The sequence below is a fragment of the Schistocerca nitens genome, chromosome 4 (assembly GCF_023898315.1).
Source record: "Schistocerca nitens isolate TAMUIC-IGC-003100 chromosome 4, iqSchNite1.1, whole genome shotgun sequence".
In the NCBI taxonomy this organism is placed as follows: domain Eukaryota; kingdom Metazoa; phylum Arthropoda; class Insecta; order Orthoptera; family Acrididae; genus Schistocerca; species Schistocerca nitens.
The window spans coordinates 400,765,292-400,909,470 of NC_064617.1; the positions used below are offsets into that span (position 1 = coordinate 400,765,292).

At 42.2% G+C, this 144,179-nt stretch overlaps 1 protein-coding gene across 1 annotated transcript; it reads left to right on the top strand.

Annotated features, from left to right (window-relative positions):
• Positions 1-4,284: 4,284 nt before the first annotated feature.
• Positions 4,285-113,518, top strand: LOC126252792 (solute carrier family 22 member 7-like). The gene is made up of 7 exons (XM_049953728.1): positions 4,285-4,336; positions 32,660-32,922; positions 35,389-35,613; positions 41,037-41,194; positions 45,635-45,803; positions 60,355-60,576; positions 113,384-113,518. Exons 1-7 carry the CDS (start codon positions 4,325-4,327, stop codon positions 113,391-113,393), a joined length of 1,059 nt encoding a protein of 352 aa, XP_049809685.1. The 5' UTR covers positions 4,285-4,324; the 3' UTR covers positions 113,394-113,518.
• Positions 113,519-144,179: the final 30,661 nt, after the last annotated feature.

Genomic DNA, 144,179 nt, shown 5'->3' on the forward strand with positions numbered 1-144,179 from the left:
CGCTGCCCTCCAATACTAAATTGGTGATCCCTTGATGCCTCAGAACATGTCCTACCAACCGGTCCCTTCTTTTTGTCAAGTTGTGCCACAAACTCCTCTTCTCCCCAATTCTATTCAGTACCTCCTCATTAGTTATGTGATCTACCCATCTAACTTTCAGCATTCTTCTGTAGCACCACATTTCGAAAGCTTCTATTCTCTTCTTGTCCAAACTATTTATCGTCCATGTTTCACTTCCATACATGGCTACCCTCCATACAAATACTTTCAGAAACGACTTCCTGTCTGTGATATTGCTGAAAGACTTTGCAGGAATATAGCAACTGTATGTACACGACTGCTGACAGCGGTGGCCATTTGAATGTCCGATCGCAAGAAGAGCGGTCTCTGAACGGCCAAATGGCACTACCGAGAGGGAAGGCCATTGTGTTTGGCGTTTGGTTCTGAGCATCCTATTGAATCTGCAGCAGTAATTTGAGCAGCTGTTCGCACCACAGTGATACAACCAACTGTTAGAAATCAGTTACTTCTAGGACAGCTCCGAGCCAGAAGCCCTGTAGCGTGTATTCCACTGACCTCAAACCACCGTCATTTGCGACGTCAGCGGTGTCAAACGAGAACTCATCGGAGCGTAGCGTGGAGGTCTGACGTTTTATGATGAAAGCTGGTCCTGGTTCGGAGCCAGAGATAGCCATGTATGGATTCCAAGGAGGCTATTTGAAGGCCTGCAACCAATCGGCCTGTGTAGAAGACCTGCACCTATAGTTATGGTCTGGGATCCGATTTCGTATGACAGCAACAGCACTGTCGCAGGTATCCCACGCTCCACGACTGCAGTTCTGTACGTCAGTCTGGTGGTTCAACCTGCCGTGCTGCCAATTATGAACAGCATTTGCGTAATGCTCGCCCACATACCCCTGTTGTAACCCAAAATGCTCTACAGAATGTTGAAATGTTTCCTTGGCTTGCTCGATCATCAAATCTGTCTGCAATCGAGCACATATCTACATCTACATCCATACTCCGCAAGCCACCTGACGGTGTGTGGCGGAGGGTACCCTGAGTACCTCTATCGGTTCTCCCTTCTATTTCAGTCTCGTATTGTTCGTGGAAAGAAAGATTGTCGGTATGCCTCTGTATGGGCTCTAATCTCTCTGATTTTATCCTCATGGTCTCTTCGAGAGATATACGTAGATGGGAGCAATATACTGCTTGACTCCTCGGTGACGGTATGTTCTAGAAACTTCAACAAAAGCCCGTACCGAGATACTGAGCGTCTCTCCTGCAGAGTCTTCCATTGGAGTTGATCTGTCATCTCCGACGCTTCCGCGATTATTAAATGATCCGTTGGATCTTCTCTATCTCTTGTATCAACCATATCTGGTACGGATCCCACACCGGTGAGCAGTATTCATACAGTGGGCGAACAAGTGTAGTGTAACCTACTTCCTTTGTTTTCGAACTGCATTTCCTTAGGATTCTTCCAATGAATCTCAGTCTGGCATCTGCTTTATCGACGATTAATTTTATATGGTCATTCCATTTTAAATCACTCCTAATGCCTATTTCCAGATAATTTATGGAATTAACTTCTTCGAGTTGCTGAACTGTAATATTGTAGCTAAATGATAAAGGATCTTTCTTTCTATGTATTTGCAGTACATTACACTTGTCTACATTGAGATTCAACTGCCATTCCCTGCACCATGCGTCAATTCGATGCGGATCCTCCTGCATTTCATTACAATTTTTCACTGTTACAACCTCTCGATATACTACAGCATCATCCGCAAAAAGCCTCAGTGAACTTCCGATTTTATCCACAAGGTCATATATATATATATATATATATATATATATATATATATATATATATATATATATATATATATAACTTTCAGGAAACATTCCTCACACACAAAGAAAGAAAATATGTTATGTGGACATGTGTCCGGAAACGCTTACTTTCCATGTTAAAGCTCATTTTATTACTTCTCTTCAAATAACATTAACCATGGAATGGAAACACACAGCAACAGAACGTACCGGCGTGACTTCAAACACTTTGTTACAGGAAATGTTCAAAATATCCTCCGTTAGCAAGGATACATGCATCCACCCTCCGTCGCATGGAATCCCTGATGCGCTGATGCAGCCCTGGAGAATGGCGTATTGTATCACAGCCGTCCACAATACGAGCACGAAGAGTCTCTACATTTGGTACCGGGGTTGCGTAGACAAGAGCTTTCCTATGTCCCCATAAATGAAAGTCAAGAGGGTTGAGGTCAGGAGAGCGTGGAGGCCATGGAATTGGTCCGCCTCTACCAATCCATCGGTCACCGAATCTGTTGTTGAGAAGCGTACGAACACTTCGACTGAAATGTGCAGGAGCTCCATCGTGCATGAACCACATGTTGTGTCGTACTTGTAAAGGCACATGTTCTAGCAGCACAGGTAGAGTATCCCGTATGAAATCATGATAACGTGCTCCATTGATCGTAGGTGGAAGAACATGGGGCCCAATCAAGACATCACTAACAATGCCTGCCCAAACGTTTACAGAAAATCTGTGTTGATGACGTGGTTGTACAATTGCGTGCGGATTCTCGTCAGCCCACACATGTTGATTGTGAAAATTTACAGTTTGATCACGTTGGAATGAAGCCTCATCCGTAAAGAGAACATTTGCACTGAAATGAGGATTGACACATTGTTGGATGAACCATTCGCAGAAGTGTACCCGTGGAGGCCAATCAGCTGCTGATAGTGCCTGCACACGCTGTACATGGTACGGAAACAACTGGTTCTCCCGTAGCACTCTCCATACAGTGACGTGGTCAACGTTTCCTTGTACAGCAGCAACTTCTCTGACGCTGACATTGGGGTTATCGTCAACTGCACGAAGAATTGCCTCGTCCATTTCAGGTGTCCTCGTCGTTCTAGGTCTTCCCCAGTCGCGAGTCATAGGCTGGAATGTTCCGTGCTCCCTAAGACGCCGATCAATTGCTTCGAACGTCTTCCTGTCGGGACACCTTCGTTCTGGAAATCTGTCTCGATACAAACGTACCGCGCCACGGCTATTGCCCCGTGCTAATCCATACATCAAATGGGCATCTGCCAACTCCGCATTTGTAAACATTGCACTGACTGCAAAACCACGTTCGTGATGAACACTAACCTGTTGATGCTACGTACTGATGTGCTTGATGCTAGTACTGTAGAGCAATGAGTCGCATGTCAACACAAGACCGAAGTCAACATTACCTTCCTTCAGTTGGTCCAACTGGTGGTGAATCGAGGAAGTACAGTACATACTGACGAAACTAAAATGAGCTCTAACATGGAAATTAACGTTTCCGGACACATGTCCACGTAACATCTTTTCTTTATTTGCGTGTGAGGAATGTTTCCTGAAAGTTTGGCCGTAACTTTTTGTAACACCCAGTATATATGTTGTGAATAGCAACGGTCCTACGACACTCCTCTTCCTTCGGAAGATTTCTCTCCATTGAGAATGACATGGTGCGTTCTGTTATCTAGGAACTCTTCAGTCCAATCAAACAATTGGTCTAATAGTCCATAAGCTCTTACTTTGTTCATCAAACGACTGTGGGGAACTGTATCAAACACCTTGCGGACATCATCGGGTGTCAACTGCAGTGTCATCCACAAACGGCATTAACCGTCCCTGTATTGACCGAGACCGACCAAGTGCAACATACGTGGAACACAATCCAACAAACTGACATCCGGCACCTGTTCAACACAATGCATGCACGTTTGTGTGCTTGCATTCAACATTCTGGCGCTTGCACCGGTTATTAATGTGCCAGCATTTCATATTTGTGATGGCTTGTCTTGCTCTTATATTAGCCTGTGATCTTGCAGTATTAATCACTTAAATATGCTACCTAGACAAACGTATTCCCGAAATTTCATTACTCTACATTAAATATTTTTTGGTGTTGTGACTTTTTCCGTCAGTGTTGTATCAGCTGAGAAAATAACTGTTAATCTCATTTGGTAGCTATAAGGCTCTCACATAAGTTGGAGCATCAACTTTCGCTCCGTTTTGCTAGTACTCCAACCTACTATCGCATGAGTTAGGTTTTCTAAGTTTAGAGTTACAAGCAACACAACGTAAATTTAGTTGTCACTTTGCGTTGTACGTAAGATAAAGTCGAAAGTTAATATTTTACTGCTAATTATGCTTATCAGTTTTAGTTGTGGACAACAGGAGATAAGTACTCTAGTACAGTCCACAAAAGGATGAGCAGAAGACAACAACAGTTCGAAGAGAAAACACTTCTGCGACTTCACTATTATGACTGAGGATGTGAGTATTACATTGTTCTAATGTGTTGTCCTCAATGATTCACGTTCACTGATTCCTGCACTTACCTAATTCTTACTACATTGCGTTCTGTGTATCCGTGTCTGTTCCTCACATATGGAACTGAAAACTGCACAAGTAAATATTAAAGGATTAGCTTTAGCATCGTAAGTTGTACTAACCAGAACGGTAAGAAAGCCATAACACAAATTTGTTATCAATCATCATCCAGAAACTATCTCAAAATCGTTGAATGTGTTGTGCGTTGTGGTATTCAGTGCGAAGACTGATCTGGTGCAGCTCTCTACGCTACTCTATCCTGCGCAAGTCTGTTCATCTCCGAGTAACTAATGCAACTTACATCTGCTTACTGTATTTATCTTCCGGTCTCCCTCTACGATTTTTACTCTCCACACTTCTCTCCCATACTAAATTGGTGTCTCTGAATGTGTCCTACCAACTGATCCCTTCTTATAATCAAATTGCACAACAACCCCCCCCCCCCCCCCCCCGTTCTATTCAGTACCACCTCATCAGTTATGTGACCTGCCCAACTAATGTTCTGCATGCATCTGTAGCACGACATTTCAAAAGCTTCTACTCTATTCTTGTCTAAACTGTTTATTACCTCTGTTTCACTTCCATACGTGGCGAACCTTCAGACAAAGACTTCCTAGGACTTAAATCTATATTAGATTTCAACAAATTTCTTTTTTTCAGAAACACTTTTCTTGCAGTTGCCAGACTACATTTAATATCCCCTCCACTTCGACCGTCATCCCCTATTTTACTGCCCGCATAATAAAACTCCTGTACTAATTTAAGTTTTTCGTTTCCTTACCTAATTCCCTCGGCATCACCTGATTTAATTCGACTAAGTTCCATTATCCTTGTTTTGCGTTTGTTGACGTTCAACCTATTTCCTCTATTCAACGCACTATCTATTCCATTCAACTGCTCTTCCACGTCCTTTACTGTCTCAATGTCATCAGCAAACCTTTGAATTTTTATTTCTTCTCCGTGAACTTTAATTCCTACTCCAAATTTTTCTTTGGTTTCCTTTACTACTTGCTCAGTGTACGGACTGAATAATATCGGCGATAGACTAAAACTCTTTCTCCTTGTCTTCTAAACCACTGCTTCCCTATCAAGCCGCTCGACTCATAACTGCCGTCTGGTTTTTGTACAAGTTGTAAATGGCCTTTTGCTCCCCGTATTTTACGCCTGCCACCTTCAGAATTTCAGAGTGTACGCCAGTCAGCATTGTCAAAAGCTATCTCTAAGACTACAAATGCTATAAGCGGAGGTTTGCTTTTCGATAACCGACAGTATGTTCTAAGTAGTAAGGTAAATATTGCTTGAAGTGTTCCGACATCTCTCCGGAATCCAAACTGAACTTCTCCCGAGGTTAGCTTCTACCAGTTTTTCCATTCTTCTGTAAAGAAATCATGTTTGTATTTTAAATCTCGACTTATTGAACTGATAGTTCGGTAATACTCACACCTGTCAGCACCTGCTTTATTTGAAACTGTAATGATTATATTCTTTTTGAAGTCTGAGGGTATTTTGCCTGGCTCAGACATCTTGCACGAAGTATGGACGAATTTCGTTCAATATTTAGCCAGAAATAGGTTAATAGCACAAATGCTACCCAGAAATAATCAGTACATGTCTACATAACCGTGGTACTCACGATTTTAGATATGTAGAACACGCACGACTCTTACAATACAGTTACAAAAGGTGTGTTGTATCAGGAACTGCCGGCTAATTTTTGTATAACCTATAAAATTGACATATTTATGTGGACATTTATGAATATTCGTATTGCACAGTATTACAATTATCAACGAGAGTATTAGTTTCTCTCTGATGCACTGTGACCTTGCTCCAGTAAGAATTTTAATTTTCGAAATATTCTTATCGCTTGGTCTTAATGACACGTGTGTTGCACTTTTCGTGGTGCTGTAAATTAAGCTATCTTGTCTGTCTTCTGGTGTTGTAGAGTGTCCGATAAGTAATTCACAACTTACAGCCTCAATAACATGATGTGGAGAAATGAACAGTAGTTGTTATAAAGCCTAAACACAAAAACGTTGAACCTGTAGTTCACTTACATAAATGAACTTCATATGGTATGTGCTAAATCTATTCTAAATTGCAACCCTGGCAAGATCTCTTCACTAAGAGAGGTAATTACAACCTACAACAGACATTTGGAAGCTGACTCATGATGGAAATGCGTTAGACCTAATGGCAAGAAATAGACCTCACATCTTTGAGGATATCCATATTGAGTTATCAACAACCATGAATCATTTGTAGCGACTATGACTACTTTCTGTAAAGAACAGTTACAGTAACTGGGAACATTTACGTTTCCAGTAATATAGAAAAAGAGGCGCTCGTTTCATATCTCCGCAGAAAAACCGCGGCTCAATTAAAAAAAAAGAAATGTTGACCAAACACAGGAGCGATATGTTGAACAGAAAAACACTTCATAATACGAAGGATCCGCCAAAACATACAGTCAAAAACACAAATCTCAAAGAAATTCTGGTCATATGTCAAGGCTGTCGCTGGCACCTAAGTTATTGTGCAGGTAATCATGTGTAACACAGGGACTGAAATTGAGCGTAGAAAAGCAAAAGCAGAAACACGGAATTGGTTTTCCCCTGCGTATTACAATATTAGTAATCCTTAATCTGCAAGGTAAGCGATAACGCTTTATCTCCTAATTTTCTTTCTCTTACAATCTCGAAACGCATACTAAGCCCTTCAGGTTAGTGCGTTTAGACCAGTGGTCATGAAAGTATTTCGTTCAAGAGCCAATACTGACACGGTGATAACTCGGGCGGCATATGTACCGATCTCATTGCTAAGTGGTAACCTACTACAAGGGGGTTAGTTTGTGTTGTTGCCCCGGATGATGATTACACGAATATTTTGTCAGGATTTGTAAGCGGTGGGTTCTTGAGGTACGGCAATACGCGAACACGAGAGGTAAGTTTAAACAATTCTATTAACGAAGGCGGATTATAAAACACGCACGCTACGCGCACCCGTCATCACTGTGTCTGACATCCCAACACCGGCTAATTACGGTCGTATCAAAAGGCTCCATGGTGAGCTAAGAAAAGAGACATAATCGCGCCCGAGGCCGCGCTAGTTAATACTGCCCGCTGCGGACGGCGGCCAGTCGCGGCCGGACACGAGTTTACTGACCAAGCAAATTGTCAGCATTCCAGACAGGTCGGCTGGCGAGCGCGTGTTAACGTACCGTACGGCTGCGCGCAATCCGTAGACCCTTACATCACTCTCCCCAAAGAACAACGGCAACCATAGGTGGCTCTAAACGACCTCCTGGGCGTTATGAATCTTTTTCGTCATTTGTGGCATCAGAAGGCATTGCAACATGTATTTCATTTGCAGACACAGTAACGTTCGGTACAGAGAAGTGTGCCTTCAAGCTGACAATTTTATGCATGACAAATGCTGTTGACAAAAAACAAATTAATAAAAGCAGTAAAAACACAATACTGACAATCAAGTATGCATTAACATTACTGGATGAATTGAAGGACTTAATTCTATTTGCCACTTCAATGAAATTTAACTCATTATTTGAAGAGGTTACAATTTAATGGATGTCCTTAATTAAATTATTGTCTTCAGAAAAACTTGATAAGGAATGCTTTCCATATGTTCGTATGTATGAACCATTGTAATAAACAGATAACATTCTCGTTAATGGCAAATGTCCAGTTGCATGAAATGTAGTTGGCAACACACTAGGCATATCAAATAGTTCACATGATAAATCACAATGTGTGGCATTCAAGATTAATCCACTATTGTTCAATTTTAGTGTAAAGGGTAGCTCAGGTGTATCATAGTTTTTACATGCAAATGTGCCATCAAGGGTGGAGTTTAATGAGAAAATTATACCTTCAGAACATTGTTTAAGAAATGGCTGATAAAAATGCGTTAAAATTCTACGGCAATCCTCTCTTGGGGGGATGATTCATATACGATTCTTTCTCACAGCTGTACACTCTACTGTCTAAGTATACCACCGATTCAGGGCAAATTAGCTTATGACTACTTTTACACATATGCAAATCATTTTCATTTAGGGACACAAAATATCTACGATACTTGCTGATCAGTAGATAATCATTCAGTACATACTTTACATGAATACCTGCCTGTCTCAATTTCACAGGGTAAGTATAAATCTTTTACATTTCAAAATTATGCTTTGATCTAGCAATGGGAATAGAAACAATAACAGTTAATTCATCTTCAATCATTAAGAATTGTCTGGTGGTTAACTTATAGTATGCATATAAATTGTAACAGGGTAAATCATAGTATATGTTGCATCTAGCTTTTGTTCCATTGATAGTAGGATGTGTAAAAATTGTTCTGGATATAGCAATAAGCTGCTCAACAATAATTTAAACTACTTTCTAAGGCTCTTTTTAAGTTAAGAGCATCACTTCTAGCATTTGATAAACTATCAGTAATCCTTAACAAAAGAGTGTATAAATTTAAGTGTGCACTCACAGCATTTAATTCTTGGAATAGTTCTTGGATATTTACTTTCGTTTCATTACGAAGTACGTGGAAATGTGAGATAAATTACATTACATTCAATGAAAACTGTGAGGTTAGTAATGGTTCTTTGCATGTTCTTTAATACGATAATTTCATTAGAGAGGTTAGTTGAATCTGTACTGGGCTGTTGTTCAAGAGCTAATATTTTGCCTTTAACTTCCCATAGATCCCGACTAGTTAAAGTACCAAATACAGTGCGAAGCATACTCCCTCCAAAATCAAACCAGGCACGTTTACTCCTAATTAAAGTTTTGTGTGGCAAAAGCTTTAAGAAAGAGTAAATCTCTTGCTCATAATTAGCAAATGTAGACACTACCTGCATTTTGGCTGTGATCCAGTTATTATACCAAGATGTACCCATTTCCAAAGCTGTATCATTGCCCTTAACAGAACGAATTAGGTCAATTTGCTTCTTTACATAATTGAACTGTTGCTGGATTTCACTCAGATTGTACTTGAGGACAAATTTTGTATTACTTGTTGAAACTACCATGTCTGAACGTGGTTCAAACAAAACACCTGTACTCTGTGGTACTATTACTACAGAATTAGTAGAATACGCTATCATAGCAAGCATTAGAATAAAAATGAACATGTTTAATTAGTTCTAAATACTAGAGTTAACAATGAACATAAAATAAAAGTTTCTTGTGGTTACCTCTGGAATAAAAGGTTTAGTTTCACTTGTGCACTCGTGCAATAGCTTCTATACTAAATTTTCGCAACACGTTCACGTAAGCACATGGCTGAAATATACGCACGCATTGCACTCTCACACACTGCACACGTTTACGCAGATTGTAGGGGTGTCTGGAACAGGATCGCTCAGAACGTGGCGATGCCTCGGCCTCGAAGTCTGGACTGCGACCTCGCGATTCTCGTTTCCTAGATTTGAAGAACAGCAGGTCTGCCTCTAGGTCGGTCCTCGTCGTCTTGCGATACTACAGGAAATCTACCCAGAAATGGCTTTACACGATTGATATGAACGACAATCAAACGAAAGGGCAGTTTGAGCTTAAGAGTGACTGGCGACAACACCTCCAAGATTGGATATGGTCCTTTCCAACACTTCTTAAAGCTTTTTGACTTGGCTCTTAACACCACGTTGCTCAGATACACAAGATCTCCAACTCGATACTGTGGCACTGCTGCTTGGCGGTCGTGTTGTCTTGGACCTACTGATAACAAACAGACCAAAACTTTTCGACTCTGTATGTGCAGAACAGGGAATCAGTGATCATAAGGCCGTTTCAGCATCCCTGAATATGGAAGTTAATAGGAATATAAACAAGGGAGGAAGGTTTATCTGTTTAGGAAGAGTAATAGAAGGCAGATTTCAGACTACCTAACAGATCAAAACGAAAATTTCTGTTCCGACACTGACAATGTTGAGTGTTTATGGAAAAAGTTCAAGGCAATCGTAAAATGCGTTTTAGACAGGTACATGCCGAGTAAAACTGTGAGGGACGCGAAAAACCCACCGTGGTACAACAACAAAGTTAGGAAACTACTGCGAAAGCAAAGAGAGCTTCACTCCAAGTTTAAACGCAGCCAAAACCTCTCAGACAAACAGAAGCTAAACGATGTCAATGTTAGCGTAAGGAGGGCTATGCATGAAGCGTTCAGTGAATTCGAAAGTAAAATTCTATGTACCGACTTGACAGAAAATCCTAGGAAGTTCTGGTCTTACGTTAAATCAGTAAGTGGCTCGAAACAGCATATCCAGACACTCCGGGATGATGCTGGCATTGAAACAGAGGATGACACGCGTAAAGCTGAAATACTAAACACCTTTTTCCAAAGCTGTTTCACAGAGGAAGACCGCACTGCAGTTCCTTCTCTAAACCCTCGCACAAACGAAAAAATGGCTGACATCGAAATAAGTGTCCCAGGAATAGAAAAGCAACTGGAATCACTCAACAGAGGAAAGTCCACTGCACCTGATGGGATACCAATTCGATTCTACACAGAGTACGCGAAAGAACTTGCCCCCCTTCTAACAGCCGTGTACCGCGAGTCTCTACAGGAACGGAAGGTTCCAAATGATTGGAAAAGAGCACAGGTAGTCCCAGTCTTCAAGAAGGGTCGTCGAGCAGATGCGCAAAACTATAGACCTATATCTCTGACGTCGATCTGTTGTAGAATTTTAGAACATGTTTTTTGCTCGAGTATCATGTCGTTTATGGAAACCCTGAATCTACTATGTAGGAATCAACATGGATTCCGGAAACAGCGATCGTGTGAGACCCATCTCGCTTTATTTGTTCATGAGACCCAGAAAATATTAGATACAGGCTCCCAGGTAGATGCTACTTTTCTTGACTTCCGGAAGGCGTTCGATACAGTTCCGCACTGTCGCCTGATAAACAAAGTAAGAGCCTACGGAATATCAGACCAGCTGTGTGGCTGGATTGAAGAGTTTTTAGCAAACAGAACACAGCATGTTGTTATCAATGGAGAGACGTCTACCGACGTTAAAGTAACCTCTGGCGTGTCACAGGGGAGTGTTATGGGACCATTGTTTTTCACAATATATATAAATGACCTAGTAGATAGTGTCGGAAGTTCCATGCGGCTTTTCGCGGATGATGCTGTAGTATATAGAGAAGTTGCAGCATTAGAAAATTGTAGCGAAATGCAGGAAGATTTGCAGCGGATAGGCACTTGGTGCAGGGAGTGGCAACTGACCCTTAACATAGACAAATGTAATGTATTGCGAATACATAGATAGAAGGATCCTTTATTGTATGATTATATGATAGCGGAACAAACACTGGTAGCAGTTACTTCTGTAAAATATCTGGGAGTATGCGTGCGGAACGATTTGAAGTGGAATGATCATATAAAATTAATTGTTGGTAAGGCGGGTACCAGGTTGAGATTCATTGGGAGAGTGCTTAGAAAATGTAGTCCATCATCAAAGGAGGTGGCTTACAAAACACTCGTTCGACCTATACTTGAGTATTGCTCATCAGTGTGGGATCCGTACCAGATCGGGTTGACGGAGGAGATAGAGAAGATCCAAAGAAGAGCGGCGCGTTTCGTCACAGGGTTATTTGGTAACCGTGATAGCGTTACGGAGATGTTTAATAAACTCAAGTGGCAGACTCTGCAAGAGAGGCGCTCTGCATCGCGGTGTAGCTTGCTCGCCAGGTTTCGAGAGGGTGCGTTTCTGGATGAGGTATCGAATATATTGCTTCCCCCTACTTATACCTCCCGTGGAGACCACGAATGTGAAATTAGAGAGATTAGAGCCGGCACGGAGGCTTTCAGACAGTCGTTCTTCCCGCGAACCATACGCGACTGGAACAGGAAAGGGAGGTAATGACAGTGGCACGTAAAGTGCCCTCCGCCACACGCCGTTGGGTGGCTTGCGGAGTATAAATGTAGATGTAGAAGGATTCATGATTCCGCTGTTTCACTCCCTCCATGCTTCCTTTAGCTTGCGTGCTAGATCCCTTACATGTTCATTGCTGATTCCGGCAGTCGATCGTTCAAAGTCCAAAGGTGAATGCATTCTTCTTCCGTAGGCGATCTCATATGGACTTAGGCCAGTTGTGCTGTGCATTTTGTGGTTGTAACAACATACCAGTACGGTTAACAGACATCCTAATTGTTGTGTTTGCTGCTCACATAGTGGCTAACCATTTTAATTATTGTTCTGTGGACTCGCTCGATTCTTCCATTTCCTTCAGGGTGTGCTGGTGTAGTCCTTAACCGAGTTATTTGCGTAAGCTTACAAGTCTGTTTAAGTTATTCACTCATAAAATTCGTTCCTTGATCACTAATTATACTTAACTGTGTTCCAAACTTAAGAATCCATTCTTTTACAAAAACTTTAGCTATAGTCTCAACGCTCTGATCAGGTATTGGTATCATGAGAAGGTATCTAGAGAAATAATCTAACATTGTCAATATGTATTTGTTTCCATCTTTTGTCGAAGGCAACTGTCCTACGACATCTAGTCCTACTCGTTCAAATGGTTCACTTGTTTCTGGCGGTTTTTGCAATGGCGCTCTACTTTTTCCTACATTATTCTGTCTGTTACAGGAATCAGATTGTGAAACAAACTCGAAAACGTCAGCTTTGCGGCTCGGCCACCAAAGCATTTGAGCTACTTTAATGTTTGTTGCTTTTTTACCGCAATGTCCTGATAATAAAGAATCGTGTTGCTCTCTCATGATTTGCTCTTTCATGCTTTCTGGAATAACTAGACATTTTCCTTTACTAGTGATTTTGTACAATAATCCATCTTTTTCGACAAAACATTGATAATTTTTTCCGTAATTTGCATTGTGGATCTTTTTCCTGAGCTGCCTTTAACTCTTCTTCTCGACTCCTTGTAACACAAACATTGACTTTTCGGCTCATTACATTAGCATTCACATGTTGTTTACCAGGTCGGTGAATAACCTTAAATTGGTACTCACTCAGTCTTAATGCCCATCTTGCTAATCTGGAATTTGGATCCTTTAAGCTCAATAACCATTTAAATGCGGCACTGTAAATTCTCTTCCTCTTAAGAAACATCTGTTACGTGTTATACCAAAAACCAAAGCACAAAGCTCCTTATCAGTAGTAGTATAATTACATTCTGCTTTGTTTAATTGTCTGGAAGCAAATGAGATTGGATGTTCATGACCATCAACTTCTTGACACAAGATTGCACCTATGGCAAAATTGGATGCATCCGTTGAAAGAATAAATGTTTACTGAAAATCGGATAGGGTAACACTGGGGCTGTGGTTAGAGCAGTTTTAAGTTCTTCCAAATTCTGTGGTTCAGGAAAATTCTTTACATCTTCAATTAATCTTGGATCAGATCGAACACCTTCAATGGTTATAACATGACCAAGATAGTTAACTTTACTTTGTGCAAAATGACATTTATCTATTGATAAAGACAGGACTGCTTCTTATACGCTCAAAAACAGCTTGTAGTCTCTCAGTATGCTGCTCCATGATTTCACCAAAAATTATTACATCATCAAGGAAAACAAGTGCTTGTGTTGGGATGAGCCCTCGTAAAACTGAATCCATCAGGCGTTGAAATGTAGCTGGAGCATTACGAAGTCCAAACAGCATACGAAGATACTTGTATACTCCTGCTGCTGTTACATATGAAGTTTTTGCTTGATCATCTGGATGCACTGTTAACTGGTGATAACCACTTGTTAAATCACATGCTGAAAAAATTCGGCATCTGCCCAAGTAATCCAAGGTTTCCACTAAATTTGGTAAGGGGTAAATGTCAAGTGTGGTCACAGCATTCAAAGATCGGTAATCAACACAAAAACGGAACTGTGGTTCTCCGGAAATTGATTTCTTCTTTACAGTTACAACAGGCGAACTTCACAGTGGGTCTGAAGGATCTCTTGTTTTTATAATTCCGGCTTCTAATTGTTCTATAACCAAGTCTTCTACCAACTCTCTTTGACTAAATGGAATCCGGTAAGGTTTCTGTGTGATTGGGGCTGCATTCCCTAAATGAAAACGATGCTGAACTAAATGAGTGACAGGTGGTTTTGCACGTTCTTGGAATAAATCTGCATACTCCAACAAAACAGGCGCTAAAATCTTCTGTTCATCAGCTGTCAAATGTTCTATCTTTTCCCAAATATGGCGCTTCAGTTCATTATTAACTTCGTCTCCTCGTTGTAATTTTGCGGTACTGTTACGAAAATCTGTGTTTATAACTGCAGCATTTGTCACCTCATCTGCAATCTTATTACGTCACTTTTACTTACGTTCGACACTTCAGCAACTTTCGGTCCTCGTGGCAAAGCAACATCCTCATTGCTCATATTCGTTATTGTAACCGGGACTTTTGCGACATTCTGTCTCACCATTGTAACGACACCTACACTTCTAGCAACATTACAATGCACTGTATCCAGTAACTCACTTTTCTCGGGTCGCTCAATTAATAACAAAGTTCCTTCCTTGCATTGGGGTGACTTAATTTCAACGTAGATTGTCTTTCCTGCTCCCTTGGGAATTTGCTGAGGCTATCAATTTGAACATCGACTCGGACGGTTTGAACTGATGCATCGTGTGGGTGGTCCATTCCCATGACGTCAGTATTGATGCTCCTTTGAGTACGATCTGAAGAACGATATCCTAGGTTGTAGTTGCTACGGCCAAGTCTGATCTTTGTTTCTGTGACAAATATCTCTGCCTCGTTAGCGGACAAGAAATCAAAAACAAGTACACCGTCGTAACGCGTTTCGTTATTTGAAACTACTTGCACCCTTGCTGTGTATTTATCTTTATTTTCACCTTCATCTTGGCCTTGGCCAAGAATTAATTCTACGTCAACTTCTCCATAATTACGTAGCTTTTCTCCGTTTAACCCTTGCGCTTTTAATAGCGGCGGTTTCAATTTTTCCGTTTATTTATGCAACACCACATTAATGAGGTCTGTGCTCCTGTTCAAATGGTTCAAATGGTTCTGAGCACTATGGGACTTAACATATCAGGTCATCAGTCCCCTAGAACTTAGAACTACTTAAACCTAACTAACCTAAGAACATGACACACATCCGTGCCCGAGGCAGGTTTCGAACCTGCGACCGTAGCAGTCGCGCGGTTCCAGACTGAAGCGCCTTGACCCGCTCGGCCACCAGGGGCCGGCTGTGCTCCTGTGTCAATAAGTAGTTTGATGTTTCTCCCACGATATACAGCACCAATCACGAAGTCATTTTCAGTCTGATTTTCGCTGAAACTAACAGGAATCACTGTCTCTGTCAAGGGGCGGACGGAGTGGTGACCCGTACGTCCCCGTATTCGTTTAAATATCTGGCAGATTGCCTGTTGTTCTCATTACCATTCTTCTTGCTGCGACAATCTCTCGAGACATGACCCTGCATCCTGCAGTGATAGCAGATTCGATTTTCTTTACAATCCTTACCCCGCTACAGTTCTGCTCAGTCATACTGGCGGGTGGCTGTTAGCGCACAGTTGTCACAGCGGGAGCGAAATTCATTTATAGTCACATGCACCTCTATTACTCATTATAATAGTTTCCGCTTTGGTTGTGTAACGCATCATGCAGTGTATGTGTACATTACTTGAATTTAAAAACATTTTAAAAACCGTCTCATTCAAGTCGTTATTTGCATTTTTCAGTGCACAGGGTAAAAAATGTAATTACTGCAATTTCAAGCAGAGAATCAGGCTAACGAAGACACATAATTGGTCAGTGTAACACTTTCTAAAAGCACTGACGTTAACTCTTAACTCTAAGATAGCTGAAATCTAGGTCTGCCAAACAACAAGTTTACTACGCAACTGATTCCAGTAAATTCCTACCTTGTTTTACAAGTGTTTGTGCAGTCTCTGCGCATATACGTTCCCCATGGAATCCGGTCTGATATACGTACAGATTTTGCTTGCAAATGAATACAAAACACTAACAATACAATTCGTTTACAATTTAATATTTTATTAAATTATTCCTTATGAAACGTTGTTGTTATAACTGTACAGTTAATTGAGGGAAAAGTGGTGTTCACTTGTGTCATCTACCTCATTGCGTTTTTGCTCTTATCATCTGTAGTTGTTGAGTTATCATTGCAGTTGATGATTGTAGGCTCAATTCACTGCCTCGGACGACTTATTTTTCAAAATCGTTTTTCTGTAGGTCTTCTGTGTGCTGAACACATTTTCGCCATTGTTAGATTGTGAATTTTATGTAGTAATACGACTGCATTGCTTGATGTCGTTGCTATTGATTATGTCTACCTTTCCTAACGAGCATGTGTGTTGATGCTAACATTTTATCATCATTGCTACAAAGTGTTATAAATATTTGTAGACATTGTGGATTCTGGATTAGTTTTGCCGTCAAAACTCAATTGCATTTTTCAGTCGCATTATTCCTGATGTCAGAGTGCGTTTTGTTGGAGTTGTGTGTAAACAAGACTCACATGGCACAGGGGAAATCTCACTTTCTTCCTGCTTTTCCATTTTCAAGTCACACAAACACTTCTACGTAGTAAATAAATTTCACGAATAATACCACAAAATACCCTTTTTTACTTTGAGTCAGACTGCCGAAACTAATAACTCAGTAAGGAATGGAAAACAAGAACTGTGCAAAAACCTACACGCCGTTTCGCTACTGACGCTCCACTGGCGCTTGAACTAGGCAATGATGGACACACAGCGTTGCCATTTTCGAGTATTAGAGAGAGAGAGAGAGAGAGAGAGAGAGAGAGCCAGACCAGGCACAGATGCGGCATCAGCGGACTTGCAGACAACCGTCAGTACGCCTGTCCGGAGCTATACAACAACGACAATTGTTTGGCGTGATGCTTTGCTAGTGGTTATCTATAAACTGAATATTTCATTCCATTTGCCATTTCCACTGGATTTAAAAACTGTGGCTGGCATATTTACTAAAACATAAATATCGATAGTTGACAAATATAAGCTAGTTGTGATGTAATTGATGACTGTTTCCTTTATTGACATATAATTAAAATAATAAGCTACCAGGCATCAGTGATCAACGTTAAAACAATAGTTCTGACTGCACGCATGAAACCTTTCAATTGCAGGGTGAAGCGGTTATTAGTTTTTATTAACATTATTTTATCGTGCACAAGTAAAGGGGAAACGAATGTGTAATGTCTCAAATGAGTATGTGAGGAATTCATTCTCAGAGTCGTTGGCATATGCAAATTAAAATTACCATCACCAACAGCCATATTTAGCCACAGATAGACTGCTATTTTATGTAGCAGACTTTACTCACAATGACACCTTGAAAATTCTCATATGTGTGCACTGATGACGTACACAGTTAGTTTGAAAAATAAACGAAAATTTCAACACAGAATTGGATAACTTATATTCCTCGTGATGACTGCGTAAAAACAAGCACCATGCACGTCACTGCATCAGCAGAGGTTTAGATGTTACGTGACACACTATTAGGTTAAAGGATGACTGCTAATTCTATGTATGAATTAGTTTGCACCAATTGATTTAAACAAGGGGTGCCGGCCGAAGTGGCCGTGCGGTTAAAGGCGCTGCAGTCTGGAACCGCAAGACCGCTACGGTCGCAGGTTCGAATCCTGCCTCGGGCATGGATGTTTGTGATGTCCTTAGGTTAGTTAGGTTTAACTAGTTCTAAGTTCTAGGGGACTAATGACCTCAGCAGTTGAGTCCCATAGTGCTCAGAGCCATTTGAACCATTTTAGCCAAACAAGGGGTCTTGGTACATACAACAGTATTCCTAATATCACTTAGATTTGTGTCCAGTGCAACACGGCAATGAATGTGTACCTCAGTTGATTCTTCCCTATGGTGAGCTTAGCATTGAAAACCACTGAACTGCCCACGAATGAGATATACCTCCCAGTGGCTATCCAGGCATTAGACTATCTTGAGTTCAATACTGTAGACCAAAACAAGAATCTTCTCGACTTTTGAGGTGAAGAAATCACAATACATCAGCACTTGAAGCAGGTGCAGAAGCATGAGAGTAAAGTATAAAATCGTCACACGCAGCCATCGGTGCACCAGTTCTCAGTGGTAACATAGGAGAATTACGAGTTTCGTAGCTTGATATGCTTGAAACAATGCAATGATGTCACACAGTATAGCAGCTCAAATTCAGTACAATGGGTGAATTATATGTCAGGAATATGTCTCCCACAGAGACTTTCCTTCAGCAACTTTAAACAATAATTGTGAGATTATGTTTCTTATTCAGCACCAACAGTCAAGGCTTCTACAGTGAATTAGGGCAATTTGTATATAAGCATATTTCTTTTGCCATATACACAAATGTAGGATGTCTTATCACAATGTTCTCCACAAACGCTGCATCATTGAAATATTCAGAGACATGTAATGTGCCAAGACACAAGGAACTATCATGTGGCTAGTGCATAATTAGCATGTAATACACAGGGACACTGCCAGGAAGCTGGCATATGTATCTATGTACTTACATATGTGTTAGGGGTTATTTTGTAAATAAGAACAGCAGCAGTATACAATAAGGAATTAATTTCTGATTTATTTACAGTATATTTTCTGTGGTAACAATTTTTATATGATATTTCCTTGAGATATTAGAGATGGTTTTACATCGGAAATGAAAACTATTAATAATAATGACTAGCAGCATTAAATTGAGAACAAATACGTACACTAATGAAGAGTTAAAAGAATCTATATATGCTTCCGATAGTGTGCAGCTCAATATGTTTCTCATGAGAGGCTTTAAAAGTTAACAATTTGTTTTTTTTGATATAGTTGTTGAAATGTTGCAGTTATCATTCTTTTTTAAAAATACAGTTGTTGTTGTGTTAGAGTTGTATTTCTTTGATAAAGCTACTGCAATGTTAGTGAGACATTTTTAAAAGGGAAGCGAAAAAACTGTGTACCACTAAAAACTGATAATACTGATTTTGGGGACTAGTAAAATTGCAATATATAAAAACTAATGAAACTTTGCAATATGCATAAGTCACACGCACACATACTGTGCAATCAGCTCAGACAGATACATAGAATGCACACACACACACACACACACACACACACACACACACACACACACACACACACACACACACACAAATGAATAATTGAGTCTGTTGCTGACACTCAAATGAATAGTGTGATTATGAGATGGTTTCTAAGTGGTCCTCACAAATGACATGAGGTGACAGGCCAATGTTCAGCTGTGATGCAGTATCTACCTCACGACCTGAATATTAACTTGGTATGCCATATGTGGACGAGGAGTTGGAACACTACCATCACTACTGCAATGGAATTTGAGTAATCGTCAACTGTGAGAGCCATTGAGACCTCATGTTGTAAACACTTTGCCCATGTTTGAGTGGCTTGTGTATTGAATGGTATGTGTACATTTTCGATATAAGACCTACAAACTCCTCAACCAGTGGCAATTAGGCACATCATTCATTTCTGCGATAACTTCGCTGTTTGTTACTATTATGCCATAAATATTATTTTGGTGTGGCATCTTAATACTGCATATACAACCATCCACCCAATAGACTTAGCTGTCCATATACACTCCTGGAAATGGAAAAAAGAACACATTGACACCGGTGTGTCAGACCCACCATACTTGCTCCGGACACTGCGAGAGGGCTGTACAAGCAATGATCACACGCACGGCACAGCGGACACACCAGGAACCGCGGTGTTGGCCGTCGAATGGCGCTAGCTGCGCAGCATTTGTGCATCGCCGCCGTCAGTGTCAGCCAGTTTGCCGTGGCATACGGAGCTCCATCGCAGTCTTTAACACTGGTAGCATGCCGCGACAGCGTGGACGTGAACCGTATGTGCAGTTGACGGACTTTGAGCGAGGGCGTATAGTGGGCATGCGGGAGGCCGGGTGGACGTACCGCCGAATTGCTCAACACGTGGGGCGTGAGGTCTCCACAGTACATCGATGTTGTCGCCAGTGGTCGGCGGAAGGTGCACGTGCCCGTCGACCTGGGACCGGACCGCAGCGACGCACGGATGCACGCCAAGACCGTAGGATCCTACGCAGTGCCGTAGGGGACCGCACCGTCACTTCCCAGCAAATTAGGGACACTGTTGCTCCTGGGGTATCGGCGAGGACCATTCGCAACCGTCTCCATGAAGCTGGGCTACGGTCCCGCACACCGTTAGGCCGTCTTCCGCTCACGCCCCAACATCGTGCAGCCCGCCTCCAGTGGTGTCGCGACAGGCGTGAATGGAGGGACGAATGGAGACGTGTCGTCTTCAGCGATGAGAGTCGCTTCTGCCTTGGTGCCAATGATGGTCGTATGCGTGTTTGGCGCCGTGCAGGTGAGCGCCACAATCAGGACTGCATACGACCGAGGCACACAGGGCCAACACCCGGCATCATGGTGTGGGGAGCGATCTCCTACACTGGCCGTGCACCACTGGTGATCGTCGAGGGGACACTGAATAGTGCACGGTACATGCAAACCGTCATCGAACCCATCGTTCTACCATTCCTAGACCGGCAAGGGAACTTGCTGTTCCAACAGGACAATGCACGTCCGCATGTATCCCGTGCCACCCAACGTGCTCTAGAAGGTGTAAGTCAACTACCCTGGCCAGCAAGATCTCCGGATCTGTCCCCCATTGAGCATGTTTGGGACTGGATGAAGCGTCGTCTCACGCGGTCTGCACGTCCAGCACGAACGCTGGTCCAGCTGAGACGCCAGGTGGAAATGGCATGGCAAGCCGTTCCACAGGACTACATCCAGCATCTCTACGATCGTCTCCATGGGAGAATAGCAGCCTGCATTGCTGCGAAAGGTGGATATACACTGTACTAGTGCCGACATTGTGCATGCTCTGTTGCCTGTGTCTATGTGCCTGTGGTTCTGTCAGTATCTGACCACAGGAATGTGTCAATAAAGTTTCCCCTTCCTGGGACAATGAATTCACGGTGTTCTTATTTCAATTTCCAGGAGTGTATATATAAAGTAACTTCAGGTGTGCAAAACGAGTTTTTGAAACTTATAGTGAATCTGGTACATGTGGAGTCTGGATAAGTGTGGCACGCACATATTGACGTAAACAGGTTTCGCGAATTCTGCCAAAACCTTTGCCATCTATAGTGTGACGAATTCTTTGTAGAAGATTGTGGCCTGTTTTAAATTTTGCCTAGCTATTTAAGTTTTTGCGCCATAGCAGCCAATCCATTTAGCTGTTAAGTGAATTTCGTCATGGTTTCCCGAAAATTATATTGTAAAAATCTTTCCCAAAACCAAATGTTGCAAAAGTCCTCTTAGCAAAGTTAACATCAATGTATTTCTTCAATCAGGATGATGGAACAAATTTAATAGTGAGGATGACTAATCAGTTCCAACCAAACAGCAACACTGCTTTGGGTTTCTATTATGATATATAGATCATTTTTATCTTCCAGTATCGTCATCAACTTGGGAAGGTAACTGTTTTGGGAAACTAGCCAGTCTGGGCATGGCAGCAAACAGCTGCGCATTGTATCCAAACTAGTAGGATATGCTATGTCTGCCTCCATGACATATCCTACATCAAAAGCCGCCGCCACATCTGATTAATCATGTAATCTGACGATATCGTTAGACAGCCACTGAAACCGTCCAATAGGCAGAGATTGTTGAACGGCTTGTTTACATCTACATCTACGTACATACTCCGCAAGCCACTGTATGTATGGTGTATGCTATAGTGTACCCTGTACCAATACCAGTCATTTCCTTTCCCATTCCACTCACAAACAGAGAAAGTCAAAATCGACTGTCTATATATCTCCATAGGAGCTCTAATCCCTCTAATCTTATCTTCGTGGTCCTTGGGCGAAATTTACATTGGTTTCAGCAGAGTCGTTCTGCAGTCTCGCCTCAAATGTCGTTTCTCTAAATTTTCTCAACAGTGCTCCCTGAAAGGAACGTCGCCTTTCCTCCAGTCACTCCCATTTGAGTTCCCAAAGCATCTCTGATAAGCTCCAGTCATCTGGAGGCTATACAGCTGGCCTTCGGTGTCAAGACACTACGACAAAGTGTCTGGAGAGCATATGCTGGCGCTGAATGACGTCCAGACATCGAGATATAGTGTCTAGGCAGTATTATGCCTACAGGTCTGGTATGTACTATTGAAAGCCTCTCTGCCTGTGCTTGTGGAAGGGTGCCTTAACGTATTGAAGCAAAAACATATGGAAGCATGATATGTCTGATGGAGATAAGGTAAAGGCCGTACCTGTCAGCTGAGGCAGTGGGTGTGCCACATGAGGATACACAGGTCACACTGGGTCACGCAAGAAGAGGTACTGACTGAGACAGTGCAGTTGTGTCTACTTCCAGGCTGCTGTGAGGTGCAATGTGTGGAAGTGTGCTACAGCAGCTGGATGGCATCTGTAGCTGGTGGCATGTGTCTTTTGGTAGGGGAGCATGAGCAGTCTGTGTGCACTATACTGAAGTATGTGATATGTGCAAACGCTTGCTTAATGTTTTGAAACGTTGATAAAGCAACCATACACCTCAGTTAGTGCTGATAATGTTATCTACTGGAAGCACAAGCGGTTGGTGAGTTCCTTACAGCACTTAATTTCTTCATGTAATTATGAAATTTATGCTTCATATTTTACAATGCTCAAAGTTATAAAGCTTAAATAATGCGCTAAACATGTTAGTAATTGTTGTAACTAGCGAAATATCATGCATTTATGGAACTTCATGTACTTTTATACTTACTTGTTAGCACAGCACTGGCTGTGTCTTGTGTGCGATAATGAGCTTGTTACTAACACTGGGCGCCATCTTGTGTCATTAAGTATACTAACTGGGTAATAGACATCTGTGGTAAGAATAATAAATTGCAGTGATCAGGAAAATGGTTGCCCTAATCCATCTATTTTATAAAAATGGATGCAAGCCTATATAAGTACATATTTTTGTATGTATGTAAATATATATGTATGTTCCAGATCTGGTACTAAGCCACTGGACTGTTTTCAGCCATAGTTGGTACACATATCAGTTACTAATAATAAATTGCAGTGATCAGGAAAATGGTTGCCCTAATCCATCTATTTTATAAAAATGGATGCAAGCGTATATAAGTACATATTTTTGTATGTATGTAAATATATATGTATGTTCCAGATCTGGTACTAAGCCACTGGACTGTTTTCAGCCATAGTTGGTACACATATCAGTTACTGTCTGGAAATTGAGGGTAAGAACAAACTACCTATCAAAGGAATGGGGGTGCAAGTGAAAAAGCGAATACCCACACTTTAAGCATCCAGTATTTGAGAACGGGAGCACTTAGAGACTTGCAACAAACTTTACAAATAATTTCAAACCTGTACAAAACCTTTGCTCACAGACGAACTCCACAAAACGATGAAAGTGAGAAAAATTTTCTCACTTATTACATTTTTCGCTGTCCATGCTGTAAAACTGCTGCATGAAACAACGACGTTTTCATTTACTACTAATTGTACTCAAAACACATTTTCCAGACAGTATTCACATACTTGTCATTATAAGACACAGAGTTCAGGAGATATGACGTCATAAACACTGAGTTGCGTGAAAAACTGCCGTATGGGGCATGATATTTAATTTTATTTCTTCGTTGGTACTAACTTTATTTGCACACAGTATCCACATATACCACTGAATGTATCTAGAAAAATATGTCTTTGTATGACACATAGTTCAGGAGATACGACATCATAAACACTAGATGTATTAAGTTTTCATTTATTACTTACTTGCTACTAGTTCTATTCACAATACATTTCGGAGATAGTAGCCACATATATCATTGAATGCATCTGTAAAGCTATCTCATTGTACAGCATATAGTTCAGGAGGTAAGGCGACATACACAATGAGCTCTGTGAAAATGAGATCTCAGGGGTAAATTCACTAGAGATAAAGGTGAAATACGTGTACAAATACGTATGAAATACGTTAAATATAGGTGAAATATGTGTGTCATGTGGATATGTGGGCAAAGCCATGGGAGAAAGCTCATTTCAAACCCCTGGATCTTGGTACTCACATTAGTTACTATCTGGAAAGAAACACAGTGGAAGAACCAGCAGCAGCAATCTCCTGCTGGGGTGGGGGTGGTAATGTGGTAAGAGAAGGAACTGGAGGAGATGGGCAGATAGGGAGGAGGAAAGAGAAGATGGACCCAGATAGGGGGAAGAGGAGGTGGATAGAGGGGGAAGGAGAATGGAAAGAGAAAGGGGAGAGGAGGAAGGGGAGGGAGGAGATGGCGAGCAAAAGGGCAGAATAAGAGATGGGCTTGAGGAAAGGGGTGGGGGGGATAGAGAGATGGGGAGAAGGTGGTGGTGGTGGTGGTGGTTGTTGGGATGTGTAAGGGGGACTAAACAGCGAAGGTCATCAGTCCCCCATGGGGAGAAGGAGATGGCTAAAGAGGGGGGAGGATTAATGAACAGATAGAAGAAAGAGGAGTAGATGGGTAAGGTGTAGGGGGAAGAGGAAATGTACAGAGAAAGGAAAGTGGGAAAGTTAGTCAGAGAGAGGGGCGAGGGGGAGATGAGCACAAAAAAAGTAGGAGGAGGTGAGCAGAGAGTGGGGGATGAGGAGATGTACATAGAAAGGGGGGGGGGAGATGGGCAAAAGAAGGACAGGGTAAGAAGGGCAGAGGGTGGTGGGTGGAGGATGTAGACACAGAAAAGGGTGGAGGAGATTGATACAGAGGGAGTTAAGGAGGTGATAGGCAAAGAGAGGGTGAAGGAGGAGATGGACTAATAGGAGATTGGAATAAACTGGTAATAAATTAGATCTAAATAAACACAGAACAAGTGGCCTGCTGAGAGAGCTGGAAGGAGGGGAGGAGGGACGGAGATTTCGGAGTAGGAAGGCGGAGTGTAATATTGCCTCAACGTTCAACGTCAGCCGACTAACTCGTAGCTTAACAGTCTCATGAAAACGAGTCAGATGTACAAGAGTAAGTAAACTGTTTATTGTTTCATTATAAATGTTAACATATTTATTCCACTGCGAGATAAGATGGTCAGTGCCTTCGTGGAATAACTTTTGTGGTTGCCCACGGAACCACGGTTGTACCCAAGTGTGTCACTTTCGCCTGAAGCAAATCGACAGACACGAATGTCTTTTTTCGGGCTCCAAAAATATGGAAAGCGTGTCGGGAGAAATCAGGACTGTATAAAGGATGTGTAAAGTCTTCTCAGCGAAACTTCTGCAGTGTAGTCAAACAACCTTGGCAACGTGTGGGCCCACTTGCATGTGTTGAAATTTCAGTTTTGATCTATTTTATTAACAACAGACGCAAAATCATCAAGAAATACAACTTTGCTTTATGTATGTGGCGAAACAGATATAATTTCGTGTTTGTGAAACTCGATGTTCACTTCCTTACGACTACTTTCAGATGGAGCATACATATTCACAAAGATAATATGTTCTATTTATGCAGATATTCATCTACCTCTAAAAAGTCTCCGAACTTTACCACTTGAATACCGTACGTGTTAATGTTGCTGGGCATCGTACCTTGCAACTTCATCTGGATTGCTAGTCTCAGCTTCCTGCTATAACGCTCTATCGATTTTGGCCGCCTATAAAGACTGTTGGAGAAAATTTTGGAAATTTGTGGTAAGTTCTTGTGGAACCAAACTGCTGAGGTCATCGCTCCTTAGGCTTACACAGTTCTTAATCTAACTCAAACTAAGGACAACACACACCCATACCCGAGGGAGGACTCGAACCGTGGCAAGATGCCCTAGACTGCGCGGGGTAGCCGCGTAGAGAAACGTCAGCTTTAGCTTAGTTAATATTCAGTTGATATTTTATGTCAGTTTTTTAAATTTTAGTAGGTCATTTATGTCTTTTTTGGTTGTGAAGTACTTGTTCTCTGTTCCGGTGTCTATACTTGTTCTTCTTAATCTTGTAATAGGGGTGAATTTTGGACTGAGAATAGGCTTCGCCTCTCTTTCCCTAAATTTCCGTCTTCTGTTTGTGAATTCTCTTTCCTCCGTTACAGTTGTCTACACACAATTGGTGTTCAAAATCGGAGATCGCTTCCCAGTTGGACATTACTATTTCTGCTACCTCCCTTTCACCTAGGTCACTATTGGAAGTTGTTGAGGTCGCTTCGTTTATATCTTTCTGTCCCTCTTCGTTTCCGTTCGCAGAAATTTTCCTCTTAGGATTTTCAGTCAAAATTTGGTTCGGGTTTTTTGTACCAACAATCTTAGTCGTGCCCGTTAATAATTGTTCTATTGTTTCAGATGGTGGGGACGCAAAAGCTTCCGCTGGATGTGCCATTGATTGCGTTTCAAGACTTGATTCCAGAGCACTGTCCAACACGTCGTCCCGAACGACAGTTCTGAGTATATTGTTGTAAATCGTCAGATTACGACTACGATGCTGTTTTGGCGGTTGAGCTTTTACAGTTTGTTGCCTCGACGTTGCGAGTATCAGCTGTGATATAACTTACTTTACTACTATCCTGGTCGGCCGCCTGCTTAGCTGGGTGGTAACGTGCTCTTCTGCCATGCAAGCGAGCCTGGGTTCGATACCCAGCCGGGTTGGAGATTTTCACCGCTCGGGGACTGGGTTTTGTGTTGTCCTCATCATCATTTCATCATCACCGGAGCGCAAGTCGCCCAGTGTGGCATCGACTGGAGTAAGACTTGCACTTGGCGGCCGAACTTTCCCGGAGGGGGCCTCCCAGCCACTCATTTCCATTTTACTAGCCTGGGCTACACTGTGAGGTAATGGATCAGTGTTTACCGTTCCTAAATCGTGGTCTTCCCACGTACGCCTAAAGACGGAAACGCACCTTCGTTTAAAACATTTGGAACATCACTGCTATGTTCAGGCCCATTGTTTACAATCTTGGTGTCATTAACAGCAACTTAATTACTTTCAGCTGATGTGGTACTGGTTGATACCGCTTTTGCACTTATTCCTGCTACAAGGTCGGAAAGTAAAAGTTTTAGTTTAGTTAAATTCATACTAAGATGAAATTCAGGCCTAGGGCTGTCCTGCTTGAATGGTCTGTATTATTACAAATGAGGCCTCCTGGTAGTTGCCCATTGTATGTAATGTAAGACTGATAACTCCCCATACTCATTATGTACAGTTCGGTTTTTTAACTTCCTTTTTGATAGATCTTACTCCAGCTTTTGGTTCTATAGCCACTTGTTGGGTCCTGGTAACAGGAGGGGTTGGATCGGATGTACATTTACATCCACATGACTGCTCTGCGATTCACACTTTAAGTGCTTGCTTGAGGATTCACAAAATCACTTTCAGATTATTTCTCGACTATTACCCACTCTAACAACACGTGGGAGAAATGAATACCTAAAGCTTTCCGTGCGAGCGCCACTCCATGACTTATCAGCTACTGCCCACAACACCCCCTGTGAGGGCTCAGGTCCGTGTCTCTGCTTCAGCTCTGTAGCTCCAACCGCTAACCACTGAATTGTGACACCACAGGAAGGCACGGCATGTGTTGCCTCTACCAACTCTCCGCCACACGTGTCACGAAATTTCAAACATGGTACTATTTCTCATCCCTTCTACACAAGTGGTCGCCACTTCCACTGCACGAGAGGGAATGACAACCACTGGTTAGGTACTACAAGTAAAAAAAAAAAAAGGACAATAAGAATTAGACCTGTGCCTCCCTCAGAGGCTCCAATTAAACAAACAGTATAATCATGAGTTAAGAGAAGATCTGGTCCAGCACTCCTACTTTTGTACAGGATAGTGGCCAGTCAAATAGCCTTTGCCATGCCCATGAGTCAATTAATTTTCTCATTGTTCTAGATGGAATTACCTTCTTCCATATCCGTTCATGGAAGCTTGCTACCATTTCCTTCCCAAGGACAGACTTGATACTCTTTTTACTAAACTGTCCATGGCACATGGGTATAACATTTGCAATATTTTCACACCACACAACCTGGACATCTGTTTTTGTTCGCTTAAGGGTACCAGTAATAAGACCCTTTACCATTTCCGATTTTCAGTCAATGAAGAAACGATTATTCATCGTACATGCATTGAGTGAAGTAATCTAGCAAACAGTTTATGCTACCTCCTGTTTTCCAACTCTGATGCGTCTAGCTCTGTTACCTGAGCAATATAATCCTTCTGAACCATATTAAGATTCTTTCTACTTCCCTGTAAGGATGTTGCTGAATGCATATTATTTATAATAATATCTACTCACACTGACCTACCTTGCAGTTCATCTAAGATCCCCTTGCTTGCTCTCTCTTTCGTTAAAGTATGAAATACTTACCCTATTTACATATGCGTGCGTGGCCCTATCCTGTAATCCGTGTAACCGCACGCACGAAAAATGTCAACACTAACTGAATACTATTTATTTCTTTACTCACATCTAGCTGCTCTTCTAAAGTCAACTGCAATGGCTCTCCGACCCCCTGGCGAAACTGTTGGGTTAACTGCGCCACAGTGCTTCCAAGTACCTTCCCTCAAATGGCCACTTTGTAGGCCAAATCATCTATGCACAACCAAGAGGCGCCCAGGACATCCCTAATGGCATAGGAGCACTAGACACAGATTCCAAAAAATATACCTGGCTATCTCAGACACCATGTCAGCATAACGCACACTCCTGCTCCGCTGCCGGCCGGAGTGGCCGTGCGGTTCTGGGCGCTACAGTCTGGAACCGAGCGACCGCTACGGTCGCAGGTTCGAATCCTGCCTCGGGAATGGATGTGTGTGATGTTCTTAGGTTATTTAGGTTTAAGTAGTTCTAAGTTCTAGGCGACTGATGACCTCAGTAGTTAAGTCGCATAGTGCTCAGAGCCATTTGAACCATTTTGAACCTGCTCCGCTACCAACGCTGTGGCGGAGAGTTTGGATGGGAGTGGAGTCTAGCTTGGAGTTATGCAAGCGTGTGCTTTTAATCAATTTTGATTTCATAAAACAGCCATTTACAATACCAGAGCGCATACAAATAAAGAAAACCCTCGCTTCCATCACGTGCAATAATTAACTTCAGATAACAAACGAAATATTAAAAAACAAAACAATTATTAGCCCCTTAAAACAGGAAATAGATAAAACAGTATTGCTTCTGTCTGCAAACGGCTTTACAAATAGACAACTAAACACATTAACAACAAGCATACTGCTCACTACGATGAACTACAGCCGACTACTACCAACACCTGTACCTCATCCCAGGAAGACAACAGATGCAACGACACTGGCTACCAGGATATGTAATCTACTATAGAATCTACAAGAAAAAATGCATAAACAAGGAGAAGGTAGAGTGACATATCGTTGTTGTACAGGGTGGTCCATTGATAGTGACCGGGCCAAATATCTCACGAAAGAAGCATCAAACGAAAAATCTACAAAGAACGAAACTCGTCTAACTTGAAGGGGGAAACTAGATGGCGCTATGGTTGGCCCGCTAGATGGCGCTGCATAGGTCAAACGGATATCAACTGCGTTTTTTAAAAATAGGAACCCCCATTTTTTATTACATACTCGTATAGTACGTAAATAAATATGAAGGTTTTAGTTGGACCACTTTTTTCGCTTTGTGATAGATGGCGCTGTAATAGCCACAAACGTATCAGTCCGTGGTATCACTAACATTCCGTCAGTGAGGATGGTATTTGCTTCGTGATACATTACCCGTGTTAAAATGGACCGTTTACCAATTGCGGAAAAGGTCGATATCGTGATGATGTATGGCTATTGTGATCAAAGAGCCCAACGGGCGTGTGCTACGTATGCTGCAACACTGTATTTTGGTAGATCGAAACTCCGATAACTACCAACACTTTGAAACTGCAATTATGGCACACATAAAAACTCTTGTCACTTTATTCTCTGCACTGTATTACTGTTATCCAAACTCCCCACTGTTCTTCCTCTCTGTCTATGAGATGCCATCTTCTTGTGGACTTTGGAAGGAAGACGCCATTTATTACACAGCTTGACACTATCTGTCTTATAACCAGCTACACCCCACACTGATCATTGCAGTCCACGGGGGTTGCTGCCATGGTGCTCTTACTTCCACGGCACTCCGCTTCCCTGGGGTCTGTTGGTGGTTACCAACGAACTTACCACACTGTTCAGCAAACCGTATTCTGCAACTGCTCCTCGGGGCAGCAATGCCAAAGCAAAGCAAGTGTGGAACTACTCCGTACAAGTCCCTAGCGACAACCCACGACTTGTCAGCTGCCGCTCACAGTGGCCTCTGGTGCTGATTCAAGTCGATGTTGCCACTCCAGCTCCGTAGTTCCAACTGCCAGCCACTGTATCACGCCACCACAGGAAAGCTCTGCATGGTGCTGCTTCTCCAAAATCGCCACCACATCTGCTGGTGAAACTAAATGCTGTGACAGCAACAGAGGGCAGGCAGAACGACAAATGTGTCATAAAATATGAGTTTCACTCCTCATCAACCAGCAAGATGAGGTGTGGAGTCTCAGAAACAGAACTGATGCATAGTATGCTGAATGTGAATGTCTCAGTGCTGTCTGTTCTTCCCCTTGGTGGCCACACACTGGTGATAAAAAACTCTTAAGCCATCTGGACTTCAGTGGCTACCCATAGTTCTAGATCATCCTTAGAAGCATGAATTTCGGACCTCAGTTGTGGTGGAATGTTTATTTTAGGTACCACAATCAACGTGAATCATAATTTGCGAGGATTGTGAAAAGTCTGTAATAATATAAGAGTCATGCACATGAGAGAAAGACGCTCATATTTTCTAAGTTAAGGGGCGTTGGAACATAAATTTTTTTCACATTTTCGGACTTTTATCTCATTATAAAATTTGCAATTTTCCGAATTTATAGACTCTCCTGGGAAGTATTTTATTTTATTTTTTTAAATATAAACTGCATTGGTTGAAAATGTTAAAATTTTTACGTAGATTACTTCAAGATCTAATAAAATCGGTAATTTTTTATACAGAAGGCTGTGGACTGCTGTGTTATAAAGGTCATGTCCAGAAGAGGATGGGCACCAGGTTGAGGAAGTTGAAACAAAGTTTGAGAGACAAGAAACTTTCTGATGGTAAAACCATAAAACGCAGGCTGACAGACAAAATGATTGATGAACTACAGCAGCATTATGGGATGGCCATTAGAAATAATACTGAGAATTTGTTGAAAATGAAGCAGGCAGTGTGGGCTACCTTCTTCCACAGACTGTCAACTGATGAAAACCCAGCACACCACCCCTACTGGACCCGATTCATGGTGCAATCACCGCAATGCCCAGTACTCAAACAGTTCATATAGCCATAAACATTCCATCCTAGCATCAGTCAAGGATATCATAAAACCCATTTACAGAGAGCTGGCAAATCCTGAATTACTGAAGAAGTGTCTGCATGGTCAGACTCAAAATCCCAATGAGTCATTCAATAATCTTATATGGACTCGCTTAACAAAAAATGTTTTGTTGGAATGAAGTCACTAAAGCAGAGAGGGGGGGGGGGGGTCAGTGATGCTGTTATTGTTTTTAATGATAGCAACATTGGTAGAGTGAAAGTGCTACAGCGTATGGGAATTAATGCTGGAGCAAACTGCACCAGAAAAATTGAACGGATGGACAAGGTTCACATTGATAAAGCAGAGTATGCAGCACAGTTGGCCAATAAAGAGTCCTGAAAGAAGAAAAGATGGAAAAATCTTGGAAAAAGATCAAGAGGATGATATACAGTATGGTGCAGGGTGCTTTTTAGTGACAAAAAATAAAAAATTAAACATATATTAAGTGAGTAACAGTCTTTTGAAACTGTAGAAACCGTTCCTGGGAAATTTACATTTTCTGTTGCATTATTCCATAAATCTCAGAAACCATTTCGAGTAGAGTATTCAGATTTTCAGGGAGTAATAACATACATATTCTGAGTCCACTGAACTAAAAGAAGAACATAATGTTATGTATAATTAAAATTATTTAGGATAACGTACAAAAAAGTACACAAAATTTTAAAAGTATAACTAAAAATTTGTATTTCCGAAAGCAGTGGCTGAAATGCAATTAGTGTAGTTCAGTAGACTCAGAACATACAGTTCAATGTCCTGTAAGAGTTTCATGTCAATGGCTACAGTGGTTCCTGAAATACAGGGAAGCCAGTTCACTAAATTTAACATTGTCGGAATATGGCGTTCCAACTCCCCTTAACGAATTGATATGTTTTCAGGATAAAGTCGTCGAAGAGGTGGAGTTTGAGAAATCCCACATTGAGAATATTTCATTTGAGGAGATATTAGAGCAAATCGGCAGCTACGGGAAGTTCCAAATACGGTTGAGCATTGTCTTCTGTTGCCTGACACAATTTTTTTCCGCAATGTCTTCCTACGGCACGCTCATTGCCCTTACAGTACCTGAACACTGGTGCCACGTTCCAGGAAGAGAAGGTACCAATTCAACCATAGAAATGTGGAAGAAAGTGACAATACCAAGGTAAGTAACATGACATGAATTTAATCTCAGTTTTCTTACTTTAGTACCTCCATAACTATTTTTTCGAAGATAAATTAGACTTGTGGCTGTATTAACGTTCTACGACAATACTGAAACTCCATAAAATAAGGAGCACTAGACTTTCTTTCCTTCATCGAAGAGAATAGTGCAGATATATGGTTCTAACAAAATAAGAGTGTCCAGTGTAATGGAGGACGTGTCTACACTCCTGGAAATGGAAAAAAGAACACATTGACACCGGTGTGTCAGACCCACCATACTTGCTCCGGACACTGCGAGAGGGCTGTACAAGCAATGATCACACGCACGGCACAGCGGACACACCAGGACCCGCGGTGTTGGCTGTCGAATGGCGCTAGCTGCGCAGCATTTGTGCACCGCCGCCGTCAGTGTCAGCCAGTTTGCCGTGGCATACGGAGCTCCATCGCAGTCTTTAACACTGGTAGCATGCCGCGACAGCGTGGACGTGAACCGTATGTGCAGTTGACGGACTTTGAGCGAGGGCGTATAGTGGGCATGCGGGAGGCCGGGTGGACATACCGCCGAATTGCTCAACACGTGGGGCGTGAGGTCTCCACAGTACATCGATGTTGTCGCCAGTGGTCGGCGGAAGGTGCACGTGCCCGTCGACCTTGGACCGGACCGCAGCGACGCACGGATGCACGCCAAGACCGTAGGATCCTACGCAGAGCCGTAGGGGACCGCACCGCCACTTCCCAGCAAATTAGGGACACTGTTGCTCCTGGGGTATCGGCGAGGACCATTCGCAACCGTCTCCATGAAGCTGGGCTACGGTCCCGCACACCGTTAGGCCGTCTTCCGCTCACGCCCCAACATCGAGCAGCCCGCCTCCAGTGGTGTCGCGACAGGCGTGAATGGAGGGACGAATGGAGACGTGTCGTCTTCAGCGATGGGAGTCGCTTCTGCCTTGGTGCCAATGATGGTCGTATGCGTGTTTGGCGCCGTGCAGGTGAGCGCCACAATCAGGACTGCATACGACCGAGGCACACAGGGCCAACACCCGGCATCATGGTGTGGGGAGCGATCTCCTACACTGGCCGTACACCACTGGTGATCGTCGAGGGGACACTGAATAGTGCACGGTACATCCAAACCGTCATCGAACCCATCGTTCTACCATTCCTAGACCGGCAAGGGAACTTGCTGTTCCAACAGGACAATGCACGTCCGCATGTATCCCGTGCCACCCAACGTGCTCTAGAAGGTGTAAGTCAACTACCCTGGCCAGCAAGATCTCCGGATCTGTCCCCCATTGAGCATGTTTGGGACTGGATGAAGCGTCGTCTCACGCGGTCTGCACGTCCAGCACGAACGCTGGTCCAACTGAGGCGCCAGGTGGAAATGGCATGGCAAGCCGTTCCACAGGACTACATCCAGCATCTCTACGATCGTCTCCATGGGAGAATAGCAGCCTGCATTGCTGCGAAAGGTGGATATACACTGTACTAGTGCCGACATTGTGCATGCTCTGTTGCCTGTGTCTATGTGCCTGTGGTTCTGTCAGTGTGATCATGTGATGTATCTGACCCCAGGAATGTGTCAATAAAGTTTCCCCTTCCTGGGACAATGAATTCACGGTGTTCTTATTTCAATTTCCAGGAGTGTATATAGCTTTACCTTTAAGTAAAACAGCAGGTCCTAAAAATTAAGACAGTGTCCCCTAATGAGATTGCTTTCACTGTTGTGAACACAGATAAATGGACTACTGCTTCAGCAAGCTGTTTACTTACTTGGTTTACAAAATTAATAAATATTCATGTTGAGTGAGTTTTATGGTCAATTGCTTAGAGAACGGCCATGAAGTGTAAGCATATCCCACAATGATTTTTGTTTTAATTTTTATTTCAAACTAAGCCTCCTCTTTTTACGTGGTTTAAGGAAAGTGGCCTAACTGCAATCGCTGAACAGAGCTTCTCCAACAGTACGCACCCATTAATCATTTAGAGACGAGCTCGATGAGAAACTGAATTCAACTGGATGTCCATCTCTCGCTTATGCCACTTACCACAAGACCTAGTGTTATTGGCTAAAATTTATGCGTAGTTACGCCACTCCAAACGTTTGTTTTACTATTCCTGGCTTCGGCGATTTCCATGCTGAGTCCATGCTGAGCTAGAGGGAAGTCATCATCTTATTTCTATAGACATTAAATTCCGGTTAGTGCCAAGTTCTGTTTTTGAAATTGTGCAAAGAATGCTATTACCCTGTATTATTTCATTTAACAGTATTTATCGAACAAAAACTGTCGATACTCCAGCATCCTAGCAAAATACCTCTAAATTTACCATACAATGGCTTCTGTTATCCTATGCTTTCGCGTAGTGAGGTAAAAAACTGGGATTCCTGCAATATAAATTCAGTACATTACTTTGCAGCACCTATTTAGGTTTAAAATAAATTATTGCAGTAATTTTTGTATTTTAGGGAAGAAGAAGTGTACAGCAGTTGCGAGGTGAAGGTACCAAACCGAACGAATGAAACAGCACCGTGTATGTACGGATGGGAATATGACGACACTTGGTTTTCTGCAACTGCTGCTTCCCAGGAAGACTGGGTATGCGAAAGAGAAATGTATCCTAACACCATATATTCTGTCAGTCACTTTATCTCCATCGGTTTTGCTGTTCTGCTTTTCTACGTTGGTGACAGGTAATACTCAAATGTAATAGTGGGTACTTTTCTCTTAAGGACACTATAGAAATTTATCTCAGCCATTAAAAAAGACATGGGTTCGATGAGAAAGAATGAACTGCAAGTAATGTATAATTTTCAAAAAAAAGTCTATTTGAGACAATATATCAAACACAAACTTAGTATGTTGAAATTAGTTTTCTCCTCCTCTATGACTTCTATGCAAGTAATAGCACAGTATTTTCATAACAGCTCTAAAAGTCTAAGAGTTTCGTAATTCACCCGTTCTGTTCATTTGCACTATATGTAAAATGTTTGCTCACTGAGAGCACACAGAACACTATTCTGCCGTCATATTAAGCAATGCTAATATAACATACTCTGAGTTCCTAAAATCGGGACTACGTGTCAATACTGTGGCGGTGGATTTACCTCAACCGAAGTTCCTGTCCATCGCGAAACCACAGGAGCAGCGTAAATTGCTATCAGATGAGCCAATGGATTCCGTGCAGTATTAAGAATACTTAGTTTTGTATTTAAAAGTCGATGATGTTTGATGAGTTTCGTGCAAAGTGTGACTGATTAGTTTTTAAAAACTTCATCGACTTAGGTATATTAATCATCTCTTCAATGCAAAGATAGCAAGCAAAGATAACATCATTTTTACATTCATATTTTTGTTACTGGAATTGCAGATGTTTATTACAGTAACAAATGTAATTGCACCCATAGTTGTGAGTCTGTTCTGCTGACTGATAGTTTGCGACTGAAGTTCTCATTGATTACTACCTGGGTTACGGGGTGGAGAATTGTAGGTCTCCTCTTGATAGAGCATGCTATAGGCAGTGACAAAACCGAATGACGTCAAGCGACAGTGCCGGATTTCATTCTACCAGTCCTCCCCCACACCGGTGGTGTCATATTCCAAGGTGGTGGACGTAGCCGAGTAGTACTGTTTAAACTTCCAGGAAATTAAAAAAATTATGCGATATTCATTAAGTACAACTGTCGTAAGCTCAAAACAGGATTTCCTAAACCCCTCTGACATCATAGCTAATTTGTGCTAAAAGTCCAAATGTCCTAAGTATTAAATGGTGGGAAATTCAAAAATTCCAAGATGTGCATTTGTCCCATCGGTGATAAATTAAAAAAAAATCCAAGATGGTGGAACTAAACCTGAATTTAAAAAAGTATAAAAGCCAAGATGGAGGATATAGAGTTATGGACACAGGCTACAGGACTGCCATATCACTTGTGATAAGTTTATAATCCTGCCCTGGTGGATAATTCCAGTTTAAAAAGGTGAGATAGCCTTCTTGTGCGAGCCTCCTCCATACAGACATTCCCCCTGCCCCAACACACTTTTATCGATTCCACAGACCATGCGCACCAAGACTCAAGTTTAGAACGCTTGAGCCCTCTTGTAAAAAGCTGAAAAAGGAGAGAAATTCAAAAAGCGCCCTGGGCTTCCCCAAACTCAGGTGCCATTAGATGTCATAAGTTTAAATACACATTACTAGCACACTCAGTATGTTGTTGCAAACTGTATAGATAATGTCACGGGAGAACTAGGTCACTTGTCCTAAGTTTGGATGACCCTTCTACATCTACATTTATACTCCGCAAGCCGCCCAACGGTGTGTGGCGGAGGGCACTTTACGTGCCACTGTCATTACCTCCATTTCCTGTTACAGTCGCGTATGGTTCGCGGGAATAACGACTGCCGGAAAGCCTCCGTGCGCGCTCGAATCTCTCTAATTTTACATTCGTGATCTCCTCGGAAGGTGTAAGTAGGGGGAAACAATATATTCGATACCTCATCCAGAAACGCACCCTCTCGAAATCTGGACAGCAAGCTACACCGCGATGCAGTGCGCCTCTCTTGTAGAGTCTGCTACTTGAGTTTGCTAAACATCTCCGTAACGCTATCACGCTTACCAAATAACCCTGTGACGAAACGCGCCGCTCTTCTTTGGTTCTTCTCTATCTCCTCTGTCAACCCGACCTGGTACGGATCCCAGACTGATGAGCAATACTCAAGTAAAGGTCGAACGAGTGTTTTATAAGCCACCTCCTTTGTTGGTGGACTACATTTTCTAAGGACTCTCCCAATGAATCTCAACCTGGTACCCGCCTTACCAACAATGAATTTTATATGATCATTCAACTTCAGATCGTTCCGTACACATACTCCCAGATATTTTACAGAAGTAACTGCTACCAGTGTTTGTTCCGCTATCATATACTGATACAATAAAGGACCCTTCTTTCTATGTATTCGCAATACATTACATTTGTCTATGTTAAGGGTCAGTTGCCACTCCCTGCACCAAGTGCCTATCCGCTGCAGATCTTCCTGCATTTCGCTGCAATTTTCTAATGCTGCAACTTCTCTGTATACTACAGCATCATCCGCGAAAAGCCGCATGGAACTTCCGACACTATCTACTAGGTCATTTACATACACTGTGAAAAGCAGTGGTCCCATAACACTCCCCTGTGGCACGCCAGAGGTTACTTTAACGTCTGTAGACGTCTCTGCATTGATAACAACATGCTGTGTTCTGTTTGCTAAAAACTCTTCAATCCAGCCACATAGCTGGTCTGATATTCCGTAGGCTCTTACTTTGTTTATCAGGCGACAGTGCGGAACTGTATCGAACGCCTTCCGGAAGTCAAGGAAAATGGTATCTACCTGGGAGCCTGTATCTAATATTTTCTGGGTCTCATGAACAAATAAAGCGAGTTGGGTCTCACACGATCGCTGTTTCCGGAATCCATGTTGATTCCTACAGAGTAGATTCTGGGTTTCCAGAAATGACATGATAAGCGAGCAACAAAAAAAAAAAAAAAAAAAAAAAAAAAAAAAAAAAAATGTTCTAAAATTCTACAACAGATCAATGTCAGAGATATGGGCCTATAGTTTTACGCATCTACTCGACGACCCTTCTTGAAAACTGGGACTACCTGTGCTCTTTTCCAATCATTTGGAACCTTCCGTTCCTCTAGAGACTTGCGGTACACGGCTGCTAGAAGGGAGGCAAGTTCTTTCGCGTACTCTGTGTAGAATCGAATTGGTATCCCGTCAGGTCCAGTGGACTTTCCTCTGTTGAGTGATTCCAGTTGCTTTTCTATTCCTTGGACACTTATTTCGATGTCAGCCATTTTTTCGTTTGTGCGAGGATTTAGAGAAGGAACTGCAGTGCGGTCTTCCTCTGTGAAACAGCTTTGGAAAAAGGTGTTTAGTATTTCAGCTTTACGCGTGTCATCCTCTGTTTCAATGCCATCATCATCCCAGAGTGTCTGGATATGCTGTTTCGATCCACTTACATAAGACCAGAAATTCCTAGAATTTTCTGTCAAGTCGGTACATAGAATTTTACTTTCGAATTCACTGAATGCTCCACGCATAGCCCTCCTTACGCTAACTTTGACATTGTTTAGCTTCTGTTTGTCTGAGAGGTTTTGGCTGCGTTTAAACTTGCAGTGAAGCTCTCTTTGCTTTCGCAGTAGTTTCCTAACTTTGTTGTTGAACCACTGTGGGTTTTTCCCGTCCCTCACAGTTTTACTCGGCACGTACCTGTCTAATACGCATTTTACGATTGCCTTGAACTTTTTCTATAAACACTCAACGTTGTCAGTGTCGGAAAAGAAATTTTCGTTTTGATCTGTTAGGTAGACTGAAATCTGCCTCCTATTACTCTTGCCCAAGTCCGTCGGAATGCACAATGGACATGAATGGATGCAGGTGACCAGACAGGATGCTTACGTACGTGTCAGCTGTCAGAGTCGTATCTAGACGTATCAGGGATCCCATATCACTCCAACTGCACACGCCTAACACCATTATAGAGCCTCCACCAGCTTGAACAGTCCCCTGCTGACATTCAGGGCCCATTGATTCATGAGGTTGTCTCCATACCCGTACACATTCATCCGCTCGATACAATTTGAAACGAGACTCGTCCAACCAGGCAATATGTTTCCAGTCATCAGCAGTCGAATGTCGTGTCGACGGGCTCAGGTGAGGCGTAAAACTTTGTCGTGCAGTTACCAAGGGTAGACGACTGGGTCTTCGACACCGAAAGCCCATATCGATGATGTTTCGTTGAATGGTTCGCACGCTGACACTTGTTGATGGCCCAGCATTGAAATGTACAGCAACCAGAGGAAGTGTTCCACTTCTGTCACTTCAGTCGTCGTTGGTCCCATTTTTGCAGGGTCTTTTTCCGGCAGCAGCGATGTCAGAGATTAATTGTTTTACCGAATTTCTTACATTCACGGTACACTCGCGAAATGGTCGTACGGGAAATACCTCACTTCATCGCTACCTCTGAGATGCTGTGTCCTATCGCTGGTGTGCCATCTATAACACCACGTTCAGACTCACTTAAATCGTGATAATCTGCCATTCTAGCAACAGTAACCGATCCAACACCTGCTCCAGACACTTGTTGTCTTATGTAGGCGTTGCCGACCGCAGCGCCGTATTCTGCTTGTTTACATATCTCTGTGTATGAATACGCACGCATGTACCAGTTTCTTTGGCACTTCGGTGTATATCTACATGCTGTTGTAATTTCGTATAAGATATACTGTTAGGGTAGCCAGTAGTATTTCAGCAGACGAAGTGGTAACCATGTATTTGTTACAATGTAGTAATTTTACACTGTTTGTTGCACAGTGGCAATGGTCGTTCAGTATTTACATGGGTTTTGTAACTGTATAAATCACCTGAATCTGATGCTTTTGATCGACTAGATACATAGCACGAATGATAGGTCCATCTCATGATGCTGGTCGTGGGGTACCAATAGGAGTGCACTGCGCAAATGAGGGAGGGGGGACTAAAATTTTTGGATAATAAATTTTGGTAATTAATATTAAACAATTTGGCTCATAAATTTGATAATTAAGATTAAGCTAAAAGCATTTAGAGACGTGTCTAAACAAGATCATAGGTTCACCACATGGTTTCAATCTTGGATCGCAAACTATCATAATTAAAACGACACTTATGAGACATTAATTAGAATCTATGTAAACAAGGGTAAGAGCCCAAGGCAGTAGTTTGTTTACATAAGGAGAGCTGGTGCAAGTGGCCGTTTTGCTTACAGAAGAAGAATGTAATCTTTGTCCCAAAAGCTACCCCCTCCCCTCTCACTGATGCAGGTTTATATGTAACTAAGTAATTTCCATCAGATGTCTGTACATTGACTTTTACCACTTACTTAAAGACAGTAGTGACGATCTGCTAGAGATGGAAACAGAATAATTTTGAAACTGTAGAGCTTCTATTTCAACAGAAAAATTAGTCTTATTCCGAACAATTTCTCTTATGTTTCCCTAATGCTATCCATTGAGCTTTTCTGTTTCACTGGTCACTGTGCCGGCGCATAATCCATTCGAAGTAAAAACGTTAAACTGTTTATACGTTTCAGATTTGGCCGGAGGATACAGTTTCTTATGAGCATGGGCTTGATGGCAGTATCCCGATCACTGCTAACTGTTTCAGCGTCAGTCTTCCCACTGTACGTCGCTCTCTCAGCGGTGGCAGAGAGTCCAGGCATGCCTAGCTCAGAATCAGCTATAGCCATCGGTAAGCGTCTCTGACTTCGAAACAATGAAATTAAAACGTAGTTGCATACTACTATTCACTCGAAAGTAGGAATTAGATCAAAAGAATTAAAACTGAAAAGTATGGGATATACATCTTCAAAAGATTTGTAGTTTCGTTTATATTTACTGAAACATTTAAGAATACGTTAATTTCTTCTCATTAGTTTCATAGAAGTGGACTGCTGATTCAAGAGTTTCTGTAGAATTACAACTTTTTTCCCTTTCTGAAACATGTATGTAACCATGTCTACTTTATCTTACACTGTGTGTTGATACTAATATGTTTATTTTGTATTACGTTGTGTTGCAATATAATCATTTTTAAACGTATTTTTGATGTGAACGTATTTTCTAAATCTAGTTACAAGTTAGATTCTTAAAATGCGTGAAGTGACCTTCTAACAAATACGATACATGCTTTAAGAGGACATTGTACGTGAGCCACTAAAGAAGTGTTTACATGGGAGACCCAGAACGTGAATGAGTACTTCAATCATGTTGTGTGGTGCCGTGTGCATAAAAATATATTTGTTGGCTTTATGACTCTAAAGTTAGCGGTGTCTGATGCTGTAATAACTTTTGTTGTTGTTGTGATCTTCAGTCGTGAGAATGGTTTGATGCAGCTCTCCATGCTACTCTATCCTGTGCAAGCTTCATCATCTCCCAGTACCTACTGCAACCTACATCATTCTGAATCTGCTTAGTGTCGTCATCTCTGCCAAATCTACGATTTTTACCCTCCACGCTGCCCTCCAATACTAAATTGGTGATCCCTTGATGCCTCAGAACATGTCCTACCAACCGATCCCTTCTTTTAGTCAAGATGTGCCACAAATTTCTCTTCTCCCGAATTCTCTTCAATACCTCCTCATTAGTTATGTGACCTACCCATCTAATCTTCAGCATTCTTCTGTAGCACCACATTTCGAAAGCTTCGATTCTCTTCTTGTCCAAACTATTTATCGTCCATGTTTCACTTCCATACATGGCTACACTCCATACAAATACTTTCAGAAACGTCTTCCTGACATTAAAATCTATACTCGATGTTAAGAAATTTCTCTTCTTCAGAAACGTTTTGCTTTCGTTGATGTTCATCTTATATCCTCCTTTCAAGACACTGTCCATTCCGTTCAACTGCTCTTCCAAGTCCTTTGCTGCCTCTGACAGAATTACAATGTCATCGGCGAACCTCAAAGTTTTTATTTCTTCTCCATGGATTTTAATACCTACTCCGAACTTTTCTTTTGTTTCCTTTACTGCTTGCTCAATATACAGATTGAATAGCATCGGGGAGAGGCTACATCCCTGTCTCACTCCCTTCAAAAACCACTGCTTCCCTTTCATGTCCCTCGACTCTTATAACTGCCATCTGGTTTCTGTACCAATTGTAAACAGCCTTTCGCTTCCTGTATTTTACGCCTGCCACCTTTAGAATTTGAAAGAGATTATTCCAGTCAACATTGTCAAAAGCTTACTCTAAGTCTACAAATGCTAGGAACGTAGGTTTGCCTTTCCTTAATCTTTCTTCTAAGATAAGTCGTAGGGTCAGTATTGCGTCACGTGTTCCAATATTTCTACGAAATCCAAACTGATCTTCCCCGAGGTCGGCTTCTACCAGTTTTTCCACTCGTCTGTAAAGAATTCGCGTTAGTATTTTGCAGCTGTGTGCTATTAAACTGATAGTTCGGTAATTTTCACATCTGTCAACGCCTGCTTTCTTTGGGATTGGAATTATTGTTTCGACTCAGGTCTTTCAGTGCTCTGTCAAACTCTTCACGCAGTAGGGCCTATCATATCTCCCATTTCATCTTCATCCACAGCCTCTTCCATTTCCATAATATTGTCCTCTAGAACATCGCCCTTGTATAGACCCTCTGTATACTGCTTCCACCTTTCTGCTTTCCCTTCTTTGCTTAGCATTGGGTTTCCATCTGAGCTCTTGATATTCATACAAGTGGTTCTCTTTTCTCCAAAGATCTCTTTAATTTTCCTGTAGGTAGTATCTATCTTACCCCTAGTGATATATGCCTCTACATACTTACATTTGTTTTCCAGCCATCCCTGCTTAGCCATTTTGCACTTCCTGTCGACCTCATTTTTGAGACGCTTGTATTCCTTTTTGCCTGCTTAATTTACTGCATTTTTCTATTTTCTCCTTTCATCAATTAAATTCAATATTTCTTCTGTTACCCAATGATTTCTACTAGCCCTCGTCTTTTTATCTACTTGATCATCTGCTGCCCTCACTACTTCATCCCTAAAAGTTATCCATTCTTCTTCTACATTATTTCTTTTCCCCATTCCTGTCAATTTTTCCCTTGTGCTCTCCCTGAAACTCTGCACAACCTCTGTTTCTTTCAGTTTATCCAGGTCCCATCTCCTTAAATTCCCACTTTTTTGCAGTTTCTTCAGTTTTAATCTGCATTTCATCACCAATAGATTGTGGTCAGAGTCCGCATCTGCCTCTGGAAATGTCTTACAATTTAAAACCTGCTCTCTAAATCTCTGTCTTACCATTATATAATCTATCTGATACCTTCTAATATCTCCAGGCTTCTTCCATGTTTACAACCTTCTTTCATGATTCTTGAACCAGTTGTTAGCTATGATTAAGTTATGCTCTGTGCTAAATTCTACCAGGCGGCGTCCTCTGTCATTTCTTACCCCCAATCCATATTTACCTACTACGTTTCCTTCTCTCCATTTTCCTACTATCGAGTTCTAGTTACCCATGGCTATTAAATTGTCGTCTCCCTTCACTATCTGAATAATTTCTTTTATCTCATCATGCATTTCATCAATTTCTTCGTCATCTACAGAGCTAGTTGGCATATAAACTTGTACTACTGTAGTAGGCGTGGGCTTCGTGTCTATCTTGGCCACAATAATGCGTTCACTATGCCCTTTGTAGTAGCTTACCTGCACTCCTATTTTTTGGTCATTATTAAACCTACTCCTGCATTACCCCTATTTGATTTTGTATTTATAACCCTGTATTCACCTGACCAGAAGTTTTGTCCCTCCTTCCACCGAACTTCACTAATTTCCACTATATATAACTTTAACCTATCCATTTCCCTTTTTAAATTTTCTAACCTGACTGCCCGATTAAGGGAGCTGACATTCCCCCCTCCGATCTGTAGAATGCCAGTTTTCTTTCTCCTGGCAACGACGTCCTCTTGAGTAGCCCCACCCGGAGATACGAATGGGGGACTATTTTACCTCCGGAATATTTTACCCAAGAGGACGCCATCATCGTTTAATCATACAGTAAAGCTGCATGCCCTCGGGAAAAATTACGGCTATAGTTTCCCCTTGCTTTCAGCCGTTCGCAGTACCGGCACAGCAAGGCCGTTTTGGTTAGTGTTACGAGGCCAGATCAGTCAATCATCCAGACTGTTGCCCCTGCAACTACTGAAAATGCTGCTGCCCCTCTTCAGGAACCACACGTATGTCTGGCCTCTCAACAGATACCCCTCCTTTGTGGTTGCACCTACGGTACGGCTATCTGTATCCCTGAGGCACACAAGCCTCCCCACCCCCGGCAAGGTCCATGGTTCATGGAGGGGGGGGGGGAATAACTTTTAATGGTGGTAATTAGTAATTATGAAAGACTTAATGTTCTGGAGAGGTTAGGGGTAAGATTTGGACGGAACACAGCTAAAGGACTGCGGGAACTGGATGAGCTTCTTGTACGTGAAGCAGAGCTAGCTGCTCAGCAAATGACAAAAGAAGCAAGAAAGAAAAGAAGGAGGCAAGCACTGGGCTGTTGTGACACTGAAGAAGACACAGACTATGAGCCAGGGCAATTCTAGTGCATGAAAGACGCAGAAATGTAAGTCTGTATAAGAATTTGTAATAAAAAAATTTTAAACCTCAATATCTCTGAACTACATTTTTTGCAATAAATGACCAGTTTTCTAAAAAAAGTACTGACGGTAGAGACATGAAATTTTCGCAGCTTGCCAAGTGTGAGATTCAACACATATGGAACTAAAATAATTAAAATATCCTGAGTTGTTTTGTTTTTATGTTCATTTATTTATAAAATTCTGTCAAAAAATTAGGTGTTTGAAAGAAAACATAACATGCCCCACAATACAATATTACTGATAATTATAGTTCAGTGCATCTAGAAAGGTGCATTCAATAATCATGGAAAATTGTTAAGTTGGTGTCTTTAAAAGTTTCCAAGATAATGTGTCACAACATTCGATAATTTATCGTTGGCAGCATGGGACATACAACGTCGCCATAAGTCTTGGACAGGAATAATAAAAATTAGTTATTCCATATGTGCTGTCGACATGAATATTAGCATTATTTTTTGTTCAATTTTGAGGTATGTGGTTTCGGCTGCAGCACCAGAGTATTTTATGACAGGAATTGTAATCCATTATCGATACATCTGTTTCAGGAATCGAACTGACTGGCATCAAACATCGCTCGCTCGTCAACTTTTTGGCATTTGCCTTTTACTGTTTGGGAACAATTTCTATAGCGCTAGCAGCATGGTTGTTACGAAACTGGATTCAGTTTCTGTTGGTTTCATCTGTCCCCTGCTTCATTCCATTGTTGCTACACAGGTAAGTACTTCAGTTATGAATTAACGTTCTGCTCTTTTTTATTGGTCTATTGGTTCTCTTTCAATGTGGACACACTGTCGTAAGCCGTATCGACGTCTCTAGTTTATATTTTTATGATATAAGAAATCTTCAAAGTTATCTTTGTATAAAGGATTAAAATATAAGAACTGAGAAGAAATAGATATGTGTGTAATTTACACTGACTTAAAGAAGTAAATCTGCTGAAAGGTGAACGTTTCGTGACGGAAGTCGTTAGTTGGGTCGATGAATGTGTTGGTTGGTATGTTATATGGTTGTGGAGGTATCAAGAACTTGATTTGAGCATTGTGAAAGTTTGGTGATGGAATTTCTAACCGAGTCTTACTTTGTAGAACAGTTAGAGAAGGAATATGCTGTACATGGAACTAAGGATAAATTCCAGCAAGAATTTATGGACGAAGAAGAGGCAGTTGCCTATGGTAAAATTTACAATGCATGACACTGAAGAGAAGGAGATGTACTTAGCGGTGAGCATGCGATTTCTCATCCCAATGCAAGACAAAAGTGTTTCTAACAAACGGAGTCCCGCCCATAGGTTTAAGAGAAATGTGATTTAAGAAACGGGGCTTCGGCAACGCTGTAACTGCGTGAAGTGTAGCCAAGAACATGTATCATGAACTCAGCGCCCTGACGGAGCTGTCCCATTACCTGAGTGAGACGAAGCAATGCCGTAAAGAATGGATATGTAAACTCGCTGATATTTGAGTCGCGTTCGCACCAAACTTTTTTTTTTCAGTTAAGGCATCAAACTATATCCAGTTTACATCTACACAACGCAGTGTCTTGTGAATTTCTTTCTGTTACTGTTGCCTGTTTTTAAACACTGAGACATAACATGAACTTCTCACAGACCTAAACGACCATTTGTTTCGTCCATGACACAAATATAGCCGATAGAGGGTAATAGTAGACACCGTAACATCATCTGCATCCAATGAGGCATAAAAACACAATACTAGGTACGCTGCACTAGACTGCACATTATGCTATGCACAGTACTTCCATTCCGTAAGTTTGACTTCCAGGCTTAGCTTCCCAGAGGTGGAACGTAGTGGAACGTACAGTTACGAGCAACGTTCACTTTGGAGATGTTCAAGGCGACCGACCACCATGCATTTGCAATCACTTCGGTAGTCGCTGGATCATACTTTGCTGGAACCTACCCAACACACCTGCAGTCACCGCTGCTGAAGTGGCATGCAGGCGACCTGTTAGATCGCTTACATCAACGAGTCGAGTATTACAGACTGGTTCCTAAAGGTCGCTACAAATAAAAATCTAGTGAATTAAGGTCCAGGGAACGTGAAGGCTAGAACATTGGACCTCCACGACCAATATATTTCCTTGGAAATGCTTCATTTAAATAATTACACACATTAATCCCAAAGTGCGGTGGTGAACTATAATGCTAAAACCATAGCTGTCGCCGAACACGAAGTGGAACATTTTCTAATGGGTCATGCAAAGTATTGCAAAGAAACTTATGATACAGAGGCGCATTCAACTTGTCTGGCAATAGGTAAGGACCAAAAAGAACTCCTTTCTCGATCCCAGCCCACAGGCTTATGCCAAGCGTGCCTGAATGTCAACTTCATGGGTGATATATCGGTGATGTTTCGACCAATAATGGCTGTTCGGGGGGGGGGGGGGGGGTTGAAAATACGTTCACGAGTAAGTTACATTCATCAGTCTCTATCACATTATCTTCCACTTGGTGCAAAAGCCATTCACAAAACTATACTCGTCGACTTCGGTCTTCTGGCCACTGGTGCTGAGTTAACATGGAATGATGTGGATGCAGTTCTTCATCGTGCAAACAATTCAATAAGCAGTCTTTGATATGTATGAGACTGCCTTGCAATATAAGGTGTACTTCACCAAGGTGAAAAGTTTCAAGGAATGTGTCCTCTGTTAGTAGAATATGTCTTAGTCCTTGTGTAACACGGCTGGGGGACAACTGGTGGGGGACGCTTAAACTGTTTTGGCTTTGACCATGTGCCCTGTCTACCCCACGTACCTGGAACTCCCGTGCAGTCGTATTATTTCTGCTCCACACTGCTGCTGGCTTGCCTGAAATTATGTATGTAAATATGCATGCGTGTATAGGGGAGCCACTCAACACTAAATACAAGCCGGCCGCTGTGGCGGAGCGGTTCTAGGCGCTTCAGTCTGGAACCACGCGACCGCTACGGTCGCAGGTTCGAATCCTGCCTCGGGCATGGATGTGTGTGATGTCCTTAGGTTAGTTAGGTTTAAGTAGTTTTATGTTCTAGGGGACTGATGACCTCAAATGTTAAGTCCCATAGTGCTTAGTGCCATTTGAACCATTTGAACTAAACACAACACTGTCCTACGTCTGGTATGAAGAGTTATATTCTGAGACGATAAGAAAATCGCAGGTTGAACTGTTTACACACTAAGTCGTAAGTGTTGATGCCAATTAACATTCTTGCTAATTTGATGAGAAGTCATAATTATCATTCCCTTATTATTGTACAGTATTCTTGACGACGTTAATGTCTGTGACTGTTGTACTTCGCGCCGTCACACGTATTTCACAGTCTTACTCTGGCCGAACCTACGGTGATAGATACACAGGCAATGATGATGATTATCTGTCCACAATTAGCACTTGGACGAGCGTACGCGTAACCGTTGCGACGTGGCTGATTATTGATGATGGGGAAACGTGATGACCGAGCACTTGTTCTCACGCTCGCTTCAACACACTGGCACTTGATTGCTCTCCTTTGTGGTAAACTATTTTACTTATTTGCATTAGTTTCATTCTGGGAGGCCGAACACGACGCGGATGAGTGATGTACGGTACGACACGCAAACGGACAGCTACTCTAATACGTTATCGGCGGCTCTGCTCATACTTAATTACTTGTTTACGCACTTCTCAAAAATTGGTTCAGATGGCTCTAAGCACTATGGGACTTAACTTCTGAGGTCTTACCTCCCCTAGACGTAGAACTACTTAAACCTAACTAACCTAAGGACATCACACACATCCATGCCCTAGGCAGGATTCGAACCTGCGACCGTAGCAGCAGCGCGGTTCCAGACTAAAGCTGTGAAGCTCCTAGTACTGCTCGGCCACAGCGGCTGGCTTACGCACTTTTCACTGAATCCATTTCCATATCTCATTACTTCACGATTATAGTACTTGCATCCACACTTGAACTTTAATAATAATGCCTTTCCCATGCAGAGCTACCCACAACACAACATAGCAGCTCCGTGTCCCGTGCTCGACTCTGCAAAACAGCCGCTCGCAAAGATACCACGCAACCGAGCCAGCGATATAACAATACGCTTACACTTGGACGACCTCTGTCCGTTACTTGTGGACGAAGATGACTGGTTTACTGAGGCGATGAAAAACATTCTTATTGGGATGGTGGCTTTGAGGGTACCATGAAGCACACATACGAGCAGCAGCAGCAGCAGCTTGATTGGCAGATGCACCCAGCACCAAAAGCATATCGACATATTCATCGTTTGTGTACTGCATCGGGAAGCCGCCCTACATGAACTTGAGGGGACCAATTATGGTTGCGCAATGTGCAGTTATTAGACACACATATCCAGTTTAATGTATCCCACTCTCGTGTGATAGGCTGTTGTCATGTGACAAAGTAATGTCCTGCTTATAAACGACGAGAAATGGGGAAGGACATCTAAAAAGTAAAAAAGGAATCTGAACAGCATTTTTTTCTTTTTTTGTAGGAACCATAGCTCCATAATGGATATGGGTTTGATGCCCTATCAGTCCACACAGTGAGCTAAAACAGCCGGTATGGTGGTGCAGAGTGATACACGTTTCTCTGTGCACTGCGATGCGCTGCACGATGTGACACTACAGTTTTTAATTACATTTGCATCATCATCATCATCGTCATCGTATTCTTCTTCTTCTTCTTCTTCTTTGTCTGTCTTATGACAAGTTTCATGTGGAGGCTCTCCATCGTGTTCTAATCTAGCATCTTCCTCCTTCGTCTGTTTACATGCTCGTCGTCTAATAGTATCCATTGTTTTCCAACCACTTCCTATCATTCCTTATACGTTTCCCTGTGTAATTATTTCTTACCGTCGGTTTCATACATGTGTTTTCAAAATTCCCCCGCTTTGATTTTGCTAGATAAACTTGCCTTGAATCAGTATGAGGAATCGCATGGCGACCTCGCAGTGCGGCATTTTTTCGTCACGTAGTACAATGTGAGGTGCGACAGTGTGCCAGTAGCAACGAGTAGAGAAGACATAACGGGATTTGGTAGCTCACGTTTGCAAGTTTGCGGAATGCTGTGAGCTTAATTAGAAGGACGCCAGTGGATGACGCATGCAAAAAGCGAGATTTAGAGATCTTCGTTCAAGGGTTAATACAGTCTGATTAAAATAGGGGGCAGAATTTCTGGAAGATTGTGACGGGATGTAATTCATGTATTAGTATGGTTTAAGCCATTTCCAACTTCCTTTTAGACAGTTTCTAAGACAGGCTTTCATATAAATCTGCAGAAGAAAGTCAGCTCAGCTGTTTTATCGCTTTAGTAAGACTTGGTAAGACTTGCGCAATGATAGTGGAGACTGAGGTGGATGTTGAGGAAGAAAAATCAATGGTTGGTTAGCCTACGACTATATTAACGGGTTGTAGACATTTAAAGAAGACATACAATTATGAATGTAGAGATGAAGCGATGTTGTAAAGCTGAGAAAGGTGGGTAGAGGGCGAACGAGAGAGTACGGTCGTCGTGCTGATGTAGCTGGGTCATCCGAAATAGACTCGTTTACATTTTTACGATAAGCTCGGGCACTGAAGGTTGAAGTGCTTTCAACGACACTCAAGTCTTCATATAATAAAAGGAACTATCATAGGTTATAGAAAGTTCCAGCTGGGAATATTTGGTAGGGGATTTCCACTTCCATCATTTGCGTTACACCCTCCGTCAGAACAAAGACATGAGAACTATTTCTCACGTCTCAGATAAAAAATATGTAAGCCTAGTCAAAAAGAACGAAGACTGATCATTAGGAAGCTAAGGAAAAGAATGTTTAAGATGAAGTGAGTTGACATAATGATGGAAATAGCTGACGATGGAAGATTATTGGAAGTGATCAGAAAGAGGAAAAAATTGTCGCTGGGAGGTATACCGCATAGCAATTGTCGGCAAGAAAGAATTATAGAGGGAAAACCAGAAGGAATGATGGAAAGGATAAGGAAGACGATGGATGACGTGGAGGAAATTAGACCATAGCATGCAAACAGATGAAGGAAGATGTTTAGAACAGGACACGTTTGGGAGCTTCCACTTGCAAACTTTCGTAAGACAGATGAAGAAGAAGAAGATGATGATGATGAAGACGTGTGAATGTAAATATAATCATTTATTAGCTTGCACAACAGAGTCGATGACTTGCTCGATGTGTCCATTGTGCTATTGGTATTTATTGGCTCAGACGACTTAGGAAAAAATAATCGTAGCCTCACCTGCCTCTGCAAACGTGAATACCCTGAAGAGCCAAAGAAATTTGTACACCTGTCTAATATCGTATACGGCCCTCGCGAGCACGCAGAAATGCCGCAGTACGACGTGGCATGGACTCGACTAACGTCTGAAGTGGCGCTGGAGGGAACTCACACTATGAACCCTGGAGGGCTGTCCATAAATTCGTAAGAGTACGAGGGGTGGAGATCTCTTCTGAGCAGTACGTTGCAAGGCATCCCACATATGCTCAATAATGTGCATGTCTGGCGAGTTTGGCGGCTAGCGGAAGTGTTTAAACTCAGAAAAGTGTTCCTGGAGACTCTGTAGCAATTATGGACGTGTGGGGTGTCATCTAACACTGTCCTGCTGGAATTTCCCAAGTCCGTCGGAATGTACAATGGACGTGAGTGGATGCAGGCGATCGGATAGGATACTTATGTACGTATCACCTGTCAGAGTCTTATCTAGACGAATCAGATGTGCCATATTACTCCAAGCACACGCCTCACACCATTACAGAGCCTCTACCAGTCCCCTGCTGGTATGCTGCGTTCATGGGTTCATGAGGTTGTCTCCATACCCGTACACGTCCATCCGCTCGATTCAATTGGAAACGAGACTCGTCCGACCAGGCAACATGTTTCTAGTGATCAACAGCCCATTGTCGGAGTTCACGGGCCCAGGCGAGGTGTAAAGCTTTGTGTCGTGCAGTCATCAAGGGTACACGAGTGGGCCTTCGGCTCCGAAAGCCCATATCGATTACGTTTCGTTGAATGGTTCGCACGCTGACACTTGTTGGCCCAGCATTGAAATCTGCAGCAATCTGCGGAAGGGTTGCACCTTCTATCACGTTGAACGATTTTCTTTAGTCGTCGTTGGTCCCGTTCTTGCAGGATCTTTCTCCGGCCGCAGCGATGCGCACTCGTGAAATGGTCTTACGGGAAAATTCCGCTTTATCGCTACGTCGTAGATGTTGTGTCCCATCGCTCGTGCGAAGTCTGCAACATCACGTTCAGACTCACTTAAATCTTGATAAACTGCCATTGTAGCAGCAGTAACCGATGTAACATCAGCGCCAGACTTTTGTTGTCTTATACAGGCGGTGCCGACCGCAGCGCCATATTCTGCCTGTTTACATGTCTCTGTATTTGAATACGCATGTCTGTAACAGTTTTATTGGCGATTCAGTGTAGCTTGCGAGTTGTCAAATGCATCTTTGGTCCAGCAAGAATAATTCTTCGCTGTTTCAGCAGCGTGACGGTTTGTAGTATTTGATTTTATTCATTAAAAATTTTGATCTGCACAGCACCGCCACAGACATGAAAGAAAGAGGAAATCCCTACGAAAAAGTCATTAAAATATTATAGAAAGGACGTATGTTAAATGAAAATCACTACAATACTAATTCTAGAAACACCACAGACTTTTAAAAAATATACTTTTTATTCATTTGGCATAAGCAAAACAAAAAACTGACAATAATGTTCATTAACCTTGCTTATTTGAATATCATTCAGTTGAAAGGGTACAGTACCGCCCGACGTTGAAAATAGGTACAACATACTTCATTATTTTTGTCAGAACAACACATTTTTTTTGTAAAATAACTCAATTTCAATTAATACAACGAAGCCGGATACCAGTGTGGGAAAGAATGACAATTTATTTATTTAATTGATCACATGTGCACTCCCACAAAGTAAATCCCTACATCCAGTTTGGTGAGATCTGTGAAATGAATGAATGTATGGTCGTCTGCTAACCGCAGATAGTGAATGTGAATGTATGATCATCTTTGAGACGATCCTTTGGCCACCTTTGGTGGGACCAAAGAGATGAAATTTACCTGAGCTTTGAGTGCCTGAAATGTGGCTGACCAATATGGTAGCATGGTCTCCCCCCACCTCGACAGAGGTGCGAGATGACCTAGAGAACGGCCATGTTTCAGCACTCTGCCGCTGGATCTTGTGCTGTTAAGACCTGTTATAGTTGTGCTCCGTAAAGACAAAAGAGTGGAGACATGGTATGCATGTGGAATATTTAAGAATACACTCCTGGAAATTGAAATAAGAACACCGTGAATTCATTGTCCCAGGACGGGGAAACTTTATTGACACATTCCTGGGGTCAGATACATCACATGATCACACTGACAGAACCACAGGCACATAGACACAGGCAACAGAGCATGCACAATGTCGGCACTAGTACAGTGTATATCCACCTTTCGCAGCAATGCAGGCTGCTATTCTCCCATGGAGACGATCGTAGAGATGCTGGATGTAGTCCTGTGGAACGGCTTGCCATGCCATTTCCACCTGGCGCCTCAGTTGGACCAGCGTTCGTGCTGGACGTGCAGACCGCGTGAGACGACGCTTCATCCAGTCCCAAACATGCTCAATGGGGGACAGATCCGGAGATCTTGCTGGCCAGGGTAGTTGACTTACACCTTCTAGAGCACGTTGGGTGGCACGGGATACATGCGGACGTGCATTGTCCTGTTGGAACAGCAAGTTCCCTTGCCGGTCTAGGAATGGTAGAACGATGGGTTCGATGACGGTTTGGATGTACCGTGCACTATTCAGTGTCCCCTCGACGATCACCAGTGGTGTACAGCCAGTGTAGGAGATCGCTCCCCACACCATGATGCCGGGTGTTGGCCCTGTGTGCCTCGGTCGTATGCAGTCCTGATTGTGGCGCTCACCTGCACGGCGCCAAACACGCATACGACCATCATTGGCACCAAGGCAGAAGCGACTCTCATCGCTGAAGACGACACGTCTCCATTCGTCCCTCCATTCACGCCTGTCGCGACACCACTGCAGGCGGGCTGCACGATGTTGGGGCGTGAGCGGAAGACGGCCTAACGGTGTGCGGGACCGTAGCCCAGCTTCATGGAGACGGTTGCGAATGGTCCTCGCCGATACCCCAGGAGCAACAGTGTCCCTAATTTGCTGGGAAGTGGCGGTGCGGTCCCCTACGGCACTGCGTAGGATCCTACGGTCTTGGCGTGCATCCATGCGTCCCTGCGGTCCGGTCCCAGGTCGACGGGCACGTGCACCTTCCGCCGACCACTGGCGACAACATCGATGTACTGTGGAGACCTCACGCCCCACGTGTTGAGCAATTCGGCGGTACGTCCACCCGGCCTCCCGCATGCCCACTATACGCCCTCGCTCAAAGTCCGTCAACTGCACATACGGTTCACGTCCACGCTGTCGTGGCATGCTACCAGTGTTAAAGACTGCGATGGAGCTCCGTATGCCACGGCAAACTGGCTGACACTGACGGCGGCGGTGCACAAATGCTGCGCAGCTAGCGCCATTCGACGGCCAACACCGCGGTTCCTGGTGTGTCCGCTGTGCCGTGCGTGTGATCATTGCTTGTACAGCCCTCTCGCAGTGTCCGGAGCAAGTATGGTGGGTCTGACACACCGGTGTCAATGTGTTCTTTTTTCCATTTCCAGGAGTGTAGTTTGAAATAATAATTTCTCTATTTCAGGAACTTTTGTGGGGAGAATTAAATGTCAGGCAGGTAATATTAATGGGATTGTAGTAATCTTCGGAAGTGACCAACGGTCACAATGAAACCACGTGTAGCAATAAGTTGAAATACTTCCGTGTGCTTAAGTTAAGCTGAATTGCTAGCGTGTGTACAATAAGTTGAAATATTTAAGAAATAGCGTGTGTACCATAAGTTGAAATATTTAAGAAATGGCGTGTGCAGGACTTGAAATTAGAGACGAGTACTTCCACGTGGTGAGTACTGTGTGAGTCTCAAACTGTGTATGAGACAAAAGATAATGAGAAGTACTCGTCCATGGTATCAGTTGAGGACTCGCGTGTGTGATGGATACGTTCTTAATATTACTTTGCGTGATATGATTCCGTGTGACGCTAGATTCAAACTCTGAGAGAGAAGCAAGGTGAGTCGGCCGTCTATCCAGCAACGCCACTTGGCTTGCATTGCACAGGAAGACGTGCAAATATCTCCAGAGTTCATAGTAGGAAAGTAGAATTACAAAGCGGGGCAGTGTCGTGTGAAACTGGGATAAATACTAATTGAAGTGGGAAAGCTGAAAGTGATAATGTTGTGACTATTTAGTGTTTTGTATTTCATGTCGTAGTGTGGTGTATGTCATGTAATTTGGGTATGTGTGGTTTGCATGGGAGAGTAGCAAGGTAGTTGCAAAAGATTAGTGGGTTATGCTTGTTCCTTCTGTACTGCTCGGTCTGGAGGATAGTTTCGTGATGATGATTGTGAGAGTCGAAGTGTGAGAAATAATAAAAGATCCACCATCCTATCCAGAAAGTGCACTGTAGCGTTAAATAAATACGAGAGCATAATATAGAGATTCACCAATGTAAAGCCATGCCCACTGGGCGGAATTTCTCATGTATTATTGTTGTAGGTTATAGAATTTGTGTGTTTAGGTTAGAGAATTTATCGGAATAAATAAGATAGTGAAAAGAAAAAGATTGGTGGACTTTTCCTTCGAATTGTATGTTATCATAATGTCCCGAATTTATAATGTGTGCGCCATTCATATTCAGTGCGGTGGCCACGTGTTGACAGAAGCCGTTAAATAAAAAAAAGAAAGAAAATGTGGTATTGCCAGTGCGTAGTGTACAGTCAGAGTTCTGTAAATTACTGATAGTCAGATGCGTGTTTCCGTTGCGTATTAATCATATAGGAGGTTAACTTGTAACTTAAATGTGAGTACTAGAGTTCATGTTACTCGATAAATAAGAATGAATCCACACGCTTGGCAGACCACTCATCTTGCAGGCCTGACTGCTTGATGCCACAGTATGAGCAAGGCATGTGGGTGCCTCTCACAGTATACTGTACGGATTAGTCTTTCACAAATGAAATCATAAATACGCTACGTTTCTGGCACAATTAAGATGTTCCACATCAAATTATTAAATCCCGTTTGGAAGTGCTATTATCCTTCATTAATTTTCTCGGACACATTGTAGTTAACTACCACTCATCAACGTGATAATGTTGACGGGAACCATTCGTTTCACGTATTCAATCATGTACCATTTACTTCTTTGATTCAAACTTTTCATCTGATGGTATGGCTGTGGGAAACGCTTTAAAACACTTAATTGCATCCTGCTGTAGGTGGAAATGTAATTATTATTAGTAATTCATTATTAATTATGATGAAACAATTTATTTTTGCAAACAGAATTCACGAATATGATAGGAGACAATCAGCGATTTTCTGTATATGTCTAACGAGTCTATTTTACAATTACAGGCAAATCATATTCATACTATTGTGTAACAAATGTTTTTCCTTTATATTAACACCTAAACTTTTTCTTCCAATCTCTTCCTTGTCTGAACACCCTATTTTACACTCAACAGATACACACAAACACAGACAGATGCATTTCATGTTTCTGAATTGTGTGTGCATTTGATGCTACCATTCACGTGAAATGTTTCATAGTTCTTAATCTGACAGCGTGCAAGCGGCTGCGTTGGTACTGAGTATTTGGCAGCAATAAAACAATAAACAATAATCAAAATATCCACGGGTGTACTGCCGGTCTACAGTGTCCAACGGGCACAATATTTCGGCGATCATACATGTCGCCATCATCAGGTGAACTGACGGACTGAGCTCCTGTGAACGTGCCGGCACGGAGATCCGTACACTATGGCTGCTCAGGTGGAACTGGGTTCGGTCGCGGCGGCGGCGGATTTAAATACCCTCCGCCCGCGGCGCGCTCACTCCGCCGTCCGCGCCCCGCGCCACGGTCGCGCGGTGGAACAGATTGCGACGGCGTCTGAGCAGCCATAGTGTACGGATCTCCGTGCCGGCACGTTCACAGGAGCTCAGTCCGTCAGTTCACCTGATGATGGCGACATGTATGATCGCCGAAATATTGTGCCCGTTGGACACTGTAGACCGGCAGTACACCCGTGGATATTTTGATTATCAAATACGCCGGGAGAAACTCAAGAATCACAATAAACAATAACTTTGAAGCAGCCATATTGCCTTGAAATCTGTGGAGTACAAACCACTCGATCGTTAGGTAGAATAGGATACTGCTGACAATTAATCAAAGGTAAATATATTTGCCATTGGAAAATGTAACGTAACACAAAAGGTAAACAGGTATTGAAGGGAAGCAAAAGATGACACAGTCAAGACAACACTATGTTGCTGCAGAAAAAAACAGCAAGGCATATAGAGACAAAGATTGGCGAATTTGTAATGTATTACGTTTTATTTTTATTATTTACTTGTCTTCGATACTACTGCATTACACAGCCATGGGTCTGCTTTCAGAATTAGTAAATGTTGAAATGGATCGTCTAAGAGGTTCAGAAACTTTTGAAAATATTTCTTTCATTCTCGTTAGTGCAGAGATGTAGGTGACAAAATTAATTATACAGTGATATACACGTATACATATTGCGGTAGTATCGCGTACACAAGGTATAAACGGGCAGTGCATTGGAGGAGCTGTCAGCCGGCCGTTGTAGCCGAGCGGTTCTACACGCTTCAGTCCGGAACCGCATCGCTGCTACGGTCGCAGGTTAGAATCCTGCCTCGGGCATGGATGTGTGTGATGTCCGTAGCTTAGTTAGGTTTAAGTAGTTCTAAATCTATGGGACTGATGATCTCAGATGTTAAGTTCCATAGTGCTCAGAGCCATTTGAACCATTTGCACTCAGGTTGGCTGGCTGGCTATGAGCACTATGGGACTTAACTTCTGAGGTCATCAGTCCCCTATAACTTAGAACTACTTAAGCCTAACTAACCTATGGACATCACACACATCCATGCACGAGGCAGGATTCGAACCTGCGATCGTAGCGGTCGCGCGGTTCCAGACTGTAGCGCCTAGAACCGCTCGGCCACTCCGGCCGGCTGCACTCAGGTGTTTCACGTGAAAAGGTTTCCGACGTGCCTATAGCTGCACTACGGGAATCAACAGGCTTTGAACGCGGAATATCAATTGGAGCTAGACGCATGAGCCATTCCATTTCGAAAATCTTTAGGGAAAGCAATATTCCAAGATCCACAGTATCAAGAGTGTGACGAGAATATCAAATTTCAGGCATTACTTCTCGCTATGGACAACGCTGTGGCTGACGGCCTTCACTTAATGACCGAAATCAGCGGTGGTTACGTTGAGTTGTCAGTGATAACAGACAAGCACTTCATGAAATAATGGCATAAATCAATGTCGGACATACGACGAACGTATCCGTTCGGACAGTGTGGTGGCATTTGGCGTTAATGGCGTTGGTTGGACCACAGACGACTGGAAAACCATGGCCTGGTCAGATGAGTCCCGATTTCAGTTGGTAAGATGTAGTGGTAGGGGTTGAGTGTGGCGCAGACCCCACGAAGCCATGGACCTATTTCTCAACAAGGCACTGTGCAAGCTGGTGGTGGCTCCACAATGATATGGGCTGTGTTTACAAGGAATGGTCCGGACCCTGATTATGTTCGGCTACTTGGAGACCATTTTCAGCTATTCATTAACTTCATATTCCCAAACAATGACGGCATTTTTATGGATGACAATGCACCATGTCAACGGGCCAGAACTATTCGCCATTGATTGGAAGACTATTCTGGAAAATTTGAGCGAACGATTTGGCCATTCAGGCGGGTCGACATGAGTTCCATCGAATATCTGTGGGACGTAATCGAGATATCAGTTCGTGCACAAAATCGTCCATCGGCAACACTTTCGCAGTTGTCCGCAGCTCGTGGTCTCGGGTGGCGTTCTCGCTTCCCGAGCACGGGGTCCCGGGTTCGATTCCCGGCGGGGTCAGGGATTTTCACCCGTCTCGAGATGACTGGGTGTTTGTATTGTCCTCATCATTTCATCGTCATTCCTGAAAAGTGGCGAGATTGGTCTGAGCAAAGGTTGGGAATTTGTACTGGCGCTGATAAGCGCGCAGTTGAGCGCCCCACAAACCAAACATCATCATCATCACTTTTGCAGTTATGGATGGATATAGAGGCCGCATGGGTAAATGTTTCTGTAGGGGACTTCCAACGACATGTTGAGTCCATGCGACATCGAGCTGCTGTAATACGCAAGGCAAAAGGAGGTCCCTCGCGATATTAGGATGTATCCCACGCTTTTTGTCTTCTCACTACATGTCTCATGCAGTCATCTGTAATTATTTAATAGAGCTCCTCCCTTTATTACATCACATTTTACTTTTCCTTTGTGTTTTTATTGCTAATGTTGTTTCTTCCCAACCTCTACTTTACTTTTGCTCTTCTGCTGTTATTTTTCTTTAATTCTAGTCGCCCCTACCCCCCGCCCCCCCCCCCCCCCGCCCACTCGAGTGTAACCTTCAGCTTACATCTTGAACGACTCGCTGTTGTCAGTCACTTCCGTTGTCTTTTCATAGGTTATGCTAATTAGCTCATTATTTTTCTAGTTCTGATTCTTGGGTTTTAATACTCGTACTGAACGAGGTGGCGCTGTGTTTCGCACACAAAACTCGGCAGGACGTCGGTTCGAATTCGCACCCGGCCATCCAGATTTAGGTTTCTCGTGACTTCCCTAAATCGCTCCAGGCAAATGTCGGGCTCGTTGCATTAAAAACGGCACAGCAGTTTTCCTTCACCGTCCTTTTGTGACCCGAGTCATTCTCCAGCTCTGACAACTTCGCTGTCGAGGGGACTTTTAACGCTAATCTTCCTTCCTTTTGATACTCATGACAAAATTTCTATTAATTCCTCTGCTGTACTCCTACATAATATTAGTAAGAATAATGGTACCAATATATTCATTTCTTCCATTAGGCTAGTGAGAAGTGCTGAGATAAAAACTGAATGATTCATTCAAGTTATTAAAATGCACGTTTGTCTTAGGAGCTTTATTCAAGCTCGATTCCTCTCTTATTTTTCACTCATGAGATAGGGTTGGAGATTACTGACATCGTAAAGGTATGCAATAGCGTTGTTGCAATTTTACGGAAGAGGTGGGCTGTGCAGCCTGATATCTTTTTATGTTCCGTAGGTATTTGCCAGAATCTCCCAGATGGCTGCTCGGCAAAGGGCGACCAGAGGAAGCTCTCAAGGTTCTGGAGAGCGTAGCAGCAACAAATGGAAAGCCCCTGCCTTGTGACACGTGGATGAGGCTTGCTTACCTGTCTGAGCAGAGGACTCCACGCATGGACATCAGAAGCATCGTTAGGAACAGGAACCTCTTTAAAAACACGTTTTTGTTGCTTATTAGCAGGTATGGGAATGCAAATCGCTTTTCATATAATTTTTGTAACTCGAACGAAAATGGTGATTTATGACGCTACATAATGAATATATACTTCTGGATCTTCAGATCCGCAGTGAACAAAACAGTTGAAAGACTAATCTCAGCACACTACAGTCACCCTCTGATAACAGAAAACGATGAGCGTTCTTAGTGGTAACATTTGATATTGGTACATATTTAATTAATTGCGATTTAAGTGCTTTTTTGTTCTATATATGGAAGGCTTTTAAAAATTGATCTTAGTTTGCAGCTGAAAATTTGTGGTTTTTGCTGCTTATAAACGCCTTAGTTACTTATGTAGTTATTTTCAGCGTCTTCTCACTGAATGCAACACTAAACTGTGAACACATAATTATCCAGTTACCAGTGTGACGCTGTGGGGCAATCATCACAAACAGCAGTGTAGCGTTCATATCTTTAACCGATTGTTAAATTTTCTTGTCAGTGGCGGATATAGCTTGCCAGTACAGATTATGTGGTCATATAGGCACAACGTATGATACAGTATTCTTGTTTACAACTTCAAAGTGTAAACATTCTAAACTGAAAGAAAAAGTACAAAGGCTTCCTAAAATATTGTAAATTATCAGTAAAACTTATGAAAATAGTACTCAAAGATTAATTACGTACAGTCTTTGGCATGAAACCTGGTCTGTGACCAGCTTTCAAAGCGACTGTGTAAGATGAAAGCCTTGCACCTGGAATTGTTTTAAGCAAGGGAGAAGTTTCCCCAAGTTTGAAATATAAGTGGTGCGCAACGTTGGAGCCCCGTGTCTGAAAGTTTGACCTTTGAGAGGATTTACCAGTTTGGACACCTGCTGTGTGTGCTCTGTAAAATTCCAGCAGAGGGAGTTGTGCACAGACGTTATCTCAGGCTCACTTAGCTCTGAGAGCTCAGTCCAACTAGAAGGCACTTATGTTAACTTTTCTGCAAGTATATGAATGGAAACAGGAATGGCTTGGTGCTGTCTCAGGTGTATTGTGAATTGAACTGGGGACCTAGAAACGACGGAGAGGCTTCATCCCGCTGTAGCCCTCAGTGGTTCACAACCCCACAACAGGCCACAGCAGTCCATCCACCTCACCACTTTTATGTTTGCATGGTAGAGTAATTATGATGTACATGTACGTGAAGACAGTGTTTGCGCAGCAATCCCCGACACAGTGTAACTGATGTGGAGTAAGGAGAACCAGCCCGCCTTCGCCGAGGCACATGGAAAACCGCCTTAAAAACCATCCACAGGCTGGCCGGCACACCGGACCTCGACACATCCGCCGGGCAGATTCGTGCCGGGGACCGGCACGCCTTCCCTTTCGGGAAGCAGCGCGTTAGACTGCGCGGCTAGCTGGGCGGGTGCTGTCTGAGGTGCTAAGCTGGAAGAGGAGTGCTTTAGCGGCAAACAGTGAAGATATGCTGCCACGTTCTTTTATTTCTGCCGACCTCGAGTGCGGACAACGTGTGAAGGGAAACGCACACAAGGTGGCGTGTAGAGAAGGTTTAAGATTCCAAATTACCCACAGCAAGATCGAAATTCTGCTCAGCTGCAGTGAATAACATACGGTTTTATTCCACGGCACGCAAATTTGGGAATCTCATTACCTCTATCCCACATCCACTACGTAGTAGTCGTCCCTGAGCAAAATTATTGCGTAAATTTGTAGCCTATTAGAGAGCCAACAGTTTGTACAAGATACCAATTTTATTATGTCTTCAATGAACCAAAAGTAAGTACAGTTGCACCATGCATTATATATTAGTAGTAAGTTATGTCTATAGTTTTACAGTCATTTAATTTACTGGATATGAAAAGACTAACTTAGCGATGTTGTACAGTTTTAACATTATATAAGAAGTAACTGAATATTTATAAATTGTACAACATCTAACTATCATGTATTTTAGCATAGTTCATAAAAGACTTCATTAATGTAAATCAACGAATAGTCTAGAAAATTGTATATTATATTGTGTACATGACTGGAAGGGAAGTAATAAAAAGCAGCAGCCAACAACAAGCTAGACAGCTGTGTAGGGGGAGTACATGTTAGATGGAAGGGTTAGATGACTGTTGTTGTTTGGGGATGAGAGAGGACACTCCGTCCAGAGAGTGAATGGAGAGAGGGGAGGGTTAGCAAAGACTTTGTGTAAGCACAGTACAGAATAGTTGTTGTTACTATAGTCGAGATAACTTTGCGAGAGAAGTCAGTGTGGGACATTGACGTCATTGACGTTTTTTGTGAAGCATTTTGTATTGTGAACTGTTAAGTTTTCGCTAGGTGTCTGTGCTAAGATAAGTTATAAGAGTAGGAAACGAACTTTTTCACTATTTAGTGGCGTATTAGTGAAGCACTGTGTGCATTGCCTGCCAGCTTGGAATGCTGTTTCGACAGTTAATAGTCAAAGTAAATAATTTCATTCGAAATTTGAAGCTACATTCAGGTGTGGCCAGGAATTCGGCACGTGGGCGGTGCTTTGACACGTTGGTTTCTCTCTCTCTTGTTGATTACTCGCTACCCACACCATCCTGCTTTGTTGTCCGAGTGGCAACCGTGGCGGAAATGCATGCGCGTCGCTTAGAAGGCAGAACAGTTACGCCCGGATAAGTGACCGGCTGTCGTGCATCTTGGTTTCATGTTATGCTACTATCATGAAATTCGAAAAACTTAAGCTGTCTATCATAAAGAGCGGCATTATACTGTTACTCTCTGCTGTTAAAAGAGCATACATCAATAAAAATAATAAATTGAAATATGTTGGAGTTTGCACCTTTATCAGAAGTTGTTCCTGCCACAATGTGATTTTGGTTTTAAATGCATCCACATTTGTCGTTTTAAATCAGATATTAATTGCTTCTAGCGAAAACTTAAAGAGTTCACAATACTGAGGTCGTTGAAGTGTGCAATCAAGTTAACTAAACATGCGAGGTCTCCAATCTATTCCGAATCCTCTAACGTTGTTTTCTGCCTTTCTTTTCCCTTCATAAATTGAACAAACTCGTTCCAGGCATGCCCCTCGACTTAATCAACGTACTTCGCAGTAGTAAATAATGTCTCCAGTTTCTTACCGCAGTTCCTTTAAAAACCGTTACAACTGCCGATATAAAGACCTATGTGACTGAAGATAATTTTCTGTTCGGCCCACCAGTTTCATGACGTGCTCCATCCCAGAAAATTTAGCACAAAGTTCTCCTTGATGTACGAATCAATGAATTCTGTACGAATCGTTTGTTGGTCTTTATACTGTGTTTTGCAGCAATGCTACGAGCCCATTTTGAGTCCATCCCATCGCAGGTGTTCCATCGGTGGTAACTGACTTGAGACCAATTCAGGCCAACGAGTTCAACTGCCTCGTCAGTCGTTTTCAGCTAATCGATACTTCTCGTTTTGTCTTTCATTGGCACCAGATCTAATAGTTCTTCTGTCACGTGTAAACTGTTGTGACTTCACGAACATGCACTGTTAACCCAAAACATTATGACTACTGCCCACCGTGAGGTGGGATGTCGCCTGGTTGCGTTGTTGGAATGTGACACGATATGGAAAGTATGTAAGTGGATAAAAGATGGATGTGAAATCATTCTAGCGACGATACGGTCCGCAAATTGGGAAATGTACTGACATACGCGACTTTGACAAAGATGATATTATTATTACCCCGAGTCCGTGAAAGAGTATCTCGAAAACGGCGTAGCTGGTCGAATGTTCACGTGTTACTGTAGTGAGTATCCATAAAAAGTGGTAGAATGACAGTGAAGCTACCTCCCGGCGATAAATGGATGGACGTCCACGACTCTTCCGTGGGATTCGGAAGCTAACCTGCTCTGTAAAGCAGGATAGGTGGCGATCTTGTGGCATCTCTGCCGAAAGATTCAAAAATCAAATGGCTCTGAGCACTATGGGACTCAACTGCTGAGGTCATAAGTCCCCTAGAACTTAGAACTACTTAAACCTAACTAACCTAAGGACAACACACACATCCATGCCCGAGGCAGGATTCGAACCTGCGACCGTAGCGGTCGCGCGGTTCCAGACTGTAGCGCCAGAACCGCTCGGCCACCAGCGGCCGGCCTGCCGAAAGAGCACAATGCTGGTGCACGCATAATGGGTTCAGAGCACACCGTTCACCGTACATTGTTGAATATGGGGCCCTATTTGTTCACGTGTTGGCTCAACGACATCGTCAATTACGACTGGAGTGGCCTCAGGAATGTCGGGAGGATCCTGGATCAATGGAAAACTGTCGCCTCATCGGCTGAATCGCATTTTTGACACACCAGGTCGGTGGTCGTCTCCACAAATACCGTCCCCCATGGGAACGGCCGTTTGAAACGTGCACCCCACCATAAGACGCAGGCTGGCGGGAGCAATTTTATGCTGTGGGACACATTCTGCTGCGCTCACATGGGACCTATGGTAATAACCGAAGACAAGTTGACAGCTGCTGGCCACCTGCGTCACTTCACGCTTGTCTTCCCCGACGGTGACGTCATCTTTGAGCAAGATAATTGTCCGTGTCTCAAAGCCAGAACAGTGCTACAGTGTTTTGACGAACATGATAGTGAACTCACGTTGATATCTTGGCCACCAAATTCGCCTGACGTGAATCTAGTGTAACCCATATGGGTCACCATCAGGCGCCAACGCCGCGCCCACAAACCAGCAACCCGTTGTTTACGGAAATTACATGACTTATTTGTAGAAATCTGGTGCCACAACCTCCACAAACCTACCAACAAACTGACGGATACGTGACGTGTGGAATCGGTGTTGTACTGAGTTCGAGAGATAGCCCAAAAAGCTATTAGGCAGGTGGTCACAATGTTTTGGCTCCTCAGTGTAAATCACGAGTTGATTCGTTTTCGCATTGTCGACCGATTCGTCCAGAGCAATAGAGAATGCAATGTACATGCTGGGCATTTTCAATTCATCTACATCTACATTTATACTCCGCAAGCCACCCAACGGTGTATGGCGGAGGGCACTTTACGTGCCACTGTCATTACCTCCCTTTCCTGTTACAGTCGCGTATGGTTCGCGGGAAGAACGACTGTCGGAAAGCCTCCGTGTGCGCTCGAATCTCTCTAATTTTACATTCGTGATCTCCTCGGGAGGTATAAGTAGGGGGAAGCAATATATTCGATACCTCATCCAGAAACGCACAATCTCGAAACCTGGACTGCAAGCTACATAGCGATGCAGAGAACCTCTCTTGCAGAGACTGCCACTTGAGTTTGCTAAAAATCTCCGTAACGCTATCACGCTTACCACATAACCCTGTGACGAAACGCGCCGCTCGTCTTTGGTTCTTCTCTATCTCCTCTGTCAATCCGACCTTGTACGGATCCCACACTGATGAGCAATACTCAAGTATAGATCGAACAAGTGTTTTGTAATCCACCTCATTTGTTGATGGACTACATTTTCTAAGGACTCTCCCAATGAATCTCAATCTGGCACCCGCCTTACCAACAATTAATTTTATATGATCATTCCACTTCAGATCGTTCCGTACGCATACTCCCAGATATGTTACAGAAGTAACTGCTACCAGTGTTTGTTCCGCTCTCATATAATCATACAATAAAGGATCCTTCTTACTATGTATTCGCAATACATTACATTTGTCTATGTTAAGGGCCAGTTTCCACTTCCTGCACCAAGTGCCTATCCGCTGCAAATCTTCCTGCAATTCGCTGCAATTTTCCAATGCTGCAACTTCTCTGTATACTACAGCATAATCCGCAAAAAGCCGCATGGAACTTCCGACACCATCTACTGCCTGTAGACATCAGATACCACGACAGCTATGTGGCTAGTTATTGTTTGTCGCGAAAGGATAATTTCGGAAAACTTCTGTCCTCCAATGGCTTCCCGAATTCCACTGCTTCAACAGTGCACTCTGTAATGAACTCGTCATGAGTAAAAGGTTTATTAGATCTGACAGTTTCGAGTGCTATCTTATAGCTTGTTTTTAATGATGGGCTGCTACAGGTGGTTGCAGGCTAAAAACAAGAAACTTTAGAATTGACTGTAAACACATTGGATTTCTACCAGCAAGTAGGTACAAATACAAGCAGCACAAACAATGATTTTCGTATGTTATGTTGAGATCGGCTTGCTGTGCAGCCCTGCACCTTTGAAGGTGCGCCAACCTGTTTCCTGTTTCGTGACCAACTAAATCTTTAAAGCCCTCCCGGCTAGCCGCGCGATCTAACGCGCTGCTTCCCGAGCGGGAAGGCGTGTCAGCCCTCGGCACGAATCTGCCTGGCGTATTAGCGTCGATGCCGGCCAGCTTGTGGACGGTTTTTACAGCGGTTTCCCATCTACCTCGGCGAATGCAGGCTGGTTCCCCTTATTCCACCTCAGTTACACTATGTCGGCAGTTGCTGCGCAAAAACTGTCTCCACGTATGCATACACCATAATTATTCTACTATGCAAACGTTTGGGTTACATTCGTCTGGTATGAGACGTGGCTGGGTGGTGGGCGGGTGGTGAGGGTGGGGGTGGGGTGGGGGGGCACTGGGGACCGAACAGCACAATAACACTGGGTTCGGTGTGGGGCGGCGGTGTGGTGGGTGAACTGCTGGTTGTGAACCAATGAGGGCTACGGCGGGACGACGCCTCTCCATCGTTTCTAGGTCCCTGATTTAAATACACGATACACAAATCTTTAAATGCCTTGTGCATTATGGTGTACTGTCATTCTCTAGCTTATTTGCGGTGCCTGGCGATTATGTGGCTGTTTAATAGACACTGAGAATTTTCATCCTTCTGTTCGAAAAAGTACTGTAATTCTCAATCATATTTAAATGCTCGCAACAACAAGTTGCTAGACTGCCTCTTTTTGAGTGTACGTGTCATTGCAGCAACCACTTTTCCTTCATACTTCCTTTACACCACAATCATATAGCGAGGAATACACAGTCCTGGCATTACGAAAAATACCGCACCGTGCTCCGAAAGAAACAGTGCCGCATCGCATTACTTCGTGAAATGACGCGCTGTATCGAGTACTTCCGAGACTGAGCGAGGAAAGTCGAGTAACGGCCCGCACACAGCCCGCACATCGCCCGCGCGTGCATGTTGGCAGACGGAGGCCGGATCTGAGGTGCAGTGCCGTCTAGGTAAATCAATTATGTTGACTCCACCTACTTACATTCATATTATGCTGCACTCCAAATAAACTTTATAAACTTTAATTGAAAGAAGGATCTATTTTACCCAGTTCGTGGTTGGCCCACAAGTAATTATTTTCGAGCCAAAGATTTGGTTTCAAATCCAATCGTGAGCCCAAGCTCCGACGTAGGATGTCAAGCCACAAATGATATTTTTGAATCATCAATCTTGTGACTTTTTAGATACAGGCCACCACGAATTCCTGTTCTTCAGTAACCTCTTCATCTGAGAGAAGCACCCTGCGTCCTCAATCACCCTGCTTCCTCATTGGTTGTTATATGTATTACCTTCTCTTACTTCCCCTACAGCTTTTACTCTCTGCAGTTCCCTCTCTGACCATGGAGGTTATTTTCCCTGATGCTTTAGCACATACACTATCGTCCTATCCCTTCTTCTTCTCAGTGTTTTCCGTAAGTCCCTATCTTCACCAATTTTGCATAGAACCTCCTCATTCCTTATGTTATTAGTCCACCTGATCTTCACCATTCTTCTGTAGCACCACATCTTGATCGCTTCGATACTCTTCTGTTACAGTTTTACCACGGTGCATGATTCACTACCATACGATATCGTACTTCGAACGTTCATTCTCAGAAATTTCTTCCTCAAATTAAAGTGAAAGTTTGATACCGATAGACTTCTCTTGGCAAGGAACGCCTTTTTATGACATTCTTGCTAAGACCGTAATATGTAACTTTGCTTTCGAGGAAGCAGAATTCCTAACTTCGTCTACTTCATAATTCCCAATTCTGCAGTTGAGTTTCTCGCTAGCCTCATTTGTGCTACACGTTATTACTTTTGTTTTCTTCCTGTTTATTCCATATTCTGTACTCATCAGACTGTTAATTAAATCCCACAGACCCTGTAATTCTTCTTCACACTCACTGAGGATAGCAGTTTCATCACCGGATCCTATCACTGATGTACATTTCACCTTGAATTTTAATTCCACTCTTGAACCTTTCTTTCATTTCCGTCATTGCTTCTTCAATGTGCAGACTGAAAAATATGTTCGAAAGACAGCAACTCTGTTGTACAGCCTTTTTAATTCGACCACTTCTTTCTTTGTCTGTATATTACCCGCCTTTCGCTATGGCTCACTCCATTTTTTACTGCTGAATACTTTTTCTAGGTCGACGAATGCTAGGAGTGTGTCTTGACTTTTCTTCAATATTGCTTCCATTATTACACGCAACATGAGGACTGCCTCTCTGGTGCCGCTATCCTAAAGCCAAACCCATCGTCATTTAACTATTCCTAATTTTTTCCATTTTTCTGTATTTTATTCTTGTCAGCAGCTGTTAGGCCGATTGTGCGATAGTTTTCGCACTTATCCCACCTTGTTAATTTCGGAATTGTGTGGATGATATTTTTCCGAACGTCTGATTGTACATAGTGCGACATGGCGGTAAAAATAAAGAAGACGTGTTTGCAGCGTTTTCACACGAATGTGCATATACAAATGTTGGTAATAAAAATGTTATTGCAAATTTTGGCTCTCACGTGAGTCTCAGGCGATGATTTCCACACTTGGTGCATTAGTACACTTCCACACCCGCGCATTTCTTGAATTAATTATTCACTTAGTCATAAGTACAGTTTATGCTAGGGAACGAGAATTAGGCGATTATTATATTAAAATCAGTTTTTCACGACACAGTTCAATCACTATTTATTGGCGTCGGCCTTTTCTTTCACACAATGAAATTATCACTGGTGAGACGGTTTACTGTTTTACTTTAATAATAATTTGACTCCGAGCCCCCAATAGCAGTAATGTAGGCTGCAATAATCGAAAGTTATTCAATGAATTCGAACAGAACTCCAAGTCCCACTGTCCTCTTTGTTCTAACAGTTTTGGTGCGAAATCACAGTTCGCCACATGTTCACTTACGACGATGTATATCTCGTAAATCGCACTCGCACAAATAATCGTACCACTTCCAGTTCACCAAATATATGCTTGCACACTTCCACTATTAAACAATACTCTTTGTCGAAATAAATCGGCGCGAAAAAGAATTCTCAAACGACCACATGGGCCACCCTCAAGTGAGGCTTGCTCGCCACCCACCCTCCAAAACGACTGACCAACGACTGACGCCTGGTCAAGATGGCCACTCGCTTATATAGGCTTGGACATCAACCCCTCGTTATGCAAGTACCAGTCTCAGCAGTTAAGGTTACAAATTTTGATACATACATCTCTCGAAGAAATAAGCACACCATCGGAACCGCTCTAAAGAGTATATCTTATTTACTATATTACATTAATTTCTAGGATTATTCTATCGCCCGTAAATCAAGTTTTAGTTTTTGCAAAATTTCGCCACTTAGCGCAAATTTGTTTGTTGACATCTGTGCTGCAAAGTTTTAACACAGAACTGCATATATCACCGTTTTTAGGCGTAATATATAACGATCTACACATTGCGCTGCTCAAAATCTTCATATCTATAGTAATTAATTAATTATTGTCGATAAATGTCAATAATAATTTGCAAACAATGAAAACTATTGCAAGTCAAGTGTATAGTATAACTTAACTGGTTTAAATTACGTGCGATGCCACCCAAACTATTTTATAGTGCCGTTCCTTACGTCATGAATTTTCTATTGAATTTTATAAACAATTTTCCCTCAAACTTTGTTTATTGCTCTTTACGAAAATGGTTCAAATGGCTCTGAGCACTATGGGACTCAACTGCTGTGGTCATAAGTCCCCTAGAACTTAGAACTACTTAAACCTAACTAACCTAAGGACAGCACACAACACCCAGCCATCACGAGGCAGAGAAAATCCCTGACCCCGCCGGGAATCGAACCCGGGAACCCGGCCGTGGGAAGCGAGAACGCTACCGCACGACCACGAGATGCGGGCTTGCTCTTTACGGGCTTAATTGTTTATGAATCTTAACATATGACTACGACACTCGATCCGCTATGACGAAATGTTTTTAATGAATGCTCGCTCATCCCTGTAAGTCGGTATTTACTATTTTTTATTAATCCTTCAGTATTCGTGATGTTAGCAGATTTTGAGGTTACTATAACTTTTGCATCTCGTGACTTGAAATAAAGATCGATCTTTCAGAACGTGCATATTGCTGACCACAATCCACTGCCGCATCGCTCTTCACCGTAAGTTACGTAGTTTTCGCGTAATGCCCCAGAAACCAAACAGTGCTCCAAGCTGCAGGCCACGTAGTCGCCCGGCCTCGGACACCGACCGTTGCAAATCTCGCGCGGGCGCAACACGCGCTTCTGCGAATCGCGCGCCGTGTAGCGCGTTCGCTCTCCACGAAGCAATCCTTGCATACTAGAAACATCCATCTACTAACAGGGGTTTGTACCGTCACAATAGCCAGTCTCATAGATTTTACATAACGACTTGAATAGTTGTCAGGTTGCCACTTCCTCTACTGATTTAAAAAAAAAAATGCGTTCAAATGTACGTGAATTCCTAAGGGACCAAACTGCTGAGGTCATCGGTCCCTAGACTTAAGCACTACTTAAACTAAGTTGTGCTAAGAACAACACACACACATGCCCGTGGGAGGACTCGACCTCCGACGGGAGGGGCCGCGTAATCCTCGCAACTGATTTTAGAAATTTCGATAGAATGTCACTTATCCCTTCTGCCTAATTTGACCACATATTTTCCAGAGCTCTTTTAAAATCTGATCCTCATGCTGTATGTGCTAGTCATCCCTATTGACTACAATTTCTTCCTCTAACACGACCTCAGACAAGACCACATACTCATAGAGGCTTTCAATGCGCTCTTCTACTGCGTACTCTCGTACTTTGCGGAATTCCCATTCCACTCTTCATGTTATCACCCTTGCTTTTAATTTCACTGAAGGTTGTTTTGACTTTTCGATTTCTGCACATCTTTCCTGCAGCCATTTCGCCTTGGGTGTGAAGCATTTGCTATTTATTTCATTCCTAAGCGATTCCTGTATCCCCAAGTCATTCTTATATTTCCCTGAACATGTCTGTACTTCCTTCTTTCGTCAGTCAATTGAAGTATTTAATCTGTCACCCAAGATTTCCTCGCTGTACCTTCTCTGTACCTAAGTTCGTCTATCCAACATCTGCAGTTGCCCTTTTTATAGATGACCACTCCTCTTCAAATCAGATGTCTACTCTGTTGCTCCCTTTCGCATTATTCACATCCTTGGCGAACTTCAGACTATCTTGTCATTCCTCAGTACCTCACTATCCCGCTACCTACCACACTAGTTCTTTCGGACGATTCTCTTAAACTGCAATCTACTCTTAATCATTACTAAGTTGTGGTCTGAGTCTATATCTGCACCTGAGAATGCTTTCCAAACTAACACCTCATTCCGGAATCTATGTCTGAATATGATGTAATCCAACTGGAACCTTCCTGTGTGTCTGGGTTCTTTCCAAGCATACCTCCTTTTCTGATCTTTGAACAGAGTATTCTCTATTATCATCTGCAATTTATTGCAGAATTCAATTTGTCTTTGTTGCTTTACGGTTATTGAGGGTATTTTAACATGGCCATTGCAACCACAAGAACATGCTTGTTTTTGTCAACAAACGCGATTCGTTTTATTTAAATAAAACTTCATCCGTGATCTGTAACGAAAGGTGTTTGAAATAGAGAAATAGTTCGTTACAAATGATTCTGATTTTTACTTACAGTATTTCATGCCCCTATCTTCGCTCACATCACGAAACGCAGGCAACATCCTACTTTTTGGGTTATACCTTCGTTTCTAACTGTTCTACCTTGTCTGATCCCACACTGCTTTACAGAAATAGGCAGTGCTGATGTTAAGCACAATACTGTGAAGCACTGCTAATGTTCATTTGCATCCTTGTTGCTAAATATGTATGGTGTGATTTCTGTAGTGTTACCAACTTTACCATTAGTTTCTTTGTGTTCTAAAACCACTCTTTGCTTTCTACAGAATGTCATTTGCTTTGTTTTTTATTCATGTTACTAGTTAGTCCCATGTTTGCATTACTGTGGTGAGGATGTATGCAGATTTTAAAATGTGATCATCTATTTGTTTTTCATTTACTGGTGGATCAACGTTGTGTTTTAAACTTTTTTCTAAGATATGCTGTTCTTTGCTTTCTATCAGTTTTTGATCTTTACTTTTACAGTGGTTGTTAAATCTGATGGTTTCAACAATTTTAAACAGATAAAGATGAATCTTCATGGACTGATAGTTTAGGCCTGCAGGGAACGCTTATCAAGTTGTCATTAAATCCTTCATTTGCGTGCCCGCATTGTCCGTAGTTGCTTCACAATTATTGTGGGTATTTTAATTCAGTCTTTGCGACTTCAAGACGATATGTGTTTCAGTTAACACAGGTGTTACGTCATATTGAAATATAATATCATCAACGGCCTGTAACGAGACACACTTGTAGTTTGAATTGCTTTCTTGATCGAAAAACAATTGGTTGCAGAAAATGCTGACTTTTAGTTATGGAATTTAATGCCTGGTTTTTTGCTCACATCGGGAAACGCAGTCTGCTTGTAAGATCTTGGGTTATACCTTAGTTTGTCACTGTTGATTCTGTTCAAATTCCACACGGCTTTGTACAACAAACTATGCATTTTTGTGTTAAACAGAACACAGTGTAGCGCGATAAATGTTTATTTGCATCCTTCTGGCCAAATATGTATCGTGTGTTTTGTGCAGGGTCACCAACTTTACTACTAGTTTCTCTGTGCTTGAAAGTATTCATTTTTTGTCACTTATTTGTTGTCCCATTAAGTTATGTTATTATTTATTTATTTAAAGTGTAACAGCAATAAGGTGGTGATGGTGTTGAAAATTTAGATGCTAGCAAGTGTTGTGTTCCTGGGGCGGGGGAACGGGGGGGGGGGGAGGGTTGGAGTGAGGAGGCAAAGATGAGCGAAGAGAAAGTGCTAAGTAGAGGTATAGTGGGATGAAGAGTGAGTTGGAGAAATAGGGTGAGGAGGAGGAAGTGAAATGAAATGAGGAGGGGGTGAAGGAGGTTTGGAGAGTGTGAAGGATGAGAAGGGGAAAGTATTTTTTTTCTATTTCATTTTCCAGTTATTTTATACAGTGTCCGTTTTCGAATATTTATTTGGTCATTCCATAACTTCTTATTGTGTGTTAGCCTTTCGTGCATATGGAATAGAGCTCTGCATTTCGATGAAAACAACCGCTCGAGCGTTTCCCATTTCGTGCCGCTGCTCGACGGCTGGGAAATGCCCACGCTGCGATACGGCTGTGGCCGTCTAATGCACCATTTGGCCGGTTGTCCTCCACCTCTCGGTTATCGGTTGGACTGTCGAGCACTGCCGGGCGCTCGAGCGTACTCACAATCTCGGCCGGTGACAGTACAACCGCCGCGCGCTCTACAGTGCCGAATCGCAATAGAAACCGTGTGTAAACGCAGTTGATGACCTGGCTTTGAGCAGCGCAGACGGCGTTATGGATAAACCAAGTATAGGTCGTAAACGTTCCATTCATGAAACGAAGTATTAGGGAGAGAATTAGCAGCGGCTCATTAGTCCTGAAGAAGAAAGACATGTCGCAAGAGGAGGCGAAAAGTGAAGCTTGGAAATCGTTTGCACTTGTAGTGGATCCTGTCACGCAGGCTTCTGCTCGTTTCGTGCAATGTACCACATGTGATACCATACTTTCGTACCAGTCAAGCACAACAGGTATGATTCGGCACTGCAAAAGTAAATGCGGAGCAGAAGTCCACCGGCCATTTGCAATACCAAGTAGCATAAAGAAAGTTGTTGTTGATAGATTGGTCGATATAGGTGGAATAGATTTGCTATCGTTAAATACTTGTAATAAGATTGGCTTCAAGAATTATTCCCAGGAGCTCATCAAGGTTGGCGCCACTTACGGTAAAGTCAGCATAGAAGATGTTCTTCCGCACCCTACCACTGTATCGCTGCATATTAAAGAAAACGCAGACAAAATACGAGTGACAATGGTGCCCAAGCTAATATGTGCCTTAAAGAACAAAATGTGCGCTTTAGACGCTCATCTGTGGTCTGATAACTACAAGAAGGGAAATTTTTTGACTGTGACGTCGCATTATGTGAATGATGAGTGGCGGCTAGAAACGCTTGTTTTGATAACAAGCGAGTTTCCGGACGTACCTAAGACAGGAGAGAACATACGGAACGAAATCGAAGAGCGGATGCTTGAGTTAGGAATTAACAAGAATGATCTTACGAAATGTTAATTTGTCACCGACCAAGGAGCTAATGTGAAGAAGGCACTTGAATCTTACGACAGTTTGCCTTGCTTTGATCACTGCTTGATGACTGCGCTTCGTCACACATTTCAAGAGACGTTTTTAGAAGACGAAGCCCCTGAAATCCTGTCGTGTCTACTATCAGCAAGAGCTATAGTAGGCTATTTGAAGAGATCGGGTCACTCGGGGCGTCTGCGGCACTCTGTGAAGCAAGAAGCTGTAACTCGGTGGAACAGTATACTGTTAATGCTCAATTCCGTCATAAGTCAAATCGACGATATTCGAGATCTGCTAGAATCCCGGCAGCAATCGACACTCTTAAAAACCTTCCAAGAAGGGTGCGTAAAAGACGTTGTCGCTTTTCTAACCCCCTTTAATGAAGCGAGTTTGGATTTGGAAACTGCAAAGATAACAACGCTGGAACGTGTGCTGCCGCGTTACAAGAGTCTGTTGCATCATTGTGAACTAATAGACAGTGACAACGAGGTAAGAACACTTTCTATAGGTTACGATCCTTTAAACAACTGTTGAATTATCAGAGTGCTGTTATGTATATTGGGTTTCCTTTTCAACTCATGGCGAAAATAAAAAGGAGAGCAGCATACTTAATCACAGAGAAGTGCAAAATTGAGGCTATCCATTACGTTGCCACGGTTCTATGGCCATCACGGCGTCATTTGAAGAATACTGAAGTTCGACGATTGTACTCGGAACTGCCCGTAAATGGTAAGGTTCATTCACTGAAACCAATTAGTAAACGAATGTTTGTTTGTCTAATCTGCCATCTTTCGTTAGATCAACATTTATTACGTCTACAATGTGATATTTGGGAAAGTTTCGCAGCTTAAACATTTCACAATGCCTTTTGATGAAATTTGTGCGATGTATATAAAATGTCACCGTAAATATATTCGTTTAGTAACCAGTAATTCTAACTACAGTGTATACATATTTGAAGGTGACAGGAATATCTTAAGGATGTTTTCATTCATGTTTAGAGTCCAGTCAAGCAAACAGAGACCAAGTACTTCCCATGAAAAAGTCCAGGATGGACTGGAGTTCGGATGAGGACGACGAAGATGGACACACAGTTACTATCAATGAACTCGACAGGTATCTTTCGCTCTCCAAATCCGACTGTAGCTGTGCCGAAGGACAAATTTTGCAATGGTGGAAAACGCACGCGGGGTTATTTCCAAGGCTGTCGGTAGTAGCCAGAAGAGTTCTCTGTATTCCTGCCACTAGTGCTGCCAGCGAGAGAAATTTTAGCCAGGCCGGTCACCTGCTGTCCAGCAAAAGATCGTGCCTGGAATCAGACAAGATGGATGATCTCTTATTGATCCATCACAATTACGAAAGTATTCACAACATACCACGTAATCACGAGGAAGGAAACATTCCTCAAACTCTATAAATGTATGATTCCACTTTCATTGACGTCACAGGAAGAAGTTCAAACCGCCAGCTGTAGTAATAGCTCCAGGAACACAAATGACGCCTATGTATCAAGGAGCACCAATGACGAAAAACGAATTGTATAGTCACGATTCACTTGAAACGTTATTTACAGGTCATAATTTGTTCAGAAATTAACGTTTGTGCGACAAAATTTCGTGAGTATTACTTTTAACTCCGTCATGCCTTCCCGATCCTGCATTCAATATTAGTACAACGTATACGTGGCCGAGTTTGGAGATAGGCTACACATAGTCCATGATTAGACTACTGTGTACCCGTTTGTCTACCGAACGGAACAAAATACTAAATACAGACATTACAGTTTTTAACGTTACAATTACTGGAATACATGGTAACTTCAAAGGCGAAACTCCAGTAGTCTGCAACATATTAACAAACATCAAATGTAACATATTCAAGTGTATTGTTTAGGTAATAGAACTGGTAGTAAACAACGAAAGACATTTTTAAAAGAAATAAGTGAGTGGTTAATGTGAAGCGGTGGCCTCTGATCTCAAGGAGTGTGACGAAGCACCGCTCGCTGGCACTGAGTCCACCGGTTACTGGCGACAGGCCGAGCGTCTGGCGCACTCGGCCGAGCGCTGGCGATCGGCTGCCTACAGCCGGCGGAAGAGGACGCTCGGCCGCATACTCCCGAGAGCCAGAAGGGCGAGCGGGACTCGCCGGTAAAAATCGGGGATAATGCAGACCTCTAATATGGAAGTTTTCTTTGAAGAGCTGGCTGTCCTTGCTGGTATTTGTGATATTTATGTCTTTTTCTATAGCGCTTTGTCTATGGTGTTCCTATTTGAGGAGTCCAGAAATATTGAACGATTTGTTCTATATGCACTAATTTGCTCTTCATATCTTGTGTCAAATGACCTACCAATTATCCTGATGTAAATTTTTCCACAGATTCTGCAACTAAAGTGGCATATACCACATACTTAGTATCTGTCTAGTTTTGATTTTAGTTTAGTGATGTATTTTTGATCTGAATTAATTGTTTGTGTGGAATTCTTAGGCCCTGGTTTTAATATATTGTCTGTCTTGTGTGTGAATTTGTAGTGGTAGATTATTGTATGCAATTTTATTGTGATAGTACTGCTTGTATGTGCTGATGCAATGTAGTTCTGTATGAGTTACATTTCTGTCTTTATTATTCTGTTAAGTTTACCTACTAATGTTTCTCTGTATCCGTTTTTGGGCGGTGTCTTTTTGATATGTGTAACCCTTTTACATGTACAACATGTTTTGGTAATTACAAGTGTTTAGTGGAATCTTATTGGGTCTGTTTGACAAGAATCTGATTGCAGCTTGGTTGTGATACTGTGGGTGGTTTAAGCCTGCATTTATTTTTATGTCTGGTGTAGGGTCCTTGTATTTGTCAAAGATATGGTGTGATTCTATTTTCTTACACTTATATTTTGGTTCTAGGCGCTTCATTCTGGAGCCGAGCGAGCGCTCCGGTCGCAGGTTGGAATCCTGCCTTGGGCATGGATGTGTGTGATGTCCTTAGGTTTAATTTAGTTCTAAGTTCTAGGCGACTGATGACCTCAGAAGTTAAGTCGCATAGTGCTCAGAGCCATTTGAACCATTATATTTTGGAATATTTGTTTGTTTTCAGGATCATCTTCTGTTGTAAACTTTATGTACTTATATATACTAACTATATCTTTATGTAAGTGTTATATTTTGTTTTAGGGTTTATCAGACGTGCATATTATATGATCCATGTATCTGTCTGTACCAGTACATGATGTTGTAGATTTTCTTTATTGTTCCATCTTCTGATATCAGTTTTCGATATGATTCATGAAGATGTTGGCTAGTGCTCTTGAAACAGGTGAACCCATGGGTAAACCTCCATCTTGTATTTAGTCCTCATGATAAACTACAACATAATTTTTTATTGTTAACTGTAACACTTTTGTTCCATCTTGTTGCTTATTAGGTATCTGGTAGCATGCTTCCTGGGTTTCATCAATTAGTATGATGGTTTCGTTAATAGTCATGCAACTGTAAATGATTTTTACATAAAAGGACAGCATTTTTGCTGTGCATGGCGTTTTTATATTTCTTATGTGTTTTGTTAGCTAATTGTTACTTATTGTTATACCATTTTCAAGTTCGCAGTATTGGGTGAGCTGTGATTGCATTTGTTTTGCTATCAGGTATGTGGGGCATGTTCTGAAATTTACTGTTGGGCTGACATCTCATGTCATGTACCTGAAGAGTTTCTTGAAGAAGTCTCTATTTCCTTTTGTTTCAAAAAGTATGTTCTATGTCTCTGACTGCATTTTTACATGTGTTTATGTCTGTTTATTGGGTTTAATTTCGAGTTTTTAATATTATTTTTGGTGATTAACTCTTCTTTTTTTTCAATGTATGCTTTTGTTTCCATGAGCACAACAGTAATATATTTGTTAGATTTTGTTATTATAATGTTTTCTGATTGCAGGGTTTTCTTTAGATTTTTGATCCATCACAATAGTTTTGGAATTATTTGCTATCCTTTTCAACTTTGCTGCTGCGTTTTTAATTTACTTTTTATTAATTCTCTGGTCAGTCCTATATTTGCATTACTGTGGTCATTTTCTTATACTGTGATGAGAACATAATCAGATTTTATAATGTGATCTTCTATTTGTTGTTAATTTGTTGGTGGGTCAACATTGTGTTTTAAGCCTTTCTCTGTGATCTGCTGTTATTTCCTTTCGAGCTGTTTTGATCTCTACATGTATCTACTTTGGCATAAGACTATTACCATTGCAATGGTTGTTAAATCTGATGGATTCAATGATTTTAAACAGATTAAGCTGAATCTTCGTCAACTGATCATTTAGGCCGATAATGAATGCCTGACAAGACATCATTAAATTCTTCATTTGTGTGTCCACATTGTCCATAGTTGCTTTACAGTTATTGAAGGTGATTTAATTCAAATTTTGTAACTACTAGGGGATACATGTTTTTGCCACCAAACACATTACATGACACTGAAACAAAACATCATCAGTGACCTATAGTGAAAGATGTTTACAATTTGATTTCTAGATCGAAAAACAGTTCTTTGCAGAAGATGCTGACTTTTACTCATGACATTTCATGCCTGGCTTTTCGCTCACATTAGGAAATCCAATCTCCTTGCAAGTTTTCACGTTATACCTTTTTCTGACTGTTGATTCTGGTCTAATCTCACACTGCTTTGTAGAACTATGCATTTCTGATGTTAAACACACTACTGTGTAGCATTACGACTGTTTATTTGTATCCTTGTAGCTAAATATGTATTGTGTGATGTGCATAGTGTTGCCAACTTTAACACCTGTTTCTCTGCGACTAAAACTGTTCTTTTCTTTCTGAAGAATGTTATTTGCGTTGTTTTTCATTTATTCGTTCCCAATTATTTATTTAATGTGTAAGACAAGTGAAGGAGTAGTTACAGAGGTGAAAATCTAACTTCTGGGAAGGTGAGGGAGAGGCGGAGTGGGTAGATGAAGGACATGAGATGACTGAATAGTGAGAAAAAAGTCCTAGGATAGAAAGTGAGTTGGAGGAAAATGGAGAATAGCAAGAGGTAAAATGATATGAAGTGGGAGCGCGAGAGAGTGAAGGATGCTAAAGAGTATGTATTTTTTTCTATTTAATTTTTTCATTATTTTATATAGTATCCTACTTCCAGTATTTATTTGGGCATTAAGTGACTAGTAGGTACGTGGAGCTGCTCTGAAATTCACTACTGAGAATATTTGTCTCATGGGTGTCTGCTAACAAAACAAATGCATTCGCAGCTCACCCCAATACTACAAACTTAAATGTGATAGGGCAATAAGAAATACCAGTTAGGTAACAGAAGATATAATAAATGTTCCACATCGACGAGGATCTCCTCACCACGGATCTATGGAACGAAAAAATCTAATCTAATCTAATCTAAAAGCCCTGTGCACAACAAGACTGCAGTCCTTTCATCTATAAAACATACGCAATTGCCTCCCTGTTAATGAAACCACCAAACTAATTGAAGAAAACCTGAAAACACACAACCAACTACCTCAAACAAATAGAAGGAGCAATAAAGTCGTTATATTTAATAACACAATATTGATGTATTGATGTCTATCAGGAAAACTATGTACAACAGGAAAGTTTACCCATGGATTCATGTACTTCAGGAACACTAACCAACATCTTCACGAATCATGTAGAAAAACCAATATTTGAAGATGTAACTATAGAGAAAAGCTGTAACACCATCTACTGGTATAGGTACATAGATGACATGACATGCATGGCAGATGAACGAAAAAAACAGAATACCACACTTATACAAATACATAAAAGCTATACACAAGGACATAGAGTTTACAACAGAAGATGAACCAGAAAAGGCACTCAACTTTCTAGCTATTACCGTAGGAAGAAAATTACAACCACATCTTTGAAATATACAGAAAACTCACAATAACAGATTCAATAAAAATGTTGCCCAGAAACTACCCACAGATGTACAAACAAGCTGGAGTCAGATACATGTTAAAGAGACTGAATAAGGTTCTACTAAACACTTCTGATTACCAAAGAGAGCTAGCCAGTATACAACAGATAGCATTAAGATGAATACAAAGGAACACTAGTAGTAAAACTTAACGAGAAAGTAAAGACACAATTGATAAGACAAACAAACCAATCCACATGAGGATATTTAAGAAGCTCTGTCACAATAAAATAACATAACATTTCCTACAAAACAAATAACTCAATACAACAACACGTAAGTCAAAACCAGATGGAACCAACAATGTGGTGCCTACCAGTGCAGTTACAGAGTCTGTGAAAAAATCTGCATTGGGATGACTGGTAGGACATCTGATGCAAGATACAAGGAGCACATATGGGTACGCAAATATAGTACAAAGCACTCAACATTTGCAAAACATCTTAATCCTTTGAGATCTGAATCCGTGCATTCTGGTGGTCAAGAGCTGCTGCGCACTGCTGTGCATTGCTGCACGCTGCTACATGGTCTTGCTGGTATTTTCATAGTGATGCCCAACAGTTGGCAGTACTTGCGCATGCTGAAAAGTTGGAACATTCATAAACTTTTACCTATGGTTTCTATTGAGAAAAAAATACTTCTGTTGCATCTAAGACACAGTAAAATTTAATGTACCCAATTTTAGATAGAAGGTCTGAAGGGATTAAACAGGAATATCATAGATCAAGACTATAGAGAAAGATACATACATCATAAGCGCATAAATAGCTCCTCCTTTTGTAAGAAAACTTTCATGTGCAGAAAGCTTTAACACGCTACAAATAGTTACTCAATGACCAAATAAATATCGGGAATCCTCCTTCACTTTCCCTCACTACTCACTCCACCCCTCCCCCTCATTTCATTCCACCTCTGGCTCTTCTCCCTCTTCGTCCAACTCACTCTGCGTGCCACTACTTTGCTCACACATTTCACTCACCTTTGCCTCTCTCCACCTACTCAGCAATTAGATGTTCATCTCCATCATTACTCCTTCATTTCTCTTACACATTAAATAAACACACAGTAATATAATGAAACGAAATAAGATGCATATGACGATTTGCATATAAAAAGAACAGTTTTCAGATAAAAGAGATACTTGTGGTAAAGTTGTTAACACCTCAAAACATGTTATACATTTTTAGCAACAAGGATATAAACAATTGATGTGCTACATTGTGTTATGTTTAACATAAGAAATGTGTCGCGTCGGATTAGACCAGAATCAACAGTGGCAAACGAAGAAATAATCCAAAAAGTTGCAAGCAGATACTGTTTCCTAACGTGAGCGAAAAACGAGGCATGACATACTGTGAGTAAAAATCAACATATTTTGTAACGAATTGTTTTTCGCTCTAGAAATCTAGTCAAATTGTGAATATCTTTCGTTACAGACCATTTATTTCAATGAAACAAACAAGTTTAGTGGCAAAAACATGCATTTTCTTGTAGCAGGATAAAGAGAATTAAAATACAGTCAATGGAAGAACGGAAAACTGAAAGTTGAACGGAATATGTAGAAGGTGTATACAAGGGAGAAATGAACCTGAATACATTAAACAGAATGGGAAGGGGAAGTGGATGAAATTGAGGCGGGAGATATAACACTAAGAGAAGAACTTGAGAGAGCACTGGAACACCTGAGTGGAAAGAAGGTCACTGAAGTACATGACAATACCTCAGAATTATTGAGAGCCTTGGCTTTCTATCCTTCCCGGCGTAGTTGGAACCAGTTTAACTTGCAATGACGGTGACATAGAGACCTGTAGAACAAACAGGTGGTTTCCGTGGTTCATGACAGTGCAGTTCCCGAAGAGAACATCTTGTCAGAAGCAATGCCTAGAGTGTAGCTGAAGCCATCGTATGTGTGCACAAACAGTTCAGGGTGTGATCCAAATCTAAAACAGCGAGAACTGTCATACAAGTGCAGACCGCGATATTTAGGAGCACTCTCACATCAATGGGCGTGCCCACTTTACAAGCTCGTTTATCTTTGTCCTTTCCTACATATCAGACCTTCAGCTGCGTGGGGTATCGGAATCAATGTCCTATAATAAACTTGAGAGAGCCAGCCATTATAAAACTATTCCACTTGCCGTGCAAAATACACGATTCAGCTGAAATAATCTCAGACATCAAGAAGAGTGTAATAATTTCAATTCCAAAGAAAGCTAGTGCTGAGAGGTGTGAATATTATCGTTTTAATAATGTGTGAATTCTAAATGCTAACATGAATTATTTGCAAAAGAATGAAAAAACTGGGTTCAAAACATATACGGAACATGTGAGGCAGTTATGACTTACAAGTAATATTTGGAGATAGGTTAAATACAGCAAACCTACGTATATAGTATTTGTTACATTTAGAGAAAGCCTCTGACTATATTGATTGTGATAGAATACAGGAATAAAATACAGGGAGCGAAATGTCATCTATAATCAGTACAGAAACCAGACTACACTTACAAGAATCGAAGGACATGAAAGGGTAGCAATAGTTGAGATGGTAACGAAACTATATTTTGATGTATCCATTGCATTATTCAATCTGTACACTGAGCAAGCGGTAAGTAAACCAAGAAAAAACTTGGAAAGTGTATTAATGTTGTGGAGGAACAAATAAAGATCTTGATGTTTGTGGATAATATTGTAATAGGTAATCGACGGCAAAGGACTAGAAATAGCACCTGAATGCAAGTTTTGAAAAGTAAAGCAACGGTAACGCAAAGTAGTCTAATTGCTTCAGTCAGTACAGATGGCTTTAGAGCGGGAAGTGCGACACTAACAGCTGTGGATGAAGTTTTTGTTTTGCTGTTTAGACAGCAAAACCACAAACCATATCCGAATTAAAGGAGAAATAAAATATAGACTGACAAAAAGAAAAGAAGCATTTCTAAAAAGTGAAACTTGCTAATCTGGAGTATAAATTTCATTGGTGAGGAGTATTTTCGGGAATATTAGCCTTATACGAAAGTGAATCATGGACGAAAAACAGTTGACAGAAGTCGTGAATACAAGATTCTGAAACATGGTGCTACAGGAGAAGTTGGAAGATTAAATATGTTGATAAAATCGTTAATGAGGAGGTCCTGATTCGAACTGGAAAGAAAAGAAATTTGTGATACAACTTGACTAAATGTAGGGACCGGTTGATAGGACACAATCTGAGACATCAATTTGGGAATGGAAGGATGAGGGAGGGGGGGGGGGCTAAAATTGTAGAGGGAGATTAAAGCTTAATACCTTAAATAGGTTCAAATGGATGTATTTGAAAGTAGTTATGCAGGGCAGGCTTACACAGGATATAAAAGGGTGGGGAGCTGCATCAAACCACTCTTAACACTGAAGAACACAACAATAAGACCCCTCCACGTGCCACTGGACGGCCTTGTTGCTGTAGGGTGTCTCACGCTCTCAAAAACACAGACAACCATAGCTGGTAGGTGCATCACATTGGAGGGATATCTGTGCAAAAGCAAGACTAGCATATCATCTCTGATGAGGGGCTGCAGCCTTTCCAATTGTTGCAGTTAGTTACGTTGCTATTAGAAATGATCGAAAGCAAGGGGACACTGCAGTCATTACGTTGAGGTGACGAAAGTCATGGGATACCTTCTACTGTAGTGTCGGACCTCCTTTTGTCCGGTGCAGTGCAGCAACTCAAAGTGACATGGACTCAACAGGTCGTTGGAAGTTCTTTCCATAATTGCGAAAGTGTTGCAGGTGTAAGATTTTGTTCGCGAACTGACTCCCCTGTCCCATAAATGTTCGATGCGATTCATGTCGAGCGATCTGGATGGCTAAATCATTCGCTCGAATTGTCCAGAAAGGTGTTGAAACGAACCATGAACAACTGTGGCGCAGTGACATGGCCACACTGTCATCCATAAGAAAATTCATCTTTGCTTGAAACATGAAGTCCGTGGATGGTCTCCAAGTCGCCGAACATAATCATTTTCAATCAATGATCGGTTCAGCTGGCCAACACAACCCAGTCCATTCCTTGGAAAGACAGCCCACACCATTATGGAGCCACCATCAACTTGCACAGTACCTTTTTGACTACTTGGCCCCTTGATTCGTAGGGTCTGCGAGAGACTAACCGTACCATCAGATCTTATCAACCAAGGTTTTTACATTCGTCTAGCATCCAACCGATATGGTCACGAGCGCAGGAAAGGTGCTGCAGGCGATGTTATGCTGTGAGTAAAGTCTTTCGCGTCGGTCGTCTTCTGCCATAGCCCATTATCGACAAATTTCGCCGCACTGTTCCAACCGATACATTCGTCGTACGTCCCACATTTAATTCTGCGGCTATTTCACGCAGTATTGCTGGTCTGTGAACACTGACAACTCTACGCGTTGTCATTGAACTCGGTCCTTAAGTGAAGGTCGCCGTTGGCCACTGCGTTGTCTGTGGTGGCAGATAATGCTTGAAATTTCATATTCTCGGTACACTCTTGACTCTGTGGATCGCGGAATATTGAATTCCCTACCGATTTCCGAAATATAACGTCCCACACGTCTAGCTCCAACTACCATTTCTCGTTCAAAGTCTGTTAATTCCAATCGTGTGGCCATAATGAAACCTTTTCACTCTAATCAGCTGAGTATAAATGACAACTCCGTCAATGCACTGCCTTTCTCTACCTCGCGTACGCGATACTGCCGCCATCTTTATATATGCATATCGGTATCTCATGACTTTTGTCACCTCTGGGTACGTTTTCTGAGGAGATGCTGCTGTAGAACAGTGGTTTAATGACCATGGCATCCTTATGGATGAAATGCTCCGGAGTAAAAACAGTCCCCATTTGGATCTTAGGTAGCAGTACTCAGCAGACTGCTCCCATCAGAAAGAAAGAAAGAAATGAAAATAAAAGTGTGGCGATCCGCGGTTCTGAGTGTGGAATGGCAAATTTATCGCTTAGGTAGATAGGTTAACGAACTTCAAAAGAGAAATGGACATGTTGTAGTAAAATACAAAGATATTAGTGAACTGCACTAACAAGATGAACTGAATTTGCGGTTGGTCAGTTACTAGATTCTTCTTTCTGCTTCTTCTTGTTCATCTTCTTCGTGATCTTACCCCTTGTCTTCAAGGGCTTGGAATGTTATTTATTGCACTTGGCAACTTATGTAGCATAGAGAGGCCAAATGCCCTCCCTACCGCCACCCCCGTCACACCATCATCCCACTCTCTCTCATCCTGATTTGGAAACTTGTGGTAAGTTCCTATGGGACCAAACTGCTGAGCTCATCGGACCCTAAACTTTTTTTCTTTTTTTTTGGTCATCAGTCTACTGACTGGTTTGATGCGGCCCGCCACGAATTCCTTTCCTGTGCTAACCTCTTCATCTCAGAGTAGCACTTGCAACCTACGTCCTCAATTATTTGCTTCACGTATTCCAATCTCTGTCTTCCTCTACAGTTTTTGCCCTCTACAGCTCCCTCTAGTACCATGGAAGTCATTTCCTCATGCCTTAGCAGATGTCCTATCATCCTGTCCCTTCTCCTTATCAGTGTTTTCCACATATTCCTTTCCTCTCCGATTCTGCGTAGAACCTCCTCATTCCTTACCTTATCAGTCCACCTAATTTTCAACATTCGTCTATAGCACCACATCTCAAATGCTTCGATTCTCTTCTGTTCCGGTTTTCCCACAGTCCATGTTTCACTACCATACAATGCTGTACTCCAGACGTACATCCTCAGAAATTTCTTCCTCAAATTAAGGCCGGTATTTGATATTAGTAGACTTCTCTTGGCCAGAAATGCCTTTTTTGCCATAGCGAGTCTGCTTTTGATGTCCTCCTTGCTCCGTCCGTCATTGGTTATTTTACTGCCTAGGTATCAGAATTCCTTAACTTCATTGACTTCGTGACCATGAATCCTGATGTTAAGTTTCTCGCTGTTCTCATTTCTACTACTTCTCATTACCTTCGTCTTTCTCCGATTTACTCTCAAACCATACTGTGTACTCATTAGACTGTTCATTCCGTTCAGCAGATCATTTAATTCTTCTTCACTTTCACTCAGGATAGCAATGTCATCAGCGAATCACTGATATCCTTTCACCTTGTATTTTAATTCCACTCCTGAATCTTTCTTTTATTTCCATCATTGCTTCCTCGATGTACAGATTGAAGAGTAGGGGCGAAAGGCTACAGCCTTGTCTTACACCCTTCTTAATACGAGCACTTCGTTCTTGATCGTCCACTCTTATTATTCCCTCTTGGTTGTTGTACATATTGTATATGACCCCTCTGCCTATAGCTTACCCCTACTTTTTTCAGAATCTCGAACAGCTTGCACCATTTTATATTGTCGAACGCTTTTTCCAGGTCGACAAATCCTATGAAAGTGTCTTGATTTTTCTTTAGCCTTGCTTCCATTATTAGCCGTAACGTCAGAATTGCCTCTCTCGTCCCTTTACTTTTCCTAAAGCCAAACTGATCGTCACCTAGCGCATTCTCAATTTTCTTTTCCATTCTTCTGTATATTATTCTTGTAAGCAGCTTCGATGCATGAGCTGTTAAGCTGATTGTGCGATAATTCTCGCACTTGTCAGCTCTTGCCGTCTTCGGAATTGTGTGGATGATGCTTTTCCGAAAGTCAGATGGTATGTCGCCAGACTCCTATATTCTACACACCAACGTGAATAGTCGTTTTGTTGCTACTTCCCCCAATGATTTTAGAAAGTCTGATGGAATGTTATCTATTCCTTCTGCCTTATTTGACCGTAAGTCCTCCAAAGCTCTTTTAAATTCCGATTCTAATACTGGATCCCCTATCTCTTCTATCACATCAGACAAATCTTCATCCTCATAGAGGCTTTCAATGTATTCTTTTCACCTATCTGCTCTCTCCTCTGCATTTAACAGTGGAATTCCCGTTGCACTCTTAATGTTACCACCGTTGCTTTAATGTCACCAAAGGTTGTTTTGACTTTCCTGTATGCTGAGTCTGTCCTTCCGACAATCATATCTTTTTCGATGTCTTCACATTTTTCCTGCAGCCATTTCGTCTTAGCTTACCTGCACTTCCTATTTATTTCATTCCTCAGCGACTTGTATTTCTGTATTCCTGATTTTCCCGGAACATGTTTGTACTTCCTCCTTTCATCAGTCAACTGAAGTATTTCTTCTGTTACCCTAAACTTACACACTACTTAATCTAACTTAAACTAACTTACGCTAAGACAACACACACAAAGACATGCCAGAGGGAGGACTCGAACCTCCGGCGGGGAGAGACGCGCGAACCGTGGCAAGGCACCTGAGACCACGCGGCTACCTTACGCGGCTCTCTAATTCTCCTGAGATCTAACTTGTGTACCCCATCTGTCTGTGTCTATGCTTATGTGGAAATGAGAAACCGGTTTTTTGACGAATTTTGTAACTGCGGCGGGACGTGGTTAACAGCCGGTTATTTAGCTAGTCACGTGTGTGAAGCCGCCTAAAAAGCACACCCAAGGTGGTGGACGCATCGGCTGTCGTTCGATCCGGAGTCGGCACGCCTCCCCGAATCCCGGAAGCGACGTGGTAACGGTGTGCCCCTATTTCTTTCTTTCTTTTCTTTTTCCTTATTAAAAATGTACCTCTTCTCCTGCAGTTCTGACTCTTACTTTATCAAAAAGCACTGAAACTGAGTAGTACACTTGTTGCGTCACACTGGAGGCCCAGTGTATGGAGGGGACTGGCAGAATCGAAAATGTAGCTACAGTTACAGCAGAGGTAAAAAAAGAGTGATGTGTGTGGGTAAGGAAACAATGAAAGAATGTCGAATGGTGAAATCCATACCACCAGCAACCGGTACTGCATTGTGCGCTGGATTCGAAACAAAAACATCCGACGAACGATCCTCAGTTACGACGAAAAATAAAAAGGAGAGCACATATCGCAGCACAGTGCAAAGGGTCATGACGAAACTCTCAAATAGCTTAATCATCCAGGTATGACTTCTCGTACTGATTAAGGCATATCCTACGTTCAATTGTTCATTGTTCTAACATTGTCTTTTAATTCTAGTTCCTTCTACCCGTGATGATCCAGCTGCATGGAGGGTTGTGAAGCACACTCCATTAATAATTGAAGAAATATTTGTTGATTATCAGTACACGCTTATTGAGTTCGGTCGAGGAAGCACTGGGCGAGTGGGGATCGACCATCACTCTTTACAAGAACAATATTAAATGGCATTTATTTCAAAATACAGATTCACTTAGAGCACAGAAACATATAGGATTCAAGATAATGATTTCATTTCTTTTCTTTTCTTTTTTTTTTTTTTGCTGAAGAGAACTACCTTGATTAAGACAATAAGATTATAGAATCAGCCAGCTACATTTAAAGTCAACAGTAGATGTCAAGAGCAGCAAAGGCTGAATGAATAACTTCGTCAGTCTCGGGAAGAAGAGAAACACGTCAAGTAGGAATTAATAATGAATACACTGAATGAGGTATTTAATTCTGAGAACAGTAAATGTCGTAAAATCGGGCATTAAGTTCCTAGAGCAATTCAGGAAGTGGACGTGTCGAAACAACATTGGCTCTGACGTCACAGCGAAGCGGGACGCCTCACAATTGCTCGTCCGAGAGAGTCTGATTAGCAGCTTCTAAAACACACATAATATGCAAGAAAAAAAAAAACAAGAGAAAAGGTACACACAAATATTGCAACAGCGATATGTCAACTCCAGTTCCTCTCAGGTTAAGTAAATGATTCTGTCTCTCACAATATTAATTCAAGGAATTGGAACCGACATTTACACTAATGAAATGTCCATTATGATTATCCGGGCTGTTATGCCGCGGTCGGTTGATGAATTTTGTCCCAATTCCCAACGTTTCGTCCCCGTCTGCGGGAGACATATCAAGGGGGTCTGTAGTTCGATGGAAGGTCCAACACGCCCGCTGGCTCGCTACTGGTGTGTGAATTATATGATTATCCATTCCACAAAGGTCGCGGGGAGCGCCGCGTCTGTAGATTGTAGTTCGCGACAGATGTCCTTCCATTGGGTGGTTGATAAATATTGAAAAGCCCGGTACAGTTCTAAAGGTAGGCCATCAGAGCCTGGAGATTTATTTGCCGCCACTTTACCAATGGCGCCAATCACTTCGTCGTCCGAACTTTCTTCCACCAAAGCCTCCTGCATTGCCAGGGATAATGGTGAGAAACATCGGCCATCTCCGTCGGATCAGGAGCCTCAACTGAATAAAACTGGGCTTTATGGTTGTGGGACGATGTTCCTACGTCGTGTTGTGAAGAAAGGTGACGACCGTCCTCCATGTCAATTGCGTGTATCAGCGCTTTTCGCCGTCATGTATGTTCGGAAGTACATAGAACATAGACTACCAGTGCCTATAGGTGGCGTCACGTATGAGCGATGATCTGAGCCTTAGCACGGTGAGTGGCCGTCTGTCGTTTCGGAGATGGCGCCACTGTCCCACAATACCTTGTAGTAGAAACGAAGTGCACGTCTGCGCCAAGCTGCGTGGTCTCGACCATAGTTTATCAACGTTCGTCGCAAGGGTGGTTGGGAGTAGTCCAGTCGTCGTAGGAACTTCAACAGACTATCCCTTCTTCATACTCGTTGTCAACGAAGGGTGACGGTACATACATAAGCCGAATGGACTGAGAAGGCGCAGGCTACAGTTCCATATCCTGTTTCTTAGCGGACGCAGTACTTGAAACCTAAATCCGATCAGTACGTCTGGAAGAATGACTCGCGGAGTGTGTGAAGCGAATTCGATGACCGTTAATACGTTCTCAAGTGTTCACCACTTACAACTCCCAGATTAGTGTCTTGCATTCCGGGCACAGACTGTGTCGTGGGAGCTGGTTGTTTGATGCCAGGCGGAACTGAAGTCATCTGAGGACATTAAATGGTCATGTCAGCCTTGGAAAAGCTGCGCGACTTCTTCTGCAAATAAACGTGAACGTTCGCGACTTCCGTCCGTGCCAGAAGGTGTGTATATGTTGATGAGCCTTATACCCAACACTATGAGCGCTATTTGTTGAGCCCTGGCGAGATCGTGAATATCGTCCACCACTATTCCTTCCCGTAGGAGTACAGTGACTTTGCATCTGTGTTGGCCATCAGCATCACCAAACATGGTGTGCGCTCCTTAGATCTGGGTGTCTCGTCACAGTCACCGACAGTGGGAAGGGATCAACACTGGTGGGGTGAAATCCCTAGATTGGTGTCCAGCACGACGTACGATGAGTCTTCTGCACAATCATCTGCTCAGTCGCCATGAGGCACAGCTGACTGTCGGTGGGTTATCTCAGCTGTGGCTGTCGGTGCAGACTCCGCCGTCACTACTGGCTGGTAATCTGTTGCAGGAATCTCCATGAGATCCCACCTTACAGAGGCGTTGGGAGGACTGAAGCTGTCGCCAGTGCGATCTACATTGTGTGGTGCTACTGTGGCCGATGTATCGCCGTCGCTACTGTCAGACTGTCCGCAATCCTTTTCAGACGTTTGTAGCCGGCAGTCATCTGACACAGCACGTTGGAATTTCTTATGTCTTTGCCGGGAATGCTGTTTGTGGTCGTGCGTTTCAGCATCCGAATGGGGGTGGATTTCTTCGACTGGTCTGTTATTGGCAAGAAAGGCTGCGGTCGGCACCACCCATGCATCAGTGCCCATCATCTCTTCCATAACCTCCTGCAAGATGGACTGGTAATCATCTTCTGAAAGACGTGCCGTCATAGTGGATGCGTCCTGTACTTCGGACTCCACCATGTCTGCCCTCTCAGGAGCGTCTACCTGACGAGTATGGCCAATGTCAGATGTGTTACCAGTGCGTAATTGTGGGGGGAGAATCGTGATCAAAGGATGGCCACAAACTCATCTGTCGGGATCTGAGCAAGTCGCCATTGCAGAAACGCTGAACTGATGTGTCCTTGGCTACATCCAGAGCATGTATATGGCTGTCTGTCGTACGTAATAATCGCCCTAGAGCTGCTACTGACGGAGTAGCCTACCACTTGTTTTGTCAATTCAATTTTAATCTGTCGTAACCTGTTGAGGAACTGGTGTATTGTAAAAGTGGTCTATTTTTCAGTCATGTGGCTGACCTCTTTGCCGTAAGATTGGGAAGCCACGGTGACATCGTCCAGAGGTATTCTGAATGGGAGTTCGAAGACTCACAGCGCACAGAGACTGGCCCAGTGTTTGAATTTAAGACTGTTTGCTTTTGCGTGCACGATTCTGTTGCACACCTCATACTGACGAACTTGATGTAGACGACACTGCTCATAATAGAGAGATGGATACCGAATATGTCTTGTGAATCACTTCTAATGTCGTCATGTATGAAACATTCAATTTCGGAAGTTGATGGTCGTGTGATCGGGTTGAAAAATTATCTTTATAGTGGTTTGTCTGTATGAATGTGACATGTTACATAAGCTGTGATGGACTCTGAGTTAGCGGCGACGAAGTAATAAAATACTACTAGCACATACGACTCTACAGAGAGGACATAACAGAGGACATCCGCTGTACTTCATTGCTGAGTGCATTATCCTGTTGGAACAATACGTCACCTTCCTACATCTACATGGATACTCTTCAAATCACATTTAAGTGGCTGGCAGAGGGTTCATCGAACCACCTTCACAATTCTCTATTATTCCAATCTCGTATAGCGCGCGGAAAGAATGAACACCTATATCTTTCCGTACGAGCTCTGATTTCCCTTATTTTATCGTGGTGATCGTTCCTCCCTATATAGGTATGTGTCAACAAAATATTTTCTCATTCGGAGGAGAAAGATGGTGATTGGAATTTCGTGAGAAGATTCCGTCGCAACGGAAAACGTCTTTCTTTTAATGATGTCCAGCCTAAATCCTGTATCATTTCTGTGACACTCTCTCCCATATTTAGCGGTAATACAAAACGTGCTGCCTTTCTTTGAACTTTTTCGATGTACTCCCTCAGTCCTATCTGGTAAGGGTCACACACCGTGCAGCAGTATTCTAAAAGAGGACGGACAAGCGTAGAGTAGGCAGTCCCCTTAGTAGGTCTGTTACATTTTCTAAGTGTCCTGCCAATAAAACTCAGTCTTTGGTTAGCCTTCCCCCACAACATTTTCTATGTGTTCCTTCCACTTTACGTTGTTCGTACTTGTAATACCTAGGTATTTAGTTGAATTTATGGTTCAAATGGCTCTGAGCACTATGGGACTCAACATCTTAGGTCATAAGTCCCCTAGAACTTAGAACTACTTAAACCTAACTAACCTAAGGACATCACACACACCCATGCCCGAGGCAGGATTCGAACCTGCGACCGTAGCAGTCCCGCGGTTCCGCACTGCAGCGCCAGAACCGCTAGACCACCGCGGCCGGCAGTTGAATTTATGGCATTTAGATTAGACTGCTTTATCGTGTAACCGAAGTTTAACGAGGTCGTTTTAGCACTCATGTGGACGACCTCACACTTTCATTATTTAGGTTCAACTGCCACTTGTCGTACCATTCAGATATCTTTTCTAAATCGTTTTGCAGTTTGTTTTGATCTTCAGATGACTTTATTAGTCGATAAACGACAGCGTCATCTGAAAACAACCGAAGACGGCTGCGCAGATCGTCTACCAAACCGTTTATATTGATGAGGAGGAGCAAAGTGCCTATAACACTACCTTGGGGAACGCCAGAAATCACTTCTGTTTTACTCGATGACTTTCCGTCAATTATTACGAACTGTGACCTCTCTGACAGGAAAGCAAAAATCCAGTCACATAATTGAGACGATATTCCATAAGCACGCAATTTCACTACGAGCCGCTTGTGTGGTACCGTATCAAAAACCTTCCGCAAATCCAGAAATACGGAATCGATCTGAAATCCCTTGTCAATAGCACTCAACACTTCACGTGAATAAAGAGCTAGTTGTGTTTCACAGGAACAATATTTTCTAAATCCTTGTTGACCATGTGTCAATAGACCGTTTTCTTCGAGGTAATTCATAATGAAAGAACGCAATATATGTTCTAAAATCCTGCTGCATATCGACGTTAATGATATGGGCCTGTGATTTAGAGGATTACTCCTACTACCTTTCTTGAATATCGGTGTGACCTGTGCAACTTTCCAGTCTTTGGGTACGGATCTTTCGTCGAGCGAACGATTGTATATGATAGTTAATTATGGAGCTAATGCATCAGTATACTCCGAAAGGAACCTAATTGGTATACAGTCTGGATCAGAAGACTTGCTTTTATTGAGTGATTTGAGTTGCTTCATTACTCCGAGGATATTTACTTCTACGCTATTTATGTTGGCAGCTGTTCTCGATTCGAATTCTGGAATATTTACTTCGTCTTCTTTTGTGAAGGCGTTTCGGAAGGCTGTGTTTAGTATCTCTGATTTGGCAGCACTGTCTCCGATAGTATCGCCATTGCTATCGCGCAGGGAAGACATTGATTGTTTCTTGCCGCTAACATACTTCTCATACGACAGAATCTCTTTGGATTTTCTGCCAGGTTTCGAGACAAAGTTTCGTTGTGGAAACTGTTATAAGCATCTCGCATTGAAGTCCGCGCTAAATTTCGAGCTTCGGTAAGAGATCGCTAATCTTGGGGATTTTGCGTCTGTTTAAATTTGGCATGTTTGTTTCGTTGATTCTGTAACAGTGTTCTAACCCGTTTTGTGTACCAAGGAGGATCAGCTCGGTCGTTTGTTAGTTTATTTGGTATAAATCTCTCAACTGCTGCCGATACTATTTCTTTTAATTTAAGCCACATCTGGTCTACACTTATATTGTTAATTTGGATGGAGTGGAGATTGTCTCTAAGGAAGGCGTCAAGTGAATTTTTATCTGCTTTTTTGAATAGGTATATTTTTCGCTTATTTTTCGAGGATTTGGGATTACAATATTCAATCTCGCAACGACAACCCTGTGTTCACTAATCCCTGAATAGGTTTTGATGCTCGTTATTAACTCAGGATTATTTGTTGCTAAGAGGTCAAGTGTGTTTTCCCAACCGTTTACCATTCGCGTGGGCTCAAGAAACTAACTGCAAGAACGGCAAAAGAACGAGTCTAACAACATTCTGCACGTAACGAGCGCTCTGGTTTGCATCCCCCGGATATACAAAGGATGAACATAAGTTGTAGCTTATCGCGCCCAGGCCGTAAGGCCTGGGGAGGGAGAGTGTGTCTTGGACGAATGCACAGCGCTCACCAGATGTACGTCGCACACACAATCGAACATCACTTGCATGTAGGCAGGATCTGCTTTCAGTGTTGAAGTTCACCGTGTGCAGTCGATGCTGCGGCGTGAGTGGAAGACGGGATAGAGGCGTGCGTGCTCATAGTCTCACTGCTAATAACCCGTTCGTAGCAGTTCGTGTTGACAAGTCTGGGCACACAAACCATCTTATCTGTGCTACGATGGCTGTACGATATTCCACTGCTGTCCTGCAATACGACACTCCTGGCGGAAGTCGGTGCTGCGTGGATGTCTAGAATCTCGTATACAGGTGTGAGAATGTGCACGTGACCACTGACACCACCGTCGATGCACAGCTGACGCAGCACGTCCAATTTGCCACTCGGAAGGCCGCTGTTTGACCCCTTCCAAACTCGCTCAGTTGGCTGTAGAGACCACGATTGCGTCTCCTTGGCACGCTTGCCTGCTTGCTTCACTCGTTTGCACCACGTTGACCCTTCTGGCCGTGAGCATTCTCTATTAAAGGGTGGACACAGATGGCGCTCTGGTAGCTATGCAACTATGCTATTGGTTGGCGGAGCACGTTGAAATCATTATCAGTACTCCTATTATCCCCCAGTTGGCATGTGACGTCATCGGATCAAAATCGACGTCGTCTTTCCAGGTGTACTAATTTCTTCTACGGCAGTGTGTATCAACTAATTCGTAAGCTTGCGTACAGTCTGTATCTATAATCGGAAATGCAAATTATATTTTATTGGAACACTCTGTTTGTCAGGGAGACAGGACATGGATGCAGTTGCTCCTATTTCACACCTTGTGCTCCATTAGTCACTGGTCTGCAGGATTCCTGATGAGGAAGTACTCAACAGAATCGCGTTGAAAGGGAATTTATGGCGTAAGCTTGATATAGTCCGCACCTCGTGGTCGTGCGGTAGCGTTCTCGCTTCCCACGCCCGGGTTCCCGGGTTCGATTCCCGGCGGGGTCAGGGATTTTCTCTGCCTCATGATGACTGGTTGTTGTGTGCTGTCCTTAGGTTAGTTAGGTTTAATTAGTTCTAAGTTCTAGGGAACTGATGACCATAGCTGTTAAGTCCCATAGTGCTCAGAGCCATTTAAGCTTGGTATAGGATGGGATCGGTTGATCAGTTGCTAGGACAAATCTTGGTGCTCCAGGAAATACTCGACTTGGTTATGGAGACAGAAGTGGAGCCTGAAAGTTGTAAAGAAACTCTCCTCGAGCCTTGACTATAGAAAGCAACTACATGTAGATGAAGGTTGCTACGTTTAGGCACAGATAAAGAAAATTCCATAGGAGACAATTGCGTGAAGAGCTTCACAAACTGAAAACTTGACTGTTAACTATTACAAAAACAACAGAAAAACCTGGTAGCTTTTCTGAATTAAAAAGTTGGATACAAATCAACATATTTCCTGACTATCGGATAATCTATTTCGCCCTCTTATAGCATAACAATGTTTCAGTATGAAGATTTCATGACGTAACAGCAATGCACCCATCAGTTTTCAACAGGGAACTACCAAAAGAACAGCAACATATCCGATAATTGAATATTTTTGTGGTGAAAAACAGGTCACAGTAAAATAGTCTATCGCATTAGGACGTACTGTATAATCGAAATTGTTTGAAACTAATCAAGTACAAATTCATCAGTTTAATAAAGAGAGTTAAAATATAAATACCTTAATTTTTGAAGATATTACATGAAGATTATTTTTGCACGCAGGTCAGCGGGTTCTCTTGTCCTTTTCACTCTACTTTTCCACAATAAAAGTTTTGGAGAGAATCCTTTCGTTGCATACGTTGGCCAGGGCGTCTTGATGATGGTTTCTTGCATGCTGGCACACTTCGTCGGAAACCATCTCGGCAGACGATTTACGCACTGCCTGGCATTACTAATTGGCGCCGTCGTTTCTTTTATTCTCGTGGCGCTGACAACAGGTACCGAACTGCTATAACTCTTCCTACTGAATGAAAAACGTTTTTCTATTTACCAAATTTTTCTATGTATGGCCTTGTTGTTCTTATAATAACTAAGAAATAATTTCACTTTTGACAAAAATATGACCTACAAATTATTAAAATTTTCTGCTATATTTGGTGTTAATTTAGCTCAACTAAAAAAAATCCAAAAGGCAACAACTTTATCTACGTACAGAATACCAACTACTTGCACTGGACTTGCGGTCAAACTTATAATCTGCTGTGCGCAAAATATAGTAACATCTCACTTATCTTCCATTAGGAAAAGGTAACTCACAAAAACCTGAAATGTAGTCTACTATCAATTTGGCAGACTATACGTTACTGAATACAGATGAAGTTAAGCCTCAGAATCTCTGCACCGATACGTTTCTTACGTTTCTGACTATAGATGAAATACTTACCCATCAATAGTTAACCTATTCGCCACACGTGAAACAATGACGGTGTATTACATATGATGATGATGTTGGTTTATGGGGCGCTCAACATCGTGGTCCTCAGCGCCCGTACAATTTCCAAATCTTTCCATTTCCAGTGTCGGCACTGCCCGAATGATGATGAGATGATGACGACAACCAGCCCCCGGACGGAGAAAATCCCCGTCCCGGCCGGGAATCGAACCCGGGACCCCGTGATCCAAAGGCAGCAACGCTAGCCACTAGACCCCGAGTTACGGACGGTGTCTTACATGTTCTCATCACTCACAATAGAAACAATTCTTTACAAACTAGACAATTTATGCAACAGCGTTACAAAGAGTGAAAACATAAATATTTCTCCACGTTTTCAGTGACCACACAGAAAATCTCCACATTAAGAAAAAGTTCATACATCTCATGTGCATGTACTCGTAATATCGTGTTGTTGTGTCACACCCTGAAGAGAGAAAAAGAGACAGGATGAAACAGATTCGATGAAAAAGCCTTAGGAAACTGAGTAGTAATAAAATGTTGTTATCGACTGAGTTGCTTCCGGACACTGTAGTGTTTTACTAGGTGCGGTACTATGCTCGAGCTTTTCTTTTATCTGAGAACCGGCTCACACAGCCATTTATAGTGATCAGTACAGCTTCACGTGCAAATCAATCGCAGCGCAAGTTATTTCTACCACACGCAGGATCCTTTTATGCCGTCATTGTCGGTTCTCCATTGAGAGTTCCCTGATGTTTTATGTAGGTTAAACATTGAGGCTATTCCTGCGATTGTTGTTGCCCTTCTTTCCTGTTTTGCTTCCCATTCCTATTTCCCTCAAGTCTTCTGCTGCTAATCGGAGTTGCTAAAACGCAGGCGCGGCCATTTCGTAGACGTTCGAAGTGTATATTTTGCCTGAGCGCCTGGATCTTTGAGTTTTGCGAGAACTGCACGTTTTTGTACAAAGATACAGCAGTCTCGCCGACGCGTTCATGAAGATGTTGAACGTCCTCAGTTTTATGCCAGATCTCAGAAGTGAGACCGCGGTACAAAAGTGGCGCTATCATTATCGCTCGGTTTTATAAGGTTCGAAGTCTCATGACACGCTTTTCAGCGGTGCTGCCCAAAACCGTCACAGCATACTCAAGTACAGGAGGGAACAGTGCCTTGTACAGTACTACGGCGAAGTGTGGACGCAATGTCGAGCTTGGATTCACACCAGTTACAAGGTGGTGGTTCTTCCATGAGCCTTTTTCCTGATGTCAGGGATGTGTTGTCATTACGTTAGACACTTGTCCTGTTTGACGCCAAGGTAGCTTGCTGTACCTTCCCAGGGCACTACGCTTCGGAGAACTCTGATTTGTTGAAGCGCCGCTGGAATTCGTTGGAAGCTGATGATGATGGACTAGGTTTTGGCCGCAGCCACTGGACGGCTCAGGCAACGAAGTTATTACAGGAGCCCTGTAGATGGCTCTAGAAAATGAGTGGGCCCATTCTGGCTGCGCACATACAGCCCAATATGTACCTGATCAGTTCTTGGTGAGTCGGCAGCGTACAGAATGTGCAAGATCATCTCGGCAGTCGATCCCTGTGGTAAACCTCCACGGGATGACGTTCAGTGGATGTGCTGTTTTGCGGCCTCACGCGGAACGTGCAGTCTGGCAGGTAGTTTTGGAGGAGAGACGTGGGGCACTGGGGCGACGAGCTAGTATAGGAGTCCGTCACGCTACATGCTGTGCAAACATTTCAGGAAGACGGATCCAAAGTATTCGTGGCGACCAATGGCGTCGAAAACGTCCTCCACTAAGGGCAGACTCTGCTGTTTCTTCTAATGACCGCGCTGAAATCAGAGCTGCTGTCTGGGTGATAGGCCTCTGCTTCGACGTGGCGTATAATATGACAGAGATAGATTCTTTCAACGGTCGTCGAGAGTGCTGGTAATGGACTAACAGGTCCGCAGCTATTCGCCAGTTGAAGGTCATTTCCAGTCTCGGATATGGCTGGCATCTCGGCATTTGCACTCTGCAGGATAACAATCAGACCAGAGGATTTCAAAGAAGACAGCTGCAGGCTGTGTGACGGAGTGGCCGAGCGGTTAAAGGCGCTACAGTCTGGAACCGCACGACCGCTAAGGTCGCAGGTTCGAATCCTGCCTCGGGCATGGATGTGTGTGATGTCCATAGGTTAGTTAGGTTTAAGTAGTTCTTAATTCTAGGGGACTTATGACCACAGCAGTTGAGTTCCATAGTGCTCAGAGCCATTTGAACCATTTTTTTGTTAGCTGCTTTAGGACAATGTTGGCAATGTCGTCCGGTCCAGCCGCTTTCTTGGTTTTGTGCTGACAGGGTGAAGCTGCCAGCTCTTCAGGTGGCACGGGCTGAATCTTGTAACCCTTGTAACGGACTGCGAGACATAGTCACAGCCGTTAAGCTATCGTGGCGATTTTATTTTCATTCACAGCACTTCCTATGTGTCGAAATTTGGCAGCAATTGTGTCTCTAAGGATGTTGGATTTTTCTTTAGGTTCGCAGACGACACTTTGGTCAACATAGAGTTGTGGAATTCTCTGCTTTTGTGTCGGGAAACTCTTTGTTGTTCTCTATGTTGACTGATCTTCGAGTTGTAGACATGCGGTTACGTTGAATCAGTCTCTGTTACTACTTGCCTCCACCGCTCCCTTTATTTCACGGCAGAGGCGTTTTAGCAATCTCTTTTGTCATAGGTTCTCTCGTGAACTGCCACAGCTTACAGGATATCAGGCGGCAACTGTAGCGAGTTTTGTCCTGCGCTGCTCAGCAGTCATGACGTGTGAGTCTACAGTCCACCGAGGCGCATTTCGTGCATGGGTGCGGACGCGGTTGGGAACACCCTCCTCTGAACGGCTCGTGTCTGCATCTGCGTCTATAAGGGACAGTCAAATGAAAACGAGACAGTTGAAAAAAAAAACTAAACTGTTGATTATTTCAAATGTAATCACCATATCTGTTAATTCATTTATCCCACTGTGACGCAAGACGATCAATGGTCACTCGCGGGGTAGCCGTGCGGTCAAAGGCGCCTTGCCACGGTTAGCGCGGTTACCCTCGTCGGAGGTTCGAGTCCTCGCTAGGGGCATGTGTGTGTGTGTGTGTGTGTGTGTGTGTGTGTGTGTGTGTGTGTGTGTGTGTGTTGTCCTTAGCGTAAGTTAGTTTAAGTTAGGTTAAGTGGTGTGTAAGTCTAGGGGCTGATGACCTAAGCAGTTTGGTCCCATAGGAACTTACCACCACCGATCTACCTATCTACCTACCTACCTACCTACATCCATACTCCGCAAGCCACCTGACGGTGTGTGGCGGAGGGTACTTTGAGTACCTATATCGGTTCTCCCTTCTATTCCAGTCTCGTATTGTTCGTGGAAAGAACGATTTTCGGTATGCCTCTGTGTGGGCTCTAATCTCTCTGATTTTATCCTCATGGTCTCTTCGCGAGATATACGTAGGAGGGAGCAATATACTGCTTGACTCCTCGGTGAAGGTATGTTCTCGAAACTTCAACAAAAGCCCGTACCGAGCTAGTGAGCGTCTCTCCTGCAAAGTCTTCCACTGGAGTTTATCTATTATCTCCGTAACGCTTTCGCGATTACTAAATGATCCTGCAACGAAGCGCGCTGCTCTTCTTTGGATCTTCTCTATCTCTTCTGTCAACCCTATCTGGTACGGATCCCACACTGGTGAACAATATTCAAGCAGTGGGCGAACAAGTGCACTGTAACATACTTCCTTTGTTTTCGGATTGCATTTCCTTAGGATTTTTCCAATGAATCTCAGTCTGGCATCTGCTTTACCGACGATCAACTTTATATAATCATTCCATTTTAAATCACTCCTAATGCCTACTCCCAGATAATTTATGGAATTAATTGCTTCCAGTTGCTGACCTGCTATATTGTAGCTAAATGATAAACGATCCTTCTTTATTTGTATTCGCAGCACATTACACTTGTTTACATAGAGATTCAATTGCGATTCCCCGCACCATGCGTCAATTCGTTGCAGATCCTCCTGCATTTCAGTACAATTTTCCAATGTTACAACCTCTCGATATACTACAGCATCATGCGCAAAAAGCCACAGTGAACTTCCGATGTTATCCACAAGGTCATTTATGTATATTGTGAATAGCAACGGTCCTACGACACTCCCCTGCGGCACACCTGAAATCACTCTTACTTCGGAAGACTTCTCTCCATTGAGAATGACATGCTGCGTTCTGTTATCTACGAACTCTTCAATCCAATCACTCAGTTGGTATGATAGTCCATATGCTCGTACTTTGTTCATTAAACGACTGTGGGAAATTGTATAGAACGCCTTGCGGAACTCAAGAAACACGGCATCTACCTGGAAACCCGTGTCTGTGGCCCTCTGTGTCTCGTGGACGAATAGCGTGAGCTGGGTTTCACACGATCGTCTTTTTCGAAACCCATGCTGATTCCTACAGAGTAAATTTCTAGTCTCCAGAAAAGTCATTATACTCGAACATAATTCTACAACTGATCGACGTTAGAGATATAGGTCTATGGTTCTGCACATCTGTTCGACGTCCCTTCTTGAAAACGGGGATGACCTGTGCCCTTTCCCAATCCTTTGGAACGCTACGCTCTTCTAGAGACCTACGGTACACCGCTGCAAGAAGGGGGCAAGTTCCTTCGCGTACTCTGTGTAAAATAGAACTGGTATCCCATCAGGTCCAGCGGCCTTTCCTCTTTTGAGTGATTTTAATTGTTTCTCTATCCCTCTATTTCGATATCTCCCATTTTGTCATCTGTGTGACAATCTAGAGAGGGAAGTACAGTGCAGTCTTCCTCTGTGAAACAGCTTTGCAAAAAGACATTTAGTATTTCGGCCTTCAGTCTGTCATCCTCCGTTTCAGTACCATTTTGGTCACAGAGTGTCTGGACACCGATCAATGATTTCATGGAAAAATATTTGCAGCTGCATACGGAACCATAATTGTACCCAGGCATGCACCTCTTCGTCAGAAGCAAATCAACATGCCATTTTTCAGGGCTCCAAAATATGAAAACCACACTGGAAGAGATTGAGAATGTATGAAGGACATGTAAGGGATTTCCAGCGCAACTTCTGCGGCGTTCCGGGAACAGCCTTGGCAACGTGTATTTGGTTTTCATTTTGAGTTCCCCTTGTACACCACCGAATCATTTTAATGTGATCGCTATTTTAGACGTCAAAGTGCAATAACCGCTCACAGACGGCGGTGGCAGCACTAGCAGTGGAGGGTATACAAATCGTATCGGGAAGACAGGGACATCAATGCAGTCATCGTCATAATACGGAAACGGAGCCATTTATTTAACGTCCAGAAGGGTACGATCGTTGGCTCTCGGGTCAGAGATAGAAACATTTCCAAAAAGGCTCAGATTGTAAACTGTCTGCCTGCTGCTCTGGTTAAAGTATACCGTATACAGCAAACCGGCGCTATGAAAAACCAGCGTCAAGGTGTACCATCGGCCACACATGACAGGGCTGAATGACGGCTGCGGAAACGTGTACGGGCGAACTGATGTGCAACTGTTGGTCACCTGACTGCCAAGATGAACCAAGGGGTTGCCAACAGAGTCTCCTCAACACCGTTCAGCGAACGTTGCTGCGTATGGGCCTCCGCAGGGGGTGCCTGTTTCAGTCACCCATACTGACTGCTCTTCATTGGCGACGAACGGTGGAATTTTCACGCCAGAACCGCAACAATACATCCAATGAGTGGCGAGTGGCGACAGGTGGCCTTTTCTGATGAATCACGCTTTATACACTATCGGCGGTTTACAGCGCTCGTTTAGGCAGATGCTGGGCTGGTCCTCACATTCTGCCTCAGACGAATTAATCCACGAACAGCTGCAATACGCTAAGACACGAATCACAGGCAGAAGGCGCACACGAGTTCCCTCCTCTACCTTACCTTGGCTATTATGGTGTCAGAACAGTCATCCTGCCGTATAGTTAAATAATAAAATTTTTTAAAAAGTACGAAATTCTGAAATTGTGAACTCCGTACAAGACGGGATAAATGTTAGAGAAATGAAAGAAGATGAGCCTGCTGAAAGTGTTTTGTACACTGGGATGGCAAAAAACATGGGATACCTCCTAATATCACGTCGGACCTCCTTTTTCCCGACGTAGCGCAGAAACACGACCTGGCATGGACATAACAAACCGTTGGGATTCACCTGCTGAAATATAGAGCCATACTGTCTCTATAGCTGTCCATAATTGTGGAAGTGTTGTTGGTGCAGCATTTTGTGCATGAACCCACCTTTCGATTCTGTCCCACAAACGGTCGATGGGATTCATGTCACCAAATCAGTCGCTCGCATTGTCCAGAATGTACTTCGAACCATTTGCAAAAAGTGTGGCCCGGTGACATGGCACGTTGGGTTGCATGCATAAAAATTCCATCGTTGATGTCGATGAATGGTTGACGATAGTCTCCAAGCGGCCGAAAATAACCATTTACAGTTAGTAATCGCTTCAGCTGGACGAGAGGACCCAGCCCATTCCATACAAACACAGACCATATCATTATGAGGCACTACCAACTTGCACAGTGTCTTGTCGACAACTTGGGTCCATGGCTTCGTGGGGTCTGAGCCACAGGCGAACCCTACCGTCAGCTCTTGCCAACTCAAATCGGGACGCATTTGCCCTGGGCACGGTTTTCCAGTCATCTAGAGTCCAACCGAAACGGTGACGAGCCCAGTTGAGGCACTGCAGGCGATGTCGTGCTGTTAGCAAAGGCACTCGCTTCGGTTGTCTGGTGCCACAGCCGATTAACGCCAAATTTCACAGCACTGTCCTAACGAGTACTTTCGTCGTACGTCCCACATTTATTTCTGCAGTTATTCCACGTACTGCTGTTTGTCTGTTAGCACTGACAACCCTATCCAGACGCCGCTATTCTCGGTCGTTAAGTGAAGCTGTCGGCCACTGCTTTGTCTGTGATGAGTAGTAATGTTTGAAGTTTCATGTTCTCGGCAAGCTCTTGACACCGTGGATCTCGGAATATCGAATCCCTTAATAATTTCCGAAACGGAATGTCTCATACTTGTAGCTCCAACTATCATGACTCGTCCAAAGTCTGTTAATTCTCGTCGTGCGGCCATGATCATGTCGGATACCTTTTAACACGAATCATCTGAGTACAAAAGAAAGCTCTGCCAATGCACTGCCCTTTTATACCTTGTGCACCTATTATTATCTCCATCTGTGTATGGGGATACCGCTATCCCACGACTTGTATCACCTTAGCGTATATCAGATTACACGTTTTCTTCCAAATCTGAAGCTTCTGCTTACTTTCTTGCCAGCCATAAAAAACTTCTAAGAACCTGTAACAACTTCAAAATTCTCTTAACCGTCTTGAAACTTTGCCAGCTTTTTTTTCTCATTCACCACAACATAATGGTAGAAAAGTTACTCTTAAACAGTTATGTGGCGGGGCTAGGAGCGGGCGTCATGAGGCGGCGGCTTTGACCAAATACAGAACGCCTTATAACCACCAGCGAGGAAAGTAGCACCATTCTTGATATACTACGGCCTCCCTACCCTACTCTCTGTTATTTATAACATGATTTGTATTTGGTTCGCGCCGCCGCTTGGTTTTGAAGGAAAGGCCATCCTTGCTTCTCCACGGGTTATTCAATTTCTCTTGTGGACAGCCATCACCATCATTACAGAATCACTCTTTGGGTGAGATAACGCTACTCTGAATACTAAGGCATGCTACGTTAACGAACGTGGTGGCTTGTTTTTTCATGACAACGTATCGTGGGTTTAGAGCATAAACTCGACAAGTTCAGCTAACGCGCTTTCCTTAGGTGTATAGTCTGCTGGCCTATCATATCTGCTGGGCCATCAAATCACACCCCGACAAGAATAGTGACACAACTAAAAAATGCAATCGTTGGGATAAATCCACTCAAAGAATGCTATAAAACTTGCACTGGCCGGCCGCGGTGGTCTAGCGGTTCTAGGCGCCCAGTCCGGAACCGCGCGACTGCTACGGTCGCAGGTTCGAATCCTGCCTCGGGCATGGATGTGTGTGATGTCCTTAGGTTAGTTAGGATTAAGTAGTTCTAAGTTCTGGGGGACTGATGACCACAGCTGTTAAGTCCCATAGTGCTCAGAGCCATTTGAACTTGCACTGAAGTAGTATAAGCTTCCTTTAAATTTTAAGTACAAATTTTAGATAGTAAATTCCATATATTTTTTATAACAGTAGAATGACCATGTAATTGTGTCGTCGTCGAATGTGAGGTGTTATCAGGTAATTATTAATCAGTTCTTTGATTTGTGTCACTTTGCTAACTTTTATAAAAACTGTTTTTTCTTACAAGCTCTCGTGTAATACTTTTACCACTTTTCCACACACCAAGTAATTTTTTTTTACTTACTGTAGTATGACATTAGATACTTCATCAGGAGAATTAGTATTCAAGTTAGAACAAAAAACGGAAAAGTTGAAATGGTTTTACTAGAAACATAAAAATGCAAAATTATTATTTATGCCAATTACTACAGTATAATGTGGAACATGAATTAGGTACAATTTAAGGAACGCAATATACTAAAATAAATAATGATAAATCAAAATGGTTCATATGGCTCTGAGCACTATGGGACTTAACTTCTGAGGTCATCAGTCCCCTAGAACTTGGAACTACTTAAACCTAACTAACCTAAGGACATCACACACCTCGATGCCCGAGGCAGGATTCGAACCTGCGACCGCAGCGGTCGAGCGGGTCCAGACTGAAGCGCCTAGAACCGCCCGGCCACTCCGGCCGGCAATGATAAATGAACTTATATACTGTGGGAATACCACTCGCTGAGAAGAGGTATTTCATATGAACTTTCATTAGAGCAGAAATTTCAGTATTCTTTTGTATGCTGCAACGCATGAAATTTCGTAATCTTTACAACAGCTGTAATCATCAAAACATTGTCTGTTCCTTCAGACATGCATGCATTTATGAAATGTATTGTAATGTAAGATGCAGACACTGTATAAACACAGACACTGTAATAAAATTCAAATGGCTCTGAGCACTATGGGACTCAACTGCTGAGGTCATTAGTCCCCTAGAACTTAGAACTAGTTAAACCTAACTAACCTAAGGACATCACAAACATCCATGCGCGAGGCAGGATTCGAACCTGCGACCGTAGCGGTCTTGCGGTTCCAGACTGCAGCGCCTTTAACCGCACGGCCACTTCGGCCGGCAGACGCTGTAATAATCACTGATATTAAAAACTACATTCAACTTACCTTATACAGCGTGGCAAGAGTGCTACCCTTTTTAAATGATCCATACACACCTCCCACTCTTCTTGCCGTGGCGAATCGTGAAGTAGCCTACAACAACAAAAAATGGTTCGAATGGCTCTAAGCACTATGGGACTTAACATCTGTGGTCATCAGTCCACAATACTTAGAACTACTTAAACCTAACTAACCTAAGGTCATCACATACATCCATGCCCGACGCAGGATTCGAACCTGCGACCTTAGCATCAGCGCGGTTTCGGATTGAAGCGCCTACAACAACAAAACTGACACAACTGCCGTGAGGTGGACGAAGCGCAAGATAGACACCTGAAGTGTTTCGTGCACTTTGCGGCACTTCACACGTGTTTTTTAGTGACAAACTAAAAACAGCCGTTTTTTGACTTGTGTCACTTTTCTTGCCAGGATGCGATATGTGATTCGCAACTAGATAACGACTGCTCATCTCTGACGTTGTAAGATCAGACCGCACACTTTTATTCTTATCTGTCTTCTTACCAGAGTCGTTCAACGGTTAATGTAGTTGGCTCATAGGATCTAGTCTACAAATAATAGCGCACGACTTGGAGTTGGTAGCGCCGCGTAAAACTCCTGATGGAATAATATACACATATACAAATTTTTTGCATCACCTCGGTTCCGAGAGTTGCGGAACCTGTTCAGAAAATTTGAATAGAGACCTTCAGAGGTGGTGGTCCAGATTGCTGTACACACCGGTACCTCTGATACCGAGTAGCACGTTCTCTTGCATTGATGCATGCCTGTATTCGTCGTAGCATACTATCCGCAAGTTCATCTAGCCACTGTTGGTCCCACTCCTCAACGGCGACTCGGCGTAGATTCCTCAAAGTGGTTGATGCGTCACGTCGTCCATAAACAGCCCTTTTCAATCCATCCCAGGCAGTTTCGATGGGGTTGATGTCTGGAGAACATACTGGCCACTCTCATCGAGCGATGTTGTTATCCTGAAGGAAGTCATGATGTGCACGATGGGGGCGCGACTTGCATGAAGCCGAATGCTTCGCCCATATGCTGCCGATATGGTTGCACTATCGGTCGGAGGATGGCATTCACGTATCGTACAGCCGTTACGGCGCCTTCCATGACCACCATCGGCGTACGTCGTCCCCACATAATGCCACCCCAAAACAGTAGGGAACCTCCACCTTGCTGCACTCACTGTATAGTGTGTCTAAGGCGTTCAGCCTGACTGGGTTGCCTCCAAACACGTCTCCAACGATTGTCTGGTTGAAGACACATCCGACACTCATCGGTGAAGAGAATGTAGTGCCAATCCTGAGCGGTCCGTTCGGCACGTTGTTGGGCCTATCTGTACCGCGCTGCATGGTGTCGTGGTTGCAAAGATGGACCTCACCATGGACGCCGGGAGTGAAGTTGCGCACATGCAGCCCACAGTTTGAGTAGTAACACGACGTCCTGTGGCTGCACGAGAAGCGTTCCTCAACATGGTGGGTGTTGCTGTCAGGGTTTCTCCTAGCCATAACCCGTAGGTACCGGTCATCCACTGCAGTAGTAGCCGTTGGGCGGCCTGAGCGAGGCACGTCATCTACAGTTCCTGTCTCTCTGTATCTCCTGAATGTCCGAACAACATCCCTTTGGTTCCGAGACGCCTGGACACTTCCCTTGTTGAGGGCCCTTCCTGGCACAAAGTAACAATGCGGACGCGATCGAACAGCGGTATTGACCGTCTAGGCCGTGTACCTCCTTCCTGGTGAAATGACCGGAACTGATTGGCTGTCGGACCCCCTCCGTCTAATAGGCGCTGCTCACACATGGTCGTTTACATCTTTGGTCGGGTTTAGTGACATCTCTGAACAGTCAAAGGGGCTGTGTGTGTGGTACAATATCCACAGTCAATGTCTGTCTTCGGGAATTCTGGGAACCGCGGTGATGCAAAACTTTTTTGATGTATGTATTTTATTGCCAAATAAATGATCTCAGTTACACCTGATTGCAATTTTTCAAGTAGTAGGCAGGTTGAATTACATGAAGTTCCCATTCCTCAAACATGAGCCGGCCGCGGTGGTCAAGCGGTTCTAGGCACGCAGTCCGGAACCGTGCGACTGCTACGGTCGCAGGTTCGAATCCTGCCTCGGGCATGGATGTGTGTGATGTCCTTAGGTTAGTTAGGTTTAAGTAGTTCTAAGTTCTAGGGGACTTATGACCACAGCAGTTGAGTCCCATAGTGCTCAGAGCCATTTGAACCATTTTTCCTCAAACATGTTTTAAATAACTACTAAGCATAAGTTTCAGGTTGCAGCATAAAGTTCAGGCCACAGTCACGGATCAGAGCTTAACGTATTGTACCGCTGAAGTTCACCAACTACAGTATTCATATAGTGAAGTATCTTAGCGTCTAAGCCATGTCGGTATGTAGCACAAAGTCTTCTTCCAAACTAGTTAGGTACTCTAACAAACTAACGTTCAGTTTTTGTTCGGTGGCTGCGAATGTGAGTCAGTCCAAATCAGCCCTTCAGAAAACAAAACACCTTGCAGTGTTAGAGCCTAGTGTCAACATAAACTTCACCACCTTAAACACTCGCGCGACATTTGTAAAATTTTCCTAATTGAGCTTTAGTGCGATCGGTTCAAGACCAGAGTTCAAAAACAGAGTTCAACAGCCTGTCTCACACCGTGAATTTTAACAGTTTCCGAGGCTGAAGAGATCCTGCTGACCATGAATCTGCTCCTCCTAGTGGAAAACAAGATAAGACCTCAAGTAGCTGAATGTGCCTCCTTTAATGTGATTGCTTACTCCAACTAGAGGCACAACAGATCAGTGTAAATTTTAGGAGAAGACCATTAGTTAAATTTGGAGAACAACTATACCACGCATACTACCACACATTTTTGATCTTTTCACGCGAGGCATTTTGAGATCTCACGTCGGCTGTAAATCTTTTGGTCCCTCTGAATCACAAACAGACAGGGTGACCCAAAATTCACCTAACATTTGAAAATTCAGTATTTTACGAAATGATGTAGGCAGAGAGGTAAAAATTGATAGACATGCTTGACATGACATGTGCACAAAATAACCAGCAGGTGGCGCTTCATGCGACACATAAGCAATAATTGGCGTATCAGCTGATTTTTAGCAAAGACGATGTTCTTTATAACAGATGCTCAGGATGTTGGCTGTCATTCACCAACGATATATGTATTCGAGGGACAATGTTCTGAACCACACTGTACTACATATCTGTAGGTATGGTGAGAAAATGCCGCCAGATGTTGCCTTTTAACATTCCTAATGATGTCGGACGATCACGGTAGACTTGCGACTTCAGGTAACCCCACAACCAATAATCAGACGGATTAAAGTCTGTGGCGTGGGAGGCCAAGCATCACGGAGGTGGCCGCTCAGCACCCGATCCTCACCAAACGATGTGCGCAAGAGACCTTTCACACGTGTAGCAACGTGGGGTGGAGCGTTATCCTGCCTGTAACTCTTAAGTTCCAGCAGGTGTTTATCGCCCGTGACGCTGTCAGTTTGAAAAACAGCACCCTACCTTTCCTCGAAGAAAAAGAACCGTTCATGATTGAGGTGATAAACCCACACCACTCCGTGACTTTTTCGTCATTCAGTGGGGTTTCCACGACAGTTCTAGAGTTTTCGGTAGCCCAAATTCTGGAATGTGAAATGGGATTCGTCGGTGCAACGACATGTGTTGGCCGGTTTCTGCACTTGTTTTCAGTTCCAATAAAACCCCATGTCATTCCCAGCATATGTGTGAGGGTTTATCTCTGTACCTACATTATACGTGAATTAGTGCATTTTCAAATGTTCACGGACCTTTGGTCTTCCTGTATATCAAACAAAGCTGTGAGGGCGGATCGTGAGTCGTGCTTGTCTAATTCAATCGGTAGAGTAATTGCCCCTGAATGGAAAAATGTCCCTAGTTCGAGTCACAGTCCAGCACACAGTTTTCATCTGCGAGGAAGTTTCAAAGCGAATATATCTAAATTTAATTCTACTGATTCTCATATTATGTCACTGTAAAGTGGCCTGCATGCATTTTTTCAGTAGTTCTATGAAATATTAAAAATTTTACATCACTTTTTATTAATCAAAACATAACGGAATTAAAGGCTGATGCCAGTGAGCATTGATTTATATCAATGGGGAAAGTTGAAAATTTGAACCAAACCGGAATTCCAATCGGGTCTCCTGTTTACTTGGAAGATGTGCTGACCACTACGCCATCTGGGCACAGTGGACACCACAACAACATGTATTACTCTATCACACCTCCCGTCAGACCCAAATTCTCAACTTTATACCACACACTACTGAAGTAGTGCCCCTGGTCATTAACTTCTTATTAACATATGTTTCGTGTCTGAATTGCTCAATGACTCGCCGAGATATTTTGGTTATACACTGAAGCGCTAAAGAAACTGGTATAGGCATGCGTATTCAAATACAGAAATATGTAAACAGGCAGAATACGGCGCTACGGTCGACAGCGCCTATATAAGACAACATGTGTCTGGTGCAGTTGTTAAATCGGTTACCTGCTGCTCCAGTGACAGGTTATCCAGATTTATGTGGGTTTGAACGTGGTGTTATAGTCGGCGAACAAGCGATGGGATACAGCATCTCCGAGGTAGCTATGAAGTGGGGATTTTCCTGTACGACCATTTCACGAGTGTACCGTAAATATAAGGAATTTGGTAAAACAGTAAATCTCTGAAATCGCTCCGGCCGGGAAAAGATCCTGCAAGAACGGGACCAACACGACTGAAGAGAATCGTTCAACGTGACAGAAGTGCAGCCTTCCCGCAAATTGCTGCAGGTTTCATAGCTGGGTCATTAACAAGTGTCAGCGTGCGAACCATTCAACGAAATATCGATATGGGATTTCGGAGCCGAAGGCCCACTCGTGTACCCCTGATGACTGCACTACACAAAGCTTTATGCTTCACCTGGACCCGTCAACACCGACACTGGACTTTTGATGAGTGGAAACATGTTGCGTGGTCGGACGAGTCTCGTTTCAAACTGTATCGAGTGGGTGGACATGTACAGGTATGGAGACAACCTCATGAATCCGTGGACACCGCTTGTCAGCAGGGGACTGTTCAAGCTGGTGGAGGCTAATAGTGTGGAGCGTGAGCAGTTGGAGTGATATGGGATCCTTGATATTTCTAAATACGACTCTAGCAGATGGCACATATATAAGCATCTTGTCTGGTCACCTGCTTCATATCCACTGTGGATTCTGACAGACTAGGGCATTTCCAGCAGGACAATGCGAGACCCCACATGTCCAGAATTGCTACAGTGTGGCTCCAGGAACACTCTTCTAAGTTTAAATTTAAACACTTCCGCCGTCCACCAAACTCCCCAGACATGAACATTATTGAGCATATATGGAATGCCTTGCAACGTGATGTTTAGAAGAGATCTGTACCCCCTCGTACTCTTAAGGATTTATGGACAACCCTGCAGGATTCGTGGTGTCAATTCCCTCCAGCACTACTTCAGACATTAGTCGAGTCCATGCCACGTCGTGTTGGGGCACTTCTTCTTGCTCGCGGGGACTCTACACGATATTAGGCGGGTGTATCAGCTTCTTTGGCTCTTCAGTGTGTACAACTGATGATGGTAGCTGCTGTTTGACAGAGTATGTGTCAGTAGCTGCTTGGATGTAACTGTAATTTAAGTGTTGCTCATTTGTGTAATTATATAAGTTCACTGGACAAAACATTTGTTACCTCTTGAGAAGATCACTGTGGTCGGTTTGATGTGCTGTGGATGGTGTGGAGCTGAAACCACGTGGTCATGTGTCCATCAGCCACTGATGTAAGTCATGGCAACCTCGTGATGTGTAGTTGCCACACTGTTGTATGGAATCAACACAGTAAAGTGGTCAACATGAAAATATCGTGCCTGGATGCTACCGTGATCACACGTTGAATGAAGCTGCCCATTTTGTTATTGTATCAACACGGACTGTCCAACGTGTCACTCCTTGTCAATGACAGCTGTTTTCAATCTGGCAGGAATTACTGCTGTCAGCGAAAGCAGATCCACCTCGATCAGTTAAAGAGTCAAAACTGCGAAGGGAACTGCTTACTGTATGGTTTCGGGTACCCCGAAAAGGCCATTGCTAAAAGCGGCACACAAGGCTGCAGGTATTCAGTGGGCCAAGCTACACAGAACAGCTGCCTCGGTCCATCACAGCACAGCACGACTCTCGGGCTCATCTAGTAACAGCAGCCATATCACGATAACACTATCTGTATACTTTTCCTGATAGAAAATAAAAGACTATGATAAATAAAAAATAGAACATAATGTGATATTTTTAAACAAATATATTCAAGTGTCAAAAACTGTTCAGGACTGAGATGTAATATATTTACGAAATCTTTTGTTTTATTTTCCAGTATCTTCTGAACAATGGCTCATAACCATTGGGTCTCTGATGATACAGTTCTTCTCCAGTTCGTCGTTATTACTTACTAACTTACAGGGCATGGAAATACATCCTACACGTTTACGCCAAACATGCATCGCCGTCGAATATTTAATTGTCTCTTGCGTCATGTGTGCAAATCCGTACCTTTCATACCTGGTATGTATCTATTTATTTATTTATAGATAACGAAAAATTATGATTGTGCAGTCATATTCTACTACACCAAGGCTGCACTGTGCTTGTCAAAAAATATTTTTTAGAAACAGCATCAGTTTAGTACCATTTGATCTGTTATAAGCGTATTAACGTAGAACCATATTTTCCGCACACGGACGTGAAACTCAAGGCAAAGAAAATATCAAACTGATTCGTTCCAGCAGCGAAACGCAGATGATATGTGTTCAGGTTCCTTAGCTTTTCACCTCAACAAACCTTTCGCTCGTGACTATACCAATAACGTGATTTACTTCCCGAATAATAACTAGTGACTCATAAAATAATGACCAAGAAATTTTTCATAAATATGGTAACAAATTAGTTAATGCTCTTGTTACAAACGTAAGTTTTCTTATAGATCCACATTGATCCACCAGTGATATAATCTTTTTGAGGTACTACCGCCTAAGAAGTTACACGAAACTGGATCTTCAGTTTTGAACTTTTCAACATTCCAAAGTTTATAAAACAGTCGAAGAAAATGTGTAGCACTGAAGAGAATATGCTTGTTCACTGTGTTCCATCCACAGGAATTAGCTGCTTATGCAGATCATATCACTTGGGAGACATGCTAAAATTTATTTACAGTGTGTTATTTGTAAGAAGATTACATATTGCATGGCTGTAGATTCAATAATCACTTTAGATCTACCGTGATTTTTATGGTCGAAGAATTGGTTAAATTGGCATTAATGTCACCAAAATGGATCAAAAACAGCAGAACTGAATATGCGATGATTTGAGCGTGGATTCTTTTCGCACCGTCCCGACTTCTGTAATAATGTCGAGGCTTTACTGAAACAGAATTTTTGCCTCGAAGAAACAAATTCGAAATAATGATATTGCCAAAGAAGCAATAGAAGCACCAGTTCTCCCAAACGTGGCAATAAATTCCCCATGAGATTCAAATGTAAATAATTTAAGTACTTTTAGTGAATTTCTGTACTGTTAGAACTTCGATATGTCTTACATGTTGGATCGACTGTTCTTCATCACACTATCGGAAGTGTATATTTATCAGTTTATATCATATACCTTATCACAGGAGAGTATTCTGCCTTAAGGAAAAGCAGAAACATCCAATTGATGAAGCATTTAAATAGGACTAAGAACAACGGTAAAGATAAAATTTGAATATACAATACTTTATCTGTATATTTTAATGTGAGACCTAGAAAACGGCCACACCACCCAATTTCTCTAATACAGAGCTGCTAAACTAACAGATTTATTTGCAAGGAAAAAACCCTCGCTTGTTGTCTATTACATGTGGATAAAACACTTAGTCATTATTTTAATATCCGCTATTATATTGTGTTTAGGAGAACAATATTTTAAATTAGATGAAACCCATTAGGTGCTTCACTGCATATGTTAGTCTCATATGAAACATTCACCTCTTTGTTATTGCGTAATATTTATCGTACAGTTCTTGTTGTATTCAATCTGAAGACTGGTTTGATGCAGCTCTCGAAGCTAGTCTACCACGTGCAGGTCTTTTCAACTCTGAATAACTACTGCAACCTACATCAATTCGAAACTGTTTACGGTATTCTTCTCTTTGATCCAATACTAAACTGATGAATCCTTGATATTTTAGACGTCTCTTGTCAACCGATCTCTCCTTTCGTCAAGTTCTGCCACAAATTTCTTTTCTCCCCAATTGTATTCTGTTACGCAATGAACCTTCTAATTTCAGCCTTTTGCTATAGCACCACGTTTCAAAAACTTCTACTCTGTTCCCGCCTGAATTGGTACCATCCACGTCTCACTTCCATACACGCTTGCACCCCAGACAATCTAACGCCAGAAAAGACCTCCTAATACTCAAATTTATATTCTGTGATAACGAATGTCTGTTCATCAGAAACATTTTTCTTTCCACTGCTGTTCTGCATTTCATATCATCTCTATTCCGAACATCACCATTTATTTTGCTATCTAAATAGCAGAATTCATCTACTACTTTCAGTGTCTCATTTCCTTGTCTAATTCCCTCAGCAGTACCTGGTTCGATGCGAATACATTCCACGATCGTTGTTTTGGTTTCATTGGTGTTCATCGTAAATCTTTCTTCGAAGACACTGTCCATTCCAGTCACGATCAGCTGTTCTTCCATGTCATTTGCTGTTTCTGACAATTTTAATGTCATCGCAGCGGTCTTAATCCGATGAAACTATATGGTTCCAGAGACTTTTTCATGTCTCAGACATCTGTGATGTATGTATACATCAAAACTGAAGTATCGAATGAAAATTTCTATCAAGGCTGGGATTCGAACCCGGGTCACCTGCTCTCTTGAAACATTTATAAATATTGACACTAAGTCAAAAATATGAAAAAAACCTAGACGCATATTTTTGTGGGTTATTACTATAGATTAGTTCTCTGGTAATTACAATAGTCTGCAGATTCCCTGCAGCGAACTTTTAGCTATTTAAGAGAAAAAGAGCTGTATTATTGAGCTACCTTCCAGACCAGAAATAACAGTTAGTAGTTTTTGGAGATTTAAATGTGGATTATTTAAAAGATACGGACAGGAAGAAACAACTGGAATCATTTTTTGTGTGTTTCAATCTGATTTAAGTAGTCAGTTTTCCAGATCATTTGTAGCTAGGTTGTAGAATCCCGACAGATACCGGTAACATTTTTATAGACTGTGCTCAGTTTTAAACTATTAACGTGTACCGTATTGTAAATGGACTATCTCATCATGAATTACGGTATTACTTTAAGGAAAATCGTTAAAATTTCCATAAGTATGTACGAGGTCTGTTCAAAAAATTTCGGAACATTCGTAATTTCGCACCCATGGTATACTGAAGCGAAATACGGTTGGCATCCCTGCAGACGCCTGTGTTTAATGTGTAACTGCCGGAAGATTTATTGACTTGTATGTCTGTTAGCTATTGTTCAGTGCTGTATTGAGGAGAACGTTGCATCGCACAGTTTGCTATTTCGAAATAGCGGGTTTAGAGGATCAACACGTCTGCATTTCATTTTTCGTGAAACTCAAGAGAACCTTTACAGAGACACAAAAAATGACGCAGGAATCCTACGGTCATGAGTGTTTAAGCCGCACTCGGTGTTACGAATAGTGCGCACGGTTTAAAAATAGCCGGACGGAAGTTAAAGACGATAGTCGTACAAGACGCCCTTCGACGTCTGCAGATGAACTCCTGATGCAGCATCTTGGAATGCATTGTGTTGCCCCCAAGTACGTCCCACGGCTCTGAGTCAAGACCAGGGAGGCCTTCGCCTCGCAATCTGTGAAGAGTTTTTCGATTGCTCAAATGAGAGCGAAATGTTCCGTAAGATAATCATAACTGGTGATGAGACTTAGGTTTACGGTTATGACGTTGAGACCAAGGTTCAGGCTTCAGAATAGTTCGGGAAAGGTTGTCATCAGATCAGGTAAAATGTCAAAGCCATGTTGATAATTTTCTTGGACTTTGAAGGATTAGTTCATCATGAATTCGTACCAACAGGGACAAATTGCTAATCGTTGGATCTATCGGAAAGTGTTGCGATGACTGTGAGAATATGTGAGAAGTCGTACTAGGAGCGCGCGTCTGCTGGTGCGCCGGCCTAGCGCACGCCAAGCGGGTTGCATAACCGGCCGGCTAGGCGCCCAGTGGGCAGTGCGGCACTGTGGTTTGTAAATTTTTTAAAACTGTTGTATCCTTGAGCCCCCGGTTACCAGATGTACATCTAGCGGTTTTCGGCTGACATATGGCGAGACAGTTCATGGCTCTTGCTTCACGATAACGCACCCGCACTAGTGCATGACTATTCTCCAAAAAACAAAACGTAAGCACTGTGCGGCCTCATCCTCCGTACTCTCCACATCTACCCCCCCCCCCCCCCCTTCCCCTGCGGACATTTTTTTTTTAATTTCCAAAGTTCAAAACCCCGTTGAGAGGGCGAAGATTCTCAACGATAGACGCGAAAAATTCCCAGACGGCGCTTGGCGCGATCCAGCAAGAGGCGTACCAACACAGCTTCCGGAAGTGGAAACGGCGTTCGAAGTGGTGTATCAATTGTGGAAGAGAGTATAGCGTAGAAAAATTTTATGGACAAGATTCCGGAATTTTTCGAACAGATCTCATACATCTGAAAAAATCAATAATGCAGGTAATACAATTACAAATACACTACTGGCCATTAAAATTGCTACACCACGAAGATGACGTGCTACAGACGCGAAATTTAACCGACAGGAAGAAGATGCTGTGATATGCAAATGATTAGTTTTTCAGAGCATTCACACAAGGTTGGCTCCGGTGGCGACACCTACAACGTGCTGACATGAGGAAAGTTTCCAACCGATTTCTCATATTCATACAGCAGTTGACCGGCCTTGCCTGGTGAAACGTTGTTGTGACGTCTCGTGATGGAGGAGAAATGCGTACCATCTCGTTTCAGACTTCGATAAAGGTCGGATTGTAGTCTATCGCGATTGCGGGTTATCGTATCGCGACAATGCTGTTCGCGTTGGTCGAGAGCCAATGACTGTTAGCAGAATTAGAATCGGTGGGTTCAGGAGGGTAATACGGAACGCCGTGCTGGATCCCAACGGTCTCGTATCACTAGCAGTCGAGATGACAGGCATCTTATCGGCATGACTGTAACGCATCGTGCAGCCACGTCTCGATCCCTGAGTCAACACATGGGGACGTTTGCAAGACAACAACCATCTGCACGAACAGTTAGACGACGTTTGCAGCAGCATAGACTATCAGCTCGGAGACCATGGCTGCGGTTACCCTTGACGCTGCATCACAGACAGGAGCGCCTACGATGGTGTACTCAACGACGAACCTGGGTGCACGAACGACAAAACGTCTTTTTTTTCGGATGAATCCAGGTTGTGTTTACAGCATATTGATGGTCGCATCCGTGTTTGCGACATCGCGGTGAACGCACATTGGAAGCGTGTATTCGTCATCGCTATACTGGCGTATCACCCGGCGTGATGGTATGGGGTGCCATTGGTTACACGTCTCGCTCACCTCTTATTCGCATTGACGGCACTTTGAACAGTGGACGTTACATTTCAGATGTGTTACGACCTGTGTTTCTACCCTTCATTCGATCCCTGCGACACCCTACATTTCAGCAGAATAATGCTCGAACGCATGTTGCAGGTCCTGTACGGGACTTTCTGGCTACAGAAAATGTTCGACTGCTGCCCTGGCCAGCACATTCTCCAAGTCTTTCATCAATTGATAACGTGTGGTCAATGGTGGCCGAGCAACTGGCTCGTGAGAATACACCAGTCACTACTCTTGATGAACTGTGGTATCGTGTTGAAGCTACATGGGCAGCTGTACCTGTATACGCCGTACAAGCTCTGTTTGACTCAATGCCCAGGCGTATCAAGGCCGTTATTATGGCCAGAGGTGGTTGTTCTGGGTACTGATTTCTCAGTATCTATGCACCCTTATTGCGTGAAAATGTAATCACATGTCAGTTCTAGTATAATATATTTCTCCAATGAATATCCGTTTATCATCTGCATTTCTTCTTGGTGTAGGAATTTTAATGGCCAGTAGTGTATATGGGATATTGCGAACTGGCAGAAAGGACAGCCTCTCAGTGTACAAAATACGATAACAGTTAAACTAAATGACGAGGTTGTGACAGATATTTCATAAGTTGGAATACTTGTAACAACTACTTTCTAAATATAGCAACAGCAATATGATTAAACAATTTAGTTGAAGAAGTGAGATTTAAGGAATGAGAAGTAGCACCAACATCCTTCACTGAAATAAATAGAATTACAAAAATTCTAAAATATCTGAAGCTCATATGGTGCTGATGGAATTTCAAACAGAATTCTGAAAACTCGTTCTAGTTTAATAACTACTGCCCTTTGTGATATATGTAAGGCGTCACTAGCACGTGGAATTTTTCATAAGGAATACAGCATGCAATTGTTGGACTTATTTATAACAAAGATGACAAGAAAGTCTTAAATACACATCACAGAATTTACGTAATCACATCTTTTCCTGATGGAGAAAAAACATAAAACGGAGACTAGCGCTGGAAAAAAAAGTGTTCCTGGCTAAGAAAAGAATACTAGTATCAACAAAGAGATTTATTTGAGAAAGAAATTTCTGACAATGTATGTTTGGAGCACAGCATTATATGGAAGTGAGACTTGAACTGTGGGAAAACTGGAGCAGAGGAGAATCGAAGCCTTTGAGATCTGGCGCTACAGAAGGCTGATAAGGCAAGGGATGAGGAGTTCTCCGCAGAATTGGCAAGGAAAGGAATATACGGAAACACTGACAAGAAGAAAAGAAAGGATGGTAGGAAATCTATTGTCATCATGGAGTAACTTTCATGGTACCAGAGAAAGCTGCATAGGGTAAAAACTGTGGAGGAAGACAGAGATTGGAATAAGTCCTGCAGATAACTGAGGATGTAGACTGCAAGATTGTCAAACTTACTCACATTCAAAGTTGCACAACTTTCTGCAATATGTCATCTGACGTTTCCCTTTTTGCTAATTGTTAGTTCAAGTACATACCTAATAGTCACCTATACTCCCAAAGAATGCTATTCAGAAGCACAAGGAGCCCGAATTATAGACCATCTATCAGTTCAAGATAAAGCACGTGTAGATTATCGTTACAGTCACTCTCCAATTCCTCATGCAAATGTCTCAGCGTATCCAGTGCGAAAAAAATTGTTACTCTTGTACTGCATATGCAACTTATAAATTTAAGACACCACTTAAGCCTAGTTTACACGACGACATTGGGTTGCACCACTCGTTCCGTGGCATGAGTTGCACGCAAGTGGTTTCATGTATGACTGTAGACACGGCGACACCAGTATACACTTCAGTTGCGTCGTTTTCTGGGTCCCTGAGTCGCGTCTGAAATAGAAGTTTTGGCAGCTGCACGTCGCACGAGTTGAGCTGGAGATAAAGCATGTTGCTTGGAATCGCTGCACAAGGAAAAAATAAGAAACTTACTTCGATTCGTGACTGGATGAAGAAAAGATGTCAGCTCGGTTGCTCAGCATCCTTGCTGAAATAATTTATAACGGGAGATCCAAGAAGTTCTTTTAATTATCTCAGAATGTCACCAGGCTGACGTTTCTTCTAAATAGAGTTAATTATGCGATAAGGAACAAAGGTACTGTAATGAATGAAACACTGTCGCCAGAGCTGAAATTGCATATCATATTGCGTGCTTTACAATCGAGAACACTCGGCATGCTATAAGATGCGGTTTAAGTTGGTGATGACGCTTTTTCAGTAACACAAACAATTATTAACATCAACAGTAATGATTATTAACATTAACAGCAATAATTATTCGAAGCAGGCCGCATTAAGAAGAGAATGGTTTGCAAACTACACTCTTGAAGATAGATCTGAACAGTGGCAATACTTGGAAATTCTAACATATGTGAATGGGGAGCACTGCAGCGACGTTTGAAGCAGATGAATACTGAAGAAAGAATGCAGCTTCTTGAATTTGTATAGCCTCCCCTCCTGTCAACAATATTGCTTAACAAAGAGTTGGGCAAATCGAACGATGGGATTTCAGTCTTGTAGACGAGAGCATTGCCACAGCTAGAATTACACTTGCTTGTATTTTTCTTAATTAAGTTGTATATGTGCTCCTAACTCAATACATTTTGTCCCGGAGCTCAGATATTGTCAACCCATCTATGTTATGATCGCACACGACGGTCTCAACGGCAGCAATATGTTGCTTATTTTGGTAGTCAGAAACACTGAAATCCCACAACACCTATGCAAAGCATAGTTATCCAAAAAGCGAACATTATTCTCCGTTCCCCATTTCATATTTCAGTTTGTCTACACTCTACGAACACACATAACCTCAAAAACTCATGCAACTAGTGTCGCCAAAGTTAGAACACGCCGAAAGTGTTTAGTTTCACCAACGAGTTGCGCTAACGCGCGGCGCGCATGCGCGGTGACCGGTAGCGCAGTTGCCTGCAACCTAGTGTCGTCATGTAAACCAGGCTTTATACTCATAACTCAAAAATTTAATTCACGTGTTATTTCCTATAGTCCACACCAAACTGCCCGTTTACTGCCGCACATGTGTGCTTCTGGTGCCTTGAACACTTAGTAGTGCATTCATGATCCTCTCATTCTGTGCCCGAATCATATCCCTCTTAACCGATTCTCTTCTTACTCACTGTGACAATTACGCAAAACAGAGCCATATGATATCTTTTGTTACATACGCTTCGTCCAGATTGTTATTTCTCTTAACGTCACTTTCGAAGCAAGCTGCTGGGTTCTTATATTCGGAGTTCGATTACTTTGGTAGTATATGTTCCTTTTTTCACATTTCTGCTGTACTTGTGACTAATACTGGTTCAAGTATCGAAATTCACCTTAAGTATTGCATGGTTCGGCATGATTCTCGTAGTTGTCTCTGGTTACTCTTGCTGGTGCCCACTCACAACTGTAGCAATATGCGTCGAATTAACTAACCCAAAGTTTCGGATGGATGTCACACATCTGGATGGAAAATTACTTTCTCTACACCTGTGTTTTCTCTTCGCATTGCATCCTCTTCTACGGCTTCATTGGGGCGCATTTGACTCTTTTGTCTGCGAGGTACAACAACTACCTTCTTCTTTCTTTGTCTCATCGTGTACAGCTTCTACAAATAATAGCTCTGAACACTATGGGACTCAACTGCTGAGGTCATTAGTCCCCTAGAACTTAGAACTAGTTAAACCTATCTAACCTAAGGACATCACAAACATCCATGCCCGAGGCAGGATTCGAACCTGCGACCGTAGTGGTCTCGCGGTTCCAGACTGCAGCGCCTTTAACCGCACGGCCACTTCGGCCGGCTACAGCTTCTACACATCTCGTATTACGTTCATCATTAATGTTTAGTACCTCTTATTGTAGAACAAACTACCTCTTTGTTCAGCTTGTCGTGACTTTCCTTGATCGACTTCAAATCTCAATTGATCTCTGCAGTAACAGCAAAGCGCTCTTGCACGATCATCTGTAATGTGATTTCTATCTCCTGCACCTGCTTACCTGTTTTCTCAATCTTTTTTCTTAACCTGGAGGCACTGCTCTACACTATTATTTGCTAACCCAGTTGTACATTCTTCGGTTTTCCTCCCAATATATTCCAAAAGTTCGTGGGTTTGTGCAAACCGTTCCTGCGTTTGCACTATCGACTCGGCACTCTGCCTTTCCATTTCGCTGAATAATTCATCATTCCTCCCACATCGTGCCTTGTTCTGCTTCATAAGGTAAGGCAATCGTTATGAGCAATGGTGCCACTCTCCGAGTCGATTTCTATGTAAAGGATAATCTTCGGTTGGCTACCGAATGTGGAAACTAGGTCGCCCTCAGTCGAAGCAAGGTGAGCTGGGTAGTGGAAAGTGATCGGAAGTCGGTGGAGTGTATCTACGTGTACATCTACGTGGTTACTCTGCTATTCACAATTAAGTGCCTGGCAGAGGGTTCAATGAACCACCTTCAAGCTGTCTCTCCACCGTTTCACTCTCGAACGGCGCGCGGGAAAACGAGCACTTAAATTTTTCTGTGCGAGCCCTGATTTCTCTTATTTTATCGTGATGATCATTTCTCCCTACGCAGGTGGATGCCAACAGAATGTTTTTGCAATCGGAGGAGAAAACTGGTGATTGAAATTTCATGAGAAGATCCCGTCGCAACGAAAAACGCCTTTGTTTTAATTTTTGCCACTCCAATTCACCTATCATGTCTGTGACTCTATCTCCTCTATTTCGCGATAATACAAAACGAGCTGCCCTTCTTTGTACTCTTTCGATGTCATCCGTCAGTCCCACCTGATGCGGATCCTGTACCGCACTGTAAAATTCCAGAATAGGGCGGACAAGCGTGGTGTAAGCAGCCTCCTTAGTAGACCTGTTGCACTTTCTAAGAGTTCTGCCAATGAATCGCTGTCTTTGGTTTGCTCTACCCACAACATTATCTATGTGATCGTTCCAACTTAGGTTATTTGTAATTGTAATCTCTAAGTATTTAGTTGAATTTACAGCCTTCAGATTTGTGTGACTTATCACGTAATCGAAATTTAGCGGATTTCTTTTAGTACTCATGTGAATAACTTCACACTTTTCTTTATTCAGGGTCAGTTGCCACTTTTCGCACCCCACAGTTATCTTATCTAAATAATTTTGCAATTCATTTTGGTCATGTGATGACTTTACAAGGCGGTAAGTGACAGCATCATCTGCAAATAATCTAAGAAGGCTACTCAGATTGTCTCCTATGCTGTTAACATAGATCGGGAACAATAGAGGGCCTGTAACACTTCCTTGGGGAACGCCGGATATTACTTCTGTTTTACTCGATGACTTTCCGTCTATTACTACAAAATGTGACCTTTCTGACAGGAAATCACGAATCCAGTCGCACAACTGAGACGATATTCCATAGGCACACAGTTTGGTTAGAAGACGCTTGTGAGGAACGATGTTGAAAGCCTTCTGGAAATCTAGAAATATGGAGTCAATTTGACATCCCCTGTTGATAGCACTTATTATTTCATGAGTATAAGGAGTGAGTTGTGTTTCACAAGAACGATATTTTCTGAATCCGTGCTGACTATATGTCAATAAATCGTTTTCTTCGAGGTACTTAATAATGTTCGAATACAGTATATGTTCCAAAACCCTACTGCAAACCGACGTTATTGATATGGGCCTGTAATTCAGCGGATTACTCATATTTCCCTTTTTGGGTATTGGTGTGACTTGCAACTTTCTAGTCTTTAGGTACGGAACTTTCTGTGATCGAGCGGTTGTATATAATTTGCTAAATATGGAGCTACTGCATCTGCATACTCTGAAAAGAACCTGACTGGTATACCATCTGGATTGGAAGTTTGCCTTTATTAAGTGATTTAAGCTGCTTTGCTACACCGAGGATATCTGTTTCTATGTTTCTCATCCTGGCAGTTCTTCTTGATTGGAATTAAGGAATATTTACTTCGTCTTCTTTGGTGAAGGAGTTTCGGAAAATCGTGTTTAATAACTCTTCTTTAGTGGCGCTATCATCAGTGACCTCACCGTTGTTATCGCGCAGTAAAGGTATTGATTGCGTCTTGCCACTGGCGTGCTTTGTGTATGACCAGAATCTGTTTGGGTTTTCTGCCAGATTTCGAGACAGAGTTTCGCTGTGGAAATTATTAAAAGCGTCTCGCATTGAAGTACGAGCAATATCTCGAACTTCTGCAAAACTTTACCAATCTTGGGGATTTTGCGTTCTTTTAAATTTGGCATGCTTTTTCCGCTGCTTCTGCAACAGCGATCTGATCCGTTTTGTGTACGATGGAGGATCAGTACCATCACTTTTTAATTTATGTGGTATGTATCTCTCAATTGCTGTCGATACCACCTCTTTGAAATCATTCCACAACTTTTCTATACTTACATGATCAGATCGGAAGGAGTGGAGACTATCTTTTAAAAAGGCGTTAAGAGCATTTTTATCAGCTTTTTTAAAATAGATATGCTTTGCGTTTCTTTTTGATGGTTGTGGGTGTTACGGCATTCAGCCTAGCAGCTACTGCCTTGTGGTCGCTAATCCCTCATTCGTCATGATATTCACTATTTGTCCAGGATTATTTCTTGCTAACAGGTCAAGTATGCTTTTTTAACCATTTACGCTTCGAGTGGGCTCATGAACTAATAGTTCAAAATAATTTTCTGAGAAAGCGTTCAGTACAATTTCGGATGACGATTTATGCCAATCGCCGGCTTTAAACGTATAATTTTTCCAGCATATCGAGGGTAGATTGAAGTCGCCACCGACTATAACTGTATGAGTGGGGCACCTATTTGAAATGAGGGTCAAGTTTTCTTTGAATTGTTCAGATACTATATCTTCTGAGTCGGGGGGTGGGTAAAACGATCCAATTAATAATTTAGTCCAACTATCACGCGCTTCTTAGACTTCTTCAGCCAAGTTTCTGACACTGTCGACGTCGACATTTTACTTGCCAAACTCAGAAGCTTAAATTTCTCGCCAAGTATGGTTTCGCTCATACCTGACGTCTCGCCAGTAATGCGTCACGTCTGGCACCATAAAGTAACAGTGGAGGAGTCCCCCAGGGTTCGGTATTAGGTCCTATACTCTTTTCATTGTATGTCAATGATGTGTCATCAGTTTTGTCCTACTGCAAATGCCACATGCACGCTGGCCTCTAGTTGTAGCAAAGTAAAAACCAACAAATGTGAAGACAGCTGTCGAGAATCTCAGTATCGACCTGTGTGTTCTATCAGAATGCACGCTGAATATCCGGTTAAAGCTCAACCCACGCCTTACCCAAGCGTTATGGTTGGTTATTATACGTTCATTAGCCCGAAATATTGGGAATCCCTACCATCCTTAATCGTAAATGGGAGGCTAGTAATAATAATACATGAAAATCTAAATTGGGGTGAACTCGTAACTGTAATGTGCAAAAAGGTGTCAGCAGCTCTCCATGCCCTGTAAAAATATCAAAAGCTCTTCTCTCTTGACCTGAAAAAGAAACTTGTACAAACACTTGTATTTTAAGTTATTGATTTCAATGATGTTATCCTGGAAGATGTTTCTCAGGAAAGCTCATGATGCTCGGAATTGGTTACGAATGCCTGGGTTAGTTATACCCATCATGTTCGACTGTTTGATCATGTTTCACAATCATATGCACAACTATCCACGCTGTATGCAGACAAGTGCAGAGATTTACGTACGCTCAGTCTTCTCTACTGCCTTATTAAAGTACGCCGCCCTTCATTTCTCTCCAGATCTGAACGCTTTTGTCTGAGAACACAGCAGATGTACCCATACCCATCACAGCAAAATCCTTTCTGTCCCACTCCATCGTTCAGCCACGTTTTCGAAATCCTTCTCAGCAGCAGGAACCCGACTCTGGAATTGACTGCCGAATTATATAAGAGAACCGAATAACATTTCCATTTTGAAAGACAGTGAATGACATATGTACTGAAGCAAAAATAATGATTGCCATTGTCCCTGTACGCACTAGTTACCCCTGTACATCCTTCTCTACAACCAGAGCTTCCTCATTTCCCAGTATCCTTCACTGATGCAATTTCATTAAATTTCCTTTGGCCAGAACGTGCTATATCAGAAAATATCTATTTTGTAAATCTATAAATTCTTTTTATATCTGGAAATATCATTATTGTTATCAGTGTCATTATTATTATTATTAGGGGCGACAGCAGCACCAGCAGTAGTAGTAGTAGCAGCAGAAGTATTGCCAGTATTAACATTATTAGTTCATAACATTACTTACTCACATTGTCTCTATATACATTCAAATCATGTTAATACTATTTGTCATATTAAAATTATTATTTCTTAGGTACGTATGATCTAAGGAAGGTACTGTGTATATGTACCCCTGGTTCTATGTATGAGAGAGCTGATTGCCCTAATCAGATCATGCAAATAAATAAATGTATAATAAATAGTCATCCACCGGGGTATCCGAACGGGGAATTACTTTACCTCTGGAATATTTTACCCCTACTTTCGCTAAAAATAATGGCTCTAGTTTCCCCCTACTTCCAGTCGCTCGCAGTACCAGCGCAGCAACGCCATATTGGCTGGTGGTAGAAGGCCAGGTCAGTCAGTCATCCAGACTGTGGCCCCTGATGTTACTGAAAAGGCAGTTTCCATTTCCTCAGGTGCCACAATTTTGTCTGGACTCCCCAAAGACACTCCTCCGTTTTTTGGTTGCACCAAAGGTAGGGCTGTATTGTTGAGGTACACAAGTCAGCATGGTCCGTGGTTCAATCACATAGTTTAATTAAATACAAAGTAGAAAGATTCGACCTTTGCTGGTCATCTTCCAGCAGAGAACCATCCATATGATGTAGAATGTGAACTTCTACATTCTGTCAAAAAAGCAGAAATATTACGCTAATGGAAATAATGGAAGTTAACAAACACATGACACAAAATACCAGCCAAGTACTAAACGATCAGACTCAGTTTCCATTTTCTCCCTCGTTAGATTCAGTTTTCGTTCCAAATACTAAATTCAGATTGTCAATTCATTTTATTTCTCATCATTTGTTATTTATATCTCCACTTTCTTGGTTTACCCTCTTTTTAATTAATGTAATTCTTGTAATACTTTTCTTATGTATACTATTATAAACACTTTGTCCCTTTCGTATTTTCAGTACAAATAATACCTCTGATAGCTGAATGGTCAGCATGACGGACTGCCGTCCTAAGGGGCCCGGGCTCTATTCCCGGATGGGTCGGGGATTTTCTCCGCTCAGGGACTGGGTATTGTGTTGTCTTCATCATCAATTCATCCCCATCCGGTGCGCAGGTCCCCCAATCTGGCGTCCACTGTAATAAGACCTGCACCAAGGCGGCCGGACCAGCCCCGTAAGGGGCCTCCCGGCCAATGACGCGAATCGCTCATTTCCATTTCCATTATCTATGTAAGTTGCACATCATGTTTATCTGTGTTTGCGATATTCAGTTGTCACCTGAAGGTGGCCTGAGAAGCCGAAAGCCGGTTCGTGAGAAAATAAATAAGATTTTGCGGAACTTGAGGAAGTGTTTTCGTCTTTAATATTATTACCGTGATCTGCCAAACACCGATAGAAAATTCACTAAATGTTAAATACAAACTGATAAAAGTATACAGGGTGCTCAGAAATAACGTGGAAAGATTGTAAGATTGTTACAGAAAAAGTCGTGCCGTGAAAGAATTGTTAAGAAAAAAATCGATACGCTGTGCCGTTTCTGAGTTAATAAGCATTGAAGTTAGCCCATTAGGCCGTTGCAGGGGAAATTCTAGCGGACCGCCAGATAGAAGTCCGTCAGTTGTCACAGTGTAAATGATAACGCACGAGACTGCTTAGTCTTTGGCTCGAGTTCGATTTTTACTATCGTCCCATGTCCAATTGTTGCATCATTCTCTTGTTCTGTTTTAGGAAACCAAACGAAGAACACGTTTGGCGACAGTATCTCTAGCGCGTGCTACGGCCTGGTTTTTTAACGTCAGTGCCAGTTAACTCGGAAACCGTACTTTTTTCGTAACAGTTTTTTCTGAGCACACCCTATCCTGCACACCCTTACAGACTTTTAGGACTGTCTCTAACCACTCTGTGTATCGTCCGCCGTCACGCAATGATCGGTAATATATTCTCCTATAAATCCTAACACTCTCCCGGAGTCATTAAATTTCAATTTCCGCACTTACGTATTTCTACTGTTCACTGAAAAAGCATGGAATTGTTTACGTCCTATTCTCTATTTCTTAAAAAGTTTTTATTGATCACCATTCGCTGGTATACACTTACTATTATGACATTCTGAGTAACCCTAACTGTAAACATATTTCTTTACGCATACACTTCGGTAAACTGATATCCTTTTTCTGATGTTTGGCAGTGTGAATATACTTTGTTAAATGCTTTCATATTGATTATCCTAATTATTTCGTATAGCTTATTCTTAATGCCTCCTCCTTTTCTTCACAACTTTCGTCAGTTGAACACAAAGGTGCAGCTGATAATAAAGTCAAACAGCCTACTCAAGACATCCGTTCATCTCTCAGCATCATTTAGCCTTCGTTTAACAACACTACTTCGAGTCTTCACGGAATTCTCAATATGTATTTGTTTGCATTCCCCTCATACAAACAAATTTATCGAGAAGTCGTTTTCTTACCACGTACCATTAAATCGACAAGTACACCCAACTTGTTCAAATAAAGTTGGCACCCACCTCAGTAATTCGAGTATTTTTTATATGCATGGGGACGTCTACCCTATAACACACAATTTTCACCATTCTGGAAACTTTGTTTATTGATCACAACACCTTGAATGATTGTTGTTATCCGTTTTTACTTCGCCCTTAGTTTTCCTGATATATTTTTTTAAAATTCTTGAGTAAGCTGATGTGTACTCGTATGGTTTTCCAACATGAACACTTTATTTTCCTAAATCCTTCTCCTAAATTTACTAACCTGTGATATTGAATATTTCTTACAACATATGGTCTTCTGTATAATGGTTAAAATTTGTCAATATTTCCTTCTCTGTTTACTATAATGTCTTATGAATTTCAATTCATAACATCCTAAATGTGTTTTTGAAACTTTATTGTTTTTATGGTTTTATGTAACTTCTCTGACACTGCCTGAAGTCTAGTTAAATTCTCTTCCCAGCTTTGGGATACAATTAACAGGTTGTCCATATATGCTGAAAGCTTCTAAGTAGTTCTAGTCCACGTATCTGCTCTAGTGCACGAATCACTTCTGCTACTGATACATTTAATCCAAAGGTTAAAACTTTGAAATGGTAACATTTTTCTTCAAATAAACATAGCGTGTAATTCCGCGACACTGTTGGCTTAGATGTAGGTAACATAGAACTTAGAAACTATATCCCGAAAAATTGGCCAAATTTTCGTCCATAGTCATTGGGTGATTCCTCTGCACTTCCACTTCTTGGTTTAAAGTTCGGGAGTTTAGATCAAAAGTAGGTGCCGCTCGTAATTAAAGGCTTTCAGGCAGAGCCGCCCCAAAATGTATATTAAAATAATTTTCTCGGCAGCGTCTTGCAGAATCATATTATCAGGACGCATTTCGCATGTTTCTCACGCGGACTTAAATAATGCCAATGAACGTTTTTGGAACTATTGATATGTGATATCAAGCGATGTTTTTCGAACAGATAGTAGGTAGTATTAAGGTTGGCCCTTGAAATGCCGCTTAGTTCCATGCAGCAGAAGTTTGGAGGCGTGGCTTTTGCTCAGTGCAGCACTTATGACCGGCCCGAAGACTCTGGTCATTGACCTAAGTGTTTCCTACCAACTTCCGCTGCTTGTACTAAATAAGAATGAGCAGAGTTCCGAAACTTTGCTATCAAATCCCTGTCTCTGTATATCTCTGTTATGCTTTGATGCGCCATTAATCGACTTTTAATATTTTTGTTTTGCAAGTGTTTTAGATACTTTTTTGGGTTCTGCCATTGGCTGTTCTATCCACCGTTAAAATAAATTCTCAAAATCTCGTCAGAATGAACTGAGATACGGAGTATCAGCACCTAGCGAGAGCTTCACGAACGATTATTGGAAGAAAACGAACAAAATGTGTTCCGTTACTTTAGTTTCTTTTCTTGTTGATGATGTTTGTTTTGTGTGTTTCTTTTTGTGAGTATACTGTGCCTGAGTTAAGTGAGCTTTACTTTCTTGCGAGTACCTGAAGCGTACTACGAGTTCAAAAACAGCTAATTACACTATGTGCCCAAACGTGCGCCCAGACCCTACCTGAAAATCAGTCAAGAAGAAAAATAATGTAAATCCAGGCAAGGTTACACTCGCAGTTTTAAAAGAACAATAGACAATGCAGATGAGCGGTTGCGAAGCGAAAAAAGCATTTTTGTGTTTCCTCGTCTTGTGACAAAGAGTAATGATAACGTCAGGACTGAAGATGGTACAAATGCCTTTAAAAATTTTTACGCAAAGACGAGAAAATACAATTCCAGGGAAAACATTTAAATGGTTTTATTGAATTGTCAGTGCTGGAAAAAGTGGACATTATGCGCCAACGAGACACTAGTACAGATTTCACATAAAGACATACAATGAAAATGTCTAAAAAAAAAAACCGAGTAAATTGATGGACTGCATGCAATTTTGCGGCAAATTAGTGACTGCCTTAAGGGCCAGTATCCTAAACGCACAGCTGTTATTGACGAGAGAGTGAAGAAATGTATTCCCACCTGTCCTCAGTCCATCAGATGGAATTTCAAATCACTGAGTATAGCCGCTATTTACCAATACGAAAAGGAAATTGTTGAGTGCTTGGAAAAAATATGTTGATGATGACACTAAGTGATTACAGGACAATAAACAAGGCTTTGGGATTCAAGGGTTTCTCTCAAGGCGAAGATTTCCTGTCCTGGCTACTTTTTTTTTTTTTTTTTGTTAAACTCATGTCTCATTGTGACAATCTGTTCCTTCAACTACAGCTGAGGAATACTGATGCACTGAAATCTGTTGAATATGTATCTCACTTTGCAGCTCCCGTCCAGTGTGTTAGTTGCACAACTCTTTGAACCATTTTGTTTTCCAAGATATAATATTTTTCCCAGACGAAGATCTGAAAGCAGCTGTTAATTAGTTTAAATTACGTTGTTCAGACTTACGTCATGAACTGATTGTGCTGTACAGTCGAAATGCTTTGATGAAAAAGTCAGGTGCTTTGACCTTGTTGAACTTTCTTTATGAAAATAATATGGCAAAAGCTTTTCTGAAAGTGTTGAAATTCAGCAGATAATGGTAAACTTTTCAATGACGACAGGAGGGGCAGAACGCTGCTACTCTACAGACCAATTTGCAGTGCAGAATGGGAGAAGACCTGATTCCATCTACAAACAAACGAATTAAGATAATCAAAAGTGCATTAAAATATGATAAGTTGTAACTATCAGTTTAGCTTACAAAGTGCATGAAAAGGATAGTGACATGTTTAGCCACTGACGTTACATTTTCCAAACCGCGTCACCATATGTAGTACGGCTTCTTGTGATAAAGTGTCACATTTACCGACACTTCAGGAAAAGAAACAGTACTAAAAACTGCACATTTAGGAGAGGTCTTTTATGCGCTGTATCACTTAAAATGCATACATTCGTAAATCACCAGTATAAATAGTACGACCAATACGGTATGTAAATTAATATGGTGTTGCTCATGCGACCCGCGGCGTCACGGAAACAGCACCGTTTCGTCACGTTAACAAACAAACACCGCGGTTTCTCTGAACACGAAACATCAAACGTCTGATGTTTAGAAATGAAAACACCAATAACATTAAGCGGGCAGCGAATCTACTATATACTGCGTTAAGGATCTCTCAAAAACGCGTCTTTTTATACGATCTGTTATGGTAAAATGTCGGGAAATCCAAGTCAGGGTATAAATAAGCTACTTATAGATTTTTCCTTGGAGTTAGTTTTTGATTTTACTTAGTAGTTGATTATGAGTGGAAAGAAAATGCAGTATGTAATCGTTTGGCTGGAGTGTAATATTGCACCTGCGCCCCCCCCCCCCCCCCCCCCCACTCTCTTAAATCTTGATTGTGATGAAATGCAGATCTGTAGCGTAGCCTGATGTCTAGGTTAGTTCTGTTCGATAAATGTCGCAGCCTTTCCCATATGGAAACAATAAGCCGCGCCTGATGAAAATTATATCTCCGCCTGGAGCACTACTAAAAAATGAATGTAAGGGTTGCCTGACCGTTAAAAAAACGCGGTGTCATTTTATTTAGCTTCTTACATATCTCTAACACTTAATGATATTAGGGAAGACGCTGAGAAAAAGAGATAAAAAGGGTATGGTCCTTAATCTTGAGTTTAGAATCGTAACCTTTTCATCAAATAACTATGTTCTAATAAAATTTTCTCCAACAGTTCTTTTCGCTCTCCATGGAAAACAATTATGTGTCTACACTGATCTTTCATTTTCTGTTGAAACTTTTTTTACTATGGTTTCCTCTTTTTCACTTGGGCGACTTTTTGTCTACTCAGTCCTGGCCTCATGATCTACTGTGACTATTAAGTGTTGTTTACAACCTTCCTCTATTCAATGGAATCCACACACTACCATTTTCTGACATTACCTCGGGTTTTAAGTCGATTGTTACGCCATTTACCATAATACAGCCTATTCCTAACAGTACTTTTACATTCATGCCAGGAACCACCAACATTGTTAGAATTCCTGTCCTTTAATTTCAGATAGCACTAGTATTTCAGTTTTAATCTCTACCTAAGTGTGACTTTTAAATGTTTATTTATTTATTTCCCAAAAATTCTTTTCCAATAATACTAATTTCCGATCACGTATCGAGCATAAAGAGGACATATTCCCACCTTCTAACCCTCTCACTATCTGCGTAGAAATCTTTGAATTCTACAACTCTCTTTCTTCTAAAAAAACTCATCTCCTAATTGGCAACGTCTTCTCCTTGGCAGCGTAAGAAATGTATTGTTCACGTCAGAGTTTTAGCTGATATTTCCAGGACTGGACTATTACTCCATAATTGTCTTTCTCTCGTCGCCTCTTGGGTTATTGGTTTCTATTGTGTCCATAAGAGTCTCGCTTATGGTACCTGTCATGCGAGAAATTATACTGGTTTCGATGCGATTTATAATTGCTTCTTCTCACTTACATACGCAAATGCTACGTAGCCGCCCTGTTACCTCTATTTTACCGCAGTTCTGCAGTTGGCGGTTCCAACCAACAAACACTTTTAAACGCGACGGCAGACAATGAGCTTCTCACAATTCGTTTGGTCTGCCAAATGAACAGCGTTTATACCCCATTCTAACAATCACCAGGCTTTCCTTCAAGGGGTATTATGCATTATGTTTGTTCACTGGAGCTATAAGGTTATTCGCGAGGCTCTAGCTCAATTGATTTCTGGGTTTCCCAACAGGTATCTCGACGTACACTTTCACTGGTGATGTTGGATGCCTCAGTGTCTAGAGACGTCTGTGAGTTCGCTTACCAATATAATACGACCAACAGCAAAAAATCTAAAATATGCCAATAACAGTACATAACTATGCAAATCTTGACAACTTCGCTTGTCACTGCGATGGCAATTTAGCGAGCAAAAATACTAATTGTTCTTTTTCTAAGCAAAGTGAAAACGGTACTTCACTGGTACAATCAATTTCTTCGTGACAAACAGTGGTTTCTGGGTCGAAAACAGAACAGCCTCCACTACTCTGGCTTGCTTTTCTGTCTGTTTTTGTTCCATATAGCAGTATTACGTTTCTTTGTACAACAGAGCAAAGTGTTTAACCACCACTTACATGTATGTGCTGCTGTATTTTTTTAACTACCTTTCACACACGATATATAAGTTTAAGGATGTGGAACCAAGGAAGGAAGATCAGGGTTCTCGTCCCATCAATGATAATGTCAGTAGTGACGCAACAGGGGTTCACTTTGAGGAATGATGGGAAAGGGTGTGCCCTTTTCTGCAGAACCATTCCGGCGTTTGCCTAAGCTATTTAGAGAAGCAACAGAATTCCTAAATCTGGATGGTCGGAGTTGGGTCAAAACCAACCTCTTCCCAAATGAAAGCGCAATGTCTTATCCACAGCGCCATGTCGTGCGAATTTAGGCGCGTGTTTGGTTGCATTTAGTTCAGCGTTACTGAAGTAACTGTTGTGCGATGCAGCCTTTACACTGGAGTCGGACATTCATTTTTTTTCAGTACCTTGATGTGCTGCCTCCATGATAAAGTTAATCGAAATTCCATATCTCTGTAGCACGTCCAATCAAGGCATGAAGCTCGTAAAAAGAACTTCATTGTCTCTCCATATTGATGGAATGTTGACAGAAGATAGTGTACTCAACGAGACAGGTATATTCTATAGTAACTGAGAAAAAATGTGAAACATCCAGAAGGGAAAGAGGAAAGTAACTGAAATTCCACAGGTAGGGAGTATATGTGATGTTATTTCACTGATTACAATTTTGAGTCAAATTTACAAAGAACTAGTCACTATAAGCTCACTTATCTGTACAACACTGTAATATCTCTGACCTAGATGCATGACTGACCCTTTTGGGAAGAGTGTCATAAAGGGTCTTCTGAACCAAGCCCACAGCTGTTGTAGCTGGTTCTTTATATCCTCAATATTGGCACTGGGAAAGACTGACATACTAGATGGTTCCACACACATTCTGTCAGTGAGGGATATGGGGATCTTGCTGACGACAGAAGTGCTTCATCACGCAGGCAGTTCATAGAATCACATGTTATGTGTGCATGAGAATTGTCCTGTTGAAAAATGGCACCACGATATTGCTGTAGGAGAGGTAATGCATGAGGATGCAGGACGTTCATGACATTGCGTTGTGTGGTCTGAGTTCCCTCAGTCACTAACAACTGTGACCTGAAGTCTTACCCAATGACGCCCCATATTATGACGCAATGACCAACACTGCTGTGTCTCTCCAAAGAAGAATGAAACCTCTTCCCAGGTCGCCACATACTAGCAGATGATGGTCATTCGGAATGGTGCAGTACTGCGATTCATTGCTGAACACACTTTGACGCCATTCAACTGTAGTTCATATTTCCTAGTCATGGCCCCATTCCAGACACAGCCATTTGTGTTGTAGTGTTGACAGCAGTGTATGTATAGGGCAGTAATTATCTGCTCTGATAGTTTCCCACTAATGGTGCAGTATGAGAATGTTACAAGGAATCCATTACGTGTTCTCGGTGGCAGGATCAGATTTGAAGGGGTTACAAAGCCTTTGGCACACAATATGGCGATTCTTCCGTGCAGTACTCAGACGCGGTCAATGGGAATTTTGAAGGAGAACATGGTTCAAAAGGCTCTGAGCACTATGGCACTTAACTGCTGAGGTCATCAGTCCCCTAGAACTTAGAACTACTTAAACCTAACTAATCTAAGGACATCACACACATCCATGCCCGGGGTAGAATTCAAACCTGCGACCGTAGCGGTCGCGCGGTCCCAGACTGTTGTGCTTAGAACCGCTCGGCCACTCCAGCCGGTGAAGAAGAACATGCCTGCCCTCACATTCCCATGCAGTCCATCAGGCCACTGTCACATCTGAATGCCCCAAAAATCTAGATATTGTACGATTCGACATACCAGCCCAGTGAGAAGTCATAATAAGGCCCTTTTGAGTCTTAGTGCTCATAAGGCTGTCCACACCAGTGCACAGCTTATCCGTGTTCTTTCCAGACATCACTCAACGTCTGCAACTGTTGTCGCTCCTTATGTACCCTGCCAGGCCTTGTAACGTACAAACCACTAACAAATTTAATGCACCTTGGTGGCCATTGTACCTGTCAGAGTTTTGCAACTCTTATGATTTACATACCTCCAGTTGACGTGTCTTCTGGGTGCTTCTTTTTTGTCTGACAGTGTAGATTGCCTTCGGTTCTAGTGGTCTGAAGAACTTAAGAATCTTCTTGATTGCCATCGTCCCTTGAATAAATACACTCCTGGAAATGGAAAAAAGAACACATTGACACCGGTGTGTCAGACCCACCATACTTGCTCCGGACACTGCGAGAGGGCTGTACAAGCAATGATCACACGCACGGCACAGCGGACACACCAGGAACCGCAGTGTGGGCCGTCGAATGGCGCTAGCTGCGCAGCATTTGTGCACCGCTGCCGTCAGTGTCAGCCAGTTTGCCGTGGCATACGGAGCTCCACCGCAGTCTTTAACACTGGTAGCATGCCGCGACAGCATGGACGTGAACCGTATGTGCAGTTGACGGAGCGAGGGCGTATAGTGGGCATGCGGGAGGCCGGGTGGACGTACCGCCGAATTGCTCAACACGTGGGGCGTGAGGTCTCCACAGTACATCGATGTTGTCGCCAGTGGTCGGCGGAAGGTGCACGTGCCCGTCGACGTGGGACCGGACCGCAGCGACGCACGGATGCACGCCAAGACCGTAGGATCCTACGCAGTGCCGTAGGGGACCGCACCGCCACTTCCCAGCAAATTAGGGACACTGTTGCTCCTGGGGTATCGGCGAGGACCAGTCGCAACCGTCTCCATGAAGCTGGGCTACGGTCCCGCACACCGTTAGGCCGTCTTCCGCTCACGCCCCAACATCGTGCAGCCCGCCTCCAGTGGTGTCGCGACAGGCGTGAATGGAGGGACGAATGGAGACGTGTCGTCTTCAGCGATGAGAGTCGCTTCTGCCTTGGTGCCAATGATGGTCGTATGCGTGTTTGGCGCCGTGCAGGTGAGCGCCACAATCAGGACTGCATACGACCGAGGCACACAGGGCCAACACCCGGCATCATGGTGTGGGGAGCGATCTCCTACACTGGCCGTACACCACTGGTGATCGTCGAGGGGACACTGAATAGTGCACGGTACATCCAAACCGTCATCGAACCCATCGTTCTACCATTCCTAGACCGGCAAGGGAACTTGCTGTTCCAACAGGACAATGCACGTCCGCATGTATCCCGTGCCACCCAACGTGCTCTAGAAGGTGTAAGTCAACTACTCTGGCCAGCAAGATCTCCGAATCTGTCCCCCATTGAGCATGTTTGGGACTGGATGAAGCGTCGTCTCACGCGGTCTGCACGTCCAGCACGAACGCTGGTCCAACTGAGGCGCCAGGTGGAAATGGCATGGCAAGCCGTTCCACAGGACTACATCCAGCATCTCTACGATCGTCTCCATGGGAGAATAGCAGCCTGCATTGCTGCGAAGGGTGGATATACACTGTACTAGTGCCGACATTGTGCATGCTCTGTTGCCTGTGTCTATGTGCCTGTGGTTCTGTCAGTGTGATCATGTGATGTATCTGACCCCAGGAATGTGTCAATAAAGTTTCCCCTTCCTGGGACAATGAATTCACGGTGTTCTTATTTCAATTTCCAGGAGTGTAGTTGCATGCTCTTAGGGCATGTGTGTGATTATTGTGTTGATATATCTCACAGAAAACAGAAATTACATACTTGATCCTCTATTTTCCACCTGTCACTGAATATTTTAATCCCACCTGGCCACTGCCGTGCCGTGAATATGATGTTAATATGCGTTCTTCACTTTTGGGAAGCAGATAGTTTTTGCAGTAACTGTGCAACCGAAAAAAAAGAACTTTTCAAGTGCTCGTCCGTTTGGTGAATTAGGAGATACGGGAGCATAACTGAGCTGAGCTGCCTGGGTTAGAATCTCCTCATTATCAATTAATCTGTCGGGCATTTGCACTCAAACAAACTGGAAAGGCAATTTTGATGCTTCTAAGACCAGAGAATTAGTCAGTGTTGAAAGAAGTGTTCCAATGCAGATTCTAATGCATCAGTCCAATCTGCTGTGTGCTTATTTGAAGCCATCATATTAAAATATAGTATTGTATTTAAAGCCATACCATGGTGGGCATTGTAGGAGGAGGAGGAGATTAGTTTTTAATGCAAGTTTGTCATATGATGACATGATGGAGACCGTGGCTGTTGTTTGAAGACAAATGTTGATGGTGTTGGGACATCAACCAGCCACAAATGTTTTTAATGTCTCATCAACAACGAGGGCATTATAGGCGGAATGTAAGCTCGGATTATGAAAGGGTGTCGAAGGAAAGCGGCCATACCTTCTTGAAGGAACTATCCCGACATTAGTCTTAAGAAGTTTAGGGAAACCACGGAAAACCTAAATCAGGATGGTCAGAAGCTGCTTTGAACCGTCATCCTCCCGAATGAGAGAGTCCACTGTGGTAACAAATGCACAACCATGCTCGATGTGAGGATTGTAGTAAGATTCTGTAAATTTTGTGTAACTCTTGCGGAACAACAATGAAAATAGTTTTATTGCAGAACGACTAAAAGTGGCAGTAATGTAATGAGTAACAATAAAATTATAAGAAACATTTACAAACTCAAATACGAGTTTGTCATCAGCATCAATTGGTGGCTCTTAAAATCAGTTAACGTCATTAGATCGAGTAAACAGAATCAATGTCCCTATCAATTAGTGAAATTAATCAGAGACATCGAATTACAGTATCTAGCAACATATTTCTGGTGTGCTTCCAGGTGGAAAGTCAATTCACATTATTGAAATATAGATGATTTAAATAACAAAAACTGCAATATTTACGGCTTTTCAAGCATAGGACGATGCTTTTCAGGAATATATTACCATTTTCAGGAACAACTATTTACAGAGGTTTCATATGTGATATCTGTGGTTGTTTTTTGTGCTTCTCTTTCCTGCAATAATTCACTTGTTTACTGCAATTGGAAGATATAAATCTTGGAATTATTTAGACGCCAATATTTGAAAACAGTTTTTTTGTGCATCTGCTTATGTGTTTACTGTCTCCTTTGTGGAACAGAAATTCATACACATGCAAACCATCATTCACACTTTTTGTTTACATGAGATAAAAACATAGTTCAAAGATATTATGACAATACTGCTTTCCAAAGAGTTTGTATACAGTCAGAGCAATCCCACTGTTGTGAATTATGTGATTTACATCAGATTTTCACTTAGGGGAGAGTGTTGTATCTTAGTATACTTTTCAAACATTCACCTGTACCCAGCGGTATAACAGAAGTTAAATACATTTTATTATCTCATATTTAAACAATGGTAACTGCTTTTACATGCTTCAGTCTATTTCAAGAAGTACAAAAATTAGTTAAGGAAAATTAATGTATTTCCAAATGTGAATACATATTCCAAGTTACAACACAATCATATACCTAGAACCAAACATCCTATGGAAATTTAATAGTTGCAATCGAGAAAAATCTTATCATCATTGTATTTAATCATGTCTCTCTGGTACATTATTACTCAACTACACACCAATAATCAGTTAGTGAAATCAAATTCAGCAGAAGTATTATAAAAAACCATATACAAATTAAATATTTTGAAACAGAAGTTGTTGGAAACTAAAACCAATTTCTATTTTCAAATGATAAAGACATAAAGAAACTCAATTCATTTTGCAACTATGACATGTTACGTGGCAATAGACCCTCTTCTATTAGAATATACAAGGTGTTCCACAACTGACAATGTCCACATTTTGTACAAATAATTCTAAAAATATTTAGCATTTTACTCATAAAATTTTGTACCTAAAGAATTAACAATATATTTGAATAGATTTAACAATATATTCCATATAGTTTTAGAATGCAAAATATTTACAAGTGCTGCACAAAAGACAATGTCATGTCTTACACAAAAAAAAACTCTGGAAAATGACTGAAATTGCATGTGGCAGTCTCTAATGTACATTCCTTCATGTGATTCTAAAATCATTCATTAGACTGAAGTACCACAAAAAAATCATCTGTTACTAGTACGCTATCATCTAGGTACAAACCTCCCATTATATTTTCTGTCAGTAACACCAATGACTATTTAATTTATAATTCTGTCTTACATTCTACTTTTTACTATCTTCTTGTAAATACTGAGGGTGATGCATGGAGGAAAAAGCTTATACATGGATGTAATATAGACATTATATACAGAAAGAACATTTGAAGAAATTAATCCATTCACACTCTATCTTATCAACAAGAATCCTATCTCTTCTCTTTTTGTGCTGTCCAAAAATTTGTAATTCTTCCACTTCATGATTTCTGGAAGTGATTACAATCTACATCTGTATGAAAGAGTGTCCAGTGTTTTTATGTATGTTGCGATAGTTAATTTTGCGAATTGGTTATATGTGTAATAGTAGATGCATTCAGTGCATCTAGTGAGAAAATTTTAAGCAGTTTGTCTAATGCAGTAGCTTGAGCAATTTTTCTATGTGATAGTGCACAGCTCTGAATCTAAGAATTCATCTGCATTATTGTTTGAGGTGTCAATTAATTTCAGTTGTAGTTTATTGTTCTTGGAGAAAGCCACCTAAATTTCATGTGACCTAGGTAGGTTTACAGGATTTTGTGAAATGTTGACTACAAAACGTATGATAGCCACACACTTGATTGTGCTAGTAGTTTCTTCCACTCTCTGCTTTTGGGTTTTGCTTAGCCACAGGAGTCATTAGCCAATGAACTTTTCTCTTTGTTAAAAGGAATTTTGTTTGCTGCATGTGTCACTGTTTTTATATAGCCTTTTGTGTGTATATGGGTGACATGTGTGGCAAGGACTGAGGTGCTGAAGTCTGTATTCTTCCTGTATATCTTGAAAGAGTTGTGTTTTCATATGCATACATCTAGGAAAGAAATTCTACTATTTGTATGGTATTCACGAGTGAATTTCATTTCCTTAGGTACATTATTAAACAAAATTATGATATTAGTGGTGTCATTGGTATCACGTTTAACTAAAATTAAAGTATTATTTACATATCTTTTGTAGTTCACTATACTTTTTAAGTGGGTTTCTTGGTTAGTGAGTACTTTCTGTTATAGTTAGTTAGTGAAAATGTCTGCTTTTGTGTCAGATAAGGATGACTGCATGTCTAGCACATTTGGTTGTTAGTAAATAAAGTTAGAAATTAGTTAATGCTTACTGATAGTAATTCCTATTGATTCATCGTCAATCTAGGATACAGAAGCCATTGTATAAGGTTTGTGAAATGAAAACCAGAAATAATATGGTTAAATACAAAAATAAAGCAGTTATATGAGACATTTTAAAAAGATAACTATTGGAAATAAGTTTGCAAACAGAAGGCAATGAACACCTGGAACTTTATATGGGATACACATTATGTTGTACCTTATCATCTGTAACACACACAGTAAGAAGCTCAACAGTCTGAAATGAATGGAATATCAAAACCAGTAAGAAGAGTAACAATGCTGAAAGCACTCTCACAATCGACAGTATACTAATGAAGAACAAAAAAATAGTATTCAGTGAGAAAGATGTAAACCTCTACATATGAAAAATTAGGTTAGGCTTTATGATGACTTTTCGATATCAAAGAAAACAACAAGTTTGTTGTTACCAGTCACTGTTTAATTTATTTTCATAATGTGTTTCAGAAGTTTGAATCTCCATCATCAGGTGGGTTTATTTGCATTAATATGACATTTGTTTGTTATGTCAAGACTGGGGTAATCTGTGGCACTATCTAGTAGAGAAAACAATACACTATCTCAGAGGTTTGCTCAGTAGGGGCGGGGGTGCAAGGGTTGGTCTCTGTCAAAAAATGAACATAAACATGAATGTACAAATAAACAATTAAAATAAAATAAAATACCTTCAGTAGTCACAAGCTCCTTTTTCTGTCATAATACAGCACGTATAAACAAAAATGGCTCTGAGCACTTTGGGACTTAACATCTAAGATCATCAGCCCCTAGAACTTAGAACTACTTAGACCTAACTAACCTAAGGACATCACACACATCCATACCCGATGCAGGATTTGAACCTTCAACCGTAGCAGTCGCGCATTTTCAGACTGAAGCGCCTACAACTGCTCAGCCACACCGGCTGGCACATATAATCAGTCAAATGTTTTAGACAAAGATTGTGTATATAAACTGATAGGTGCAAAAACTGTATAGCAAAATCAAACACTATTTCAAAATACAAAGAACATGTAGCAAAACAAAACCATTGTTTTGTGGTGATTCTTAAAGCATTGTGGTGATCTGTCATTGAATAAATAATTAGACATGTTACAGTAAATACTTCAACTGGTATATGAATCCTTTTCAGTCATGTTTATATTGCTCAAACGTATATTAATTTATGGACTCAGGTGATGGTTGAAAACATTAAGTGCGATATAATTATTTTTCCAACAATGGCAAAATTAAATATAAATAACAATTTTGATTGAGATTCAGATATATTGAAATTCTGAAGATATCAGATTTAAAATACAGGGAGTGGAAAGTTATTTGCAACTTGTACAGAAACCAGAAGGAAGTTGTAACAGTTGAGCAATGTGAAACAAAAACAATGGTTGAGAAGGAAGTGAAACAAGATTGCAGCCTACTGCTGATGTTTTTCATTTTGCATATTCAGCAAGCAATAACGGAAACAAAAGAAAATGTCCAACTAGAAATTACAGTTCAAGGAGAAAAAATAAAAGCTTTGAGGTTTGCCTGGGACAGTGTGGTTCTGTCAAAGACAGCAGAGGACTTGGAAGAACAGTTGAACAGAATGGACAGTGTCTTGTAAGGAGAATATAAGATGAAAATCAACAAAAACAAAACATTATAATGAAATGCAGTCGAATAAAATGACATGATGATGAGGGAATTAAATTAGAATTGAGACACTTAAAGTAGCAGAAATGTTTTGTTACTTGTGCAGCAAAATAAATGTTAACAGACAAAGACAAAGGAGAGAGGATGTAAAATGTAAACTTGCAATGTCAAGAGAAATGTTTGTGAAGAAAAGAAACATGTTAACATGGAATCGAGATTTAAGTGTTTGGAATCTTTCCTGAAAGTATTTACATGGAGTGTAGCCATGTATGGAAGTGAAATGTGGATGATAATCTAGACAAAGAAGAGGATAGAATCTTTTGAAATGTAATGCTACTAAAATAGTATGATTAGGTGGGTAGGTATGTAACTAATAAGAAGGTACTGGAGAAAAGAAATTTTTGGCATGATGTGACTAGAAGAAGAGATCAGTTGATAGAACACATTCTGAAACATCAAGAGATAACCACTTTAGTAGTGGAGGGAAGGATGGGTGAGAGGAATTGCAGAGGGAGACTAAGAAATGAATACAGTAAGTAGATTCAGAAGGAGGTAAGTTGCAGTAGTTATTCAGAGATGAGGAGCCTTCCTCAGGATAGAGCAACACAGTGAGCTCCATCAAACCAGTCCTTGGACCCAAGAAGATAAGAACAAGAACAACAAGATCATTCTACTGTTAATTTCGAAAATATCATGGTAACATAATTAATAATTTGTGGTAAATATGAAGGGGAGGTAAGAGGGCCATGTGTGTGTGTGTGTGTGTGTGTGTGTTTGTGTGTGTGTGTGTGTGTGTGTGTGTGTGTGTG

Coding starts and splice junctions, on each gene's coding strand:
- LOC126252792 (XM_049953728.1), top strand. Junction 32,923..35,388: donor AAGAAAGTGACAATACCAAG/GTAAGTAACATG, acceptor TTTGTATTTTAG/GGAAGAAGAAGTGTACAGCA. Junction 45,804..60,354: donor ATTCCATTGTTGCTACACAG/GTAAGTACTTCA, acceptor TATGTTCCGTAG/GTATTTGCCAGAATCTCCCA.